This window comes from Mesocricetus auratus, unplaced genomic scaffold, assembly GCF_017639785.1.
Source record: "Mesocricetus auratus isolate SY011 unplaced genomic scaffold, BCM_Maur_2.0 Super-Scaffold_100037, whole genome shotgun sequence".
Taxonomy (NCBI): Eukaryota; Metazoa; Chordata; class Mammalia; order Rodentia; family Cricetidae; genus Mesocricetus; species Mesocricetus auratus.
In genome coordinates, this window is record NW_024429215.1 from 4,307,051 (window position 1) to 4,447,811 (window position 140,761).

General features: G+C 39.9%; 3 protein-coding genes and 2 pseudogenes across 3 annotated transcripts; 2 read left to right on the forward strand and 3 right to left on the reverse strand.

The window, feature by feature from the left end:
- Positions 1 to 20,258: 20,258 nt before the first annotated feature.
- Positions 20,259 to 38,497, forward strand: LOC101827211 (zinc finger protein 260-like). The gene is made up of 4 exons (XM_040734102.1): positions 20,259 to 20,508; positions 31,719 to 31,812; positions 33,557 to 33,683; positions 34,910 to 38,497. The coding sequence occupies exons 2-4, from the start codon at positions 31,783 to 31,785 to the stop codon at positions 36,598 to 36,600; spliced, it is 1,848 nt and encodes a 615-aa protein (XP_040590036.1). The 5' UTR covers positions 20,259 to 20,508; positions 31,719 to 31,782; the 3' UTR covers positions 36,601 to 38,497.
- Positions 38,498 to 54,857: 16,360 nt separating this feature from the next.
- On the reverse strand, positions 54,858 to 62,764 carry LOC101827469 (zinc finger protein 54-like). The gene is made up of 3 exons (XM_040734113.1): positions 62,571 to 62,764; positions 59,153 to 59,248; positions 54,858 to 55,705 (listed from the first exon to the last, which is right to left on the reverse strand). The coding sequence occupies exons 1-3, from the start codon at positions 62,707 to 62,709 to the stop codon at positions 55,701 to 55,703; spliced, it is 240 nt and encodes a 79-aa protein (XP_040590047.1). The 5' UTR covers positions 62,710 to 62,764; the 3' UTR covers positions 54,858 to 55,700.
- On the reverse strand, positions 55,833 to 57,531 carry LOC121135384 (annotated as a pseudogene).
- On the forward strand, positions 61,650 to 87,660 carry LOC110339478 (zinc finger protein 260-like). The gene is given in 5 exon segments (XM_040734097.1): positions 61,650 to 61,876; positions 81,140 to 81,233; positions 82,994 to 83,120; positions 84,305 to 86,370; positions 86,372 to 87,660. Coding segments are annotated over 4 exon segments (2,259 nt in total). The 5' UTR covers positions 61,650 to 61,876; positions 81,140 to 81,203; the 3' UTR covers positions 86,408 to 87,660.
- Positions 87,661 to 119,037: 31,377 nt separating this feature from the next.
- LOC101827989 lies at positions 119,038 to 136,296 on the reverse strand (annotated as a pseudogene).
- Positions 136,297 to 140,761: the final 4,465 nt, after the last annotated feature.

Here is a 140,761-nt window from a genome sequence, read left to right on the forward strand (position 1 = left end):
TTTTTTCCCCCCTTGGGGTCGAATAGTAGCAGCTAACACTTGGCCCTGGATGAAATTACCATTAATGTCTCTACAGATCCGGATGTAGTCATTTAGACTTTTGTTGCGGTGGGGGCGAAGAGCCTCCTCACAGTACTTATTTGCATTTTCAAAAGCCATCTGTTTGATAATTGGCATCGCAGGCCCAATGCCCCCAAATATTCTCTCTGTTACCTGACTGAGGCGGTCTACAAAGTCTTGGAAAGGTTCGGAGGGTCCTTAAAGGACTCTGCACAGGTGATCCCCTCCTTCCTTTGAAGGCAATGCTTTCCAAGCACCTTGGGCTGCTGCCGCCACTTGGGCATAGACAGCGATGTCATATTGCATTTGTCGTTGAGCGGTGGCATACTGACCACTCCCAGTAAGCATCTCCACATTTTTCTGGGGCTGTCCGGCCTGTGCATTCCTTTGGGCTGTCTGGCTACATCTTTCTTGAAACTCACCTCTCCAAATCAAATAATCTCCCCTGGACAAAGCTGCTCTGCAAAGCTGCTGCCAATCGCCAGGTGTCAAATTAAGAGGCACAAAAGATTCCATTAAGGAAAGTGTAAAGGGAGCCTGTGCTCCATAATTTAGAGTTGCCTCTTTCAGTTGTTTCATATCTTTGAAACTTAAAGGGTTGTGGCGCCTAATGACCCGCGCAGGGTTGTTTGGGTCTGGAACTTCCATTACTGGGGCCACCACCGGACAGCATTGGACCCCTCCTCTGGGTCTTCCCTCCAGGTCCGAGAAGGAGGAGTCCCTCATTTTAGAGTATGGAGGGTTTCTCTCCCTGTCCTGTCTTTTTTTAATTCGAGTCCTTTTTAGTGCCTTTTTAAGGGCCGAGACCTCAGCAAGTAACCTTTCCTTCTCAGACTCTGACGAGTCAGAGTCTGGGTCTGAGCTATTTTCATTTTCTAGGTCTGACAGAGTAGGATATACCCTATTCTGACTAAAGTCCCTCTTTTTGGGTCACGCCCCAAGATTTCTATTAACTCTTTTGTTGTTGCTAAGAGGCTCCTCCTCATCCTCACTAACAATGGAGCCTCTACTTTCAGTCAGGGTTTCTCCAGATGATTCACTGTCCCTCTCTGCCTCAGAACTCAGGGAGGCTTGAGTCTCAATCTCTTGTAACTCTGAAAAAGCCTCTTTTGTGGCCTGGACTACCTAGTGGTGGCTAGCCTTATCTGTCAAAAGTGCACCCTTCACTAATCTCCACAAGGAGAATGTGGATGGGGGCAAGGATTCAGGTCCCTCTTTTCGTAAAAGTTAATCAAGATCACAGCAAACCTCCTCCCAATCTGGGATATTTAAGTTCCCCCTGGTAATGAACCATGGACTGGCTCGTTCAATCGACTTTAGAAAGCCTTCTAAGGTTTTAGACTTTACTGTAGTCCCATGTCCTTCAAGTAACTTTTTAACTTGATACTGTAATTTAAGCTTCCCAGAACTATTCCCCATGGTTTCTTTTCTTTTTTCCCCAATCTGTCCCTGGCAAGAAAAAGAAACGAACCCGCTCACTTACCTCCCTTTCACAATCTCAGTGGGATCCTCCAATTGTCGCACCTGCTGTGCGGCCTGCATCTGAGAATGTAGCGAGGTGGTCGGGATAGATGACACAGAGACCGGTCGGTTGCTTTAAGAAAACTTTATGCTTCCCAAGTCAGCTTAGGAGGAGACCCCAGTCTGCTTAGGAGAGAGCTCTCAGGAGAAGTCTCTGTAAGAAAAAACGCTTCCCCCTTTTAAGGACTTCTGCCATCCATCTACATACAATTCTTTCCAGACTTCTCACCCTCCTGGCTGGTGATTTAATCTCCGGCCCCAGAATCGGGGAGAAACAGCAGGGAAACAGGAAGAGGCATCTAGCCGTAGGGGGTGTGAAAGGCATGGTATTTCAGTGAGCAAGCCCTTATCTGAGCCCTGTTAAGAGCTTTAGCACTGAATTGTTTTCAGTAAACATTACACAGCTGCCTGCTCCCAGGCCAAAGGGGAAGTGGGTTTCTGCTCAAGGTCTGGTGTCCCCACAGTGGAAAAATGGAAAGAGTCCAGACACCTCAAAAAAGAGTGGTAATCTACTCTTTGCAAATTAACTCAGTACATGGTGTCAATTGTTGCTCATACAAGAGAAAAATGTCCATTCTAGAGCATTAAATAACTTATCCCAAACTGTTAGTAACATAAAACTGAATATAAACAGTTACAAATATTCTATGGGAAAGTCCTGCTCTGTTAATCATTGAAATAAGCCACAAGACTCAAGTTCTAAATCAGTTTGTGATTTACATATCAACGAGTTAAGTATGAGAAAAGGGTAGAAGCCCTAGGACCAGCACAGTGTTTAAAAAATATCTTAGATCCCCTATTGGTAGCATTCAAAGTGCTCCAGGTCTTGTGTATATTTGTGGGGGAGTAGAGTTGTCAATGACCTTACTCAGATGTGGACACTCTATGACACAACACCAACATGCCAGGCACAGTATGTCTCTACCCTGATAGACACAGGACCATGAGAGCTACCAGAATCAATCAGCATTAGGCTGGTCAGCAAAGATGTGCTTTCCCTCTGTCTTTTTCATAAGCAACACCCTCTCCTTGCACCCAAGTAGTATAAATGATTCTAATGTAGTTTGTTGCTTACAGAAAAGATTCTGCATATGAAAACAATCACAAAATCTATTGAACAAACTTAAAAGAGGTGGTCATAATCTGTGTATTTCTGTGTTGTTGGGATGCTGAGGAGATTTAGAAGCTTACAAAGAAATGTATTAATATCAAACACTGTGTTTAACTGAACTCAATGCTGAGCATTTTGGCATGCAGCTGGCTTGCTGCTTCCCTTTGCTTCCCAAAGCAGTGTCCTGTTGGGAAGAGAGTTTTCTATGTAATGAAATGCAATACATTGTAAACCTGGCCAAGAGCCTATGACTGGAATGGTGACAGGTCGTAAGAGAGGATACACACATGATATTATGCTACACATGTAAGCGATCAGAGTGCTTTTACAAGACTATTTTCACACCATATATTCTAACAACAGGAATGTTGGCATTGTCTGGATCTAAAAACACAGCACATGAAGACATGTTTCTGAGTGATGTAGTTACATCTTAGACTGAGTCTGATGATGATGAAAAATTATTGGGATGTAAAATGTTTAATATTTAATGTTTATAACTATGTGGGCAACTGTGTGAAATATATTTAGTTTGATCATATCTGCATTTATTCCTCATGTCATTATTATCTACAAAGCTCTCTCAGGATGCCCAGTCTCAGGGACAAAGGACACTGTCTGGAAGAGGCAAGTGGTAAAACAGGGGTTTCAGAAAGCATGGATGAATTTAAATTACAGGAGCCCTGGAATTGCCACCATAACAAACCTATCCTGTTTGCAAACAACAGCCAATGCAAATGCTCTACTACATCATTTTAAGAATTATTTTATGACAGAATTGTCTGGGAGCCATAAGTGAGAACAAAAAAGTAACATACAGTAATGTCCACATCATGGTATCTCAAACCTACCATCCATGGTAAGATATCAACCACAGAATATCGAAAGCTGTGTCTGTAATAGTAAGCAAGAAGGTGGCCAGCCCTGGCAGCTAAGAGCTCACTCCATGACTTTCAGGTCTAGGTGAGTGCATCCCTAGGGAGGAGGATGAGCAGAAGAGAAGGCCGTCTGGAAGCTGGGACAGGAGAGCGGAGACCCCCAGACAGAGATCCGGTCAGACAGCAAACCAGTACAGAAAGAGAACAGTGGGCCCACCCACTACAACTCACTTCTGGTTGCCTTTCTGTAAACCAGCCCCCTGTTGGCTCATTTACACAATATCTTTCATCAAGCACACTTGCTGCACAGGCATGCAAGCTGCCCAAGCAACAAACACATCAAATCAAATCAAAACAAATGAAACCAAAACAAACTCCAGAACCTAATTCAGCATGGTCTGCTGGTGCCCCTTTAATCTCAATACTCAACCTGCAGAGAAATGTTTACCTTTTTTGCTTCTAACCATGCCTGCCTAGCTTGTTTCTGAGGACCAAAAAACAGCTCTATAATGAGCCCTCCACTTTAAAAAATGAAAAACAAACAGACAAAAAATCCAATACCAAAAAGAAATGGTTACAAATGCCTTTAAGAAAACGGTGTGGGCTAGGGACAGCAAGCAGGTCTATGCCCCATGCACCCCTCACCAAGCAACTGAGAATCAGCTGATGGCACTCTCCTAATCAGACTTTCCTGCACCCAAAGTGGGACCAATCAGAGTATTGGATATATTTGCATCCACCAGAAAAGAACCTTGGACCACTACCCACAAGGAGAGGAAGACACCCCAACTGAACCTACTGGAAAAAGGAATGGGAAGACAATATAAGAATGCATTCAACAACAGGGAAACTAATATGATGCCACCAGAGTCTATGGACTGTACACCAGTAAGACTCAACATCACAACACAGCTGAAACAGAAGAGAATGGTCTTACCAACAACTTCTTGAAGATTATGATAGAGACTCTAAAGAAGAAGTGAGAATATCCTTTAAAGAAATGCCAGAAAAGAAATCCAAAAATTGCAAAAGTAATTCAGTCAGTGCCAGGTTTGAAAGCTGAAATAGAAACAATAAAAAAAAGTCTCAAGGAAGGCTGGAATTGGAAATGGTGGGTAAACAATGCAAACTACAGACACAAGCATACCAACGGAATACAAGAGATGGAATAGATAATCTCAGGTGGTAAAGACACTCTAGGAGAAATAGATTCATCAACCAAAGAAAATCTTACGTCCAACAAATCTCAAACACAAAATATCCAGAAATATGAAACACAGTGAAAAGATCAAACCTAAGAATAATAGGGATAAAAGAAGGTGAAGAATCAGAGCTCAAAGTTAGAGAAAACATATTCAACAAAACCATAGAAGAAAACTTTCCAAACCCAAAGAAAGACATGCCAATGAAAGTACAAGAAGCCTACAGGCCAAGTGTTGGTGGCATACGCCTTTAATACCAGCACTAACGAAGCAGAGGTAGGTGGATCTCTGTGAGTTCGAGGCCAGCCTGGTCTACAGAGCAAGTTCCAGGATAGCCTCCAAAACAATACAGAGAAACCATGTCTCAAAATACCAAAAAAAAAAAACCAAAAAACAAAAGCTACAGATCACCAAATAGAGTTGACCACAAAAAGTCCCCTCAGCACACAATACTCAAAACACCAAACTTACAAAATAAAGAAACAGTATTAATCAAAACACCAAACTTACAGAATAAAGAAACAATATTAATATCAGGAAGGGAAAAAGACCAAGTAATATATAAACGCAAACTATCAGAATCACACCTGACTTGTCCATTGAAACTGTGAAAGCCAGAAGGTCCTGCATAGACATTCTCCCAACACTAAGAAACCATGGATGACAACCCAGACTAGTATTTGCAGCAAAGCTTTCAATCACTATACATCGAGAAAACAAGACATTCCTTGACAAAACCAAATTAAAGCAAAACATACCCATTAATACAGCACTACAGAAAGTACTGAAAGAAAAACTTCCGCACCTGCTGCACAGCCTGCATCCACGAATGTGCAGAGGGTGTCAGGAGTGATGACACAGAGACCAGTGACCATTCGGTGGCTTCCAGAAGGCTCCTCAAGAAGGCTCTACATTATTCCTACCCTGGCTCATTATATATACCCTGACACCAGAGTTGATGGGTGGGAGGGGGCTGTTGGTCAGAAAGAGGAGGTTGGTCAAGGTCAGTGCACTCCTGTGGGTGAGCTGTTATCTGGAACGTATTGCTCCGGGCACTGTATTGTTTTTGGTAAACATGTTTTTAGTAAACATTGTCTTATAGCTGCCTGATCCCAGGCTGATAGGAAAGTAGGCCTCCAGCCAAGGTCTGTTGTTCCCAAAATTCCCCCTTTTTCATTTAACAATGAGGCACTACTATCTTAAGTCAAGCAGGGTCACCCTCCCTTAGCCATCTTTGGGGACCTGTGGACCCATGTCTTAGTTGGGATGTCTCTTCCCCACAGGTTGTCCGTCATCAGAGAACCTCATCCTTGAATAATCTGTAACCAGAATTCATGACCGCCAAGATTGCCATGGGTTAAGCTGAGCAATACTTGGTGATGAATCTGTTGCCTATGGAACAAGGCACGTTTGAACACAGCATAAAGCCAGAATGCCTACCGCCACCACCATGATTCCCAAGATCCCCATTCACATAGCACCTCTCCACTGCCATGCACATCCCCCGATCTGGGCCAGAATGTGCTACCAGCCTTCCTCTATAACAAGGGTTACCCACATGTGATTTACAGTTACAATTTCATGGTCAAAACAGAGATAAAGTTTACAATTGTTACAAGATCCACTCAGGAAAGCATTTAGAAAGTTCACTTGCACAGATACATTAGGTACACTCATTGATGTTACACATGTAGCATAATAAAATATATGAACAAGAGGCTTGTTGCACTATCCAGAGAGCACCAATTCCTTCCTGTGGTGATGCAGTTTGCTGATTTAACGTCAGCAGCCTCAGGTGAATATGCGACTTGAACCAACGTCTCCTTATTGTCTCATAAGGACAAGTTGCCCGAAAAATACAATGGCATAGGCACCATTCCAGAAACAGGAAACTCCAAGGCTGATATTTTAAGTGGCCCAGTCCTGTTCAAATACTGAAAAGGTGCTTTTGCCACTCATCACGGTCCATCCCAGTGTCCAATTGGTTTACCGGGTCCTTTTTACCCCAAAGGGAAAAACTGGCAAAATGAATTCTGTCATTTCAAGGTGTGTCAAGGGCAGACTGTTAATCTTCCAGTTCTTTGTTGGCTTCAGGATGAAATCTCACAGGTGATTTGATGAGTCATGTGGGGACTGGTGACATTACTCCCCCTTTTATTTTCTTGTTTTGTTTAAATTGTTTGCCATAATCTGTTGGTGCTGGACTATTACCTAATCCATGTAATTCTGGAGATGAAAGGTGGAGAGGCCAGGCTTTTGGCCAAAAGTTTTTAGAGATGACTCACAAAATTGACCATAAATGCAAAGAAACTTTTTCCATTCCATATATCTTAGTCTTTTCCTTTTTCTTTACTTAATACCAGTACCTCATTTACGGTTACCAATTTTTTTGATTCAGCCATTTTCTTTTTTTTTCTTCCAGACAGTGTTTCTCTCTATTGTATTCCAGAGGCAGTCATGGTTGTAAGTCATGCTGGCAGCCACACTTGGTAATGTGTAAGATTCACCAAGTTAATGTTGATGATGAATGTGTGAAGAGGTCAGGGAAAACAGCAGACACTTGTCATTGTGAAAGGCCATGAAAGACCATTGGCAAAGGCCCATTGGCAATTAAAAGTCCAGACTGCAGGGGTCATGCAAAGATTATGAGCCTTAGCACCATGATGAGAGCCTATTAGACACTATTGTTGACAGCGTAGCCCAGTTACTGAGAGAAACACCAGCGTTTTTGAAATGCTAGTATGATTGATTGGATGACGAGCAGAGAAACAGCAGGAGCAGCAGAGTGGAGCCAGTTGGATCCTAAAGAACATGTATTGTGTGCTCCAAAGAGCAGGAGAAGAGACCAAGCTGTTTTCATGAGTCCAGAAGGTTGTGAGTAGATCCAAAATAGTTGGACCTTGAGTTACTTGTACAGTCATGTCTGATCTGGTCTACATACTTGGAACAATATCATAATGTACAATTTGTTTAGTCCAACTTCAAAAGTCCCCAGAGTCTTTCAAAATCTCAACACTGTTTTAAAATCCAAAGTTGAAAGACTCTTAACTGCAATTAATAAAATCAAAGAGTACATCACATACTTCCAGAATATAATGGCATGGGCTACGTGTTGCCATTTCAAAACACTTGGAAGAGAAAATAGTGAGGAAATGCTGCACAAATTGAAGACTAAACACCAGGTGGACAATCTCCCAATTTTGGATCTCCGAATCTGATGTCAAATCACTCCTCATCTCCAACTCCATTCAGCTTTGTTGACTGAACACACTTCTTTTTCTTGGGTTGGTAAGGGTAGTCTGGGCACTGCTGAAGACCCCACACATTTTGTTGCCAGTTAATCATTCCAGCTCCCAGTTTATCATTTTTTTAGCACCAATAATACATTGGTAGTGGCTGCTGCCAATGAGAGATTAAAAAGTTAGAAGCTAAACATTCTGAGTTTCCCCCTCATAAAGGGGAATCTTTGTTTTAATAAAAATATTTAATACCTCCTGGATTAAATCTTCAGGCCTAACTCTAAGGTCAGGAAAGAAAGGGGAACGTAAGAGGTTGCCGTCAGTTGGAGGATGGATAGTATTAAATATGCTGGCTACCGCCTGAATCCAAGGTCAGGTAAGAAAGGGAACCTTTAAGATCACACGCAGTTGGAGGGTGAATTGAGTAAATCTTAAGACCTTTGCGTGAGGCAACATTCAGAGTTGGAGGATGGATTGAAAATGGGTGAATCGCCAGGAGGAGGTGGTGCAGGTCTTTAAGTGATCACTCCTTTATTCTGAGTACTCCTTTAATCCCAGCACACCTTTCATCAAAGCACACCTTTAATCCCAGCACACCTTTATCCCAGCATTCTGGAGACAGAGGCAGGTGGATATCTTGAGTTCACGGCCAGTCTGGTCTACAGAGCAAGTTCCAGGGTAGCCTCTAAAACAATAGAGAGCTCTTGTCTCCTCCCACCTTATGTTCCTCTCTCATCGGCCATGCTTCATCCATCTCCACCTGCCTAGAGCTGGGTTTAAAGGAGTGTGACTCCCAACTTCTGGATTTATAGGTGTGAGCCACCAGTACCTGAATCTCATAGACAGAATCAATATCATGGAGCCCAGGATGGACTTGAACTCACAGTTATCTACCTGCCTCTGTCTCAGGAGGGCTGGGATTAAAGATGTCTGCCACCACTGGATGGCCTCAATGGCTATCTACTGGCTATGGCTGCACCCTGATCTCCAGGCAAACTTTATTTTGTAAACCACAAAAACTGTATCCCAACAGTGTGGAGTACTTTACCATTTAGACTATCACATTCTACACTGTGACCCACATGTATGCATAGCCATATGTAATGAAAAATTCATTCAATGGGACCACAAAATTCCCCACAATCTTTTATAGTCTTTTTTTTTTTTGGTTTTACGAGACATGGTTTCTCTGTATTGTTTTGGAGGCTGTCAGTCCAGCCTGGCCTCAAACTCATAGAGATCCACCTGCCTCTGCCTCCCGAGTGCTGCATGCGACACCAATGCCTGGCTCTTTTATACTCTTAACACAGTTTTACAGTGTGAAGTCTATCCTAGGCTCAAGGCAATCTCTTCAATGTAACATGCTCAAAAACAAAAATATTGTTTCAACCTGAAATGGAAAGGAATACACATTACCACTCCAAAATGGAGGTAAAGGTTCATAGTGAGAAAACAATTGTAAAGTAAGACCAAAGAAAAGGTGGGCAAGTCAAATCGTGTTACTCCGTGTTCAGTACAATAGACTTAGAAGTTCCTTCCATTCCTGCTCTGTTGCGCTAGCTTTATTGCCTTCCTACAGTACTTCTAGACAGTTACCTCAGAGACCTGGCATCTCCAACAAATTGTAGTCTCCAAGGCCTTCCAGTATTCACCATCACAATTCCAGACAATGGCTCTCTCTGGCCTCACAGGAACTCCTTTGCCACCTGCCTAACCTCAGTTGTTTTTCTTGACTGAAGTAGAAAATTTCCCCTACCTTGGCACTGTTTTTGATGATATCATCAGGCACAGAAATCAACACAGATCCTGTCTATAGTAGGGCTGTGGACACGGACATGGTCCTCAGCAGCATCTCAGGCCCAGATGACACCATGGCAAGGACCATGGAATCCAACATGGCCACAGCATGCCACATAGACCACGGACATCTATGTGGCCATTGTTGTTACCATGGGCCGCAGGCATTACTGGCCCTAATTGTGGAAGAAGATGTACAGAGACTTGGCCCCAGGCAGCAGCCCAGATTTGGGTGTGACCATGGTACCTGGCAGCATCTAAGGCCACTCTAATTGGTAAGGCTCCAGTGGCAGTGTGGCAAATAGACACCAATATGGCCCAAGGTCCCAGCCCATACCCCAGATATTGCATTGTATTTTGTGGTATTGGATGTCATGGATATCAAGCCAGATCCTGAGGACTGTAGGACCATGGAACCAGACATATCTCCTGGCTTCAGCCCAAGACCAGGTGTGTCCCAGTGGGAGAACTGGCCACCCTGATCAATATGGACCATCTGGTAGCATGGCCCTTGGACACTAAAATGTTCACAGGTGGTGACCCACATCTGGGCATCCCCATGGTCTTTATGGCTACAAGGGGCTTTGACATCAACAGAGTGACTTTTGTCCCTAGGGAATTGGCATTCGCAGTGAGCATTGAAGTTAGTAATCACAAGAGGAAATTATGCAGATTTTATTGTATCAGAAAATGAACTTTATTGAGTATTCCAATAAAGGGTGAAATGTTCACATTTACTAAGCTTACTTTTTACTGCCCATTAGTTTTCCATGAAGGCGTCAGCAATCAATTAAAAACCATCCTATTTTTCACACCTATCCCAGTTCCCTCTCTGTCCCTTCTTTCCATTCCCTCCACTTACACCCATTCCACACCCCATCCACTCTTCAGGGAGGGTGAGACCTCCCATGGGGGAATCTTCAAAGCGTTTGCCATCAATTGGGACATGACCTAGGTCCTTCCCCTTGTACCTAGGTATAGAGAGTATTGTTCCACAGGGAATGGGCTCCCAAAGCTGTTGATGTTCAAGGGTTAAAGGCTGCTTCCACTGCCAGCAGCCCTATGGACTGCCCACACACCCCGTTGTCATCAGGGGGCCTGGTTTGCTCCTATGATGGTTGTCCAGCTGTCAGTCTGGGGTGGTGCACTCTCACTTGGTAGGGTAAGCTGTTTGGGTGTTTTTCCCCAGCATGGCCTTGACCCCTTTGCTAATCATTCCTCCCTCTGTATAACTGGATTCCAGGATTCAGCTCAGTGCTTAGCTGCGAATCTCTCCTTCTGCTTCCATCAGCTATTGGATGAAGGCTCTAGGATAGCATGTAAGACTGTCATCAATCTCATTATAGGGAAAGGGCATTTAAGGCTGCCTCGCCACTATTACTTATGTTCCTGCTAAGATTTTTATTGCATGTAGTCTTACAAGTCCATCCCTCTTCTTTTGCCCAGTTCATTTATAGTCCTATTTAGAAACTAGGTTCATGTGTCTGTGTGTCTGTGTATTGTGCCTGATGTCACTCTTCAGATTTCACGCATCACTGAATTGGTCCAAGTTTCATTCTTTTATTTGAGTATAATTATTTTCCCATATGATTAATTGATGAGGCCTTCAGTTTTACCATATATTTTAAGAGTTTTGGTGAAGTTCAGATGCTCACAGCTCCTTTGGAAAGTTCTGTATCTGCTGGTTTTACAGCTTGGGTTTTCTTGTCTACTGTTCCTCCCATGGTGCTATTGTTTGTGTGGTGTTGGTGAAATCACAGGTGGGAAAAATCAGTGTCAAGACATCCCCTGACATTGTTCTGTACTCTCAGGTTTTTTTCGTTACTTAGCTGTCTCCTGATTATTTTTGTGAACAATATTTACTGTATTATTTTTCATAGTCATACTCCTTATTCTTTTGATTCCATGCTTTGTCACCCCTTCTGTTAGAATCATATGATTTGGTCCATATCTATGGATTATTTTTCTTTATGGCTGTTTAGGCAACTGTCACTCAGTCTCTGTGGATGCCAGTTATCAATCCATGAAATAATGTTTGCATATTTCATAAAAAGTATCTTGAACAGAGGCTGAAGCCAGCACCAGATTATGGTATGAAAATAGTCTTGTAAAAGCACTGTGAGCACTTACACATATAGTATAATATCATGTGTGTATCCTCTCTTATGGGCTGTCTCCATTCCAGTGATAGGATCTTGGCCAGGTTTCCAATGTTTGCAAATATTTTTTTCTGTGGATCAGGCCAAAAATGCAAAAAGAATTCATCTCATTACATATAAAACTCTTCCCAATAGCACACTGCTTTGGGAAGCAAAGGGAAGCAACAAGCCTTACAAATGTAGTGAATATGACAAATCCTTTTCCAAGAAATGCTGTCTTACAACTCATCGGAGAATCCACACAGGAGAGAAACCTTACAAATGTAGTGAATGTGACAAAACCTTTTTCAAGAAATACAATCTTTTTTTTTTTTTTTTGGTTTTACGAGACAGGGTTTCTCTGTTTTGGAGGCTGTCGGTCCAGCCTGGCCTCGAACTCACAGAGATCCGCCTGCCTCTGCCTCCCGAGTGCTGGGATTAAAGGCGTGCGCCACCAATGCCCGGCAAGAAATACAATCTTACAACTCATCAGAGAGTCCACACAGGAGAGAAACCTTACAAATGTAGTGAATGTGACAAATGCTTTCACTGAAAAGATTATCTTAGAACTCATTAGAGAATCCACACAGGAGAGAAACCTTACAAATGTAGTGAATGTGACAAATCCTTTAACACAAAAGACCATCTTAGAGCTCATCAGAGAATCCACACAGAAGATAAACCTTACAAATGTAGTGAATGTGACAATTCTTTTTCAATAAATACCTTCTTACCACTCACCAGAGATTCTACACTGGAAAGAAGCCTTACAAATGCCCTGAATGTGACAAATCATTTTCCAGGAAATTCTATCTTACAACTCATCTGAGAATGCACACAGGAGAGAATCCTTAACAATGTAGTGAATGCTATCAATCCTTTAACACAAAAGACTGTCTTCAAACTCACCAGAGAATCCACACAGGAGAGAAACCTTACAAATGTAGTGAAGGGGACAAATCCTTAACCAGAAAATGAAGTCTTATAACTCATCATAGAATTCTAATGGGAGAGAAACTTTACAATTGTAGTGAATGTGATAAATCCTTTACCAAAAGAGACTGTGTTAGAACTCATCACAGAATCCACACATTAGAGAAACCATACAAGTGTAGTGAATGTGACAAATCCTTTTCCAAGAAAGACCATCTTAGAGCTCATCAGAGAATCCACACAGAAGAGAAACCTTACAAATGTAGTGAATGTGACATCCTTAACCAGAAAAAGAAGTCGTATAACTCATCAGAGAATTCACACAGGAGAGAAACCTTACAATTGTAGTGAATGTGATAAATCCTTTACCAAAAGAGACTGTGTTAGAACTCATCAGAGAATCCACACATTAGAGAAACCATACAGATGTAGCGAATATGAAAAATCCTTTTCCAAGAAAGACAATCTTAGAACTCTTCAGAGAATCCACACAGGAGAGAAGCCTTACAAATGTAATGAATGTGACAAATCCTTAACCAGAAAACTGGACATATAACTCACCAAAGAATTAACACAGGAGGGAAAACTTAGAATTTTGTAAATGTGGCAAATCCTTTAACAGAAGACACCATATTAGAGCTTATCAGAGAATCCACAAAGGAGAGAAACCTTACAAATATGGTAAGGGGAACAAATAATTGAGCAGAAATGGCTGTCTTAGAACTCACCAGAGAAGCCAGGCGGGGGTGGCACATGCCTTTAATCCCAGCACTCGGGAGGCAGAGGCAGGCAGATCTCTGTGAGTTCAAGGCTGGGCTGGACTGATAGCCTCCAAAACAATACAAGGAAACCCTGTCTCATAAAAACCAAAAAAAAAAAAAAAACAACTCACCAGAGAATACATAGAAACAACTTACAAATGTAGCAAATTTGCAAAATCCTTTACTGTTGTTTCCAATACTTAGAATATGTTCTGGAATACTTCATCACCGTATGAAACTAAAGTTTTAAGTATATCATCCACCAGAAAACTCAACTTGAGTAATGTGTTGTCTAAACATAATGTTGATAAAACATACAAGCATTCACATGGGATTGAAAACTTACAAATATAATATACATGCAAAAGACTTTACCAGCACCCCCCGTCTAAGAACGTTTGTCAAAATTCATAATAGAGATAAAATTTCAATGGGGAAAAATTCACATGTGCTTCAATCAAACTGTATCCTTTGCTACACTTGAGACTCCACACTATGGAATCATGAACATGACAAATTTGTGAATGAATTTTAAGTTATTTTCAAATCTTAGAAAGCATGGATAGTTGTGAAAATTTTGATTAAAACTTTATTTGTTCAACCTCAAGTAGTTGTTAATGAAGATGAAACACAGAATCCTGAAGTATGCGCTGTTGTGTAAGTGTCCTGGAGACTAGAATGATCCATTCTTAAAGAAAGCTGATTAGGGCAGGACCGCAGCACTCAAAACAGCTTCAAGAACTCTCCAACACTGACAGGATTCAATGTGTTTAACACAAATGAAGAAGCTGAGAGAAGTTATAACTCTTATAAGAATAATATCAGCACTAAGACAGGATGCTCTTTAACTTGTACATATGCTTACAGGTATGCAGTGTGTTCCAGGTGTGCATTATTCATAAGCTGTTTCATAGCTGGTTTTGATTTCCATGACAGCAACTGTGTTTGAGTCCCTTATGCTCTGATAAGCAACTGCTTCCCCATATTGCAGTACTCAATTCTAATAAAGCATTTGGTTCAAAGAGCTGAGCTTAATTTTGTTTACATTTTCCAGATGGGGCAAGTAGATGAATGTGCATGTTGTACCTCCCCAGGAATTGTATTTCACAAACATGTGCCCAACTCAGCATTTGTTTCTCCAATTTTGTTGAAAACAAGAGCTTGATAATAGCATAGCATTTCTCAGCCTGTGGTCTGTGACTCCTTTGGGATTCAAAGACCCTTTCACAAGGGTTCCTGAGATACAGTACAACATATTTTAAATGATCTTAAAAACTGAGATATTATGCCTTTCTTGTCTCTGGGTGAAAATATGTCAGGTTAAGTCATCTGGAGCATCATGGTTGTGGCATTTGATTTAATTACAAAAAGTTTACCATTGTGATTTTAGCAATAACATGTTCTATTGCATGTAAATGTAAATTTGTCTGAATTGCTGCCCTCAATTCCTTCAATAAATGCAAGCTTCCATCATACTTGTGCATCTTGTACTTAGTTAGCTTTTTCCGTTTTGTTTATATATATAAATAATATATATGCATATATATTATTAGTAAATTTAAATTAGAAACAAGAATGTTTCACATGTCAATTCCAGGTCCCTCTCTGATTCCCTCTCCTCGTACCATGCCCTCCCACCTACCCCCCTCCAATATTTCCTCATTTCTGCAGGAAGGGTGAGAACATCCATGCAGGTGTCCAAAGTCTGTCATTTCATCCAGGGCAGTGCCTAGACCCTCCCGCAAGAGTTCAGGGTGAGAGCGCATCTCTCATTGTTGGATGGGAATCCAAAGTCCATTTGTATACCCGGGATAAATACTAATCTACTACTCAAGGCTCAATATATTTATGTAGGCCTCCGCACTGACACCCACAACCAGGGGGTCTTAATCAATCCCATGCTGGATTCCCAGCCATCAGTCTGGGATTCAAGGGCTAACCCTTCTCAGGGCAGCTGTTTTTGGGGGTTAAAACAGTCAAGTGTTTACCCCTTTGGTCATCAGTCCTCCCTCTCTGTCATTGTATTTCTTGAGTTCAGCTCAGTGCTTAGCTTGGGGAGTCTGCTCTGCTTCCATCAGCCACTGAATGAAGTTTCTATTTCCCAAACTCTATTCCCATTGGATTTTAGGCTGGCACTCCGCAGATCTATGTCTAAAATCCATATATGTGAGAGTACATGCCATGTTTCTCCTTTTGTGACTGGGTTACCTTGCTCAGGCTGGTTTCCTGTAGTGTCATCCATTTGCCTGTAAATTTCAGGATTCCATTTTTTTCTGCTGAATAGTACTCCATTGTGTAAATGTACCACATTTTCTGTATCCACTCTTCGGTTGAGGGAAATCTAGGTTGCCTCCAAGTTCTGGCTATGACAAATACTGCTGCTATGAACATAGTGGAACAGACATCCTTGTTGTATGAATGGGTATGTTTTGGATATGTGCCTAAGAGTGGAGTTGCTGGGTCTTGTGGCAGGTTTATTCACATTTTTATGAGGATTCTCCACACTGATTTCCAAAGTGGCTGTACAAGTGGAGGAGTGTTCCTCTTTCACCAAATCCTCTCGAGCATAAATTGTTGTTGGTGTTTTTGCTTTTAGCCATTCTAAAGGTTAAATTATCTATTGCCTATGTTTTTCTGGTTGTAGTTAACTCCCTTGGGTTGGGCTTTTCCTTCCAGAACTTTCTGTAGGCATGGGTTAGTGGATACATATTGTTTAAATCTGGTTTTGTTGTGGAATATCTTGTTTTCTCCATCTATGTTGATTGAAATCTTTGCTGGGTATAGCAGTCTGGGCTGGCATCATATGCTTTTTGTGTTGGTAGAATATCTATCCAGGACCTTCCGGCTTTCAGAGTTTCCATCGAGATGTCAGGGGTGATGCTGAAAGGTTTGCCTTTGTATGTTATTTAGTGCTTTTTCCTTTGCTGCCCTTAGTATTCTTTCTTTATTCTGTATGTTCGTGGGTTTTACTATTATGTCGTGAGGGGATTTCCTTTAGTTGTCTATTCTATTTGGTGTTCTGTAGGCTTCTTGTACCTTCATAGCATGTCTTCCTTTAAGTTGGGAAAGTTTTCTTCTATGAATTTGTTGAATATGTTTTCTCCCCCTTTAAGGTGGATTTTTTCACCTTCCTTTATACCTATTATTCTTAGGTTTGGTCTTTTCATGGTGTCCTATATTTCCTGGATATTTTGTGTTAGGGATTTGTTGTACTTTAGATTTTCTTTGGTGGATGAATATCTTTCCCCTAGTGTATCTTCAACACCTGAGATTCTGTCTTCCATGCCGCGTATTCTGTTGGCTATGCTTGTATCTGTTATGCCTGACCATTTGCCAAGTTTTTCTATTTCTAGCATTCCTTCAGGGTGTTTTTTTAATTGTTGTCTCTATTTCAGCTTTCATACCTTGTACTTTTTAAATTGTTTCTTGTAATTTTTGCTTTGTCTTTTCCTCTCTTTGTTGTATTTGTTAAAGTTTTTGGTTTGTCTTTTCTTCCATTTCTAGCATTTTTTGATTGCTTTTCCTCCATATCTTGCAGTTCTTGTATTCTTCGGCAATGGACTCTTCAGGTCTTGCGGGAGTAGACTCTCTAGTTTCTGGTGGTGTCATACTTGTTTTCTGTTGATGGGTTTGTTTTTGTATTGTCTTCTTCCCATTATATCTTCCTGTCTTTGCAAAAGGAGGCTCTTCCTCCACTTGTGGGTATGTGACCCCTTTCCAGTGGGTGGGAGCAGGTCCCATATGGTGGCTTTCCTCTTGTGTGGATAAAGGCCATCCTAGTATCGGGACCTTAGCAAACTCTGGGTAGTCTGGACCCTTGTTTATCCTATCCTATTGGAGGAGACTGGGACTTGGAAGCTGGCAGTCTCTGGGCAGGCTCAATCCCGCCAGTGTGGGATCTGGATCAGCTGTGTTCAGTTCTTAGGTCTCCATTTGTCTGCTCAGGCCATGGGAATTTAGGCTTGCCACACCTCCCCCTTCCCATGGGTGGAAACTGGGACTTGAAAGCTGTGAGTCTCTGTGCAGGCTGCATCCCTTCTGGCTGGGATCCAGCTCTGCTGTGTGCAGTCCTCAGGTCTCCAGTGTTTCTCCAATGTGATAAATCTTTTGCCCATTAATGTAATCTTCAATTCCATGAGACAATACATACAGGAGAGAAACCTTACAAGTGTACTGAATGTGACAAATCCTTTACCCAGAAAAGAAGTCTTAGACTTCATCATAGAATCCTTACAGGTGATAAACATTATAAACATGGTGAATGTGAAAAACACAGTCTTAGAACTTATCAGAGAATCCATACTGGAGAGAAAACTTACAAAGGCAGTGAATGTGCACATCCTTAACCACAACAAGCAGTCTAAGTACTCATCAGAGAATCTATATTGGAGAGAAACCGTAGAAATGTAGTGATTGTGATCAATCCTTTCCCAGGAAAGGCTGTCTTAGAGATCATCAAAGAATCCATACAGGAGAGAAGCCTTACAAATGTAGTGAATATAACAAGTAATTTTACCGTGAAAGGCAGGCTTAGAATCCATAATAGAATACATAGAGGTGAGAAACATTACAAATGTAGTGAATGTGACATCCTTTTCCAGGAAAGGGAATGTTAAAAATTATCAGATAATTCATACACGATGAAAGCCCTTTTAATATAGTGAATATGACATCCTTTTAGTTGTCTCACATCTTAGAAGACATCTGAAAACTCATACAGGTGAGAAACCTTACACATTGTGATGAATGCTTGAAATCCTTTACTCAAAAAATACAAACTTGGACCTCAAAAGAGAATGTAAACCTTTGATAAACATGATAATGCAGCAAATGTGAGAAAATCTTTCTCTCAGAATATGTTGTAGGAAATTGATCACCCTCTGACATCTGAGTGTTAATAATATCAAACGTGGATTAGGGGTGGAATTCAGAACTAGTTGACAGGAATTTGCCAGAGTACATGGAGGTGAATGGCAGACAGATAGGCACACAGGAAGGAGGAGGAATTAACTTGGGAGTTTTTCAGTCTTTTTGGTTTGAGGTGGTTGGAGGGACACTCTCTTGCTTGGTCTCTGTGCAAAGAGGAAGATGAGCAGGTTGCTTCATGCCCCCTGAAGTGGCAGATTTTCACCCCAACATCTAACTCAAGAGTCTGTATTGGTAAATAAAACAATAGAGACTTAGTTAAATACTACATATGATGGCTGTGATATCAAGACCAGAAATCGAACCAGGCCTGGTCCTGAGCAACAGGGTATTGAATGTATTGTGTCAGACCACAGTAAGGTGAAACCACTGCACACACAGAAAAACAACATGAACAAGTCAGACCATGCATACAAAAGAGAAATAACACAACTCTAGTAAACGCAAGAAATAATTTATTCTACACTGTGACCCACATGTATGCATAGCCATATTTAATGAAAAATTCATTCAGTGGGACCACAATATTCCCCACAAACTTTCATAGACTTAACAATGTTTTAGAGTGTGAAGTCTATCCAAGGCTCAAGGCAATCTCTTCAATGTAACGTGCTCTAAAACAAAAATATTGTTTCAACATGAAATGGAAAGGAATACACATTACCACTCGAAAATAGAAGTAAAGGTTCATAGTGAGAAAACAATTGTAAAGTAAGACAAAACAAAAGGTGGGCAAGTCAATATCTTGTTATTCCATGTTCAGTGCAATAGACTTAGAAGGTCCTTCCATTCCTGCTCTCTTGGGCTAGCTCCCAACAATATTTGTAACTGTTGATATTCAGTTTTATGTCACTAACTGTTTGGGAAAAGTTATTTAATGCTCTAGAATCACATTTTTTCTCTTGTTTGAGCAACAATTGACATCTTGTACTGAGGTAATTTGCAAAGAGAATATGAGGTGTCTGGACTCTTTCCATTTTTCCACATTGTGTTTAATGGTGTATATAGGATTGTGGCTTGTAATATACATTGTACTGAAGTATGTTCTTCCTATTGCATGAATCTTAAAATCCTTCATAATGACCAACGATGAAAATTTACCGTATGTCTGTTGTGACTATATTAAACTAATCATTTTCCTTCTTTCATAACCTGAAATTTGCTGACTTATATGGATAAATCTGTACATGTTAAAAAGTTTTTTTTAATGCTTCCTCTTTGGAGGGAAGTATAGGGGACCATTCACCTTGTGATTTCTGCAAACTCAGATTGTATTTCTCTATTTGTATGAGTTACATTACCTCCAGTCATTAGAATGGTCCTCCTTGTGCCATTTTCTTAATGTAATTTGTGACCATTATTCTTTTGGTTGATTGGATTTTTTTTCTTTATTTTTTTCTCATTTTTTGAAGTGGAGAGCTCATTAGACAGCTGTTTGCTCATCACATACTTTCTAGGCAGACACAGTTAGAAGCAAATAATTTAAACGTTCCTCTCTTTGTTGCCTGTTGAGATTTAAATGGTCCTAGCAGACCATGTTCCACTAGGTTTGGGGATTTGTTTTGGTTTGATTTGATTTGACGTGTTTGGGTGCTTGGGCAGCTTGTATGTGTGTGCAGTAAGCTTGCCTGATGAAAGCCGTTATGTAAATGATCCCGTGGTTGGCGGCTTTACAGGGCAGGAAACCAGAAGCCAAGAGTTGTGGGCGGAGCAAGGAGGAGCTTCTCTGGGGAACCAGGCTGAAGGAACCGGAAATTCCTCCATTCCCTGTTGTACTCGGGGATCCTCCTGGTCCAAACCTGATAAGAAATTCTTCCTGGGTCCGAGGGAAACTGAAAGTCCGGAGCCGCAGTGTCCGCGCGGGGCGGGCGGCCTGGGAAAGTCAGCGTCAGCAGCAGCGCAGTGGCGGGAACCGCAGCCCGGCGGCCCTGGAACCTCCCAGGTCAGAGGAGCCGCGGGCCTGGGACCCGGGAGGGAGGGGCGGGGCTGTGCCCGCTGAGCTGCTCACAAGGACACTGTCAGCTCTGCAGGCGCCCGGGGCGGGGAGGCTGCTGCTCAGGTCGTCACCAGTGGCCTGGTGTGGTCGTTTCTGTCCGAAAGAGCCAGGCTCCTCCCCGTACGCCACGCGCGCCCCTTAAAAGTGCCGCCTGTCCCGCTTCTGTCTCAATCCTGGTTTGCTCTCTGACCGCTTCTCTGTCTGGGGGTCTCGTCTCTCCTGGCCCTGCTCCTAGACGGCCTTCCCTTCTGCTCATCCTCCTCCCCAGGCACGCGCTCACCTAGACCTGTTGCTCATGGAGTGCGCTGTTAGGTACCCAGTGTCCGCCGCCTTATCCTTTCAGACACAGCTTTCGATATTCTGTCGTTCATATCTTTCCACGGACGGCAGGTTTAAGATACCATGAAGTGGCCATTACTCTGTGTTTCCTTTCCTTTTTCACACATATGCTTGTAAACGTTAATGTAACGTTTTACATCCCATTATTTTCCGTCATATCCATGTGCAATCTTAGATGTAAATACAGCATTCAGAAATGTGTCTTCATGTGCTGTGTTCTCATGATACATCATAGATCCAGGCAAGGTCAACATGCATGCTGTGATAATATATCATGTCACATAATTTTCAATTAGCAAACTCACTTTAAATGAAAATGAAATTATGAAGCATCTTTTGAATATTTATAGTCGCTCACCTGTATCTGAAAATGTCTCTTTTGTTGAAGAAAGGGTCTCTGCCCATGCACATTTGCCGGAGTGTGGTTTTTCTTTTCTTTCATGATCAATGCTGTGCCTGTTGGTCTGTTGTAGGAGGAGTGGGAATGTCTCAGCCATGCTCACAGTGCATTTACAGAGATCTCCTGCTAGAGAACTACAGCAGTGATTGTTCTGGTGTGAGAATAGTTTCTTGCAGTCTTCCTTTCTCCTCCTCAGGGTTCCTGGAAAACTACTCAGCATGTCTGTGAGCTGTGTTTGAAATAGTCTCACATCTCACCGTTAAAGTGAAATCCTCAGAGAAAGAGACATTTTTCTTGATATTTTCTCTCCGAGTTTATCCTATTGACAATTTGTAGCACATTTCATTTATGGTACATGGGAAATTCTTGGCGATATTTGGAAGAATCTCTTTCTCGACTGTTTGCTTCCAACAATTGTATTGTGGGTTGTTCCTTAAATTTGGAAAGTGTTTTCGAGAATGCTTTCTTGTGTGTCTCATAGCTTTTTGGAAATATACCATTTGGTCATTTGTTAATTCTCTTTGTTTTATATATGGATAAATAACTTTTTTAATAGCAACCATATCATGACCAACTCACCTGACAGGAAATGTTGTTTTAGAAATTCCTTCACCTTTAGCAGTTTGTATCCTTATATTTGAAGTAAATACTTTAATGGAAAGTATACATTTTGATTTTAGAGTGTTTTTTTCCTTTTTTAAGGAAAATGTGTATCCTTCTTTTGAAGATATACTCGATTACATGTTGGGTTTGGGGCATATTATACATGTACATTTGTAGATATGAATTAAAATATAAACACATAGTAGTTTGTTATTTTTTCTCTGTTGTGTTTCTTTTCCTCTTTCTGAGATTGTTTCTATTGAAAGATAGCATGCAGTGTCTTTCATTCCTTTGTAAACCTGACTACTAGTTTCTCTAGGTTTTCTGTTTGTTTGCTGTTCACAAAACTACACACTGACTTGCCTGGTGTCAGCAGATAGGTGCATTCCCGCTGACACTGTCTCTGTGCTTTCTTTCTCCTGCATTTTCTCCAGGGATTGTTTTTATTAAAGTCCTTGAGTGTGGATACTGACTGGGCACAGAGTTCTCAGTGCACATTAGATGAGCATTTTCTTCATTAGTAAAGGTCTGCAGCTGGTGTTGTTTACATTTTCACTATGTAAACTTTTCTGCATTGTCACTCTCTTTTGTTTATGTCTCTTTTTGGGGAGGGAGGGCAGGGTTTCTCATGGCAATAGCTCTGGTTGTCCTAGAAGTCACTCTGTAGACTAGGCTGACCTCATACAAAAAGAGAACCCTGCCTGCCTCTACCTCCCAAGTGCTGGGATGCAAGGCATGCACCACCAATGCCTGGCCTTATTTCTTCCTTATAGTATTTACTTGGTATATTTTAAGCTTCTTGGTAAACACGGGGTGTTTATGTATTGTATTATGAAGTGTTTGCTAATAAATGTCTGCATCCTGGAGGCTGTTTCTTCCTAGTTTCAGTTATTACAATTTCTTGCAGGTTTTTTCCAGTTGCACATAGTCAAATTTCATCAATTCATTGATTTAGACCTTGTTCCTTCTTTTTGTTTTTGTTTTTGTTTTTTGTTTTGTTTTGGTTTGGTTTTTTGAGACAGGGTTTCTCTGTGGCTTTCAAGGCTGTCCTGGAACTCACCTTGTAGACCAGGTTGGCCTCGAACTCACAGAGATCCGCCTGCCTCTGGCTCCCAAGTGCTGGGATTAAAGGCGTGTGCACCACCAACGCCCGGCTAGTTCCTTCTTTTATATGTGGATATTTATTTACTTTCCCTACAACACTGGTTTGATGAGTCTGCTTATTCTGTCAGGTAAGTAAGTTTTTGGCATTTGGGTGAAATTCTATTGGTTGCAGCAGATGAAATTGATTCTGAATCTGCTGCCCTCTAATAATTTGCGTGTCCACTCTTCTGCCACTGTCATGGAGCTGTTGTTCCTGTGGGTCTGCAGTGTCATGTGTAATCACAGCTGGGATCACTCAAGCTTTGCTCTCGTTTTCTGGCCTTTCTTTGCAGTTTTGTTATTTGTAAATAATATAAATTAGTAAGTTTCTCTTTACTGACTCTGAAGTAGTTCCTGTGTCCCTTGATTGTCACAAAAATAATAAGTCTTTTAACACTGTCATTTTCACAATAATTCATTCTGTTTCATGGGCAGACAAGTTTTTCTCATCTTCCAGTATCAACTTGTTTTCTTTGGGTGAATTGAAGTTTTTTTTTTTATTTGTCTCTTTTGTGCTTGGTTAATTTTTTTTCTTTTTTTCATCTATTTTTCTTTGTTTATTGTTTACTTTGAATAAATTAAATAGAAGCAAAAACAGATTAAAAATCTTCTCTAATTGGTTTGTTCTATATATGAAAAAAATAATCAGAAGTCCTGCCTCTATAAAGCCATTCACGTCTCAAGTTCTATTTGTATAGTTTGTTTTTAATTTTTACAATGAGGAAATATTGATATATAATGATTGTACAATGTTATTTGCTCTTTACCCTCTTTTACCCTCTGTTCTATACTGGTTAGACATGATTTCCTCCCAGTTGTCCCTTGCATATTTCATGTATGACTTTGTATGTGTTTGGGCCAGGTAGTAAGACTGTAATATATCAGTAATTCCAATTGCCATGTCATAAGTCAGGAGAATTTTTCATCAGTGCCCTCGTCATCCTCCAGCTCTTATCAACTTTTATCTCCTTTACTTTAATGTAGGCTGCAGTGTATATGTGGGAATATGGAATTCCCTTCAGAGCCTGTGCTATAAGTAGTCAGTTGTTCTCAATGTTTGATGAGTTACAAGTCTGTGAAATAACTATTGTCCATTTAGAACAGGGTTTCTTAGACCCCTGTCAAAAGCAGCCCCTGGCTTTGGTGGTATTCCAGTCAGTGAAAGGCAGTTTGAGTATGTGTACATGTAGCAGAATGTCAGTAGTGGATTCTGTCCTAGGGACTGCCACCTTCACCCTCACAGGTTTTTGGCCAGGTTGTCCATGCCATGCATATATTTCCATGTGTGGAGCGTGCTTCAGATCAAACCAGAAAGCCTTCTGCTACCCAGAAAATAGTCCTGCTCCAATGACAACAATGGGCATTTCTTGCCTGGCAGGATGGGATGATAGCACAAAGGATCCAAACCTGCCTATGGTAGTGTTCCATGCAGTTGTCTCTATGCTCTCCCTTTGCTGTCTGCCTCTCCTGTGCCCATCTCAGATGGTATTAGCCCTTCCTTGAATTTTTGGTAGAATTCTGCACTGACACCATCTGGTCCTTGACTTCTTTTGAGTGGAAGACATTTTGGCTGCTTCTATTTCTTTAGGGGATATAGATCTGTTCAAATTTTTAATCTGTCCTTGATTTAATTTTGGTAAGTGATATCTATCCAGAAAATCATCCATTTACTTTAAAATTTCCAATTTAGTGGAGTATAGGTTTTCAAAGTATGACCTGATGATTCTTTGGATCTCCCCAGTGTCTGTTGTTATGTTCCCTTATTCATTTCTGATTTTGTTAATTAGCAAGTTCTCTCGGTCTTTTGGTTAGGTTGGATAAAGTTTTTCTATTTTGTTGATTTTTCTCAAAAAATAACCCTTTTTTTCAATGATTCTTTGTTTAATTTTCTATGTTTCCACTTTATTGATTTCAGCTCTCAATTGGATTATTTCCTGGTGTTTACTCCTCTTGAATGAGTTTGCCTCTGTTTCTTCTAGAGATGTTAGGTGTTCTGTTAACTCTTTAGTATGGCAATTCTCCAGTTTCTTCATGTGGGCACTTAGTTCTATGTACTTTCCTCTTAGAACTGGTTTCAAAATATCCCAAAGGTTTGGGTATATGTTGTGCCTATGTTTTCACTGAATTCTAGGAAGTCTTTGATTTCTGTCTCTATTTCTTCCTTTACCCAGGGTTGATGAAATTAAGCACTGTTCAATTTCCATTAGGTTGTGAGGTTTTTGCAATTTGTGTTGTTGTTGAATTCTAATTTTAAAGCATGGTGGTCTGATAAGATTCATGGAGTTATTCCAATTTGTTTTTGAAACTGCTGAGGTTTGATATTTTGCCAAGTATGTGGTTGATTTTTGAGAAGGTTCCATGTGGTGCTGAGAAGGATATTCCTTTTTATTTGCATGGAATGGTCTATAGATGTCTGTCAATCCCAATTGGGTCATAACTTCTATTAGTTCCTTTGCTTCTTTGTTAAGTTTCTCTCTGGTAGTCCTGTCTACAAATGAGAGTAGGGTGTTGAAGTCACCCACTAAAAGTGTGTGGGGCTTTATATGTGCTTTGAGTTTTAGTAATGATTCTTTTATGAACGTGGGTGCCTTTGTATTTGGGGCATAGATGTTCAAAATTGAAAATTCATGTTAGTGGATTTCTCCTGTGTTGAGTATGAAGTGCCCTCCTTCATCCCTCTTTCTTGATTTTATTGTGAAATCTAAATTGTTAGATATTAGTATTCCTACCAGTACTTATTTCTTGGGTCCATTTGATTGGAAAATCTTTTCCCAACCCTTAACACTGAGGTAATGTGTGTCTTTTAGGCTGAGGTGTGTTTCTTGTATGCAGCAGAAGGCTGGGTCTTGTCTTCCAGTCCATTCTGTTAGCCTGGTGTCTTTATGAGTGAGTTAAGATCATTAATATTGAGGGATATTAATGAACATTGATTGCTCCTTCTTGTTTGTTTTGGAATAGAGACTTAGTTACATACTACATATGGTGGATGTGGCTGAGCCAGTGACATCAACACCAGAAATCCCACCAGGCCTGGTCCTGAGCATCAGGGTATTGAATGCAGGGCTGTGGGACCACAGTCAGGTGAAAACACTGAGCACACAGAAAAACAACATGAACATGTCAGACAATGCATACAAAAGAGAAATAGTACAAATCTAGTAAACGCAAGAAATTCTTTAGTCTTTTCTCATTTTTAAAAAATTTGTTTATTCTGTATACAGTGCAAGACAGGAGAGGGCACCAGATCTCATTTTATTGTGCACCATCTTGTGGTTGCTAGGACTTGAACTCAGGACCTCTGGAAGAACAGTCAGTGATCTTAACCTCTGAGCCATCTCTCCAGTCCTTTGCTTGTTTTTCTAAAGAATACATTACAGATCTCATTCCAGAGAGAACCCTGAGAGGGGTAGTTATCTTTGTTTGGGTTGTATTGCTCTGAAGATACACCATAACCATGGCAACTCTTCTCAAAGAAAACTTTCAATGATTGTTGGTTTGCAGTTTCAGAAATGTAGTCCACTGTCTTTCTTATGGGGAAGGTAGTGACATACAGACAGTCATGGTGCTTGAGAAGGAATGAGAGTACTGTGTATTGATCCTAAGGAAGCAGAAAGTGAGCTGTGTACTAGGTATGGTTGAGCATGTTTGAGACTTCAGGCCCTGCTTGCCCGGTGTCACACCGCCTCCTAGAGCTACACCCCTTGTGAGTGAAGGACTCAAACATGAGTTCATGTGGGCTATACCTATTCAAACCAGCAGAAGAGTCAGGATGAGAAACCTTTGTCTTCAGAATCACCCCAAGTGTCCATATGGAAGAGAAAACTTACAAATGTACAAGCAAACATCTTTACCTTTCTCTCAGATCTAAGAAAGCATCTGGAAATTCATACTGTGAGAAAAGTTTCCAAGGGAAAAATTTGCATGTATTTTAACCAAACTGTTTTTAGCTACTCTTGAGAGTCCACTATAGAGAATAATTGTAAATAGGCAGTGAGGTGTAGTGGGTGGGGCCAAGAGAAGCCTCTCCAAGAACTAAACTGAAGGGACCAGAAATTCCTCCATTCCCTATTTGTTTTCATGAGTCCAGAAGGTTGTGAGTGGAACCAAAATAGTTGGACCTTGAGTTACTTATACAGGCATGTCTAATCTGGTCTACATATCTGGAACCATATCATAATGTACAATTTATGTAGTCCAACTTCAAAAGTCCCCACAGTCTTTCACAGTCTCAACAATGTTTTAAAGTCCAAAGTTCAAAGACTCTTAATTGCAATTATCAAAATCAATTAGTACATCACATCCTTCCAGCATATAATGGCATGGGCTATGTGTTGCCATTTCAAAAGAAATGGAAGGGAACATTGTGAGGAAATGCTGCACAGATGGAAGACTTAATGCCAGGTGAACAATCTCCCAAATTTGGATCACCGAGTCTGATATCAAATCACTCCTCATCTCCAACTCCATTCAGCTTTGTTGACTGGAACACACATCTTTCTCTTGGTTGGTAAGGGAGTTGTTCTTTTACATAGGTTTCAATTAAGGAAGTTTCATTTCAACAGACTAATCATGACCTAGGGAAAAAGGATGACTGAAAGATGCATGTATGTTCTGAATGTATGGTGTGGCCACACTGGTATATATGAAATATGATTGTGAATGCATGAGTGTGAACTGCTTAAATGATTATAAGGATACTTAAACCCCTTCAAAAACAGTTGAAAGCTACCTAAATTGGTTTAGATATAGCCAAAAGGAACACCCAGCCAGTCGGGTAATGTCTTACCAGAAAGAAAGGTGAAAAGATTTTTTTTTTTTTTTTGGTTTTTATGAGACAGGGTTTCTCTGTATTGTTTTGGAGGCTATCGGTCCAGCCCGGCCTCAAACTCACAGAGATCTGCCTGCCTCTGCCTCCCGAGTGCTGGGATTAAAGGCGTGCGCCACCACCACCCGGCCCGGCCAAAAGTGAAAAGATTTAAGTCTTCAGAGCCAGTCGATTTTTTTCAGGCAACTGCCACTTGGTCAGGCCCCACCCCCAAAGTGTCTCTGTAGATGCAAATGAGGCCTTGTCAGCTAGTGAGAGCTCTACCAGTTAGATTGGGAAAGACTGCTCACAGAGATCCACCTTTCCTAATGTGTTTTTAACACCTGAGATTCTCTCTTCAATCTCTTGTATTCTGTTGGATATGCTTGAGTCTGTAGTTCCTGCTGTTTACCCATCTTTTCCAATTCCAGCATTCCTTCAGACATTTTTTTAAATTGATTCTATTTCAGCTTTCAAACCTGGCACTGATTGAATTACTTCTTGCAATTTGTGGTTTGTCTTTTCTGGCATTTCTTTCAAGGATTTTCTCACTTCATCTTTATGGTCTCTATCATAATCTTCAAGAAGTTGTTTGTAAGGTCATTCTCTTCTGTTTCATCTGTGTTGCGATGTTGAGGTCTTGATGGTATAGAGTCCCTGGATTCTGGTGGTATCATATTGGTTTCCCTGTTGTTGAATGCATTCTTTTTTTTTTTTCTGGTTTTACGAGAAAGGGTTTCTCTGTATTGTTTTGGAGGCTGTCTCACAGAGATCCGCCTGCCTCTGCCTCCCCAGTGCTGGGATTAAAGGAGTGTGCCACCACCACCCTGCTGTTGAATGCATTCTTATGTTGTCTTCCGGTCCCTTTTTCCAGTGGTTTAGGTGGGGTGTCTTCCTCTCCTGGTGGGTAGTGATCCAAGGTTCTTTTCTGGTGGGTGCAAGCATATCCATTACTCTGATTGGTCCCACTGTGGGTGCAGGAAGGTCTGATTAGGTGAATGCCAACAGTTGACTGCCAGTTGCTTGGTGAGTGGGGTGGGGAGCATAGACCTGCTTGCAATACCTTGGCCATGCCGTTTCCTCAAAGACATTTGTAGTAACATTTCTTTTTTGTGTTGTTTTTTTCTTTTCTGTTTGTTTCTCATTTTTTAAAGTGGAGGGCTCATTATAGAGTTGTTTTTTGCTCCTCACACTTGCTAGGCCGACATGGTTAGAAGCAAAAAAGGTAAACATTTCTCTGCATGTTGAGTGTTGAGATTAAAGTGACACCAGCAGTCCATGCTACATTAGGTTCTGGAGTTTTGTTCGGTTTCCTTTGTTTTGATTTGATTTGATGTGTTTGTTGCTTGGGCAGCTTGCATGCCTGTGCAGCAAGCGTGCCTGATGAAAGCTATTGTGTAAATGAGCCAGCAGAGGGCTGGTTTACAGTACTCAGAACCAGAAGCCAGTTTTAATGAGCGTGGCCACGAGGAGCCTCTCCAAGGAACTGCCCTGCCTTAGGGGGAAATTCTTCCATTTTTTAAGGTCTGTGGGATACAAGTGGAGGGAACCAGGTGAGGAAGAGCCTTCAGAGTGCCACAGGGATTCCTGAGCCTCAGTGTCCATGTGGGGCGGCCTAGGAAAGTCAGCATCAGGACCTCAGTGGTGGGTACTACAGCCTGGCACCCCTGGAACCTCCCAGATCAGAGGATCCCAGTGCTGGGACCACGGAAGGGGGGGGGACAGCACTGTGCCCTCTGAGCTGCTCACAAGGATACCATCAGTTTCGTTGGCGCCTGTGGCTGTGGAGGCGGTGGCTCAGGTCGTGGCCTATGGCCAGGTGCCATCGTTTCCATCCCCATGAGCCAGGCGCCTCCCCGTGCACCATTTGCCCCTTAAAAGTGTCCTTTGTCCCGGTTTTCTCTCTCTGTCCTGGTTTGCTGTCTGACCTGTTGTCTGTTTGGGGGTCTCCTCTCTCCTGTCCCTGCTTCCAGATGGCCTTCTCTTCTCATCCTCCTCCCCAGGGACGTGCTCACCCTAAACCCGTTGCTCTTGGAGTGTGGACTTAGCAGCCAGGGGCCGGCCACGTTCCTGCTTACCATTACAGACACAGCTTTTGATATTCTGTCGTTATCTTACCATGGATGGTAAGGTTGAGATACCATGAACTGGGCATTAGTGTGTGTTATTTTTTTCTTTCTCACTTATGGCGCCTAGACGATTCTGTCATGGAATACTTCTTAAAATGACCTCATAGAGCATTTGCATTGGCTGTTGTGTGCAAACAGGATATGTTTATTATGGTGGCAATTCCAGGGCTCCTGTAAATTAAATTCATCCATGCTTTCTGAAACCCCTGTTTTACCACTTGCCTCTTCTAGGGAGTGTCCTTTGTCCCTGACACTGGGCATCCTGAGAGAGCTTTGTAGATAATAATGACACAAGGAACCAATGCAGATATGATTAAACAAAATATATTTCATACAGTTGCACACATGGTTATAAACATTAAACATTTTACATCCCAATAATTTTCATCATCATCATCATACTCAGTCTTAGATGTAAATACAACATTCAGAAACATGTCTTCATGTACTGTGTTGTTAAGTAGAGACAATGCCAACTTACATGCTGTTAGAATATATCATGCCACACAATTTTAAAGTCACCATACTCTGTTTAAAAGAAAAGAAAATTATAAGGCTTGCATATATATAGTCACCTGTATCAGAAAATGTTCCTTTTTGTTGAAGAAAACATCCCTGTCCATTTACACATGGCCAGACCGGTTTTATGTCAGAGTTTGTTGTGTGTATATCAATGCTGTGACTGTGCATTTCTTGTAGGAGCCGTGGGAATGCCTCAGCCATGCTCACAGTTAATTTTGCAGAGATCTCCTTGCTTGGGAATTACAGCAGTGAGGGTTCTGGGGGTGAGAATAGTTTCTTGCAGTTTCCCTCGCTCCTCCTCAGGGCTCCTGGGAAAATGACTATTCATGTATTTGAACAGTATGTGAAATGGTCTCACGTCTCAATGAAATTCTCGGGCAAAGAGAATTTTCTCTTGATATTTTCTTTTCATGTTTATCCTATTGTCAAGAATTAAGTACATTTTATCTATGCTCCATGGGAAGTTCTAGATGATTTTCCCAGAATGTCTTTCTCTTGTGCAAAAACAAACAAACAAACAAAAAAGATCTTGGTACAAACTATTTAAAATCTTCAGAGAATATAAACGTCATTTCATGTATTCTCACATGTTTGAATGAAAACATGGTATCATGATTTGAGTTAGGTAGTATTCCTATGTCTTTTTTTTTCTCTTTTCTGTCTACTGATACTGTTAGCATTCTGAGGTTCTAGTAGAAGATACTTTTAAACATTGATCTTTAGTAGGTTTGAAGACTTGTATTCCTAAGAAAGTGCCACGGTATAGCATGCTGATTGAAGTTTGAGAAGACTGGGCATAGTCTGTTATATGAATGATTCTCTGCAAGCCTGCTAGTCATTATTGGTTTTCTGTGCTAGTCTTCGTTCTTAATGGGGTCGTTGAATCTTCTCTGCATCATTGTCTGTTTGCTTCCAACAATTCTGTCATGGAATGTTTCATAGATTTGGAAACTATTTTCAGGAAATGCATTCATCTTGATCACATAGCTTTCTGGAAATGTACCATTTGCTCATCTGTTAATACTCTTGGTTTTGGATGTTTATAGAATCAACTTTTCTATTAGCTAACGTCATCATGTCCATCTTTCTTCACAGGAAATCTTTTTGAAAAATTCCTTCACCTTTAGCACTTTGCATCCTTATATTTGAAGTAAATACTTTAAAGGAAATTATATATTTTGATTTTATAGTGTTTCCTACTATTTTTGACATCTAGATGTGAAATTTCAACAAGAGCTCAAGTTTTCTCCTAAGACACTCAGAGAAGAGCCAGAAGAACAATGGATGCTTCTGTGGGAAGTGCTCCCCAGGTCAGTGTCATGTTCATATTTGTATGTAAACTTCATGATGCATTATGCCCCTGTTTCTCTGAGGTCAGCACCATACCATTGGCACTGAAGTCATACATTGTAGTTATTGTCATGTGTTTAGACAGAAGTAAATTAGGTTTTTCTGTAGGAACAGCAAGGTTCTCTTACCTCTGAGCCATGTCTTCATGCTGGTGGAGCCTTGTGACATTATATCACACTGTATATTCTAGTTTTTCAAAAATAAAGGAGTAATCGTAATGATACCTGTCTATGCCAAATTCTTGCTAGATGGATTAGCTCAAATACTGAAAAGAAAAATAGAGTTGAAAAGAAGAGGTTTAAATTTTCATTTCTGTTAATTGCATAAACAATAACATGTTCAAAATTCCTCAAGAGTTATATTATTTCTCATTTCTATTGCATACTTTTGTTTTGGTAACTGAAAACATTTCTAGTTCATCGGATTGATTGGTTACATATGTCTTCTCTTTGCATATATATTTCTAAGTATTCTGAAGTGTTATTCATGAAATTGTTATTTTCAAAATTGTTTGTGTCAACTTTTAAAAAAAATTCAAATAACACTAATGTTGTCTAATTCTGCTTTAATGTTTAGTTCATGTTTGTAATTATTCCTCATGAAATAGCTTCACAAAGTACTTGATTCTATATGTTGTTTAGAGCACTGATTTTACACTCCTTACACTCAAGAGAAAACTGACTTTATTTTATCCATGGATTCTGCATTCTGAATCCAACCTCTTTGTTCTAGAGAGTGTGCAGCAGTATAACTGGGCCTCAGGGTCTGAACTGAGCATTTTGGAATAGAGTCATGTGAGCACAGCTTCAGGCAGCATCCGTGTAGTATTCATATTTAAGCGAAGTTGACTGGCATACAAATTCAAAGCACACTTTTGTTCATTATACCCTTAGCATCTGAGACATGACAATGAGATTCTGTTTGCTATCAGCACTTATTTCATAAAGGTACATTCCTGCTTCTAGAGCTCAAATGTGCGTGTTGTATCCCCTAAAAGTTTGCTGATTGCAAGAATATTATGCCTTCCTGTTTTTACAGGGAAAAAAGTACAATAGTCCCTGAATGGTATAGAAAGTGTCTTTATTAAAATTAAATTGTAACATTATTTTATGTGTTTCCATATGTTTCCCAAAAAGTATGTGTAGTGTGTATGACTCCTGCTTATAAGGTGCAGCAAAGGATCTCAAGGATCTGAGGTGACATCTCGTTTTGTAGTGCCATGTGTGTGCTGGCAATCTTAAAAGGACTTTAAGATATTGCAGACTGTAAACAGGAGACAAAAGTTTTCAAATTTACTCATTTGGCAATATTTTATGGTACTCAAGTCTTAGAAAACATCAGAATATTCATGGAGGAGAGACACGAAATTAATGTAAACAACGTACTGTGTCTACCTATACATTGTCTTTGAAAGGGTAGACATGGGGAACTTTTAGAAAAGTCATGTCCTTTAAAAATTGACATGCCTCATCTATATCACAAACATCTCTCTAATTCATTAGGTCTCTTTGATATGGGGGAGGTTTCTAGACAAGGTTTCTCTGTGGCTTTGGAGGGTATCCTGCAACCAGGCTAGCCTGACTCTGCTTCCTGAATGCTGGGATTAAAGGTGTGTGCCATCACTTCATGGGTCATTAGGTTTCTTTTACACAAGAAATCATTTTGTAGAGCAGTGCATGGTAAATAGATAATTTTGCATTGCAGGGTCTGTTATCACTCAGGGATGTGTCTGTAGACTTCTCACAGGAAGAATGGGAATGTCTAGACTGTGAACAGAGGGCTTTGTACATGGATGTGATGTTGGAGAATTACAACAATCTGCTTTTTGTGGGTAAGTGTTCTCTTCTAATAGATCTCCTGATTCATCCTTTTAATTTCCCTACTTTGTGTATCTGTAAACTCTCTGAAACTAGAAAATTCCAGAAATGAAGAAAATTTGGTTACCAAGAGAACTGGTGTTTCATTTACATTTTCTTTGTTCTCTAGAAGAGTAAAGAATGCTTTCTTCTCTGTGATCTCTTTCTACCTCCTATCTAGTATACAAAGAACATTTCAAAGTTCAAACAATATTGACTAGTCAGGGCATAGAAATATATTGTTGTACTTGTCATAATTAGAATATTTTAATTTTATTACTGGATTTAACTCTTCACCTATTTCTTATCATAAACAATGCAAAAGGTTTTAGAGAAAGGGCTATTGGTTATAAGAAGTTGTGGTTAACTAATTTATTTTATGATTATCATGTTTAGTACTGGCATAGCATGATATTAATATTTCTGCTTTGGAGCCTGAAGTGAGAGAACAATTTACTTCTCTGCAAATGTGGTTTATGAATCCCAAGTTATGTTGCTCTGTCTTAAGTCTTAAGATGTAGGTATTCATTCTTCATATGATCCTTCACAGAGCTTCTTTCTCAAGTTCTTTCCTTCCCAATCTGACCAGCTGCAATGGACAATATTTATATAGAACTAGATGTCTCTTCACTGGAATGACTTAGGTCATCTAAATTTGTATGACAGTTGGTTATTTTGGACTATTTGTTAGACTCTTGGCAGTGGGATTAAAACCTTTCCCTAATGCTTTGACTTGGTATCCAGGAAACTATTCCTCCTAGTTGGTTGCTTCAAACAGCCTTAATGCGAGAAAGGAGCTTAGATATACCTCAACTTAATATGCCATGCTTTGTTGACTTCCAAGTTAGAACTGCCTCTTTTAGAACACAAACAGAGGAGGACTTATTGGTGATCCAGGGAGCTGGAACACAAAGAGAGTGAGGAAGGGAAACTGTAGAAGGATATCAAATAAGTGAAATAACCAAAATAAAAAAAAAAAAACAATGAGTAGGCCATTATTGGTTACTGTGATTTGCTGTAGATCAAATTGGAGATTCTGAACATCCATTTATTGATTGTTAAACAGAGAAGTCCTCTATTAAGAGTGCTGTCCCTGAAAGTTACTAGTTTATATGTCATAGAAAACCTAAGATAACATCAGAAATTGAATCAGTTACTCATGCATTAAGTACTATTATTCACAATTGTACTAATTTTTCAGAGTTCCATCGCTTAGGTTGCAAATGGGAGACAGTCTTGCACCAAGGCACAAAGCATTTTGTCCATGACCGTGAAAATATTCAAGAGAAGTCTCATACATGTAATGAGTCTGGCATAGTGATTCCTGAATCCTGCCAATGTACACCTTTTGACACAATGGATACTGCCAAAAATGTCAACAAGTCCAGATTTGGTAACCAAAGAGATGCCTGCAATGAAACCTTAAACCTCAACAGACACAACATTGGAAATGCTGGGGAAGAATATTGTAAATATGAAGATTGTGTAAAGTTTTTGTATTTGTGTTCCATCTTTAGCCAAAATCAAAGAACTCACATAGGAAAGGAAGACTACAAAAATGCAGAATATGATGCATCTTTTGAGTACAATACAGAAACCAAATTTAAAGAAACTGATTGGGGAGAGCATCCACATCAGTGCATGCAATGTGAATTCTTCAAGACTCACTCAAACCTTATTAGGCATCAGAGATCTCATACTAGAGAGAAACCCTATACATGTAGAAAATGTAGTAAATTATTTCTACATTTTTCACAACTCACTACATATTATAAAATCCATTGTAGAGAAAATCCCGACAAATGTACACAGTATGGTAAGTGTTTTAATTATTTATCAAAGTTTGAAAGAAATTTCAACATCCACATCCGAGAGAAATCTTACAAATATAGTGAATGTGACAAATCTTTCACTGAGAAATGTAATCTTACAACTCATCAGAGAATCCACACAGGAGAGAAACCTTACAAATGTAGTGAATGTGATAAATCCTTTTTCATGAAATACCATCTTACAACTCATCAGAGATTCCACACAGGAGAGGAACCTTACAAATGTAGTGAATGTGAGAAATCCTTTTCCAAGAAATGGTATCTTACAACTCATCAGAGAGTCCACACAGGAGAGAAGCCTTACAAATGTAGTGAATGTGAAAAATATTTCACTCAGAAATATAATCTCATAACTCATCAGAGAATCCACACAGGAGAGAAACCTTACAAATGTAGTGAATGTGGGAAATCCTTTATCAGGAAAGACTATCTTGAAGCTCATCACAGAATGCACAAAGGAGAGAAACCTTACAAATGTAGTGAATGTGACAAATCCTTTTCAATGAGATGCTATCTTACAACTCATCTGAGAATCCATACAGGAGAGAAACCTTACAAATGTAGTGAATGTGACAAATCCTTTAACAGAAAAGATTATCTTAGAACTCATAAGAGAATCCACACAGGAGAGAAACCTTACAAATGTAGTGAATGTGGCAAATCCTTTAACACAAAAGACTATCTTCGAGCTCATCGGAGAATTCACACAGGAGAGAAACCTTACAAATGTAGTGAATGTGGCAAATCCTTTAACACAAAAGACTATCTTAGAGCTCATCAGAGAATCCACACAGGAGAGAAACCTTACGAATGTAGTGTATGTGGCAAATCCTTTAACACAAAAGACAATCTTAGAGCTCATCAGAAAATCCACACAGGTGATAAACCTTACAAATGTAGTGAATGTGAAAAATCCTTTTTCAAGAAATGCCATCTTACAACTCATCAGAGATTACACACTGGAGAGAAGCCTTACAAATGCCCTGAATGTGACAAATCCTTTTCCAGGAAATTCTATCTTACACCTCATTTGAGAATTCACACAGGAGAGAATACTTAACAATGTAATGAATGTGATCAGTCATTAACACAAAAGACTGTCTTAAAAGTCACCAGGGAAACCACACAGGAGAGAAACCTTACAAATGTAGTGAATGTGACAAATCCTTAACCAGAAACGAAGTCTTATAACTCATCATAGAATTCACACAGGAGAGAAACCCTACAAATGTAGTGAATGTGACAAATCCTTTACCAAAATAGTCCATGGTAGAACTCATCAGAGAATCCACACATTAGTGAAACCATACAAATATAGTGAATGTGAAAAACCCTTTCTGAGAAAGACAATCTTAGAATTCATCAGAGAATCCTCACAGGAGAGAAGCCTTACAAATATAGTGAATGTGACAAATCCTTAACCAGAAAACAAATTCTTATAACTCATCAGAGAATTCACACAGGAGAGAAAACTTACAATTTTAGTGAATGTGTCAAATTCTTTAACAGAAGAGACCATCTTATAGCTCATCAGAGAATCCACACAGGAGAGAAACATTACAAATATAGTGAGTGTACAAATCATTTAGCAGAAAAGGCTATCTAAGAAATCACCAGATAATATATAGAAACAACTTACAAATGTAACAAATTTGAGAAATCCTTTAGTGTTGTTTCCAGTTCTTAGAATATGTTCTGGAATATTTCATCACAGCATGAAACTCAAGTTTTAAGTATATCATCCACCAGAAAACTCAACCTGAGAAATGTTTGTCTAAAAATAATGTTTGTAATACATCCAAGTATTCACACAGGAGTGAAAAATATAAGATGTAATATACATGCAAAAGACGTTACTAGCCTCTCAGGTCTAAGAACGTTTGTCAAAATTCATAACAGAGATAAAAGTTTCAGTGGGGAAAAATTGGCATGTGCTTCAATCAAACTGTGTCCTTTGCTACACTTGAGACTCCACACTACGGAATCATGAACATGACAACTTTGGGAAAGAATTTTAAGTTATTTTCAAATCTTAGAAAGCATTGATACTTTGACAATTTTGATTGAAACTTTATTTGTTCAATCTCAAATAGTTCTTAATGAAGATGAAACGCAGAATTCTGACGTACGCGTTGTTGTGTAAATGTGCTGAAGACTATAATGATCCATTCAGAAGGAAAGCTGATTAGGGCAGGACCCACAACACACAAAACAGCCTCAATAACTCTCCAGCACTGACAGGATTCAATGTATCTAACTCAAATGAAGAAGCTGAGAGATGTCATAACCCTTAAAAGAATAACCTAAGCCCTAAGAAAGTATTATCTTTATCTTGTTCATATGCTTACAGGTATGCAGTGTGTTTCAGCTGTGCATTATTCATAAGCTGTTCCATAGCTGGTTTTGACTTCCATGATAGCAACTGTGTTTAAGTCCCTTATACTCTGGTAAGCAACTGCTTCCCCATATTCGTGTACTCAATTCTAATAAAGCATTTAGTTCAACGAGTTGAACTTCACTTTGTTTACATTTTCAGATGGGGCAATTAGATGAACGTGCATGTTGTACCTCCCCAGGAGTTGTATTTCACAAACATGTGCCCAACTCAGTATTTGTTTCTCCAAATTTGTTGAAAACAAGAGCTTGATAATAGCATAGCAGTTCTGAGCCTGTCGTCTGTGACTCCTTTAGGATTCAAAGACCCTTTCACAAGGGTTCCTAAGATACAGTGCAACATATTTTAAATGATTTTAATAACTGAGATATTATGCCTTTCTTGTTTCTGGATGGAAATATGTCACCTTATGTCATCTGGAACATCAAGGTTGTGGCATTTGTGTTAATTACCTAAAGTTTACCATTGTGATTTTAGCAATAACATGTTCTAGTGCATGTAAATGAAAATTTGTCTGATTTGCTGCCCTCAGTTCGTTCAATAAATCCAGGCTTCCATCTTACATGTGCATCTTGTACTTGGTTAGATTTTTCCTTTTTGTTTCTTTATATGTGTGTGTGTGTGTGTGTGTGTGTGTGTTTGTGTGTGTGTATATAATTTAAATTAGAAACAAGAATGCTTCACATGTCAATTCCAGGTCTCTCTGTTTCCCTCCCCTTGTCCTGTGAGCTCCCACCAACTCCCCATCCCCCAATATACCCTTATTCCCGCACGGAGGGTGAGAACCTCCATGCAGGTGTCCATAGTCTGTCAGTTCATCAAGAGCAGGGCCTACCTTCCCCCAAGAGTTCAGAGTGACAGTGCATCTCTCATTGTTGGATGGGAATCCAAAGTCCATTGGTGTACCCGGGATAAATACTGATCTACTACCCAAGGCTCAATAGATTATCTAGGCTTCTTCACTGACACCCCATTCAGGGGGTCTTGATCAGTCCCTTGTTGGGTTCCTAGGCATCAGTCTCGGATTCCATAGCTAACCCTTTTCAGGTCAGCTGTTTCTGGGGCTTAAACCATTCGAGTCTTTACCCATTTGGTCATCAGTCCTCCCTCTCTGTCACTGTATTTCTTGAGTTCAGCTCATTGCTTACCTGTGGGAGTCTGCCTCTTGTTCCATCAGCCATTGAATGAAGGTTCTGTTCCCCAGACTCTCTGGCCATGGGATTGTAGGCTGGCACTCCCCAGGTCTATGTCTAAAATCCATATATGAGAGAGTACATGCCATGTTTCTCTTTTTGTGACTGGGTTACCTCGCTCAGGATGGTTTCTTCTAGTGCCATCCATTTGCCTGTAAATTTCAGGATTCCATTTTTTTCTGCTGAATAGTCCTCCACTGTGTAAATGTACCACATTTTCTGTAACCACTCTTCACTTGAGGGGCATCTAGGTTGCCTCTAAATTCTGGCTCTTACAAATAATGCTGCTATAAACATAGTGGAACAGATGTCCTGGTTGTATGAATGTGCATCTTTTGGATATATGCCTAAGAGTGGAGTTGCTGGGTCTTGTGGCTGGTTTATTACCATTTATCTGAGGAATCTCCATACTGATTTCCAAAGTGGCTGTACAAGTTGGCACTCCCACAAGCAGTGAAGGAGTGTTCCCCTTTCACCACAACCTCTCCAGCATAAAGTGTTGTTGATGTTTTTGGTTTTAGCCATTCTGACAGGAGTGAGATGGTATCTCAGTTGTTTTGATTTGTATTTCCGGATGGCTAAGGATGTTGAGTACTTTCTCAAGTGCCTCTCAGCAATTTTAGACTCTTCTATCAAAAATTCTCTATTTAGTTCTGTAGCCCACCTTTTAATTGGATCCTTTGGTGTTTTGGAGACTTGCTTCTTGAGTTGTTTGTAAATTTTGGAGATCAGCCAGCCCTCTTTCTGATGTCGGGATAGTGAATATTTTTTTTCATTCTGTGGGCTGCCTTTTTGTCTTGATGACTCTGTGCTTTGCCTTATAGAAGCTTCTAAGTTTCAGGAGGTCCCATTGATTAATTGTTGATCTCACTATCTGTGCTACTAGTGGTATGTTTAGGAAGTTGTCTCAGGGTTTTCAGTTTGATTCAATTGGTCTACCTGTCTATTTTTGTGCTGTATATAAGCTGTTTTCAGGACTATAGCTCTATAATTGAGCTTGTAGTCAGGGATGGTGGTGCCTCCGGATGTTGCCTTGTTGAACAGAGTTGTTTTGGCTATCCTGGGTCTTTTGTTTTTCCATACAACATTGATTATTGTTCTTTCAAGGTCTATGAAGAATTGTGCTGGGATTTGAATGGGGATTGCATTAAATCTGTAGATTGCTTTTGGCAGGATTGCCATTTTTACTACATCGATCCTACCTATTCAAGAGCATGGGATATCTTTCCATTTTCTGAGGGCTTCTTTAATATCTTACTTATAGCCTCAAAGTTCTTACAATACAGGTCTTTCACTTGTTTGGTTAGCATTACCTCAAGGTGTTTTATGTTGTTTGTGGCAATTGTAAAGGGTGATGTTTCTCTGATTTCTTTCTCAGCCCTTTTATTATCTGTATATAGTAGGGCTACTGATTTTCTTGAGTTGATCTTGTAGCCTGCCACTTTTCTGAAGGTGTTAATCAGCAGTAAGAGTTCCCCGGTAGAGTTCTTTGGGTCATTTATCTAAACTATCATATCATCTGCAAATAGTGAAAGTTTGACTTATTCCTTTCCAATTTGTATCCCCCTGATCTCCTTTTGTATGGCTCTGGCTAGAACTTCAAGTACAATATTGAAATGGTATGGAGAGAGTGGGCAGATTGTCTTGTTTCTGATTTGAGCAGAATTGCATTGATTTTTTTGTCCATTTAGTTTGATGTTGGCTGGTGGTTTGATGTATATAGCTTTTATTATGTTTACATATGCTCCTGTTATCCCAGATCTCTCCAAGACCTTTATCATGAAGGGGTGTTGGATTTTGTCAAAGGCGTTTTCAGCATGTAGTGAGATGATTATGTGATGTTTCTTTTTCAGTTTGTTTACATGGTGGATTACATTGATGGATTTTCATATGTTGTACCATCCATGCATCCCTGGGATGAAACCTACTTGATCGTGGTGAATGTTTGTTTTGATGTGTTGTTGGAATCGATTTGTCAGTATTTGATTATTTTTGCATCAATGTTTATAAGGGATATTGGTCTGAAGTTCTCTTTCTTACTTGTGTCTATGTGTGGCTTGGGGATCAAGGTTATTGAAGACTCGTAGAAAGAATTGGGCAAAGACTCTTCTGCTTCTATTGCATTGAATATTTTGAGAAGAATTGGTATAAGCTGCTCTTTAAATTTCTGGTCGAATTCTGCACTGAGCCCATCTGTACCTGTGCCTTTGTCTTTTTTGGTTTGTTTGTTTGTTTGTAGTCTTTTGATGACTGCTTCTATATCCATAGGGGTTATAGGTCTATTTTGTAAAGAGAAGCTTTTTTCTTGAGAGAAGCCTTCCCGCCAGCCTGGTTCTAGAGCCGTATCAGTCCCAAATAAACACACAGGAGGCTATATTAATTATGAAGCTATTGGCCTTGCTTGTTTCTTACTGGCTAGCTCTGATTTAAGTAATTACCCCATAATTGTTAATCTAAGTATGTCTCTTACCGGAGAAGTTTCCGGGCTTCCTACCCGATGGTGTTACATCTCGACTCCTTGTGTTTCTCCTACCTAGAGTCCTCCTGGACTCCTAGTCCCACCTATCTAGATTCCCTATTGGCCAGGCAGTGCTTTATTGACAAATGCACAGGACTTGGTTTAATTTTGGCAAGTGATCCAGAAAATTGTCCATTTCTTTATATTTTCAAATTTTTGTGAAGTACAGGTTTTCAAAGTATGCCCTAATGATTCTCTGAATTTCCTTAGAGTCCATTGTTATGACCCCCTTTTCAATTCTGATTTTGTTAATTTGCATGTTTACACTCTGCTGTTTGGTAGTTTTGGACAAAGGTTTGTCTATCTTGTTGATTTTCTCAAAGAACCAACTCTTCATTGCATTGATTCTTTGTATTGTTTTCCTAGTTTCTACTTTATTGATTTCAGCCCTCAATTTGATTATTTCCTGTCATCTACTCCTCCTGGGGAGTTTGCTTCTTTGTGTTCTAGAGCATTCGGCTGTGCTGTTAATTCTGTAATATAACTATTCTCCAGTTTCTTCATGTCATCACTTAGTGCTATGAACTTCCCCCCATAGCACTGCTTTCAAAATATCCCATAGGTTTAGGTATGTTGTGTCTTCATTCTCATTGAATTCTAGGAATCCTTTAATTTCTTTTTTTTTTCTTCTTTGACCTAGGAATGGTGCCATGGTGCATTATTCAATTTCCATGAGTTTGTAGGGTTTCTGCAATTTGTGTTGTTGAATTGTAATTTTAAAGCATGGTGGTCTGATAAGATGCATGGATTTATTCCAATTTTTTGTAGCTGCTGAAGTTTGATATGTTGACAAGTATGTGGACAATTTTTGAGAAGGTTCCATATGGTGGTGAAGAGAGGAGACAGTAGCAGTGGTTCCAAGTCTGTTAGCAGGACTGAGGCAGGGGTGGGGAGGGGATCAAGTGATGGTAGAAACAGGACATGAAACTGGATTTGCCAGATTCTATTTCAGTCAAAATATTTCTAGAGAATTCCACTGAAGATACTATCAGAATGTTCCTATTGTGGGTATTTGAAGATGCTATTTGAAAATTAATAGACAGAGATAATAGAATTTTATCCATGTCCCATCACTGATTTTTCTCTTCACACAATATTAAGATGTTTTCATCTGCTGGAAGGTGGTATTGCATGCCTTTAATCCCAGCACTCAGGAGACATAGTCTGGCAGGTTTCTTTCAGTTCAGAACTGCCTGATCTACAAGATATAGTTCTAGGACAAACTCCAAAGCTCCACAAGAAACCCTCTTTCAAAAAATTTTTCATTGTTATACTTTCAATATATGCTTTTTGTTTTGTTTTGTTTGTTTGTTTTTTGTTTGTGAAAATTCACAAGGAAGATTAAAGTCTCTACCCTGGCTTGTTAAAGCTTAGATGCAAGATGAAATTATGTACCAGTGGTATTTGTCAATTTTCATTAAAGTTCTATGATTATGGATAGGTGGGAGTGAGGAATTGACTGTGATTACCAGGATACTTGACTACTAAATACAAATTTTCCTTTTCATGGGACAATTGATGTTAGTTTACTGGAGCTAAATAATTAGCGGTGATTAAGTTGAGACCATAATGATTGAGCTGAAATCATCTTGGAAGTGTTTCCTGAGAGCACAGTGAAACTGTATTCCAGAGGCAGTCATGGTTGTAACTCATGCTGGCAGCCAGACTTGGTAATGTGTAAGATTCACCCAGGTAATATTGATGGTGAAAATGTGAAGAGGTCATGGAAAACAGCAGACACTTGTCACTGTGAGAGGCCATGAAAGACCATTGGTTAATGCCCAGTGCCAGTTAAAAGTCCCAGACTGCAGGGTTCATGCAAAGATTTTGAGGCTTAGCACCATGATGAGAGCCTATGAGAGACTATTGTTGACAGAATAGCCCAGTTAATGAGAGAAACACCAGTGTTTTGGGAATTCTAGTATGATTGATTGGATGATCAGCAGAGAAACAGCAGGAGCAGCAGAGTGGAGCCAGTTGGATCCTAAAGAACATGTATTGTGTGCTCCAAAGTGCAGAGGAGAAGAGACCAAGTTGTTTTCATGAGTCCAGAAGGTTGTGAGTGGACGCAAAATAGGTGGACCTTGAGTTACTTATACAGGCATGACTGATCTGTTCTATATATCTGGAACAATATCAATATGTACAGTTTATTTAGTCCAACATCAAAAGTCCCCACAGTCTTCCACAGTCTCAACAATGTTTTAAAATCCAAAGTTCAAAGACTCTTAACTGTAATTATCAAAATCAAAGAGTACAACGCATACTTCCAGCATATAATGGCATGGGCTATGTGTTGCCATTTCAAAACACATGTAAGGGAACATAGTGAGAAAATGATGCAAAACTTGGTGACTTAATACCAACTGGACAATCTCCAAATTTGTATCTCTGAGTCTGATGTCAAATCACTCCTCAACTCCAACTCCATTCAGCTTTGTTGACTGGAACACACTTCTTTCTCTTGGGTTGGTAAGGGTAGTATGGGCGCTGCTGAGGAACCCCCTCCCCATTTGATGCCAGTTAATCATTCCAGTTCCCTGCTCATTGCTTTTTATAGCACCAAAAATCATTGGGAGTGGCTGCTGCCAATGAGAGATTAAAAAGTCAGAAACTAAACATTCTGAGTTTCCCCCTCCTAAAAGGGAATCTCTGCTTTATTAAATATATTTAATATCTCCTGGATCAAATCTCCAGGCCTGACACTAAGGTCACCAACGAAAGGGGAACCTAAGAGTTTGCTCTCAGTTGGAGGATGGATTGGATTAAATCTCCAGTGCTCTGCCTGACACAAAGGTTGGGATAGATTGGGGAAACTAAGAGGTAGCCCACAGTTGTAGGATGGATTAGATTAAATCTGCAGGCCTCCGACTGATACCAATGTTGGGTAAGAAAGGGGAACCTGAGAGATCGCCCTCAGTTGGAGTGTCAATTGAGTAAATCTTAAGGCTTTTGCATAAGGGAACATCCTGAGTTGGAGGGTGGATTGAAAATGGGTGAATCGCAGGGCAGTGGTGGCCCAGGTCTTTAATTCCAGCACACCTTTAATCCCAGGACTCTGGAGGGAGAGGCAGATGGATCTCTTGAGTTCAAGGCCAGCATGGTCAACAGCACGAGTTCCAGGACAGCCTACAACACAATACAGAGAATCCTGTCTGGAAAAAAAAATGTGTGAATCAAAAAAATTGGTAACCCTAAACGAGGTACTGGTATTAAGTAAAGAAAAAGGAAAAGAAAATATATATGGAATGGAAAAAGTTTGTTTGCATTTAAGGTCAATTTTGTGAGTCATCTCTAAAAACTTTTGGCGAAAGCCTGACCTCTCCACCTTGCATCTACAGAATTACAAGGATTAGGTATGGCTGTAGCTCAAATGGAGGAATGACAAGGTTGCATATAGGACTTTTTTAACCTTTTTAGCTCAGGAATTGGCTGGAGTTGTTCTTTTACATAGTTTTCAATTAAGGAAGTTTTATTTCAACAGACTAGTCATGACCTAGGTAAAAAGGATGACTGAAAGATGTATGTATGTTCTGAATGTATGGTGTGGCCACGCTGGTATATATGAAATGTGATTGTGAATGCATGAGTGTGAACTGCTTATATCATTAAAAGAATACTTAAATCCCTTCAAAAATAGTTAAAAGCTACCTAAATTGCTTTAGATATAGCCAAAAGGAACATCCAGCCAGTTGGGTAATATCTTACCAGAAAAGTAAAAGGATTTAAGTCTTCAGAGCCAGTCGATTTTTTTTCAGGCAACTGCCACTTGGTCAGGCCCCTCCCCCAAAGTGTCAGTGTAGATGAAAATGAGGCCTTGTCAGCTAGTGAGAGCTCTAGAGGTTAGATTGGGAAAGACTGCTCACAGACTTCAAATAATTTTCAAAAGTTATTTGGGACAAAGTATAGTTTATAATCTTTGATTTTCAGAATTTTTTTGGGAAAGACTTAATGGATATGTCCTTTTTAAAGGGCATCTACTAATAATCTAGATAGTGATCCCAATTCACTTAGATAGTTAACTAAGGAGGGTAGACAGATCCTTCTACTTTTAAGGTCCAGCTTCAACAGATGTTTGCAAACAGTTTAAACAAAAAAAGGGAGGGGAGGAATGTCTCCAGTCCCCACATGCTTCATCAAATCATTCCTCACAAATTTTTTTACAATGTCGTTGCCAGTGGTCAATCTGCTTCAGACAGATTCTGACATGATGGAACTTGAGCCACTTTTGCTCCGGTAAAATGGGACATCCATAAACTAGACAGTTGAGAAGACCGTAATTTGGGGTCAAGGGCATGTTTGTGTTTTGTTACAGGAAAAGAACAAAGTTTGGCAGTTGTCAGAATATATGGTGAGATGCAAGGAGCAGAGAAAAACTGGACCTGAGACCTTGGGATCCTACCTAAGCCAGTTTGAGTGAGATATCCTAAAGCAGTGTTCCTGACCCTTGATGTCATCGAAGAAAGAAAGAATACAGTTGGTTCGAGATTTCCAGTTTCTCAACAGGCCTGCTTCCAGACCCATGAGTTTTCATCCCGAAGCCATCAAAGAACTGGAAGATTAACAGTCTGCCCTTTTCCACCTTGAAACAACAGAATTCATTTTGCCAGTTTTTCCCTTTGGGGAAAAAGGACCCATTTTAAACAATTGGACACTGGTATGGACAGTGATGAGTGGCAAAAGCTCCTTTTCAGTGTTTGAACAGGTCTCGGCCACTTAAAATATGAGCCTTGGAGTTTCCTGTTTTCGGAATTGTGCCTATGCCGGTGTATTTTTCTGGAGAAATGCAACTTGTCCTAATTCGACAAAAAGGAGACTTTGGCTCAAGTCGAATAATCAGCTGAGGCTGCTGATGTTAAATTAACAAGCTGCATCACCACAGGAACAAATTGGTGCTCTGTAGATACTGCAACAAGCCTCTTGTTCATATATTTTATTATGCTACTTGTGTAACATCAATGAGTGTACCTAATGTATCTGTACAAGTGCACTTTCTAAATGCTTTCCTGAGTGGATCTTGGAACGATTGTAAATTTTACCACTGTTTTGACCATCAAATTCTAACTGTAAATCATATTCGGGTTCCCCTTGTAACAGAGGAAGGATGGTAGAATGTTCCGGCCCAGATCAGGGGATGGGTACAGAGATGGAGAGTTGCTACATCAATGGGGTCCTGGGAATGGTGGCAGTGGGGGTAGGCATTCTGGCTTTATGCCGAGTACAAATGTGCCTTGTTCCAAAGGCAACAGATTCATCACCAAGTATTGCTCAGCTTAGCCCATGGCAATCCTGGTAGTCATGAAGTCTGGTTACAGATGATTCAAGGACAAGGTTCTCTGATGATGGGCAACCTGTGGCGAAGAGACCTCCCACCTAAGACAGGGTTGGCCAGGTCCACCAAAGATGTTTAAGAGAGGGTGGCCCTACTTGACCTAAGACAGGAGTGCCTCATTAGAAAATAAAACGGGGAATTCTGGGAACAACAGACCTTGGCTGGTGGCCCACTTTCCCATCAGCCTGGTAGCAGGCAGCTGTAAGACAAGGTCTGTAAAAACATGCTTACTAAAAAACAATATGGTGCCTGAAGCAATAAGTTCCTGATAAGGGCTCACCCACCGGAATGCCCTGACCTGCACCAACCGTCTCTTTCTGACCCACCCACCACTGTCTCTGGTGTCAGGGTATATATATAACCAGCCAGGGTAGGTATAAAATGGAGCCTTCTTGAGGAGCCTTCTGGAAGCCACCGACTGGTCTCTGTGTCATCAATCCCGACACCCTCTGCACATTCTCGTATACAGGCTGTGCAGCAGTCACGACAGTTTTCCTTCCAGTATTTTGTGTAGTGTTGTATTAGTGGGTATGTATTTTTTAAATCCAGTTTTGTCATGGAATATACTGTTTTCTCCATCTAAAGTGATTGAAAGCTTTGCTGCATGTACTAGTCTGGGCTGGCATTCGTGCTCTCTTAGTGTTGGAAGAATATCTATCCTGGACCTTGTGGCTTTCAGAGTTTCCATGAAGAAATTAGGGATGATTCTGATAGGTATGCTTTCATATATTACTTGGCATTTTTCCCTTCCTGATATTAATATTGTTTCTTTATTCTGAAACGTGGTGTTTTGATTATTGTATGCTGAGGTGACTTTTTGTGGTCAAGTCTATTTGGTGATCTCTAGGTTTTTTTTTTTTTTTTTTTGGTTTTTCCAGTCAGGGTTTCTCTTATTGTTTTGTAGGCTGTTCTGTAACCCACGCTGTAGACCAAGCTGGCCTGGAACTCACAGAGATCCACCTGCCTCTGCCTCACAAGTTCTGGTATTAAAGGTATATGCCACCAACACCCGGTGTATACACTTCTTGTACTTTCATTGTCATGTCTTTCTTTAGGTTGGGAAAGTTGCCTTCTATGATTTTTTAATATATTTTCTGCACCTCTGAGCTCTGGTTGTTCACCTTCTTCTAATCCTATTATTCTTAGGTTTGGCCTTTCACTGTGTCTCATATTTCCTGGATATTTTGTGTTAGGGATTTGTTGGATCTAAGATTTTCTTTGCTTGATGAATCTGTTTTTCCTAGTGTGTTTTTAACACCTGAGATTCTCTCTTCCCTCTCTTGTATTCTGTTGGTTATGCTTGAGTCTGTAGTTCCTGCTGGTTACCCATCTTTTCCAATTCCAGCATTCCTTCAGACATTTTTTTAATTGTTTCTATTTCAGCTCTCAAATGTGCACTGATTGAATTACTTCTTGCAATTTTTGGTTTGTCTTTTCTGGCATTTCTTTGAATCATTTTCTCACTTCTTCTTTAGGGACTCCATCATAATCTTCAAGAAGTTGTTTGTAAGGTCATTCTCTTCTGATTCATCTATGTTGCAATGTTGAGGTCTTGCAGGTATAGAGTCCCTAGACACTGGTGGCCTTGTATTGGTTTCTCTGTTGTTGAATGCATTCTTTTTTGTTGTTGTTGGTTTTACAAGACAGGGTTTCTCTGTATTTCTTTGGAGGCTGTCTGTCCAGTCTGGCCTTGAATGTACAGAGATCTGCCTTCCTCTGCCTCCCGAGTGCTGGGATTATAGGTGTATGCCTCCACTGCCCTACTGTTGAATGCATTCTTATATTGTCTTCTCATCCCTTTTTCCAGTGGGTTGAGGTGAGGTTTCTTCCTCTCCTGGTGGGTAGAGGTCCAAGGTTCTTTTCTGGTGGATGCAAGCATATCCACTACTCTGATTGTTCCCACTGTGGGTGCAGGAAGCTCTGATTAGGAGAGTGTCATCAGTTGACTCTCAGTTGCTTGGTAAGTGGGGCGGGGGTCGTAGACCTGGTTGCAGTCCCTAGGCCATACAGTTTTCTTAAAGGCATTTGTAACCCTTTATTTTTGCTGTTGTTTTTCCTTTGCTGTTTGTTTCTCATTTTTTAAAGTGGAGGGCTCATTATAGAGTTGTGTTTTGCTCCTCAGAAACTCGGTAGGCAGACATGGTTAGAAACAAAAAAGGTAAATATTTCTCTGCATGTTGAATGTTGAGATTAAAGTGGCACGAGCAGACCATGCTAAATTACATTCTGGAGTTTGGTTTGGTTTCATTTGTTTTGATTTTATTTGATGTGATTGTTGCTTGGGCAGCTTGTTTGCCTGTGCAGCAAGTTTGCCTGATGAAGGCTATTATGTAAATGAGCCAGCAGAGTACTGGTTTACAGTACTCAGAACCAGAAGCCAGTTTTAGTAGGCATGGCCCCGAGGTGCTTCTCCAAGGAACTGCCCTGCCTTTAAAGGAAATTCTTCCATTTTCTGTTGGTCTGTGGGATACACGTGGAGGGAACCAGGTGAGGAAGAGCCTGCAGGGTGCCACGGGGACTCCTGAGCCTCAGTGTCCATGTGGGGCAGCCTAGGAAAGTCAGCTTCCGGAGCTCAGTGGTGGGAACTACAGACTGGCCTCCCTGCAAACTCCCAGGTCAGAGGAGCCCAGTGCTGAGACTCTGGAGGGAGGGGACAGGTCTGTGCCCGCTGAGCTGCTCACAAGGACACCATCAGTAACGCTGGTGCCCGTGACTGTGGAGGCAGTGGCTCAGGTCATCACCTATATCCAGGTGTCATCGTTTCCTGGTGCGCCACAGGTGCCCCTTGAAAGTGTTGTCTGTCCCGGTTCTGAGTTTCGTTTCCTTTTTGAACATACCGTTGCCAGACTGTTCTATCGTAAAATAACTCTTAATATCATCTGGTAGAGCATTTGCATTTTATTTGTTTGCACCCAGTGTATCTTTAATATGATGGCAATTCCACAGCTACTGCAATTTAAATTCATCCATGTTTTCTGAAACCCCTATTTTAATATTTGCTTCTACATCAAGAGAGTGTCCTTTGACCCTGACACTAGGCATCCTGAGAGAGCTTTGTAGATAACAATCACATGAGTAAGCAGTGCAGATATGATTAAACCGAATATTTTTATGGAGTGCCACACATATGCTTGTAAACATTAATAAAACGTTATACATACCATTATTTTCCATCAGATCCTTATGCAATCTTAGATGTAAATACAGCATTCAGAAATGTTTCTTTATGTCCTGTGTTCTTATGTTACATCATAGATCCAGGTAAGGTCCACATACATGCTGTGAGAATATATCATGTCACAGAATTTTAAAATTTGCAAACTCACTTTAGATGAAAATAAAAGTATGAAGCATCTTTAGAATATTTATAGTCACTCACCTGTATCTGAAAATGTCTCTTTTGTTGAACAAATGTTTCTGCCCATGCACATTTGCTCAGAGTCTTTGTTTTTTTTTTCTTTCTTTCACAATCAGTGCTGTGATGGTTGGTTTCTTGTAGGTAGAGTGGGAATGTCTCAAACTTGATCATGGGGCTTTTTCAGAGATCTCCTGTTGGAGAACTCAGCAGTGTGGATTCTGGGGGTGATAATAGTTTTCTTGCAGTCTCCATTTCTCCTCAGGTTTCCTGGAAAACTACTCAGTATGTCTGTGAGCTGTGTTTGAATTAGTCTCACATCTCACAGCTAAAGTGAAATCCTCAGAGAAAGAGACATTTTTCTTGATAGTTTCTCTCTGGGTTTATCCTATTGACAATTTACAGAACGTTTCATTTATGTTCCATGGGAAATTATAGGCGATTTTTTGAAGAATCTCTCACCTTTTTGCTTCCCACAATTGTATCGTGGATTGTTTCTTAGATTTGGAAACTGTTTTCAAGAATGCTTTCATGCGTGTCACGTAGCTTTTTGGAAATATACCATTTGGTCATTTGTTAATTTTCTTTGTTGTATATATGGATAAATTCAACTTCTCTAATAACAACCATATCATGATAACCTCTCCTCACAGGAAATCATTGTTTAGAAATTCCTTCACCTTTAGCACATTGCATCCTTATATTTGAAGTAAATACTTTAATAGAAAGTATTGTAAAGAAAATTTGTATCCTTATTTGGAAGACGTACTCGATTTCATGTTTGGTTTGGGGCATATTATATATATGAATTTGAAGACATCATGAATTAAAATATAAACACATAGTATTTTATTATTTTTCTCTATTGTGTTTCTTTTCCTCTTTCTGAGATTGATTCTATTTAAAGATAGCATGCAGTGTCTTTCATTCCTTTGTAAACCTGACTACTAGTTTCTCTAGGTTTTCTCTTTGTTTGCTGTTCACAAAACTACACACTGACTTGCCTGGTGTCAGCAGTTAGTTCCATTCCCGCTGACACTGTCTCTGTGCTTTCTTTCTCCTACATTTTCTCCAGGGATTGTTTTTATTAAAGTCCTTGAGTGTGGATACTGACTGGGGACAGAGTTCACAGTGCACATTAGATGAGCATATTCTTCATTAGTAAAGGTCTGGAGCTGGTCTTGTTTATATTTTCAATATGAGAACTTTTGTGCATTGTCACTTTCTTTTGTTTATGTCTCTTTTTGGGGAGGGGGGGCAGGGTTTCTCTGGGACACAGCACTGGTTGTCTTATAAGTCACTAGGCTGACCTCATACAAAAAGAGAACCCTGCATGCCTCTGCATCCCAAAGGCTGAAATCAATAAAGTAGAAACTAGGAAAACAATACAAAGAATCAATGCAATGAAGAGTTGGTTCTTTGAGAAAATCAACAAGATAGACAAACCTTTGTGAAAACTTACCAAACAGCTGAGTGTGAACATGAAAATTCACAAATTCAGAAATGAAAAGGGGGACATAACAACGGACTCTGAGAAAATTCAGAGAATCATCATGTCATAATTTGAAAATCTGTACTCCACAAAATTCGAAAATTTAAAAGAAATGGTCGACTTCCTGGGTAGCTATCACTTGCCAAAATTAAATCAAGAACTGATAAGCAATTTAAATAGACCTATATCCACTATGGAAATAGAAGCAGTCATCTAAAGTCTCCCATCAAAAAAAGCCCAGGTCCAGATGGCCTCAGTACAGAATTCTACCAGAAATTCAAAGAACAGCATATACCATTTCTTCTCAAAATATTCCACACAATAGAAGCAGAAGGGTCTTTGCCAAACTCTTTCTACAAGGCTTCAATAACCTTGATTCCCCAAGCCACACAAAGACACAACTAAGAAAGAGAACTTCAGACCAATATCCCTCATGAACATTGATGCAAAAATACTCAACAAAATACTGGCAAATTGAATCCAAGAACACATCAAAACAATGATTCACCACAATCAAGTAGGTTTCAACCCAGGGATGCAGAGATGTTTCAACATATGAAAATCCATCAATGTAATCACCATATAAACAAGCTTTAAAAACAAAATTCACATGAATATCTCACTAGATGCTGAAAAAGCCTTTGACAAAATACAACAACCCTTCATGATAAAGGTCTTGGAGAGATCTGGGAAAACAGGAACATACCTACACATAATAAAAGCTATATACAGTAACCCAACAGCCAACATCAAACTAAATGGACAAAAAATCAATGCAATTCCTCTAAAATCAGGAACAAGACAAGGCTGTCCACTCTCTCCATACCTTTTCAAGATTTTCCTTGAAGTTCTAGCCAGAGCCATACGACAAAACGGGATTTAGGGGATACAAATTGGGAAGGAAAAGGTCAAACGTTCACTACTTGCACATGATATGATAGTTTAGATAAATGACCCAAAGAACTCTACCGGGGAACTCTTACTGCTGATTAACACCTTCAGAAAAGTGGCAGGCTACAAGATCAACTCAAGAAAATCAGTAGCCCTACAATATGCAGATGATAAAAGGGCTGAGAAAGAAATCAGCGAAATTTCCACAAACAACATAAAATACCTTGAGGTAATGCTAACCAAACAAGGGAAAGTATGACATCACAAGACCTTTAGTCTTTAAAGAAAGAAATTAAAGAAGCCCCCAGAAAATGGAAAGATATCCCATGCTCTTGGAGAGGTAGGATCAATGCAGTAAAAATGGTAATCCTGCCAAAAGCAATCTACAGATTCAATGCAATACCCATTAGAATACCAGCACAATTCTTCACAGACCTTGAAAGAATAATAATCAATTTTGTATGGAAAAACAAAAGACCCAGTATAGCCAAAAGAACCCTGATTAACAAGGCAACGTCCAGAGGCATCACCATCCCTGACTTCAAGCTGTATTATAGAGCTATAGTCCTGAAAACAGCTTATATACAGCACTAAAATAGACAGGTAGACCAGTATATTCGAACTGAAAATCCTGAGACACCTTCCTGAACATATCACAAGTAGCACAGACAGTGAGATCAACAATTAATAAATGGGACCTCCTGAAACTTAGAAGCTTCTATAACGCAAAGCACAGAGTCATCAAGACAAAAAGGCAGCCCACAGAATGGGAAAAATATTAACTGTCCCGACATCTGAAAGAGGGCTGGCTGATCTCCAAAATTTACAAAGAACTCAAGAAGCAAGTCTCCAAAACAACAAAGGATCCAATTAAAAAGTGGGCTACAGAACTAAATACAGAATTTTCAATAGAGGAGTCTAAAATGGCTGAGAGACTCTTGAGAAAGTGCTCAACATCCTTAGCCATCTGGAAAATGCAAATCAAAACAACTGAGATACCATCTCACTCCTGTCAGAATGGCTAAAAGCAAAAACACCAACGACAATTTATGCTGGAGAGGATGTGATGAAAGGGGGATACTCCTCCACTGCTGGTGGGAGTGTCATCTTGTACAGCCACTTTGGAAATCAGTGTGGAGATTTCTCAGATAAATGGGAATAAACCTACCACAAGACCCAGCAACTCCACTCTTAGGCATATATCCAAAAGATGCACATTCATACAACCAGGACATCTGTTCCACTATGTTTATAGCAGCATTATTTGTAAGAGCCAGAATTTAGAGGCAACCTAGATGCCCCTCAAGTGAAGAGTGGTTACAGAAAATGTGGTACATTTACACAGTGGAGGACTATTCAGCAGAAAAAAATGGAATCCTGAAATTTACAGGCAAATGGATGGCACTAGAAGAAACCATCCTGAGCGAGGTAACCCAGTCACAAAAAGAGAAACATGGCATGTACTCTCTCATATATGGATTTTAGACATAGACCTGGGGAGTGCCAGCCTACAATCCCATGGCCAGAGAATCTGGGAAACAGAACCTTCATTCAATGGCTGATGGAAGCAGAGGCAGACTCCCACGGCTAAGCACTGAGTTGAACTCAAGAAAGACAGTGACAGAGAGGGAGGACTGATGACCAAAGGGTAAAGACTTTATTGTCTTAACCCCCAGGAATAGCTGACCTGACAAGGGTTTGCTCTTGAATCCCAGACTGATACCTACTAATGCAGCATGGGACTGATCAAGACCCCCCTAAATCTGGGTGTCAGTGAGGAGGCCAAGATAATATATTGACCATTGGGTATTCATCACGGGTATACCAATGGACTTTGGATTCCCATCCAACAATGAGAGATGCACTCTCACCCTGAACACTTGGGGGAGGGTCTAGGCCCTGCCCTGGATAAAATTACAGACTATTGACAACTGCATGGAAGTTCTCAACCTCCCTGCGGTGAGGGAATATTGGAGGGGGGTTGGTGGGAGGGCATTGGACGAAGGGAGGGAAACATAGAGGAAGGTGGAATTGACATATGAAGCATTCTTTCTAATTTAGATTAAATAACTATATATATATATATATACATATATATATATAAAGAAACAAAAAGGAAAAATATAACCAAGTACAAGAAGTACATGTAAGATGGAAGCTTGGTTTTATTGAAGGAATTGAGGGCAGCAAATCAGAAAAATTTACATTTACATGCAACAGAACATGTTATTGCTAAAATCACAGTGGTAAACTTTATGTAATTTACCAAAGGCCACAACCATGATGCTCCAGATGACTTAACCTGACACATTTACACACAGAGATGAGAAGGCACAATATCTCAGTTATTAAGATGATTTAAAATATGTTGTACTGTATCTTAGGAACCCATGTGAAAGGGTCTTTGAATCCCAAAGGAGTCACAGACAACAGGCTGATAACTGCTATGCTATTATCAAGCTCTTGTTTTCAACAAATTTGGAGAAACAAATACTGAGTTGGGCACATATTTGTGAAATACAATTCTTGGGGAGGTACAACATGCACGTTTATCTACTTGCCCCATCGGGAAAGTGTAAACAAAATGAAGTTCAACTCGTTGAACTAAATGCTTTATTAGAATTGTCTACAGGAATATGGGGAAGCAGTTGCTTATCAGAGCATAAAGGTCTCAAACACAGTTGCTATCATGGAAATCAAAACCAGCTATAAAACAGCTTATGAAAAATGCACACCTGGAACACATTGCATACCTGTAAGCATATGTACAAGTGAAGAGCATCCTTTCTTAGTGGTTAAATTATTCTTCTAAGGGTTATGACTTCTCTCAGCTTCTTCATTTGAGTTAAACACATTGAATCCTGTCAGTGCTGGAGAGTTCTTGAAGCTGTTTTGAGTGCTGTGGTCCTGCCCTAATCAGCTTTCTTTAAGAATGGATCATTCTAGTCTCCAGGACACTTACACAACAGCGCATACTTCAGGATTCAACCTATTTGAGGTTGAACAAATAAAGTTTTAATCAAAAATTTCACAACTATCCATGCTTTCTAAGATTTGAAAATAACTTAAAATTCTTTCACAAATTTGTCATGTTCATGATTCCATAGTGTGGAGTCTCAAGTGTAGCAAAGGTTACAGTTTGATTGAAGCACATGCCAATTTTTCCCCATTGAAATTTTATCTCTGTTATGAATTTTGACAAACGTTCTTAGATGGGAGGGGCTGGTAAAGTCTTTTGAATGTATATTATATTTGTAAGTTTTCACTCCCATGTGAATATTTGTATGTATTATCAACATTATTTTTAGACAACACATTACTCAGGTTGAGTTTTCTGGTGGATGATATACTTAAAACTTTAGTTTCACACCATGATGAAATATTCCAGAACATATTCTAAGTATTGAAAACAACAGTAAAGGATTTCTCAAATTTGCTATATTTGTAAGGTGTTTCTATGTATTCTCTGGTGAGTTCTAAGACTGCCATTTCTGCTAAATGATTTGATACACTCACTATATTTGTAAGATTTTTCTCCTGTGTGGATTCTCTGATAAGCTCTAATATGGTGTCTTCTGTTAAAGTATTTGCCACATTCACTAAAATTGTAAGTTTTCTCTCCTATGTGAATTCTCTGATGCGTTATAAGACCAGTTTTCTCGTTAAGGATATGTCACATTCACTACATTTGTAAGGCTTCTCTCCTGTGTGGATTCTCTGATGAGATCAAAGATTATCTTACTCGGAAAAGGATTTGTCACATTCACTACAAATGTAAGGTTTCTCTCCTGTGTGAATTCTCTGATGAGTTATAAGACTTTGTTTTCTCGTTAAGGACTTGTCACATTCACTGTATTTGTAAGGCTTCTCTTCTGTGTGGATTCCCTGATGAGCTCTAAGATGGTCTTTCTTGGGAAAGGATTTGTCCCATTCACTACATTTGTATGGTTTCTCTAATGTGTGGATTCTATGATGAGTTCTAACACAGTCTCTTTTGGTAAAGTATTTGTCACATTTACTACAATTGTAAAGTTTCTCTCCCGTGTGAATTTTATGATGAGCTATAAGACTTCGTTTTCTGGTTAAGGATTTGTTCCATTCACTACATTTGTAAGGTTTCTCTCCTATGTGGATTCTCTGGTGAGTTTGAAGACAGTCTTTTGTGTTAAAGGATTGATAACATTCATTACATTGTTAAGGATTCTCTCCTATGTGCAATCTCAGATGAGTTGTCAGATAGAATTTCCTGGAAAAGGATTTGTCACATTCAGGGCATTTGTAAGGCTTCTCTCCAGTGTGGAATCTCTGATGAGTGGTAAGATGTTACTTCTTGAAAAAGAATTGTCACCTTCACTACATTTGTAACGTTTATCTCCTGTGTGGATTCTCTGATGAGTTCTAAGATTGTCTTTTGTGTTAACGGATTTATCACATTCACTACATTTGTAAGGTTTCTCTCCTGTGTGGATTCTCTGATGAGTTGTAAGATTACATTTATCTGTGAAACATTTGTCACATTCACTACATTTGTAAGGTTTCTCTCGGGCCTGGATGTTGAAATTTCTATTAAACTTTGATAAATAATTAAAGCACTTACCATACTCTGTACATTTGTCGGGATTTTCTCTACAATGGATTTTGTAATTTGTAGTGAGTTGTGAAATATGCAGAAATAATTTACTACATTTTGTACATGTATAGGGTTTCTCTCTAGTATGAGATCTCTGATGCCTAATAAGGTTTGAGTGAGTCTTGAAGAATTCACATTGCATGCATTGATGTGGATGCTCTCCTCAATCAGTTTCTTTAAATTTGGTTTTTGTATTAGACTCAAAAGATGCATCATACTCTGCATTTTTGTAGTCTTCCTTTCCTATGTGAGTTCTTTGATTTTGGCTAAAGATGCAACACAAATACAAAAACTTTACACAATATTGATATTTGCAAGTTTCTTCCCAAGAATTCCCAATGTTGTGTCTGTTTAGGTTTAAGGTTTCATTAGAGGTATCTCTGTGGTTTCAAATCTCTACTTGTTGACAGTTTTGGCAGTATCCCTTGTGTCATAACATGTATATTGCCAGGATTCAGGAACCACTTTGCCAGACTCACTACATATATAAGACTTCTTTTGAATACTTTCATGGTCATGGATAAAATGCTTTGTGCCTTGGTGCAAGACTGCCACCCATTTGCCACATACGTGATGGAACTCTGAAAAATTAGTACAATTGTGAATAATAGTAATTAATGCATGAGTAACAGATTTAATACCTGTTATCTTAGGGTTTCTATGACATATAAACTAGTACCTTTCTGGGACATAGGCCTTTTCTATTAAACAATCAATAAACGGATGTTCAGAATCTCCAATTTGATCTACAGCAAATCACAGTAACCTATAATGGCCTACTCATTGTTTTTTTTTTAATTTTGCTTTTTTCATTTATTTGACATCCTTCCACAGTTTCCCTTACCCACTTTCTTTGTGATCCCTCTCCCTGGCTCGGCATCATGACCCCACGAAGTCCTCCTCTGTTTTTGTTCTCAAAGAGGCAGTTCTCACATGGATGTCCACAAAGCATGGCATACTACGTTGAGGTATATCTAAGCTCCTCCCTTTGTATTAAGGCTGTTTGAAGCCACCAACTCTGAGGAATATTTTCCTGGATACCAAGTCATAGTATTAGGGAAACGTTTTGATCCCATTGCCAGGAGTTCCACAAATAGACCAAACTAAACAACTGTCATTCAAATTTAGATGCCCTAAGTCATTCCAGTGAAGAGGCTTCAGGTTCTATATAAATATTGTCCATTGCAGCTGGTCAGACTGAGAAGGAAAGAACTTGAGAAAGAAGCTCTGTGAAGGATCATATGAAGAATGATTCCCTACATCTTCAGATTTGAGACAGAGCAACATAACTTGGGATTCATAAACCACATTTGCAGAGAACTAAACGTGTCCTCTGGCTTCAGGGTCTAAAGTAGAAATATTAATATCATGCTGTGCCAGTACTATACATGGCAATCATAAAATAAATTGATGAACCACACAAACTTCTTATACCAACAGCCCATTCTCTAAAACATTTTGCATTTTTTAAAATGAGAAATATGTGAAGAGTTAAATCCAGTAATAAAATTAAAATATTCTAATTGTGATAATTAAAACAATATATTTCCATGCCCTGACAAGTCAATATTCCTTGAACTTTGAAATGTTGTTTGTATACGAGATAGGAGGTAGAAAGAGATCACAGAGAAGAAAGCATTCTTTACTCTTCTAGAGAACACAGAAAATGTAAATGAAACACCAGTTCTCTTGGTAACCAAAATTATCTTCATTTCTGGGATTTTCTAGTTCCCAAGAATTTACAGATACACAAAGTAGGGAAATGAAAAGGATGAATCAGGAAATCTATTAGAAGAGAACTCTTACCCACAAAAAGCAGATTGTTGTAATTCTCCAACATCACATCCATGTACAAAGCCCTCTGTTCACAGTCTGGACATTCCCATTCTTCCGGTGAGAAGTCTACAAAGACAATATATAGGTAGACATAGTACATTGCTTACATTAATTTGGTGTCTCTCCTCCATGAATATTCTGATGTTTTCTAAGACTTGAGTACCATAAAATATTGCCAAATGTCTAAATTTGAAAAATTTTGTCTCCTGTTTACAGTCTGCAATATCTTAAAGTCCTTTTAAAGGTACATTGATTGCTAGCACACACATGGCACTACAAAAGAAGATGTACTCTCTGATCCGTGAGGTCCTTTGCTGCACCTTATAGGCAGGAGTCATACACACTACATATACTTTCTGGCAAACATATGGAAACACATAAAATAATATTACCATTTAATATTATTAAAAGATACTTTCTATAACATTCAGGGACTATTGTACTTTTTTTCTTTGTAAAAGCAGGATGACATAATAGGCTTGCAATTGGCAAACTTTTAGGGAATACAACATACACACTTGAGTCCTAGATGTAGGAATGTACCTTTACGACATATGTGCTGATATCAAACAGAATCTCATTGTCATGTCTCTGATGCTAAGATTATAATGAGCAAAAGTATGCTTTGAATCTGTACACCAGTCAACCTCACTTAAATATGGACACTACATGGATGCTGTCTGAAGCTGTGTTCACATGACTATTCCAAAATGCTCAGTTCAGGTCCTGAGGCCCGCTTATACTGCTGCACACTCTCTAGGACAAAGAGGTTGGATTCAGAATGCAGAATCCATGGATAAAATAAACTCACTTTTTTATTGAGTGTAAGGAGTGTAAAATCATTGCATATATCCAATGCTGTATACAACACACAGAATCAAGTACTTTGTGAAGCTATTTCATGAGGATTAATTACAGCCATGAAATAAACAGAAAAGCTGAATTACACATTAGTGTTATTTGAATTTTTCTAAAAGTTGACACAAACAATATTGAAAATAACAATTTAATGAATAACACTTCAGAATACTTAGAAATATATATGGAAAGAGAGGGATATGTGACCAAGCAATCAGATGAACTAGAATTGTTTTCAGTTACCAAAACAAATGTATGCAAAGAAATGAGAAATAATCTAACTCTTTAGGAATTTTGAATACATTAGTGTCTATGCAATTGACAGAAATGAAAACTTAAAACTCTTCTTTTCAACTCTATTACCGTATGTGTGTTGTGACTATATTAAAGTAATCATTTTCCTTCTTTCATAACCTGGAATTTGCTGACTTATATGGATAAATCTGTACATGTTAAAAAGTTTTTTTAATGCTTCCTCTTTTGAGGGAATTATAGATGGCCATTCACCTTGTGATTTCTGCAAACTCAGATTGTATTTCTCTATTTGCATGAGTTACATTACCTCCAGTCATTAGAATGGTCCTCCTTGTGTCATTTTCTTTTTTTGGGGGGGGGTAGGAAAGGGTTTATTTGGCTTATACTTCCTCAGTACTGTTCATCATTGGAGGAAGTCAGGACAGGAACTCAAACAATGAAGGGACCTGGAGGCAGAGGCCATGGAGGAACGCTGTTTACTGGCTTGTGCCTCATGGCTTGCTCAGCCTGCTTTCTTAGAGCACCCAGGACCACCAGCCCAGGAGTGGCACCACCCACAATGAGTTGGGCCCTCCCACATCAACCACTAATTAAGAAAATGTGCTACAGGCTTGGCTACAGCCCAGTCGTATGGGGAATCATTTTTTTTAAAATTGAGGTTCCATTCTTTCTAATAACTTTAGCTTGTGTCAAGTTCTAGGAACTCTAAATATCATAGTGTATTTACTCTGACTTCATTTTCTTTCTTTTTTTTTTAAGCATTTTTCTTCCAAATTTTATTCTTTTTTTTTTCCAGTTTAAATTTAGATAAGAAACAAGGTTGCTTCACAAGTCAATTCCCGGTCCCTCTCCCTTTCCCTCCTTCCTCCCATGCCCTTCCCCCCCCCTTATCCCCTCATTCCCCCAGGGAGGGTGAGGCCCTCCATGGGGGTGTCCATAGTCTGTCATTTTCTTAATGTAATTTGTGACCATTATTCTTTTGTTTGATTGGATTTTTTTTTCTTAATTTCTTCTCGTTTCTTGAAGTGGAGAAAGTGGAGAGCTCATTAGACAGCTGTTTGCTCATCACACACTCTCTAGGCAGACAAAGTTAGAAGCAAATAATTTAAACGTTTCTCTCTTTGTTGAGATTTAAGTGGCCCAAGCAGATCATGCTCCACTAGGTGTGGGGATTTGTTTTGGTTTGATTTGATTTGACGTATTTAGGTGCTTGGGCAGCTTGTATGTGTGTGCAGTAAGCTTGCCTGATGAAAGCCATTATGTAAATGATCCCGTGGTTGGCAGCTTTACAGGGCAGGAAACCAGAAGCCAAGAGTTGTGGGCGGAGCAAGGAGGAGCCTCTTTGGGGAACCAGGCTGAAGGAACCGGAAATTCCTCCATTCCCTGTTGTACTCGGGGATCCTCCTGGTCCAAACCTGGGGATCCTCCTGGTCCAAACCTGATAAGAAATTGAGGCAGGGTCCGAGGGAAACAGAAAATCCGGAGCCGCAGTGTCCGCGCGGGGCGGGCGGCCTGGGAAAGTCAGCATCAGCAGCAGCGCAGTGGCGGGAACCGCAGCCCGGCGGCCCTGGAACCTCCCAGGTCAGAGGAGCCGCGGGCCTGGGACCCGGGAGGGAGGGGCGGGGCTGTGCCCGCTGAGCTGCTCACAAGGACACTGTCAGCTCTGCAGGCGCCCGGGGCGGGGAGGCTGCTGCTCAGGTCGTCACCCGAGGCCGGGTGTGGTCGTTTCCGTCCGAAAGAGCCAGTCCTGGTTTGCTCTCTGACCGCTTCTCTCTCTGTCTGGGGTCTCCTCTCTCCTGGCCCCGCACCCAGACGGCCTTCCCTTCTGCTCATCCTCCTCCCCAGGCATGAGCTCACCTAGACCTGTTGCTCATGGAGTGCGCTGTTAGGTACCCAGTGTCCACCGCCTTATCCTTACAGACACAGCTTTCGATATTCTGTCGTTGATATCTTTCCATGGACGGCAGGTTTGAGATACCATGAAGTGGCCATTATTCTGTGTTTCCTTTCCTTTTTCACACATATGCTTGTAAACGTTAATGTAACGTTTTACATCCCATTATTTTCCATCAGATCCACGTGCAATCTTAGATGTAAATACAGCATTCAGAAATGTGTCTTCATGTGCTGTGTTCTCATGTTACATCATAGATCCAGGCAAGGTCAACATGCATGCTGTGAGAATATATCATGTCACATAATTTTACAATTAGCAAACTCACTTTAAATGAAAATGAAATTGTGAAGCATCTTTTGAATATTTATAGTCGCTCACCTGTATCTGAAAATGTCTCTTTTGTTGAAGAAAGGGTCTCTGCCCATGCACATTTGCCGGAGTGTGGTTTTTCTTTTCTTCCATGATCAATGCTGTGACTGTTGGTCTGTTGTAGGAGAAGTGGGAATGTCTCAGCCATGCTCACAGTGCATTTACAGAGATCTCCTGCTGGAGAACTGCAGCAATGATCTGGTGTGAGAATAGTTTCTTGCAGTCTCCCTTGCTCCTCCTCAGGGTTCCTGGAAAACTGCTCAGCATGTCTGTGAGCTGTGTTGGAAATACTCTCACATCTCACAGTTAAAGGGAAATCCTCAGAGTAAGAGACATTTTTCTTGATATTTTCTCTCCGTGTTTATCCTATTGACAATTTGTAGCACATTTCATTTATGTTACATGGGAAATTCTGGGCGATATTTGGAAGAATCTCTTTCTCGACTGCCTCCAACAAATGTATCCTGGGTTGTTTCTTAAATTTGGAAAGTGTTTTCCAGAATGCTTTCTTGTGTGTCACATAGCTTTTTGGAAATATACCAGTTGGTCATTTGGTAATTCTCTTTGTTTTATATATGGATAAATTCAACTTTTTAAATGGCAACCATATCATGACCAACTCACCTGACAGGAAATGTTGTTTTAGAAATTCCTTCACCTTTAGCAGTTTGCATCCTTATATTTGAAGTAAATACATTAATAGAAAGTATACATTTTGATTTTAGAGTGTTTTTTCCTTTTTTAAGGAAAATCTGTATCCTTCTTTTGAAGATATACTCGATTACATGTTGGGTTTGAGGCATCATATACATATACATTTGAAGACATCATGAAGTAAAATATAAACACATAGTATTTTGTTATTTTTCTCTGTTGTGTTTCTTTTCCTCTTTCTGAGATTGTTTCTATTTAAAGATAGCATGCAGTGTCTTTCATTCCTTTGTAAACCTGACTACTAGTTTCTCTAGGTTTTCTCTTTTTCTTGTTTGCTGTTCACAAAACTACACACTGACTTGCCTGGTGTCAGCAGATAGGTGCATTCCCGCTGACACTGTCTCTGTGCTTTCTTTCTCCTGCATTTTCTCCAGGGATTGTTTTTATTAAAGTCCTTGAGCGTGGATACTGACTGGGCACAGAGTTCTCAGTGTACTTTAGATGAGCATTTTCTTCATTAGTAAAGGTCTGCAGCTGGTGTTGTTTACATTTTCACTATGTAAACTTTTGTGCATTGTCACTCTCTTTTGTTTATGTCTGTTTTTGGCGAGGGAGGGCAGAGTTTCTCAGGGCAACAGCACTGGTTGTCCTAGAAGTCACTCTGTACACTAGGCTGACCTCACACAAAAAGAGAACCCTGGCCTTTCTTTGCAGGTTTGTAATATGTAAATAATATAAATGATTAAGTTTCTCTTTACTGACTCTGAAGTAATTCCTGTGTCCTTTGATTGTCACAAATTTTTAGGTAAAAATAGTCTTTTAACACTGTCATTTTCACAATAATTCATTCTGTTTCATGGGCAGACAAGTTTTTCTCATCTTCCAGTATCAACTTGTTTTCTTTGGGTGAATTGAAGTTTTTTTTTTATTTGTCTCTTTTGTGCTTGGTTAATTGTTTTTCTTTTTTTCATCTCTTTGTTTACTGTTTACTTTGAATGAATTAAATAGAAGCAAAAACAGATTAAAAATCTTCTCTAATTGGTTTGTTTTATATATGAAAAAAACAAACAAAAGTTCTGCCTCTATAAAGCCATTGATGCCTCAAGTTCTGTTTGTATACTTTGTTTACAATTTTTAAAATGAGGCAATATTGATATATAATGATTATGCAATGTTATATGATGATTACCCTCTTTTCACCCTCTATCCTAGACTGGTTAGACATGATTTCCTCCCAGTTGTCCCTTGCATATTTCATGTATGATTTTGTGTGTGTTTGGGCCAGGTAATAAGGCTGTAATATGTCAGTAATTCCTATTGCCATGTCATAAGTCAGGAGAATTTTTCATCAGTGGCCTCCTCATCCTCCAGCTCTTATCAACTTTTATCTCCTTTGCTTTAATGTACCTGCAGTGTAGATGTGGGAACATGGAATTCCTTTCAGAGCCTGTGCTGTAAGGAGTCAGTTGTTCTCAATATTTGATGAGTTATAAGTCTGTGAAATAACTATTGTCCATTTAGAACAGGATTTCTTAGACCCCTGTCAAAAGCAGCCCCTGGCTTTGGTGGAATTGCAGTCAGTGAAAGGCAGTTTGAATATGTGTACATGTAGCAGAATGTCAGTAGTGAATTCTCTCCTAGGGCCTGCCACCTTCACCCTCACAGGTTTTTGGCCAGGTTGTCCATGTCATGCATATATTTCCATGTGTGGAGCGTGCTTCAGATCAAACCAGCAAGCCTTCTGCTACTCAGAAAATAGTCCCGCTCCAATGACAACAATGGGCATTTCTTGACTGGCAGGATGGAATTATACCACAAAGGATCCAAATCTGCCTATGGTAGTGTTCCATGCAGTTGTCTCTATGGTCTTCATTTGCTGTCTGCCTCTCTCCTGTGCCCATCCCAGATGGCCGTTACCTCTTTTACTCATCATCTGCCCACTGTAAATTTCTCCCTGTAGACCTGTTGGATGTCAGTTGCCCATCTGGTCGGGGGCCAGAGGTACGATGGTTTCCACCTCTTCATCCTTAAAGACACACACACAAATACAAATACACACACATACACACACTTTTTTTCTGTGTCACTTTGTAGTCTGTCCTGGAATTCTCTCTGTAGACCAGCATGGCCTTGAAATTACAGAGATCTCCCTGCCCTTATATCCCTTTGATATGCTTTTATTGTCTCATTGCTCTAGCAGGAGTATCAAATACACTATTGAAGAGATATGGAGAGAGAGGACATCCTTGTCTTGTTCATGATTTTGGAGGAATCGCCTTTAGTTTCTCTCCAATTAGTTTGATGCTGGCTGTTGTTTTCCTGTATATAGCTTTTATTATGTTTATGTATGTTCCTGTTATCCTTGATCTCTCCCAAGACCTTTATCATGAAGGGGTGTTGGATTTTGTCCAAGACTTTTTTAGCATCTAGTGGGATCGTGTAGTTTTTCTTTTTCAGATTATTTATATGGTGGAATACATTGATGGATTTTCATATGTTGAACCATCCCTGCATCCCTGGGATGAAGCCTACTTGATCATGGTGGATGATTTTTCTTATGTGTTCTTGGATACGATTTGCCAGTATTTTATTGAGTATTTTTGCATCAATGTTCATGAGAGAGTTTGGTCTGTAATTCCCTATCTTGGATGTGACTTTGTGTGGTTTGGGTACTATGGTAATAGTAGACTGGTAAAAAGAATTTGGCAGTGATCCCTCTGATTCTATTGTGTAAAAACAATTTGAAGAATATTGGTATTAGCTCTTCCTTGAATTTTTGGTAGAATTCTGCACCGACACCAACTGGCCCTTGAGTTTTTTTGGGTGGAAGACTTTTTGGCTGCTTCTATTTCCTTAGGGGATATATATCTGTTCAAATTTTTAACCTGTCCTTGATTTAATTTTGGTAAGTGATATCTATCTAAAAAATCATCCATTTCCTTTAAATTTTCCAATTTAGTGGAGTATATGTTTTCAAAGTATGACCTGATGATTCTTTGGATCTCCCAAGTGTCTTTTGTTATGTTCCCTTATTCATTTCTGATTTTGTTAATTAGCATGTTCTCTCTGTCTTTTGGTTAGGTTGGATAAAGTTTTTTCTATTTTGTTGATTTTTCTCAAAAATAACCTTTTTTATTGATTCTTTGTATTATTTTCTATGTTACCACTTTATTGATTTCAGCTCTCAATTTGATTATTTCCTGGTGTCTACACCTCCTGGATGAGTTTGCCTCTGTTTGTTCTAGAGATGTTAGGTGTTCTGTTAATTCTTCAGTATGGCAATTCTCCAGTTTCTTCATGTGGGCACTCAGTTCTATGTATTTTCCTCTTAGAACTGGTTTCAAAGTATCACAAAGGTTTGGGTATGTTGTGCCTATGTTTTCACTGAATTCTGGGAAGTCTTTGATTTCTATCTTTATTTCTTCCTTTACCCAGGGTTGATGAAATTAAGCACTGTTCATTTTCCATGAGGTTGTGAGGTTTTTGCAATTTGTGTTGACATTGAATTCTAATTTTAAAGCATGGTGGTCTGATAAGATTCATGGAGTTATTCAAATTTTTTAAATTTATTCTTCAGTTTAAATTTAGGTTAGAAACAAGGTTGCTTCACAAGTCAGTTCCAGATCCCTCTCCCTTTCCCTCCCCTCCTCGCCTGCCCTCCCCCCACCCCCCATTATCCCCTCATTTCCCCAGGTAGGATGAAGCCCTCCATGGGGGTGTCCATAGTATGTCATTTCATACAGGGCAGGGCCTAGACCCTCCCCCAAGAGTTCAGGGTGAGAGTGCATATCACATTGTTGGATGGGAGTCCAAAGTCCGTGTGTATACTCAGGATGAGTACTGATCTACTGCCCAAGGCTCAATAGATTACCTAGGCCTCCTCACTGACACCCACATTCAGGGAGTCTTGATCAGTCCCATGCTGGATTCCCAGGCTGATGCCTGGGATTCAAGAGTTAACCTTTGTCAGGTCAGCTGTTTCTGGGGGTTAAACCAGCCCAATCTTAATCCCTTTGGTCATCAGACCTCCCTCTCTGTTACTGGCTTTCTTGAGTTCAGCTCAGTACTTAACCATGGGAGTCTGCCTATTCTTCGATCAGCCACTAAATGAAGTTTCTGTTTCCCAGACTCTCTGGCCATGGGATTGTAGGCTGGCACTCCCCAGATCTATGTCTAAAATCCATATATGAGAGAGTACATGTCATGTTTCTCTTGTTGTGACTGGGTTACCTCACTCAGGACGGTTTCTTCTAGTGTCATCCATTTGCCTGCGAATCTCATGATTCCATTATTTTTTTTCTGCTGGATAGTTCTCCAAAATGTACCACATTTTCTCTATCCACTCTTCGGTTGAGGGACATCTAGGTTGCTTCCAAGTTCTGGCTATTACAAATAATGCTCCTATGAACATAGTGGAACAGACTTCCTTGTTGTATGAATGGGCATCTTTTGGATATATGCCTAAGAGTGGAGTTGCTGGGTCTTGTGGTAAGTTTATTCCAATTTTTCTGAGGAATCTCCATACTGATTTCCAAAGTGGCTGAACCAGTTGGCACTCCCACCAGCAATGGAGGAGTGTTCCCCTTTCACCACATCCTCTCCAGCATAAATTGTCATTGGTGTTTTTGATTTTAGCCATTCTGACAGGAGTGAGATGGTATCTCAGAGTTGTTTTGATTTGCATTTCCCGGATGGCTAAGGACGTTGAACACTTTCTCAAGTGCCTCTCAGACATTTTAGACTCCTCTATTGAAAATTCTCTATTTAGTTCTGCAACACACTTTTTAATTGGATCCTTTGGTGTTTTGGAGACTTGCTTTTTGAGTTCTTTGTAAATTTTGGAGATCAGCCCTCTGTCAGATGTGGGATTAGTGAATATTTTTTCCCAATCTGTGGGCTGCCTTTTTGTCTTGCTGACTGTGTCCTTGGCCTTACATAAGCTTCTCAGTTTCAGGAGGTCCCATTTGTTAATTGTTAATCTCACTGTCTGTGCTAGTGGTGTTATGTTCTGGATGCTGTCTCCTGTACCAATTTGTTCAAGGGTACCACCCACTTTCTCTTCTAAGAGGTTCAGTGTGGCTGGATTTATATTGAGGTCTTTGATCCATTTGGACTTAAGTGTTGTGCATAGCGATAAACATGCATCGATCCACATTCTTCTACATGCCAGCCTCCAGTTATGCCAGCACCATTTGTTGAAGATGCTTTCTTTATTCCATTGTATATTTTTAGCTTCTTTGTCAAAGATCAGATGTTCATACGTGTGTGGTGAATGATTGTTTTGTTGTGTTCTTGGACCTGATTTGCCAGTATTTTATTGAGTATTTTTGCATCAATATTCATGAGGGATATTGGTCTGAAGTTCTCTTTCTTAGTTGCGTCTTTGTGTGGTTTGGGGAACAAGGTTATTGAAGCCTCATAGAAAGAGTTTGGCAAAGACCCTTCTGCATCTATTGTGTGGAATACTTTGAGAAGAATTGCTATAAGTTGTTCTTTGAATTTCTGGTAGAATTCTGCACTGAGGCCATCTGGACGTGGCCTTTTTTGGTTGGGAGACTTTTGATGACTGCTTTTATTTCAATAGGGTTTATAGGTCTATTTAATTTGGTTATCTGTTCTTGATTTAATTTTGGCAAGTGATAGCTATCCAGGAAGTCGACCATTTCCTTTAAATTTTCGAATTTTGTGGAGTACAGATTTTCAAAGTATGACCTGATGTTTCTCTGGATTTCCTCAGAGTCTGTTGTTATGTCCCCCTTTTCATTTCTGATTTTGTTAATTTGCATGTTCACTCTCTGTTGTTTGGTAAGTTTGGACAAAGGTTTGTCTAACTTATTGATTTTCTCAAAGAACCAACTCTTCGTTGCATTGATTCTTTGTGTTGTTTTCCTAGTTTCTACTTTGTTGATTTCAGCCCTCAATTTGATTGTTTCCTGGCGTCTACTCCTCCTGGGGGAGTTTGCTTCTTTGTGTTCTAGAGCGTTCACCTGTGCTGTTAATTCTCTAGTATAACTATTCTCCAGTTTCTTCATGTGGGCACTTAGTGCTATGAACTTTCCCCGTAGCACTGCTTTCAAAGTGTCCCATAGGTTTGGGCATGTTGTGTCTTCATTCTCATTGAATTCGAGGAAGTCTTTAATTTCTTTTTTTGTTTCTTCTTTGACCCAGTAGTGGTGCAGTTGAGCATTGTTCAATTTCCAGGAGTTTGTAGGTTCTGCAATTTGTGTTGTTGTTGAATTCTAATTTTAAAGCATGGTGGTCTGATAAGATGCATGGAGTTATTCCAAATTTTTTGTAGCTGCTGTGCTTTGATATGTTGCCAAGTATGTGGTTGATTTTTGAGAATGTTCCATGTGGTGGTGAGAAGAAGGTACATTCCTTTTTATGTGGATGAAATGTACTATAGATGTCTGTTAATCCCAATTGGGTCATAACTTCTATTAGTTCCTTTGCTTCTTTGTTAAGTTTCTGTCTGGTAGTCCTGTCTACAAGTGATAATGGGGTGTTGAAGTCACCCACTATAAGTGTGTGGGGCTTTATATGTGATTTGAGTTTTGATAATGATTCCTTTATGAACGTGTGTGCCATTTTATTTGGGTCATAGATGTTCAAAATTGAAAATTCATCTTAGTAGATTTCTCCTGTGATGAATATGAAGTGTCCTCCTTCACCCCTTTCAATTGATTTTATTTTGAAATCTAAATTGGTAGATATTAGGATTCCTACCCCTGCTTGTTTCTTGGGTTCATTTGATTTTAAAATCTTTTCCCAACCCTTAACACTGAGATAATGTCTGTCTTTTAGGCTGAGGTGTGTTTCTTGTATGCAGCAGAAGGGTGGGTCCTGTCTTCCAGTTCATTCTGTTAGCCTGGGTCTCATTATGAGCGAGTTAAAATCATTAATATTGAGGGATATGAATCAACATTGATTGCTCATTCCTGTTTGTTTTGGAATAGTTGATGGTGTTGGAAATATATGTGGATATCCACCTGTTTTCTTTTGGCTGTTGGTATGGTGAGAGTATCTGTTGCCTATGTTTTTCTGATTGTAGTTAACTCCCTTGAGTTTGGTTCTTCCTTCCAGAACTTTCTGTAGGCCTGCGTTACTGGATATGTATTGTTTAAATCTGGTTTTGTTGTGGAATATCTTGTTTTTTCCATCTATAGTTATTGAAATGTTTGCTGGGTATAGATAGCAGTCTGGGCTGGCATCATATTCTTTTAGTGTTGTAGAATATCTATCCAGGAACTTCTGGCTTTCAGAGTTTCCATGGAGATGTCAGGTGTGATTCTGATAGGTTTTCCTTTGTATGTTATTTGGCGTTTTTCTTTTGCTACTCTTACTATTCATTCCTTATTCTGTATGTTCGGGGGTTTTAGTATTACGTGGTGAGGGGATTTCCTTTTGTGATCTATTCTATTTGTTGTTCTGTGGGCTTCTTGTACTTTCATTGGCATGTCTTTCTTTAAGTTAGGAAAGTTGTCTTCTATGAATTTGTTGAATATGTTTTCTTCCCCTTTGAGGTGGATTTCTTCACCTTCCTCTATACTTATTATTCTTAGGTTTGGTCATTTCACGGTTTCCTATATTTCCTGGATATTTTGTGTTATGGATTTGTTGTACTTTAGATCGTCTTGGTCAATGAATATATTTCCCCTAGTGTATCTTCAACACCTGAGGTTCTGTCTTCCATCTCTTGTTTTCTCTTGGTTATGCTTGTATCTGTAATACCTGATCGTTTGCCAAGTTTTTCTATTTCTAGCATCCCTTCAGAAAGTGTTTTTTTGTTACTGTCTCTATTTCAGCTTTCAAGACTTGTACTTTTTGAATTGTTTCTTGTAATTTTTATTTTGTCTTTTCCTCTCTTTCTTGCATTTGTTGAAGTTTTTGATGTGTCTTTTCTTCCATTTCTTGCATTTTATAGATTGCTTTTCCTCCATTTCTTGCAGTTCTTGTATTTTTTTGATTTGTTATTTCTTCCATTTCTTTAAGGGATTTTCTCATATCTTCTTTGAGGGCCTCTATCATTTTCATGAAGTTGCTTTTAAGGTCTTTCTCACCTGCTTCTTCAGCAATGGACTGTTCAGTTCTTGCGGGTGTAGATTCTCTAGTTTCTGGTGGTGTCATGTTGGTTTTTCTTTTGGTGGGCGTGTTTTTGTATTGTCTCCCTCCCATTATTTCTTCCTGTCATTGCAGAATGAGGCTTTTCCTCCACTGGTGGGTATGTGACCCTTTCCAATGGGTGAGAGCAGGTACTTTATGGTGGCTTTCCTCTTTTGTGAATAAAGGCCATCCTAGTATCGGGACCTTAGCAAACTCTGGGTAGTCTGGACCCTTGCTTATCCTATCCTATTGGAGGAGACTGGGACTTGGAAGCTGCCAGTCTCTGGGCAGGCTCAATCCCGCCAGTGTGGGATCTGGATCAGCTGTGAGCAGTCCTTAGGTCTCCATTTGTCTGCTCAGGCCATGGGAATTTAGGCTTGCCACACCTCCCCTGTCCCATGGGTGGAAACTGGGACTTGAAAGCTGTGAGTCTCTGTGTGGGCTGCATCCCTTCTGGCTGGGATCCAGCTCTGCTGTGTGCAGTCCTCAGGTCTCCAGTGTTTCTCTAATGTGATAAATCTTTTGCCCATTAATGTAATCTTCAATTCAATGAGACAATACATACAGGAGAGAAACCTTATAAGTGTATTGAATGTGAGAAATCCTTTTCAATGAAAGACTTACATAGAGATCCTCAGAGAATTCATACAGGAGAGAACCCATATAAATGAAATGAGTGTGACAAATCCTTTACCCAGAAAAGCAGCCTTAGACTTCATCATAGAATCCTTACAGGTGACAAACATAAATGTGGTGAATGTGAAAAACACAGTCTTAGAACTCATCAGAAAATCAATACTGGTGAGAAAACTTACAAAGGCAGTGAATGTGACAAATCCTTAACCACAACAATCAGTCTAAGAACTCATCAGAGAATCTATATTCGAGAGAAACCTTAGAAATGTAGTGATTGTGATCAATCCTTTTCCAGGAAAGACTGTCTTAGTATCATCAAAGAATCCATACAGGAGAGAAGCTTTACAAATGTAGTGAATGTGACAAGTCATTTTACCGTGAAAGGCAGGCTTAGAATTCATTATAGAATACATACAGGTGAGAAACATTACAAATGTAGTGAATGTGACATCCTTTTCCAGGAAAGGGTATCTTATAAATCATCAGATAATTCATACAGGATGAAAGCCTTATTAATATAGTGAATGTGACATCCTTTTTACTTGTCTCACGTCTTTTGGAAGTCATCTGAAAACTCATACAGGTGAGAAACCTTACACAATGTTTTGAATGCTTGAAATCCTTTACTCAAAAAATACAAGCTTGGAACTCAAAAGAGAATGTAAACCTTTGAGAAACATGAGAATGCAGCAAATGTGAGAAAATATTTCTCTCAGAATATGTTGCAGGAAATTGATCACCCTCTGACACCTGAGTGATAATAATATCAAACGTGGATTAGTGGTGAAGTTCAGAACGAGTTGACAGGAAATTGCCAGAGTACATGGAGGTGAATGGGAGACAGATAGACACACAGGAAGGAGAAGGAAGTGACTTGGGAGTTTTTCAGTCTTTTTGGTTTGAGGTGATTGGAGGGACACTCTTTTGCTTGGTCTCTGTGCAAAGAGGAAGATGAGCAGGTTGCTTCTTGCCCTCTGAACTGGCAGGTTTTCAATCCAACATCTAATTCCAGAGTCTGTATTGGTAAATAAAACAATAGAGATTTAGTTAAATATTACATATGGTGGCTGTGGCCAAGCCAGTGACATCAAGAACAGAAATCGCACCAGGCCTAGTCCTGAGCAACAGGATATTGAATGCAGTGCTGTGGGACCACAGTCAGGTGAAACCACTGAGCACACAGAGAAAAACAACATGAACACATCAGACAATGCGTACAAAAGAGAAATACTATAAATCTAGTAAATGCGAGATATTCTTTAGTCTTTTCACGTTTTTAAAAAATTCATCCAATGACTGATGGAAGCAGAGGCAAACACCCACAGTTAAAAACTGAACAGAACCCAGGGAACCCAGTGACAGAGAGAGAGGAGCGATGAGCAAATTGGCAAAGAATGGGTTGGCAAAACCAGCAGAGACAGCTGATCCAAACAGGGGAGAGCTCTTGGATCCCAGACCAACAGCTGGGAGGCCAACATGGGACCGATTCAGACCCCCTGAATGTGAGAGTCAATGAGGAGGCCTGGGCTACCTATGGGGTCCTGAGCAGTGGATCAGTGTTTATCCCTGGAATACTAACAGACATTGTGTGTCCATAACACAGAGAGGGATGCTCTCTCTGCCTGGACTCTTAGGGAAGTGCCTGGACCCTACCCTGAATTAAATGATAGACTCCAGATATCCCCTATTCGGAAGGAATTGCCAATAGGGTGGGAGGATGGGGGGGATGATGGGGGGGTGCGGGAGGAGGGGAAGGAGAGGGAACTGGGATTGACATGTAAAACAAGCTATTTAAAATTAAAATAAAAAAGATAAATGACCCTTATTAGTAGAAAAAAAATGTTTATTCTGTATACTGTGTTCTGCCTGCATGTATCCCTGCAAGACAGAAGAGGGCACCAGATCTCATTTCATTGTGAGCCATCCTGTGGTTGCTGGGAATTGAACTCAGGACCTCTGCAAGAACAGTCAGTGATCTTAACCTCTGAGCCATCTCTCCAGTCCTCTGCTCATTTTTTTAAAGAATACATTACAGAACTCATTCTAGAGAGAATCCTGAGAGTGGTAGTTATCTTTGTTTGGGTTGTATTGCTCTGAAGATACACCATGACCATGGCAACTCTTTTCAAAGAAAACATTCAATGATTGTTTGCAGTTTCAGAAATGTAGTCCACTGTCTTTGTTATGGGGAATGTAGTGGCATGCAGACAGTCATGGTGCTTGAGAAGGAGCTGAGAGAACTATGTATTGATCCTAAGGAAGCAGAAAGTGAGCTGTGTACTAGGTATGGCTTGAGCATGTATGAGACGTCAGTCCCTGCTTGCCTGGGGTCACAGCTCCTCCTAGAGCTACACTACCTGTGGGCGAAGGATTCAAACATGAGTCCATGTGGGCTACACCTGTTCAAACCAGCATCATAATATGAAAAACCTTTTGTCTTCAGAATCACCCCGAGTGTCCATATGGAAGAGAAAACTTACTAATGTACAAGCAAACGTCTTTACCTGTCTCTCAGATCTAAGAAAACATCTGGGAATTCATACTGGGAGAAACGTTTTTAAGGGAAAAATTTGGCATGTGTTTTAACCAAACTCTGTTCTTAGCTACACTTGAGAGTCCACTCTAGAGGATAATTGAGCTGTACTTGGTGGAGACAGGAGAAGCCTCTCCAAGAACTAAATTGAAGGGACTGGAAATTTCTCCATTCCCTGTTGGACCCAGGGGACATGAGGTTATATATTAGGCAAGGAAGATGTGGCTGGGCATGCGGGGTGGGCGGCCTGCAAAAGTCAGCATCAGCAGCGCAGTGGCGGGAACCGCAGCCCAAAGGCCCTGGACCCTCCCAGGTCAGAGGAGCTGCGGGGCTAGGACCCGGGAGGGAGGGGCGGGGCTGTGTCCACTGAGACTGCTCAGAAGGAGAGGGCTTTCAAATTTCTGTTGTGCATACCTGATGCTCCAAATGACGCTGTAACGATAAATGGCACACTTACTGAAAGTAAAACTAAGTATTTATTGTAGAAATTACTCAGAAGATACCAAACAAGTAACGCAGATGAGCCCAGTAGTTTTACGCTGCCCAACTGGAAGCCGAAATCTGGAAAAAGAGACCAAGACTTCCTTTCATCAGTCTTTTATGCCTCCCTCCCCCCCCGTAACGCCCCTAGCCACGCCCAAAAGTGGTCCTGGCTAGTGACGTAGTTCACCGCCTATGTACATATACGTCTTTAGTTATGCCTAAAGTGGGTGTGGTTATCGGTGTGGTAAACTGCTCTTTTATTCCCTCATCTGTATGCGCCTCTAGTAAGTCACATGGCTAATGGCGGCATACAGGCTTCCTCCTACATATACCTTTGCGTTTTCGGTATGACTGCGATCCCATTAAGTGGGTATCATTTGTTGGTTTGTTTTCTCACTTACCTTTCTGGGATGGCGGAGACTGCAGTGGCTCAGTTCATCCCCTGTAGCCAGGTGAGGCCCATTTTCACTCACTGCAAGCTGGGCGCCTCCCTTAGTCCCGCACTGGCACCCCTTGAAAGTGTTGGTCCATCACAATTGTCTCTCATGCTCCTCCATTGCTGTCTGCCTCTCTCCTGTTCCCATTCCCAGATGACCTTTCCCTATTTTACTCATCCTCCTCCCACTAAAAATCTCTCCTCCTAGAACCTGTTGGAACTTACCTGTTCTTTTATTTGCCCACCCTCTCTGGACTTCAGAGGTCCCCCGGTTTCAACGACTGTATCCTGAAACACACACATATATATTTCTACAGGGTTTCCCTCTGTACCTTTGGAGGCTGTTGTGGAACTTGCTCTCAGACCAGCATGGTGTCATACTCACAGAGATCTGCCAGCCTAAGTGCTGGGATTATAGGTGTGTGCCACCACTAACTGTTTGTCGTTTTACTGGTTTTTTGAGCTGTCCATTGTTGGTTAGTTTGAGATTCCAAGATGTGGGTCTTGCCACGTTTTTAATTGTATTTTACATTTAGCAGGCTTTTCTGCCATAAAATAATTCATAAAGCAGTCTCATAGATCATCTGTATTCCATGCGGTTTAGAAACAGTGTTCTCTTTGTCTTTGTTGGAAGTCTAAAGGTCCTGTAATTTTAATTCCTCCATCTTTGAAACTCCCCTGTTTAACTATTTACTTACTAAGGACAGGGCCTTTGGGCCTGTACATACAACTTCCCAAAATGAGTCTTCAGCGGAAGGTCGTGGTGGAACTCGTCTTTAATCGCAGCACTTTTGAAGCAGAGATAGGCAGATCTCTCTGAGTTTGAGACCATCTTTGTGCAAAACAGCTAGTTCCACCATAGGCTCCAGAGCTACCCAGATAAACAGTGCCTGGAAAAAGAAATCAAAAACTATAGATGTGTCTTCATAGGCTGAGTTCTTATGTTACAGCTTAGTTCCAGCAAGTGCAGTGAGCACTCTATGAGAGGATAATAGGCCACATTACTTTATAAGTAGAAAACGCAATAGACAAAACCAAGATTAGACAGCATCTTTTGTGTAATTATGACCACTCGTGTACATCAGTATAAGGTCACCTTGGTTAAAGAAAAGCATTTTATCCATTCACACATGGGCAATCTGTTGATTTTATCCCAAGGATTGTTGACTTCGGTGCTGGGAATGTGCTTCTTGCAGGCGTGGGAATGCCATTTTCTGGGTTTCAGTCCTTTTTACAGCTCTGCTGATGCAGATTTACAGCAGTCTCGTTTCTGTGAGTAAGGAAAGCTCTCCTTTTGTGCTCCTTAGGTTCATGAGTAAACGTCTCTTCATGTGTGTGAGCTGTGTGAATGGGAGTCTCACATATCACAGAGGAAATTGAAATCCTCAAAGAGAGATGTTTCTCATACCTTTTCTCTCTCCTTCAAGTGTATCCTTGTGGAAGCTATTAGCATCTTATTTTTGGGGGGGGGGAGGAAAAGTTCCTGGCATTTTATTTTGAATCACTTTTTTCTGTGCAGTCAATCTCACATTGCTCAGTCAATCCTGCTCACCTGTGATGCAGAACAAAGAATCCTGGATGGTGAAGAGAGGAGACAGTAGCAGAGGATCCAAGTCTGTTAGCAGGAGTGAGGCAGGGGTGGGGAGGGACGGAAGTGCTGGTAGAAACAGGACATGAAATTGTTTTTGCCAGATTCTATTTCAGTCAAAATGTTTCCAGAGACTTCCACTGAGGATAATATCAGAATGTTGTATTGTGGGTGTTAGAAGACGCTATGTCAAAATTAATACAAAGAGATAATAGAATTTTATCCATTTCCCATCTCTATTTTCTCTTCACACAATATTAAGATGTTTTCATCGGCTGGAAGGTTGTGCTGCACGCCTTTAATCCCACCACTCAGGAGACATAGTCTGGCGAGTTTCCTTGAGTTCAAACCTGCCTGATCTATAAGAGAGAGTTCTGCGACAGACTCCAAAGCTCCACAAGAAACCCTTTTTCAAAAACAACAACAACTTTTCATTCTTATACTTTCAATATATTGTTTTTTTTTGTTTGTGTGTTTGTTTGTCTTTTGTTTGTGAAAATTCACAAGGATGATTAAAGGATCTACCCTAGCTTGTTAATGCTTAGATGGAAGATGAAATTATGTACGAGGGCTATTTGTCAATTTTCATTAATGTTCTACAATCATGGATAGGTGGGACTCAGCAATTGACTGTTATTACCAGGATACTTGACTACTAAATAAAAATTTTTCTTTTCATGGGATAATTGATGTTGGTGTACTTGAGCTACATAATTAGTGGTGATTAAGTTGCAACCTTAATCGTTGAGCTGAAATCTTCTGGGAAGTGTTTCCTGAGAGCACAGTGAAATTGTATTCCAGAGGCAGTCATGCGTGTAACTCATGCTGGCAGCCAGACTTGGTAATGTGTAAGATTCACCCAGGTAATATTGTTGGTGAAGGTGTGAAGAGGTCATGGAAGACAGTAGTCATTTGTCACTGTAAGAGGCCATGAAAGACCATTGGTAAAGGCCCAGTGGCAGTTAAAAGTCCCAGACGGCAGGGGTCTTGCAAAGATTTTGAGGCTTACCACCATGATGAGAGCCTATGGGAGACTATTGTTGACAGCATAGCCCAGTTAATGAGAGAAACACCAGCGTTTTGGAAATGCTAGTATGACTGATTGGATGACCAGCAGAGAAACAGCAGGAGCACCAGAATGGAGCCAATTGGATCCTAAAGAGCATGTATTGTGAGCTCCAAAGAGCAGAGGAGAAGAGACCAAGTTGTTTTCATGAGTCCAGAAGGTTGCGAATGGATCCAAAATACTTCGACCTTGAGTTACTTATACAGGCATGTCTGATCTGGTCTACATATCTGGAACAATATCATAATGTACAATTTATCTAGTCCTACTTCAAAAGTCCCCACAGTCTTTCACAGTTTCAACAATGTTTTAAAATCCAAAGTTCAAAAATCCTTAACTGCAATTATCAAAATCAAAGAGTACATCACATACTTCTAGAATATAATGGCATGGGCTATGTGTTGCCATTTGAAAACACATGGAAGGGTAGGCATTCTGGCTTTATGCCAATTTCAAATGTGCCCTGTTCCATAGGCAACATATTCATCATCATGTATTGATCAGTTCAGCCCTTGGCAATCCTGGTAGTCATGAAGTCTAGTTACAGATGATTTAAGAATGAGGTTCTCTGATGATGGACAACCTGTGGGGAAGAGACCTCCCGCCTAAGACAGGGTTGGCCAGGTCTGCTAATGACAGATAAGACAGGGTGACCCTACTTGACCTAAAACAGGAGTGCGTATTAGTAAATAAAAAAGGGGGAAATTCTGGGCACAACAGACCTTGGCCGGAGGCACACATTCCCATCAGCCTGGAAGCAGGCAGTTGTAAGACAATGTTTACTAAAAACATGTTTACTAAACAATAAGGTGCCTGGATCAATAAGTTCCTGATAAGGGCTCGCCCTCAGGAAAGCCCTGACCTCGTCCTTTTCCAAAGTGTAACCGCCTCTTTCTGACCCACCCACCGCTGCCTCTGGTGTCAGGGTATTTATAACCATCCAGTGTAAGAATAAAGTAGAGACTTCTTGAGGAGCCTTCTGGAAGCCACCCACTGGCCTCTGTGTCATCAATCCCAACACCCTCCGCACATTCTCGCACACAGGCTATGCAGCAGGCGTGACAGTTTTCCTTCCTGTATTTTCTGTAGTGCTGTATTAGTGGGTATGTATTGTTTAAATCCGGTTTTGTCATGAAATATCTTGTTTTCTCCATCTATAGTGAATGAAAGCTTTGCTGGTATAATATTCCGGGCTGGCATTCGTGCTCTCTTAGTATTGGACCTTGTGGCTCTCCGAGTTTCCATTGAGAAAACAGGTGTGATTCTGATAGGTTTGCTTTCATATATTACTTAAGTTTGGGGTTTTGATTATTTTGTGCTGAGGTGGCTTTTTGTGGTCAACTCTATTTGGTCATCTCTGGGCTTTTTTTTTTTTTTTCCTTTCAGGGTTTCTCTCATTGTTTTGTAGGCTGTCCTGTAACTCTCTCTGTATACCAGGCTGGCCTGGAACTCACAGAGATCCACCTGCCTCTGCCTTGCGAGTGCTGGTATTAAAGGTGAACACCACCAACGATCGGCCTATAGGCTTCTTGGCCTTTCATTGGCATGTCTTTCTTTAGGTTGGGAAAGTTTTCTGGTATGATTTTTTTATATATATTTTCTGCACCTCTGAGCTCTGGTTCGTCACCTTCTTCTATCCCTATTTTTCTTAGGTTTGGCCTTTCGCTGTGTATCATTTTTCCTGGATATTTTGTATTAGGGATTTGTTGGACTTAAGATTTTCTTTGGTTGATGAATCTCTTTTTCCTAGTGTGTTTTTAACACCTGAGATTCTCTCTTCCATCTCTTGTGTTCTGTTGGTTATGCTTGAGTCTGTAGTTACTGTTGTTTACCCATCTTTTCCAATTCCAGCATTACTTTAGACTTTTTTTTATAAATGCTTCTATTTCAGCTTTCAAACCTGGCACTGATTGAATTACTTCTTGCAATTTTTGGTTTGTCTTTTCGGGCATTTCATTCGATGATTTTCTCATTTCTTCTTTTGGTTCTCTATCATAATCTTCAAGAAGTTATTTGTAAGGTCATTCTCTTATGGTTCATCTGTATTGCGATGTTGAGGTCTTGCTGGTATAGAATCACTAGACTCTGGTGTCATAGAGTCCCTAGACTGGTGGCCTCATATTGATTTACCTGTTGTTGAATGCATTCTTTATTTATTTATTTATTTTTGGTTTTAGCAGACAGGGGTTCTCTGTATTTTTTAGAGGCTGTCTCTCCTGCTTCACCTCGAACTCACATAGATCCGCCTGCCTCCGCCTCCCGAGTGCTGGGATTAAAGGCATGTGCCACCACCGCCCTGCTGTTGAATGCATTCTTATATTGTCTTCCCGTCCCTTTTTCCAGTATGTTCAGGTGGGGTGTCTTCCACTCCTGGTGGATAGTCATGCAAGGTTCTTTTCTGGTGGGTGCAAGCATATCCACTACTCTGATTGGTCCCACTGTGGGTGCAGGAAATTCTGTTTAGGTGAATGCCAACAGCTGTCTCCTGGTTGCTATTCATGTATTTGAACTGTATGTGAAATGGTCTCACATCTCACGGTTAAAGTGAAATCCTCTGTCAAAGAGACATTTCTCTTGATATTTTCTCTCCATGTTTATCCTATTAAACCTACTACTGTTTGGAGGCTATCGGTCCAGCCCGGCCTCGAACTCACAGAGATCCGCCTGTCTCTGCCTCCCTAGTGCTGGGATTAAAGGCGTGTGCCACCAATGCCCGGCAGTCTTCATTCTTAATGGGGACGTTGAATCCTCTCTGCATCATTGTCTGTTTGCTTCCAACAATTCTCTCATGGAGGGTTCCGTAGATTTGGAAAGTATTTTCAGGAAATGCACTCATCCTAATCACATAGCTTTCTGGAAATGTACCATATGGTCATCTGGTAATACTCTTTGTTTTGCAATTTTATAGAATCAACTTTTCTATTAGCTACCGTCATCATGTCCAACTCTCTTCACAAGAAATCTTTTTTGAAACATTCCTTCACCTTTAGCACTTTGCATCCTTATATTTGAAGGAAATACTTTTTTGGAAAGTATATATTTTGATTTTATAGTGTTTCCTCCTATTTTTGACATCTAGATGTAAAATTTCAACAAGAGCTCAAGTTTTCTCCTAAGCCACTCAGAGAAGAGCCAGAAGAACAATGGATGCTTCTGTGGTAAATGCTCCCCAGGTCAGTGTCATGTTCACATTTTTATGTAAACTTCATGATGCATTATGCCCCTGTTTCTCTGAGATCAGCTCAAAACCATGGGCACTGAAGTCATACATTGTAGTTATTGTCATGTGTTTAGAGAGAAATAAATTTAGTTTCTCTGTAGGAACAGCAAGTGGCTCTTACCTCTGAGCCATGTCTTCATGGTGGTGGACGCTTGTAACATTATATAACACTGTATATTCTAATTTTTCAAAAAGAAAGGAGTAATCATCAATGATACATGTCTATGCTACATTCTTGCTAGATGGATTAGCTCAAATACTGAAAATAAAAATAGAGTTGAAATGAAGAGGTTTAAATTTTCATTTCTGTTAATTGCGTAAACTATAATGTATTCAAAATTCCTCAAGAGTTAGATTATTTCTAATTTCTATTGTTTACATTTGTTTTGGTAACTGAAAACATTTCTAGTTCATCTGATTGCTTGGTCACATATCCCTCTCTTTTCATATATATTTCTAAGTATTCTAAAGTATTATTCAGGAAATTGTTACTTTCAATATTGTTTGTGTCAACTTTTAGAAAAATTCAAATAACATTAATGTTATCTAATTCTGCTTTTCTGGTTTATTTCATGTTTGTAATTATTCCTCATTAAATAGTTTCACGAAGTACTTGATTCTATGTGTTGTTTAGAGCATTGGATATATGCAATGATTTTATGCTCCTTACACTCAAGAAAAAACTGAGTTTATTTTATCCATGGATTCTGCATCCTGAATCCAACCTCTTTGTTCTAGAGAGTGTGCAGCAGTATAACTGGGCCTCACTATCTGAACTGAGCATTTTGGAATAGTCATGTGAACACAGCTTCAGACAGCATCCATGTAGTGTCCATATTAAGCGAGGTTGACTGGTGTATAAATTCAAAGCATAGTTTTGCTCATTATAACCTTACCCTCTGAAACATGACAATGAGATTCTGTTTGATATCAACTCATATTTCATAAAGGTACATTCCTGCATCTAGAGCTCAAATGTGTGTGTTGTATTCCCTAAAAGGTTGCTGATTGCCAGACTATTATGTCATCCTGTTTTGACAGAGAAAAAAAGTACAATACTCCCTAAATGGTATAGAAAGTGTCTTTTAGTAAAATTAAATTGTATCATTATTTTATGTGTTTCCATGTTTCCTAAAAATTATGTGTAGTGTGTAACACTCCTGCCTATAAGGTGCTGCGTAGTATCTCAAGGATCTGAGGTGACATCTTGTTTTGTAGTGCCATGTGTGTGCTTGCAATCAAGCTACATTTAAAGGACGTTAAGATATTGCAGACTGTAAACAGGAGACAAAATTTTTCAAACTTAGTCATTTTGCAAAATTTTTGGTACCCACATCTTAGAAAATATCAGAATATTCATGGAGGAGAGACACCAAATTAATGTAAGCAATGTACTATGTCTACCTATACATTGTCTTTGAAAGAGTAGGCATCAGGACTTATAGAAAAGTCATGTCCTTTAAAAATTGACATGCCTCATCTATATCTCAAACATCTCTCTAATTCATTAGGTCTCTTTGATATGGGGGAGGTTTCCAGACAAGGTTTCTCTGTGGCTTTGGAGGCTGTCCTGCAACCAGGCTGGCCTGCCTCTGCTTCCTGAATGCTGGGAATAAAGGTGTGTGTCATCACTTCTTTGGTCATATGGTTTCTTTTATAGAAGAAATCATTTTGTGAATCAGTGCATGGTAAATAGCTAATTTTGCATTGCAGGGTCTGTTATCACTCAGGGATGTGTCTGTAGACTTCTCACAGGAAGAATGGGAATGTCTAGACTTTGAACAGAGGGCTTTGTACATGGATGTGATGTTGGAGAATTACAACAATCTGCTTTTTGTGGGTAAGTGTTCTCTTCTCATAGAATTCCTGATTCATCCTTTGCATTTCCTTACTTCGTGTATCTGTAAACTCTCTGAAACTAGAAAATCCCAGAAATGAAGAAAATTTGGTTACCAAGGAAACTGGTGTTTCATTTATATTTTCTGTGTTCTCAAGATGAGTAAAGACATCTTGCCTATGATCTCTTTCTACCTACTATCTAATATACAAAGAACATTTCATAGTCAGAGAATATTGACTTGTCAGAGCATGGAAATATATTGTCGTACTTATCATAATTAGAATATTTTAATTTTATTACTGGATTTAACACTTCACCTATTATTATAAACAGTGCAAAAGTTTTTGGAGAAAGGGCTGTTGTTTATAAGAAGGTTGTGTGGCTAACTAATTTATTTTATGATTGCCATGTTTAGTACTGGCACAGCATGATATTAGTATTTCTAATTTAGAGCCAGAAGGGAGAGGACAAGTTAGGTTCCCTGCAAATGTGGTTTATGAATTCCAAGTTATGTTACTCTATCTCAAATCTTAAGATGTAGGGAATCATTCTTCATATCATCCTTCACAGAGCACCTGGAAGGGACAGTGTTTATGTAGAACTAGAAGCCTCTTCACTTGAATGAGTTAGGTCATCTAAATTTGTAAGACAGTTGTTTAGTTTGGTCTATTTGTGGAACTCCTGGCAGTGGGATCAAAACCTCTTCCTAATTCTTTGAATTGGTATCCAGAAAATATTCCTCAGAGTTGGTTGCTTCAAACAGCAAAGGGAGGAGCTTAGATACACCTCAACTTAGTATGTCATGCTTTGTTGACATCCATGTGAGAACTGCCTCTTTTTGAACACAAACAGAGGAGTACTTATTGGGGTCATGATGGCGAGCCAAGGAGAGGGAACACAAAGATTGTGAGGAAGGGAAACTGTAGAAAGATGTCAAATAAGTGAAAAAAACACAATAAAAAAAACAATGAGTAGGCATTATTGGTTACTGTGATTTACTGTAGATCAAATTGGAGATTCTCAGCATCCATTTTTTGATTATTAAACAGAATACTCCTCTGTTAAGAGTGCTGTCCCTGAAAGGTACTAGTGTATATGTCATAGAAAACCTAAGATAACATCAGGTATTGAATCAGTTACTCATGCATTAATTACTATTTTTCAAAATTATACTAATTTTTCAGAGTTCCATCACCTATGTGGCAAATGGGAGACAGTCTTGCACCAAGGCACAAAACATTTTATCCATGACCATGAAAATATTCAAGAGAAGTCTTATACGTGTAATGAGTCTGGCAAAATGATTCCTGATTCCTACCAATGTACACCTTGTGACACAATGGATAATGCCAAAAAAGTCAACAACTACAGATTTGATAACCACAGAGATGCCTCTAATGAATCCTTAAACCTCAACAGACACAACATTGGGAATGCTAGGGATGAAACTTGCACATATCAAGATTGTGTAAAGTTTTTGTATTTGTGTTCCATCTTTAGCCAAAATCAAAGAACTCACATAGGAAAGGATGACTACAAAAATGCAGAGTATGATGCATCTTTTGAGTCCAATACAGAAATCAAGCTTAAAGAAACTGATTGCGGAGAGCATCCACAGCAATGTATGCAATGTGAATTCTTCAAGACTCACTCAAACCTTATTAGGCATCATGGTTGTAGTAAATCATTTCTGAATTTTTCACAACTCAGTACATATTATAAAATCCATTGTAGAGAAACTCCTGACAAATGTACAGAGTGTGTCCAGTTCTTTAATTATTTATCAAAGTTCGAAAGAAATTTCAACATCCACACTGGAGAGAAACCTTACAAATGTAGTGAATGTGACCAGTCTTTCACTGAGAAATGTAATCTTACAACTCATCAGAGAATCCACAAAAGAGAGAAATCTTACAAATGTAGTGAATGTGACAAATCATTTTCCATGAAATGCCATCTTACAAATCATCAGAGGTTCCACACTAGAGAGAAGTCTTACAAATGTAGTGAATGTGGCAAATCCTTTTCCAATAAATGGAGTCTTACAACTCATCTGAGAATCCACACAGGAGAGAAACCTTACAAATGTAGTATATGTGATAAATCCTTTTTGAAGAAATACTATCTTACAACTCATCAGAGATTCCATGCAGGATATAAACCTCACAAATGTAGTGAATGTGACAAATCCTTTTCCAAAAAATGGTATCTTACAACTCATCTGAGAATCCACACGGGAGAGAAACCTTACAAATGTAGTGAATGTGACAAATCCTTTAACACAAAATACTATCTTAGAACTCATCAGAGAATCCACACAGGAGATAATCCTTACAAATGTACTGAATGTGACAAATGCTTTAACACAAAAGAACGTCTTCAAATTCATCAGAGAATTCACACAGGAGAGCAACCTTACAAATGCAGTGAATGCGACAAATCCTTAACCACAAAACGAAGTCTTATACTTCATCAGAGAATTCACACAGGAGAGAAACCTTACAATTGTAGTGAATGTGGCAAATCCTTTTACAGAAGAGACCAACTTAGATATCATCACAGAATCCACACAGGAGAGAGACCTTACAAATGTAGTGAATGTGACAAATCCTTTATCACAAACTACCATCTTATAAATCATCAAAGATTCCACACTGGAGAGAAGCCATACAAATGCCCTGAATGTGACAAATCTTTCACTGAGAAATATAATCTTACAATTCATCAGAGAGTCCACACAGGAGAGAATCCCTACAAATGTTGTGAATGTGGGAAATCCTTTTCCAATAAATGGTATCTTACAAGTCATCTGAGAATCCACACGGGAGAGAAACCTTACAAATGTACTAAATGTGACAAATCCTTTTTTAAGAAATACGATCTTACAGCTCATCTGAGAATCCACACAGGAGAGAAACCTTACAAATGTAGTGAATGTGACAAATCCTTTTTCAGGAAACACAATCTTACAGCTCATCAGAGAATCCACACAGGAGATAATCCTTACAAATGTAGTGAATGTGACAAATCCTTTTCCAAGAAATGCTATCTTACAAGTCATCTGAGAATCCACACAGGAGAGAAACCTTACAAATGTAGTGAATGTGACAAATCATTTATCACAAAAGATTATCTTAAAGCTCATCAGAGAATCCACACAGGAGATAAACGTTACAAATGTAGTGAATGTGACAAATCCTTTTCCAAGAAATGTTACCTTACAACTCATCTGAGAATCCACACCGGAGAGAAACCTTACAAATATAGTGAATGCGACAAATCCTTAACCACAAAACAAAGTCTTGTAACTAATCAGTGAATTCATACAGGAGAGAAACCTTACAATTGAAGTAAATGTGCCAAATCCTTTACCAAAAGAGACCGTGTTAGAACTCATCAGAGAATCCACACATTAGAGAAACCATACAAATGTAGTGTATGTGACAAATCCTTTTCCAAGAAAGAGAAACTAAAATGTCATCTGAGAATCCACACAGGAGAGAAACCTTACAATTGAAGTGAATGTGCCAAATCCTTTAACAGAAGAGAACAACTTAGAACTCATCACAGAATCCACACAGGAGAGAAACCTTACAAATGTAGTGAGTGTAACAAATCATTTTGCAGAAAAGGCTGTCTTAGACTCACCGCAGAATACATAGAAACACCTTAGAAATGTAGCAAATTTGAGAAATCCTTTAATGTTGTTTCCAATTCTTATTATATGTTCTGGAATGTTTCAACACCGTGGGAAACCCAAGTTTTAAGAATATCAACCACCAGAAAAGTCAATCTGAGAAACATTTTGTGTAAAAATAATCTTGATTACACATCCAAGTATTCACACAGGAGTGAAAACTTAAAAATGCAATATACATGCAAAAGACTTTACCAGCCTCTCAGGTCTAAGAAAGTTTGTGAAAATTCATAAAGGAGATAAAAGTTTTAACGGGGAAAAAATTTGCATGTGCTTCATTTAAACTCTGTCCTTTGCTACACCTGAGACTCCACACTACGGAATCATGAACATGACAAATTTGTGAAAGAATTTTAAGTTATTTTCAAATCTTAGAAATCATCGATAGTTTTGCCAATTTTGATTAAAACTTTATTTGTTCAACCTCAAGTAGTTGTTAATGAAGATGAAACACAGAATCCTGAAGTATGAGCTGTTGTGTAAGTGTCCTGGAGACTAGAATGATCCATTCTTAAAGAAAGCTGATTAGGGCAGGACCCACAGCACTCAAAACTGCTTCACGAAATCTCCAGCACTGACAGGATTCAATGTGTTTAACTCAAATGAAGAAGCTGAGAGAAGTCATAACACTTAGAAGAATAATTTAAGCATTAAGAAAGTATATTTTTAGCTTGTACATATGCAGGTATGCAGTGTGTTCCAGGTGTTCATTTTTCATAAGCTGTTTCATAGCTGGTTTTGATTTCCATGACAGCAACTGTGTCTGAGTCCCTTATGCTCTGATAAGCATCTGCTTCCCCATACTGCAGTACTCAATTCTAATAAAACTCTTTAGTTCAACGAGTTGAGCTTCATTTTGTTTATATTTTCCAGATGGGGCAAGTAGATGAATGTGCATGTTGTACCTCCCTAGGAATTGTATTTCACAAACATGTGCCCAACTCACTAATTGTTTCTCCAAATTTGTTGAAAACAAGAGCTTGATAATAGCATAGCATTTCTCAGCCTATGGTCAGTGTCTCCTTTGGGATTCTAAGATCCTTTCACAAGGGTTCTTAAGATACAGTACAACATATTTTAAATGATCTTAATAACTGAGATATTATACCTTTCTTGTCTCTGGGTGTAAATGTGTCAGGTTCACTTTTCTTTTGTGTGGGAAATAAGTCATCTGGAGCATCATGATTGTGGTATTTGAGTTAATTATATAAAGTTTACTGTAGGGAGAAGACATTTCCTTGCAAGCTCCTTTAGTTTTTCTCCGCCTGTCGTCTGGGCTGTGCCGCGTTGTTGTCCCCAAATAATACACAAGATACTGTGTTAATTATGAAGCTGATGGCCTTGCTTGTTTCATACTGGCTAGCTCTGACTTAAGTATTTATCCCATACTTGTTAATTACTTGAGAAAAGTTTCCGGGCGTCTTTCCACTATGGGGCTTACATCTTGACTCCTTGTGTTTCTCCTACCCAGAATCCTACTGGACTTCTAGTCCCACCTATCTTGCTTCCCTATTTTCCAACAGTGCTCTCTTGACATATAAACAGAACATCTGCATCATCTCTTTTCTGTCTAAACAAAAAGAAAGGTCTTAACTTTAACATAGTCAAATTATATATAACAGAACAGTTATCAAGTAAGAACACAGTTACATTATTTTAGGAGATTTAAAGAAAATATCATCCATCTCATCCCTGTGAATTCAAACTTCTATAGGTAGCTCATCCGTTATCATAACTAAGGAAAACTACAATCATAACTATCTGTCTTCAACTCCATCAAAGACCACAGAAGGATAATATATAAACACTAGAATTGACAGAGTCATCTCATTTCCTGGACACTCACCCAAAGTTCCTCTGTAACGTTGGGGTATCCATCTTCAGCCCATAGGCTACAGTGTGTCTGGAACACTTCTCACCAAAGCAGGGAATTTCAAACTGTCCATCTGCATCGGCAGTCTGCAGTCATTTTTCTGTCCTGCAGAAAGTCTCATAGACTCTTCCATGAAACAGGAACCCTGAAGGACTATTTGAGTTCAACAGTCACTTTCCTGTGAGTCTTGCATATCTGGTTTATACAGCAACAGGCCAGCAGTTTAGGCAAGAGCAGTTTCTTGCCCAAATGGTTAATCTTGCCATGGTGAAAGCAAACTCCATAATGAGTTTCTTTGATACCCATCTTCCTCTCAGACGTAATTGGTGATACCAGGAAGAGGCATTTTTCATTGTCAAGAAAAACCCTGAACCATTTTAAATAACATTTTCTGAAAGTCTTTGAAAGGTTTGAAGACTATCTATCTCAAATATATCTCTGTATATCTAGAAAACCAAACTTACCTAACTATAGTCTGTAGTTAATTATGCATTACATGTTAAAAGACCAGTATAAGCACAATACTTAATAAAGAGGAGAAATACACATATCACAAAATTGACCTTGAATTTGTATCAATAAATGAAAAACCATACCAATACAAAATACTCATTTCCATACCATAATCCCTTTTTTCCTTTAAAATAGATAGGTTGTGATCATTAACCATTCATAAGCAACTCCATTCAAATGAAAACAAAGATTTATAAACAATATGGGGATTTGGACATTGCTCATTTCAAACTGCTTTGTGCTGGAAGGGGGCCCAGTTCACAACATGGGGATCATGACAAAACTCAGAAACCTGTATAAGTCCTTATTTTAGGGATCTATATCATCTTATCTGTTTTAGATGTTGAATCACTTGGTCCACTGCTTCTGGGGGTCTTGGTTCATCATACCACAGAAGCTTTGAAGGAATCCTCAGCTATTAATTTTCTGTAGAAACATAAACAAAAACTTTTCCAAAGTAACATATCGTTAGACTTAAATTTTGAGTCAAGGCATTTTTAAGAGGTATAAGTTGAATTAGCATAGCAGCATTTTTACTCAAGTGTATTTTAGTAGTTGCTCCTTTCTAAGCAATCAAAAACTGAAAACCACAGTAGCATACATTATCCAGACTATCTGTGTATTTTCCATCTTTATGTGGCTTATTTATTCATCTATTATTACTTTATTTATTTTACTTTTATTTTTCTCTGAGACAGGGTTTCCCTTTGAAATCTGCCTGCCTCTGCCTCTGGAGCAAAGGCTATCGGCATGGGCCACCACAGCCAGCTTCTCTATGTATTTGTCACTATGCCATTTCTTTTTCCCTCTCAATCGTATGTATATTTTTAAATACACTGTAAATTTTTAGAGGTTTTTCTGCATCCAAGTCTGACTTTACTGTAAATCTTTATGTTTTTCTCACCACGTGTCTTATCTATTAAAACCATGGCTGTTTAAACTGTAGTTTTTCCAAATGGCAGGCGCAAGCGTGATTTCAGCTCATTGTCTCAGTCTATGCTGTCATCCAGCAAAAGCTGCTGGCTTGGAGATGTGGTCACTTCCACTTCCAGCTGTATGTACAACTTTTCAATTGTTAGCAGAGCCTCTTAAAAGAATCTTGCAGGTTTTTGTTTTTGTTTAAGTGAGCCCCGTGAGTCTCAGCTTGTTGCTTGCAAAACAGAGCCCACCTGAGAAAAATGCTGCTACCAAGAACCCATGCTTTTCTCCGTTCTTTAGTTTCTAAAATTCCTTTAATGCTTTTGTCGTTCTATGTGGAAATTGAATCCCACACGGTGACACCATTTGTAGAGAGGAGCTTTTTCCTTGCCAGCTTCTTTGGATTTTCCCCTGCCAGTCACCTGGGCTCTGCCACGTTGTAGAACCCAAATAATACACAAGATGCTTTGTTAATTATGAAGCTGTTGGCCTTGCTTGTTTCTCACTGGCTAGCTCTGACTTAAGTATTTATCCCATACTTGTTAATCTAAGTGTTTCTCATATTGGAGAAGAGTTTCCGGGCTTCTTACCCCTATGGCAGTCCCACCTATCTTACTTCCCTATTGGCCAACAGTGGTTTATTGACATATACACAGGACTTCTGCATCAATTTAACAGTGTGATTTTAGCAATAACACATTCTATTCCATGTAAATGCAAATTTGTATGACTTGCTGCCTCAATTCCTTCAGTAAATCCAAGCTTCCATCTTACATGTGTATCTTGTACTTAATTAGCTTTTTTCCTTTTCTTTCTTTTAGCTATGTTTCACTTACTGTTCAGATTTGGTTAAATAACAGAAGCAAGAACAGATATTGTAAAAATTTTCCTTCTGCTTGGTTATATAGATGATGAAGTGTTCTGTCTCCAAACAGACATTGATATGTCCTCTTATAGTTTGTAGTATTAATTTTGTTCAAATGTTCTCAGTAACAAATAGTGATATTTAATTATGTCATAGGTGGATTCATTCACCATTACCCCTTTGTCATCCTCTGTCTTCCCTTCCTAGTTAGACATGTCTTCTTCCCAGCTTTCCTCCAATTTCATTTATGGTTTTGGACCAGGTAGCCAGGCATCCAGGGCTTAATATACCCATAATTCCTACTGCCATGTCATATGGCGAGAGAGTTTTTCATATATCACTTCCCAATCCTCTAGGTCTTAAAATTGTTTTCCTCCTCTTCTCTAATGTTCTCTGTAATTTAGAAGGGGAATATGGAATTCTCCTTGTAGCCTCCCCTGTAAACTGTGGATTGCTCTCAGTATTTCAAAAGTTATGATTCACTGTAATAACTTTTGCCCAGTGAAAACAATGTTTCTGAGACCTAGACTGAAAGCAGGACCAGGACATGAGTGTCAAAGGCAGTTTGAACATTTGTACGTGCAAGAAAATACGAGCAGCAGATTCCCTCATAGGGCCTATGGCCTTCACCATCACTGGCTATTGGCCCATTTGTCTGTGCCATGTGTATATTTCCTTGTAACACTTAAGTGTGTTGTCCATAACCCTTTCACCCATAGTGTTACTTGAGCTTGGTTAATCTTTTTTACAGGGATTTGGTGTGCATGCCATGACATTCGTGTGACAGATATTTCAATCAGATCAACTATGCCTGCATTCTTAATGTTTTCACAACCCTGACATGACATTGTGTTATGAACAAAGAGATTGTATCAGAGCTGCATGCATGTGTGAGTCACTGAGAAATGTTATTCAATGAGGCAGTAATGATTCTCTCTGATTGGCAGACCAGAGTATGTCGTCTTGGCGGTGAAAAGTCAGCTTTTCCCTTCTCAGTACAAAAAAAAAATAAGATGGAGGAGGAAGAGGAGAATAAATGCGTTTGAATGTGTCTTTTTATGTGAGCAGTGGGCTGAAATCTACATGTCCTAAGGCTTAGAAAATACTTCCACTAACTGGGTGCAAGCATTCAAGTATATGATCATTAGGGGTAGTGTAGCACAATTTCTAAGTGGTCCTAATAATAATTATCCCAAGTTAGATATAGGAGTAAAGGCTGAAAGATCAGAGTAGCAGAGCAACCAGGCTCTACTTGTTCTCTATACCAAATCCTCAGACCAAATGGGTAATCCTGTCTCTAGAAATCCTCAGACTGGATGCTGTCTCTAACCTCAGACAGAATGAGTGAGCTCCTGTCTCCTCCTACTTTATATTCCTCTCAGCAGCCATGCCACACCCATCTCCACCTCCCTAGATTTGGGTTTAAAGGAGTGTGACTCCCAGCTTCTGGAATTAAAGGTGTGAGCCACCAGTACCTGACTCTTATAGACAGAATCATTATCATGTAGCCCAGGATGGACTTGAACTCATACTTATCTTCCTGCCTCTGTCTCAGGAGGGCTGGGATTAAAGGTGTCTGTCAACACTGCATGGCCTCAGTGGCTTCCTAGTGGCTATCCCTTCACCCTGATCTCCAGGGAAACTTTATTTTGTAAACCACAAACAATATATGCCAACAGCATGGAGTACTTTACCATTTAGACTATCACATTCTACACTGTGACCCACATGTATGCATAGCCATATGTAATGAAAAATTCATTCAGTGGGAAAACAATTCCCCACATTCTTTCATAGTCTTAACACAGTTTTATAGTGTGAAATCTATCCAAGGCTCAAGGCAATCTCTTCAATATAACATGCTCTAAAACAAAAATATTGTTTCAACATGAAATGGAAAGGAATACATATTACTACTGCAAAATGGAGGTAAAGATTCATAGTGAGAAAAAATTTTAAAGTAAGACCAAAGAAAAGGTGGGGAAGTCAATATCTTGTTAGTCCATGTTCAGTGCAATAGACTTAGAAGGTCCTTCCATTCCTGCTGTGTTGGGCTAGCTTTATTGCCTTTCTGCAGTACTTCTAGACAGTTACCTCAGAGACCTGGCATCTCCAACAAATTGCAGTCTCCAAGGCGGTCCAGTATTCACCATCACAATTCCAGACAATGGCTCGCTCTGGCCTCACAGGAACTCCTTTGCCACATGCCTAACCTCAGTTGTTTTTCTTGACTGAAGTAGAAAATTTCCCTGTCCTTGGCATTGTTTTTGATGATATCATCAGCCACAGAAATCAACACAGATACTGACTATGGTAGGGCTATGGACACGGACATGGTCCTCAGCAGCATCCCAGGCACAGATGACACCATGGCATGGCCCATGGAAACCAACATGGCCACAGCATGCCAAGTAGACCACGGACTTCTATGTGGCCATTATTGGTACCATGGGCCACAGGCATTACTGGCCCTAATTGTGGAGGAAGATGTACAGAGACTTGGCCCCAGGCAGCAGCCCAGATTTGGGTGTGACCATGGTACCTGGTAGCATCTAAGGCCACTCTAATTGGTAAGGCTCCAGTGGTAGTATTGCAAATAGACACCAACATGGCCCAAGGTACTAGCCCATGCCCCAGATATTGAGTTGTATTTTCTGGTATTGGATGTCATGGATATCAAGCCAGATCCTAAGGACTGTAAGGCCATGGAACCAGACACATCTCCTGGCTTCAGCCCAAGACAGATGTCTCCCAGTGGGAGGACTGGCCACCCTGATCAATATGGCCCATCTGGTAGCATGGCCCTTGGACACTAAAATGGTCACAGGTGGTGACCCACACCTGGGAATACCCATGGACTTTGTGGCAACAAGGGGCTTTGACATCAACAGAGTGCCTTTTGGCTCTAGAGGAATTGGCATTCACAGTGAGCTTTGAAGTTAGTAATCACATGAGAAATCTATGCAGGTTTTATTGCATCAGAAATTATATTTTGTTGAGTGTTCCAATCATGGGTGAAATATTAACATTTACAAAGGTTACATTTTACTGCCTATAGCGATAATCGAGGCTATATAGGGAAAAACAATATATTTATTTATCAGGGAGAGAGAGAGTCGCACATACCAGGAGTTAGAAGCGTGGCTGGCTTCCAGGAGAAAAAGAGAGAGGCCCCTTTTCCTTTCACTACCTTGACCTTATCTCTACCTTGACCCCGCCCTGTTGGGCGGGTAGCTTTGTGGGGTTCACTCCTACAACTGCCCAGTAATTTTCCATCTATGATTTCTGCAATCAAGAATTTCAACACAATAGTGAGAAATGTGTCTTCATAGGCTGTGTTATTTTGTTACAGTTTATGTCAAGGCAATCTCAGTAAGCTTGCTGTGGGAGGATATCAGGCCACATTGTTTTTATAATAAGAAAACTCACTATAGACTGAAACATATTTATAAAGCATCATTTGAAAAATTAGGATCACTCCCCTGTATCAGAAAAATCTCCCTTTGGTTCAAGCGAAGTATTTTGCTGATGCACATATAGACAAAGCGGTTTTGTTGTTGTTGTTTTGTTGTTGTTGTTGTTGCCTAAAGAGTTGTGACTCTACTTCTTTGAAGAGTTGTTGGCATGCCATGATCCTGCATTCAGGTCTTTGTACTTAAATTTCCAGCCTTGGAACTGAAGCACTCTGGTGCCTGTGAGTGATCAGAAATCTCTCTTATTGCTCCTTATTGTTCCATGGAGAACATCTCTTCATGATTCCTCGCTCTGTGTGAATGAGTCTCACATCTCACAATGTGAAGTGTAATTCCTAGCAGAAAAGGGGTATTTTCAGTTATTACCATTTCCAGGCAAGAGTTTTTATTTAGTTTTTACTTAAATTAAAAACCATCCTATTTTTCATACCTATCCCAGTTCCCTTTCCATCCCTTCCTTCCGTTCCCTCCACTTATACCCTTTCCACACCCCATCCACTCTTCAGGGAGGGTGAGACCTCCCATGGGTGAATCTTCAAAGTGTTTCCCATCAACTGGGCAGGACCTAGGTCCTTCTCCTTGTCTAGGCTTAGAAAGTGTTGTTCCATAGGGAATGGGCTCCCAAAGCATGTTGGTGTACTAGGGTTACTGTTGCTTCCACTGCCAGCAGCCCCATGGACTGCCCACACACCCAGCTGACCTCAGGGGGTTTAGTTTGCTCCTATGATGGTTCTCCAGCTGTCAGGCTGGGGTCCGTGGACGCTCACTTGGTTAGGTAAGCTGTTTGGGTGCTTTTCTCCAGCATGGCTTTGACCTCTTTGCTAACCATTCCTCCATCTCTATAAATGGATTCCAGGATTCAGCTCAGTGCTTAGCTGCGAATCTCTGCTTCTGTTTCCTTCAGTTACTGGATGAAGGCTCTAGGATGGCATATAAGGCAGTCATCAATCTCATTATAGGGGAAAGCCATTGAAGGCTGCCTCTCCACTATTGCTTATGTTCCTGGCAAGATCTTTATTGCATGCAGTCTTACTGGTCCATCCTTCTTCTTTTACCCTGTTCATTTATAGTCCTATTTAGAAGCTAGGTTCCTGTGTATATATGTCTTTGTATTGCTCCTCCTATCACTCTTTAGGTTTCACGAATCATTGTATTGGTCCAAGTTTCATTCTTTTATTTGAGTATAATTATTTTCCCATATGATTAATTGATAAGGCCTTCTGTTTTAACATACATTTTATGTGTTTTGGTAAAATTCAGATGCTCACAGCTCCTTGGGAAGGTTCTGTATCTGCTGATTTTAAAGCTTGGGTTTTCAACTCTCCTCTTCCTCTCATGGTGCTATTTTTTGTGTGGCGTTCCCTGACATTGTTCTGTACTCTCAGGTTTTTTTGTGCTTCCTTAGCTGTCTCCTGATCATTATTGTGAGCAATATTTACTATATTATTTTTCATAGTCAGGCTCCTTATTCTTCTGACTCCATGCTTTGTCACCTCTTCTGTTAGATTCATTGGATTTGATCCATATTTATGGATTTTTTTTCTCTATGGCTGTGTAGGCAACTGTCACTCAATCTCTGTGGGTGCTAGTTATCAATCCCTGAAATAATGATTGCATATTTCATAAAAAGTTGCTTGATGAGATGCTGAGGTCAGCACCAGGTTATGGTGTGAAAATAGTCTTGTAAAAGCACTGTGAGCACTTGCCCATGTACCATAATATCATGTGTGTATCCTTACGGGCTGTCACCATTCTAGTCATAGTCTCTTGGCCAGGTTTCCTATGTTTTGCAAATATTTCTTCCTGTGGATCAGTTCTAAAATAGAAATAGAATACATTTCATTACATAGAAAACTCTCTTCCCAATAGGACACTGCTTTGGGAAGCAAAAGTAAGCAACAAGCCAGCTGCATGCCAAAATTCTCAGCCTTGAGTTCAGTTAAACAGAGTGTTTGATATTCATATATTTCCCTGTAAGCCTCTCAATCTCCTTGCATCCCAGCAACACAGAAAGACACAGATTATGACCAGCTCCTTTAAGTTTGTTCAATAGATTGTGTGATTGTTTTCATATGCAGAAACTTTTCTGTAAGTAACAAACTACATAGAATCATTTATACTACTTGGGTTCAAGGAGAGGATATTGCTTTGGGGAAAAAGACAGAGGGAAAGCTCATGTTTGCTCACCAGCTTACTGCTGATCGATTCTGGTAGCTCTCAGGTCTGCTGTCTGTTAGTGTAGGGACATACTGTGCCTGGCAGGTTGGTGTTGTGTCATAGAGTGTCCACATCTGAGTAAGGTCATTGACAACTCTTCTCCCCCACAAATGCACACAACACCTGGAGCACTTTGAATGCTAGCAATAGGGATCTAACATATTTTTTAAACACTGTTGTCCTAGGGTGTCTACCCTTTTCTCATTCTTGTTGATATGTGTATCACAAACTCATTTAGAACTTGAGTTTTGTGGCTTATTTCAAAGATTATGAGAACAGGACCTTCCCATAGAATATTTGTAACAGTTGATATTCAGTTTTCTGTTACTAACAGTTTGGGATACGTTATTTAATGCTCTAAAATGGACATTTTTCTGTTGTCTGAGCAGCATGTGCTGAGTTAATTTGCAAAGAGTAGATTACCACTCTGTTTTGAGGTGTCTCAAAATCTTTCCATTTTTCCACATTGGGTTTAATGGTGTATATAGGATTGTGGCTTCTAATATACCTTGTACTAAAGTATGTTCTTCCTATTTCATGAGTCTTAAAATCCTTCACAATGACCAAAGATGAAAATTTACCCTATGTCTGTTGTGACTATATTAAATCAGTTTTCCTTCTTTCAAAACCTAAAATTTGCTGACTTACATGGATAACTCTGTACATGTTACACAGTTTTTTTTTAATACTTCATCTTTGGATGGAAGTATAGATGGTCATTCACCTTGTGATTTCTGCAAACTCAGATTTCATTTCTCTATTTGCATGAGTTACATTAATTCTAGGAGTTAGAATAAGCCTCCTTGTGCCATTTTCTTAATGTCATTTGTGAGCATTACTTTTTTGTTTGATTGGGGTTTTTTTTCTTTATTTTTTCTCGTTCTTTGAAGTGTTGACTTATTAGACAGCTGTTTGCTCATCAGACAATCTCTAGGCATAGTTAGAAGCAAATAATTTAAACGTTTCTCTCTTTGTTGGGTGTTGAGATTTAACTGGCCCTAGCCTACCATGCTCCACTAGGTTTGGGGATTTGTTTTGGTTTGATTTGATTTGACGTGTTTGGGTGCTTGGGCAGCTTGTATGTGTGTGCTGTAAGCTTGCCTGATGAAAGCTATTATGTAAATGATCCCGTGGTTGGAGGCTTTACAGGACGGGAAACCAGAAGCCAGGAGTTTTGGGCAGAGCCAAGAGGAGCCTCTAGGGCGAACCAGGCTGAAGGAACCAGAAATTCCTCCATTCCCTGTTGTACTCGGAGATCATCATGGTCCAGAACCGGTTAAGAATTTCTGGCCGGGTCCAAGGGAAACTGAAAGTCCGGAACCGCAGTGTCCGCGCGGGGCGGGCGGCCTGGGAAAGTCAGCTTCAGCAGCGCACAGTGGCTGGAACCGCACCCTGGAGGCCCTGGAACCACCCAGGTCAGAGGAGTCCGGGGGCTCGACCCGGGAGGGAGGGGACGGGGATGTGCCTGCTGGGGATGCTCTGAAGGACATGGCTTTCAAAATTCAGTTGTATTACATATCGTTTGCAAGCATTTATTGCTAGTCTAAAGGTCTTGGTATTTTAATTCCTCCATCTTTCAAACTCCCCTGATTTACAGTTTGCTTATTAAGAAGAGTCTCTTTGGCCCTGTACAACATCCCTAAATGAGTCTTCACATGGTGGTGGTGGTGCTTACCACCACCACCTTAATCCCAGCACTTAGGAAGCAGAGGCAGGCTGATGTCTGAGTTCCAGGCCAACTTTGTCTACAAGAGCTCGTTCCAGACAGGCTCCAAAGCTACCCAGAGAAACTCTGACTTGAAAAAACAAAAAAGAAACAAACTAGAGATGTGTCTTCATAGGCTGAGTTCTACTGTTACAGCTTAGGTCCAGCAAGTGCAGTGAGCACTGTATGAGAGGATAATAGGCCACACTACTTTATAAGTAGAAAACACAATAGACAGAAACAAGAATAGACAGCATCTTTTGTGTAATTATAATCAATCTCCCACATCAGTAAATGGTCACCTTGGTTAAAGAAAAGCATTTTGTGCATGCACACATGGGCAAACTGTTGATTTTATCCCAAGGATTGTTGGCTTCTGTGCTGGAAATGTGCTTCTTTCATGAGTGTGAATGCAATTTTCTGGCTTTCAGTCCTTTTTCAGATCTCCTGATGCAGAATTGCAGCTGTCTCATTTCTGTGAGTAAGGAGAGCTCTCCCTTTGTGCTCCTTAGGATCCTGGGTAAGCATCTCTGCATGTGTGTGAGCTGTGTGAATGGGAGTCTCACATATCTCAGAGTAAAGTGAAATCCTCAGAGAAAGTGACATTTGCCCATACCTTTTCCCTCTCCTTCAAGTTTATCTGTCTGGCAGCTATTAGCATCTTTTATTTTTTGGTGCATGAAAAGTTCCTGGCGTTTTATTTCTAATCTTTTTCGATGCGGTCAGTCTCACATTGCTCAGTCAGTCCTGCTCACCTGTGATGCAGAACAAAGAATCCTGGATGGTGAAGAGAGGAGACAGTAGCAGAGGATCCAAGTCTGTTAGCAGGACTGAGGCAGGGGTGGGGAGGAACGGAAGTGCTGGTAGAAACATGACATGAAATTGGTTTTGCCAGATTCTATTTCAGTCAAAACGTTTCTAGAGACTTCCACTGAGGATAATATCTGAATGTTCCTATTGTGGGTGTTTAAAGACTCTACGTGAAAATTAAGACACAGAGAAAATAAGAATTTTATTTGAGTTTGCGAGTGAGTGATGCTGTCCCACTCCTACTTCCCATCTCTGACTGTCTCTTCACACAATATTAAATGTTTTCATCAGGTGGATGGTGGTGGGGCACTCTTTTAATCCAAGCACTAAGGGGGAATAGATAGGCCAATTTCTCTGAGTTCAGACCAACCTGGTCTACAAGAGTTAGTTCCAGGACAAGCTCCAATGCTACACAGATAAACCCTGTCTCAAAGAACCAAAAAAAATCTCTTCATTGGTATAATTTTAACACATTGTTTATATCAAGCACTTAACATCTTTTGGTTTTTCCTGCTCCTATAATTTTTGTTTCATACTATGCAGAGTATTAAACAACATCTACATTGTCTTCCCATTGATATCTCATGTCTTCAGTCTTCATGACAACTGTCATTGTTAATATTAATAGATTTTAAATCATCTCTGTGTTTGATTCTTCTCATCATTTTTGATCTTGTGATTTTGCACAATTTTATAAATTTTAAGATTTTTGTAATTATATACTAAATACAAGTAGCCTTTGTTATTTAGAATCTTACAATCATCCTTTAACATTTCTTCACATGTTTGAGTGAGAGCATGCCAACTATGAATCAGTGTTTACATGTCTTTCATGTATTCTGTTTTCTTCCTGCTATTGCTGTCAGCATTCCAGGTTCTTGTAGAAGATACTTGGTATTTTTGCTTCTTCTTTTGGTTTTTCACGACAGGGTTTTTCTGTGTTGCCTTCGAGCACCAAATTCCTAGTTTCTTGTGTGGTTTCAGCTGTACTTGACAATGAATTCACATATGCCCTTGGGGATTTCACTTTTTTGTTGTTTTTGTTTTCTCATGCTTGGTGTTTTTGTTTATTTGTTTTTTATTTGTTTCTATGTTTATTGAGATGGCATTTCTCTATATACCAGGCTAGTCTTTAACTCACACTAATCTATTTCTACCTCCTCCATACTGGGATTAAAGGTACCCCTGCCTGGCAAAAAGACACTTTCAAACATTGATATTTACTAGGTTTGAAGACGTTTGTTTGGTTTCTTGGTTTTTATTCTTTGTTCTTTGAAAGTCTTTGTCTAGGCAGTCCTGGCTTTTCTGAACTGTCTTTGTACACCAAGCCTACTTTGCACTCAGGGATCCATCCGCCCCAGCCTCTGATTTGTGCAGATATGGCCACACTGGTTAATGCTGCTTGAATTTTGGGAAGACTAGGTATCTTCAGCTTTTGTGTGGATGAGTCTCTGGAAGCCTGCTTGGAGTGATTGGTTTTCTGTGTTGTTTATGGTCATCTTTCTCACTAATGTACTGTCTGATTTCCAATATTACTTATTAAGGATGCTGAAACTTCCCTGCATCACTGTCTATTTGCTTCCTAAGGGTCTGTTATTTATGGCTTCATGTATTTGGAAACTCTTCTGTGAAAGGCATGTATATTGAACACATAGCTTTCTGGAAGGTTGACCATTTGATCATTTTAATAAGCTTTGTTTTGAATGTTGACAAATGTGTCATTTTCTCTTAACTACCATAATTATGTTGAACCCTCTTCACAGCAGACCTTTAAAAAATAGATTTCTTCCCTTTTCTTTTTTTCTTTTTTTTTTTTTACAGAGATCCGCCTGCCTCTGCCTCCCGAGTGCTGGGATTAAAGGCATGCGCCACCACCGCCCTGCGATTTCTTCCCTTTTCACATTTTGTATCCTTAAAATTGAAGTGAATTTTTCATATAAAAATATACTTTTAGATTTTGATAGTAGATATACATGTATATTTGTGTATATAGTAGATTTGAAAACATTTCATCTTCTAAAAGTTTTTTACGTTGATTTTTGTTCAAGATTTCACATCAACTCAGAATAGAATTTTGCAGGTTTCTATTTTGCAGAAATGCCCCATTCCTATTGAAATAAATTGCTCCGCATCTTTATATCAGAGAAAGCTCCTATCAGTTATGTTCTCAGGTTTGAAGGAGAACATGAAATGTGTGTCAGTGCTGACATGCTATATTCTGTTCTCTATCTGCTGTTGCTGTCTGCACACACATTGCTCACTGAGTAATTCACCTTTGCAAGACTGCAAAACTGCATGTGAAATGGAATGGATTCTTACATGAATTTTTTGCTTACTTGGTTATTGAAGAAACTTCACACTGCCCTGCAGGGCAGCTGCAGTAGGTTGGATTCTCACTGCCATTGTTTCTCTGAGTTCTTTCTCGTATTTTCTGCAGGTTATGTTTTGTTGAAATACTGAGTGTGGAGAGTGACTAAGCAGAGAGGGGATCTCAGTGTATATTTGGTGAGCAATTTTTCGGGATGAATGTGTACAGCATTGTTAATGGGTACTTATTGGCCATTGTAGCTGCTTCTTAGCATAATCTATTCAAATTATTCGCTTATTAATACTAATTAATTTCACTTATTTCCTTTGATTCTTTTTATTTTATGACATATTCTGGAACTGTCGTTCCACCACATGAAAAACTTACTAATAAATTTATCTGTGCCCTAGGCTTTGTCTTCTAACTTTTGACTTGTATATTTTCCATGAATGTACTTTATTAAATGCATCTGTTCCCCTAACCACCTGGCCAGGAAGAGGCTCTTTCTGCACCCACCTGAAGAAAGGAGGGGAAGGAGACAATACAGAAACAAACTAAGCAACAGAAAAACAAATATGACAGCGCCAGGTTCTACAGACGCCACAACAGCAAGATTCCAACATTCCAATGCAAAGGAAGCAAAAGAGAATGACCTTAAAAACAACTTCATGAAAATGATAGAGGCCCTCAAAGAGTATATAGGAAAATCCCTCAAAGAAATGGAAGAAAAAACAAACCAAAAAAGTCAAGAATTGCAACAAATGGATGAAAAGACAAATCAAATATTGCAAGAAACACTTCTAACAGTGCAAGGGTTGAAAACTGAAATAGAGACAATAAAAAAACACAGTCTGAAGGAAGGCTTGAAATAGAAAAGCTGGGCAAATGGTAAGGAACTACAGATGCAAGCACAACCAACAAAATACAAGAGATGGAAGAGAGAATTTCAGGTGTTGAAGATGCACTAGGAGAAAGAGATTCATTGACCAAAGAAAATCTTAAGTACAATAAGTTCCTAACATAAAATATCCAGGAAATATGGGACACCATGAAAAGACCAAACCTAAGAATAATAGGGATAGCTGGGCATTGGTGGCGCACGCCTTTAATACCAGCACTTGGCAGGCAGAGGCAGGTGGATCTCTGTGAGTTCGAGGCCAGCCTGGTCTACAGACCCAATTCCAGGACAGCCTCCAAAACAATACAGAGAAACCCTGTCTCAAAAAAGCAAAAAAAAAGTATAATAGGGATAGAAGAAAGTGAAGAAAACCACCTCAAAGGCACAGAAAACATATTCAATAAAATCATAGGACAAAACTTTCCCAACCTAAAGAAAGACATGACAATGAAGGTACAAGAAGCTTACAGAACACCAAATAGAGTGGATCAAAAAAAGTCCCCTTGTCACATAATAAAGAACATAAGCATACAGAATAAATAAAGAATATTAAGAGCAGCTTAGGAAAAATGTAAAGTAATATATAAAGGCAAACCTGATCAACAAAGCAACGTCTAGAGGCATCACCATTCATGACTTCAAGCTCTAATATAGAGATATAGTCCTGAGAACAGCTTGGTATTGGTACAAAAATAGACAGATAGAGCAATGGAATCAAATTGAACACCCTGAGATTAATCCACAAACCAATGAACAGCAGATTTTCCACAAAGAAGCTAAAATTATACAATTTTAAAAAAGATAGCATTATCAACAAATGATGCTGGCATAACTGGATATTGGTATGTAGAAGACTGCAAATATATCCATGTCTATCCCTGTGCACCAAACTTAAGTCCAAATGGATCAAATACTTCAACATAAACCCTGCCACACTGAACATGTTAGAAGAGAAAGTGGGAGGTACCCTTGAACAAACTAGTACAGGAGAATGCTTCCTCAACATAACACCAGTAGCACAAATGCTGAGATTGACAATTAATAAATGGGACCTCCTGAAACTGAGTAGCTCTGTAAGGTAAAGGTCACAGTCAGCAAGACAAAAAGGCAACCCACAGATTGGGAAAAGAAATTCACTAACCCCACATTTGACATAGGGTTGATCTCCAAAATATACAAAGAACTTAAGAAGCAAGTCTCCAAAACACCAAAGGATCTAATTAAAAAGTGGGGGGGAAAGGACTCCGCCATTAGCATGTGGCACTCTAAAGACGCATATGGATGTGGTAATGAAAGGGCAGAACTGCGTCTCTAACCACACACACTTTTGGGCACAGCTAGGAGCATGTATGGAGGAAGGAATAAAAGAAGGAACAGCAGTGTGCTTGCCCCTTTTTCAGCTTCCATTTCGGTGGCGGGAAACTGCTCAACTCAACAGGTTGCTCGTTTCTCTCTTGTAATTTCTACAATAAACAGTTACCTATACCCTCAAGTATGCCATTTATCATTGCAGCATCAGGGGGCTAAACTAAATACAGAATTCTCAATAGAGGAGTCTAAAATGGCTGAGAGACACTTCAGAAATCCTTAGCCATTAGGGAAATGCAAATCAAAACAACCCTGAGATATCAATTTACTCCTGTCAGAATGGCTAAAATCAAAAATTCCAATGACGGTTTATGCTGGGTAGGTTGTGGAGAAAGGGGAACACCCCTTCACTGCTTGTGGCAGTGCTGACTCATACAGCCACTTTGGAAATGAGTATGAAGACTCCTCATGAAAATGGGACTCAGTCAACCACAAGACCCAGCAATTCCACTCTTAGGCATATACGCAAAAGATGCACATTCATATAACAAGTACGTCTATTCCACTATGTTCATAGCAGCATTATATGTAATAGATAGATCCTGGAATCAAGCTAGATGCCCCTCAACTGAAGAGTGGATAGAGAAAATGGTACATTTACACAATGGAGTACTATTCAGCAAAAAAAAAAAAAAAAAAACAATGGAATCTTGGTTTTCAAGCAAATGGATGGCACTAGAAGAAATCATTCTGAGTGAAGTAACCCAGTCATAAAAAGACAAACATGGTATGTACTCATCATATATGGATTTTAAACATGGATCAGGGGAGTGTCAGCCTACAATCCCAGTGCCAGTAAGACTGGGAAACAGGGAGGTTCCCAAGAGATATGCATGATATCCCAGAGAAATAGAATGAGGCTAGCTCCTGAGCAGATGGGGAATATGCGGGGAGGGGAGAGAAACCAGGAAAAAGAGAGAGGGATAAGAGCGGAAAAGAACACATGGGGGAGCAGGAAGGTTTAGTTGGGGTAAGAATAGAGGAGAGCAGGATGAGAGATACATAATAGATGGAGTCATTATAGGTTTGAGGACAGAGCTGGCACTGGTGAGATTTCCAGACATCTACAAGGATAACAACAACTGGCAAACTAAGCATTAGTGCAGAGACTACTAATGTCTATTAATATAGCCGCTCCCTGATGATAAGGTTGATGACTACCTCATATGCTATCCTAGAATGGAAGCAGAGACAGATACCCATGGCTAAACAATGAACTGAATCCCTGGAACCCAGTCACAGAGATGGAGGAGTTATGAGCATAGGAGTTAAGATTGTGCTGGTAAAACCCATAAAGACAGCTGAACAGACAAGGGGGGGTGCTTGAGCCCCAGACTGGTGGCTGAGAGGCCAACAGGGTACTAGGATCCAGCCTCCACCAATGTAGTGTCATTGAGGAGGCCTCAGAAGTCTCTGTGGCCTTGGGTTGTAGAGTGTAGTTTTCCCCTGCCATGCTGTCTGAACCCCCAAATAGCACACAGGACACTATTAATTATGAAGCTGTTGGCCATTTGCTTGGTTTCTTACTGACTGGCTCTGAAGTATTTAACACATAATTGTTAATCTAAGTATTTCTCTTACCAGAGAAAAGGGTCTGGACCTCCTATTCCTCTGGTGGATTACATCGTGTCTGACTGCCACTCTTACCCAGAATTCTCCTTGAATCCTACTCCCACCTGTCTTGCTTCCCTTTTAGCCAACAGTGCTTTATTCAACAACCAATAAGAGGGACTGATTTACAGAATGACATCTCCCATCATTGGATAGTAGTAGATCAGTGTTCACCATGGCATACAAATGAACTTTGGGAGTCCATTCCACATAGAGGGATGCTGTCTCAGCCTGGACACATTGCGAAGGGCCTAGGTCCTGCCCTGAATGAAATGACAGATTCTGGAGATCCCCCTAAGGAGGGGCTCACCCTCCCTTGGGAATGATGTGGGGATTGGGCCAGGGGTTGGGGGGCTGTTGGAGGGACAAGGGAGGAGGAGTGGGAGAGGGAGCTGGGATTGACAGGCAAAGCATGCGTATTTCTAACTTAAATAAAAACATATATTGAAAGGAAAAAATAAACACACCTCCACCTCAAAGACAGACATTACCTCAGAATTATGGTTTGGGAACATTTTCCAATTAAATGGACCCAGGAAACAAGTGGGGGTGGCAATCCTAATATCTAACAAATTAGACTTTAAAATAAAAGAGATGAAGGAGGTCATTTCATACTCATCATAGGAGAAATCCTCCAAAATGAAGTTTCAGTTCTTAACAGCTATGCCCCAAATACAAAGGCATCCACGTTCACAAAAGAAATGTTGCACCTGCTGAGCAGCCTGTATCCGAGTATGTAGTGAGGTGGTTGGGATAGATGACACAGAGACCGGTCAGTTGCTTTAAGAAAACTTTATGCTCTCCAAGTCGGATTAGGAGAACCTCCCAAGAAAAAATGCTTCCCTTTTTAAAGACTTCTGCCATCCATCTACATACAATTCTCCAACTGAGCTCTCACACACCTCTTACAGCTCTCCCAGACTTCTCACCCTCCTGGCTGGTGGTTTAATCTCTGGCCCCAGAATCGGGGAGAAACAGCAGGGAGCAGGAAGAAGCATCTAGCCGTAGGGGGGATCAAAGTCATGGTGTTTCAGTGAGCCAGCCCTTATCAGAGCCCTAACAAGAGCTTTATGGCACTGAATTGTTTTCAGTAAACATTATCTCACAGCTGCTGCTCCCAAGCTGACTGAGGGGTGGGTTTCCTGCCAGGGTCTGTGATCCCCACAATTCCTCCTTTTTTTTTTCTATGAGGCACTCTTGTCTTAGGTTAAATGGGGTGGCCCCCCTATCTCATGTTTGGGGTACCCTGCTACCCCTGTTTTAGGTAGGGGGGACTCTACCCCATAAGTTGCCCGTCATTGAGAAACCTCATCTTAGAATCATCTGTAATAAGGCTTTATGGCTATCGGGATTGTCATGGGCTAAGGCACTTTGAACTCAGCATGAAGCCAGAATGCCTACTGCTACTGTTACCATTCCTAGGACCCCCACTGACATAGCGCCTCTCTGTCATCTGCCCTTCCCCCATTCTGGGCCGTAGCATTCTACCACCAGCCTTTCTTTGCTACAAGGGTGATTTATAGTTACAATTTGATGGTCAAAACAGTGATAAAGTTTACAATCATTTCAAGATCTATTTAGGAAAGCATTTAGAGAGTGCACTTGCACAGATACATTAGGTACAATCATTGATGTTACACATGTAGCATTATAAAAAATATAAACAAGAGGCTTGTTGCACTATTTACAGAGTACCAATTTGTTCCTGTGGTGATGTAGTTTGTTGATTTAATGTCAGTAGTATCAGCTGAATATGTAACTTGAGTCAAAGTCTTTTTGTCGCATTAGGACAAATTACATTTCTCCAGAAAAATACACTGGCATAGGTGCGATTCCAGAAACAGGAACCACCAAGTCTGATATTTCAAGTGACCATGTCCTGTTCAAATACTGAAAAGAGGCTTTTGCCACTCATCACAGTCACTACCAATGTCTAAATGTTTTAAATGGGTCCTTTTTTTTTTTTGACTGGGTTTCTCTCTATCCTTTTGGAGGCTGTCCTGGAACTCACTCTATAGACAAGGATGGCCTCCATCCTACCTATCTCTGTCTCTCGAGTGTTGGGATTAAAGGCATATGCCACCAACACCCGACTCTAAAGATCATAGTGAACATCCTTCCAATCTGGGACATTTAAGCCTCCCCCAGTAATGAATCATAGACTCGCACGTTCAATCCATTTTAAAAAGCCTTCCATGGTTGTAGTCCCCTGTTCTTTGAGTAACTTTTATACGTGATACTGTAATTTGAACTTCCCGGAATTATTCCCCATGGTTTTTTTTTTCTTTTTTTTTCCCCCCAATCTGTCCCTGGCCAGAAAAAGAGATGAACTCGCTCACTTACCTCACTTTCACGATCTCGGTGGGACCTCCAATTATTGCACCTGCTGAGCAGCCTGTATCTGAGAATGTAGCGAGGTGGTTGGGATAGATGACACAGAGACCGGTCAGTTGCTTTAAGAAAACTTTATGCTCTCCAAGTCGGCTTAGGAGAACCCCCCAAGAAAACACGCTTCCCTTTTTAAAGACTTCTGCCAGCCATCTACATACAGTTCTCCAACCGAGCTCTCACACACCTCTCACAGCTCTCCCAGACTTCTCACCCTCCTGGCTGGTGGTTTAATCTCCGGCCCCAGAATCGGGGAGAAACAGCAGGGAGCAGGAAGAACCATCTAGCCGTAGGGGGGATCAAAGTCATGGTGTTTCAGTGAACCAGCCCTTATCAGAGCCCTAACAAGAGCTTTATGGCACTGAATTGTTTTCAGTAAACATTATCTCGCAGCTGCCTGCTCCCAGGCTGATGGAGGGGTGGGTTTCTGGCCAGGGTCTGTGATCCCCACAAGTAACATTACTAAAACTCAAATCACATATAAAACTGCACACACTTACAGTGGGAGACTTCAACACCCCATTCTCACCACTAGAGAGGTATACCAGACAGAAACTTAACAAAAAAACAAAGAAACTAATAGAAGTTATGATGGTGATTAACTGTGCCTCTCTTTCCCAGAATCCTCGTTTCCTAGTCCCACCTATTTTGCTTCCCTATTAGCCAACAGTGTTTTATTCAACAACCAATAAGATAAACACATACACAGAAGGACTTCCCCCATCAGCAGACTGCTTTCTCTCTTCCCTGAATGTAGCTATAAAGCACCTACTTTTCAGAGGCTCCCTAAGCCTATACAATCTTCCTGTGTTGAGTCCCTTTAACAGCACCTGGTATTGCTATTGCAGTAATCCTAGAAGAGTCAGCAAATACAAATCTTCCTTACTGTAGTTGACTCCAACTGTTTCTTTAAAGTCTTTGGACAAGAAATCTTAAGGATAAACAAATGGTGTCAGCACATGTTGCATGAGAATCGTTTCCTGGGATAATGCAAATTCATCTACTCACTAAACTAAAAACGCACAACAGAAACTAATGTGGATGACAGTAATGTTCACCTTGTTGACCCAATGAGCTTTACTGGGATTACATACAATAATATGAGGAAGGAAACATTTACAGGGACAAAAGGGACTCAAAGATAATTGACATCATGAAACTCTAAATTACCATGGGATGTAGCCCACAGATACTACGCAACAGGAACACAATCTGCACTTGCATGTACAACCACAGGTTAAAGGATGTCCTATCCTGTTGAATCAAATTGCATCAACCCAAAACATTTATGGAAATTGAATAATGAATAAATAGCACCACTCTTGGGGCAAATAAGAAATTAGAAGAAATTTAAGACTTCCTAGAATTCAGTGAAATTGAAGATACAATATACCCAAACTTATGGGACACGTTGAAAGTGTACTAAGGAAATTCATAGCACTAAGTGCTAATATGAAAAAACTGGAGAATAGTCACACTAGAGAATTAACAACACAACTGAAAGCTCTAGAACAAAAAGAAGCACAAGCACCTAGGAGGAGAAGATGCCAGGAAATAATCAAATTGAGGGCTGAAATCAATAAAGTTGAAACAAAGAAAACAATACAAAGAATCAATGTAACAAAGAATTGGTTCTTTGAGAAATCAACAAGATAGGCAAACCTCCATCCAAACAAACCAAAAGGCAGAGAGAGAATATGCAAATTAACAAAATCAGAAATGAATAGGGGGACATAACAATGGGCACTGAGAAAATCCAGAGAATCTTCAGGTCATATTTTGAAAACCTGTACACCACAAAATTTGAAATTTTAAAGGAAATGGACAATTTTCTGGATAGATATCACATACCAAAATTAGATCAAGAGCAGGTAAGCAATCTAAACCAACCTATAACCCCTAATGAAATAGAAGCACTCATCAAAAGGCTCCCAACCAAAAAAGTCCAGGCCCAGATAGCTTCAGTACAGAAATTCAAAGAAGAATTTATTCCAATGTGCCTCAAAGTGTTTCATACAATAGTAGTAGGACCTTCATTGCCAAACTCTTTTTATGAGGGTACAATTACCTTGTTAGCCAAGCCACAGAAAGACACAACTAAGAAAGAGAACTACAGACCAATTTCCCTTATGAACATTTATACAATAATACTCAATAATATCACATGGAATCCAAGAACATATCAGAAAATTCATCCACCCTGATCAAGTAGGCTTCATCCCAGGGATGCAGGGATGGTTCACCATATGAAAATGTATCAATGTAATTCACTACATAAACAGACTGTAAAGGAAAAACCACATGATCATCTCACTAGATGCTGAAGAAGCCTTTAAAACAATCCAACACCCCTTCATGATAATGGTACTAGAGAGACGAGGTATAACAGGAACATACCTGAACATAATAAAAGCAATATATAGTAAACCAACAGCTAACTTCAAACTAAATGGAGAGAAACTCAATTCAATTCTTCTAAAATCAGGAATAAGACAAGGCTCTCCGGTCTCTCCACATCTCTTCAATATTGTACCTGAAGTTCTAGCTAGAGGAATAAGACAAGAAACGGAGATCAAGGGGATACAAACTGGAAAGGAAGAAGTCAAACTTTCACTATTTGCAGATGACATGATAGTTTACATAAGTTGAAAGACCCCTACCCAGGACCCCCTACAAAAAGAAAAACAAAGCCAGGCCATTGCCTAATGAAAAAACCCAGACCAGGTGCCTCGCCCAGCTGGCAGGATGTCAAACAGGATCTGTGGTCACCAGAGCAGTCATGGGACCCAGATAATGATTGCTGAAGCATGCCAGAGTCTTTTATGTGGCAATACCAGGACACCTAGTCCTTGGCAACTACCCCTGCTCCAGGTTGTGTCTATGATCACCATAGTAGTCATGCGACCCGGATAATAATTGCTGAAGCATGCTGTGGTCTTTCATGAGGTAATACCAGGAAACTTAGTCCATGGGAACTACCCCTGCCCCCAAGATGAGCCAATGAATTGCCTGTTGCTATGCTGATACTTATGTAACCATTAAAACTCTATAAATATTGTGCTTCCTGCAAGCCCGGTATGCTCTGCTCCCGAGTTGCAGTAGCATCCTTGGGCGCCTGTGTACTCAACACATCACCTCTTGCATTTGCAACCCGTGGTCTATCCCCAGTTCTTGGGCAGAGGGTTCAGTTCAGTGCCCAGCGCTTTGATGCTGAGGTCTTTCAAAGTGATCTGAAAAACTCTACACAGAAACTCCTACATCATGTGAACACCTTCAGCAAAGTGCCAGGATACAAGATTAACTTAAAATAAATCAGTAGTCCTATTATCTACAGATGATAAATAGGCTGAGAAAGAAATCAGAGAAACATCACCCTTTACAATAGCCCCAAACAAAATAAAATATCTGGGGATATTGCTAACAAAAAAGTGAAAGACCTTTATGACAAGAACTTTGAGTCTTTAAAAGAAACAAAGGAGAGCCGGGCATTGGTAGCGCATGCCTTTAATCCCAGCACTCGGGAGGCAGAGGCAGGCAGATCTCTGAGACCAGCCTGGACTACCAAGTGAGTTCCAGGACAGCCTCCAAAGCCACAGAAAAACTCTGCCTTGAAAAACCAAAAAACAAAAAAAAAACAAAAACAAAAACAAAAAAAAACCAAAGGAGATAGGAGAAAATTGAAAGATCTCCCATGCTTTTGGAAAGGTAGGATCAACATAGTAAAAATGGCAATCTTGCCAAAAGCAATCTACAGATTCAACACAACCCCCAAAAAGATACTGGCACAATTCTTCACAGACCTTGAGAGAACAATAATCAAGTTTATATGGAAACACAAACGACCCAGGATAGGCAAAACACCCATGTACAATAAAGAAACATCCAGGGACATCACCCTCCCTGACATCAAGATCTATTACAGAGGTATAGTCCTGAAAACAGCTTGGTATTGGGAGGGATGGAGAGGGACTGAAGTAATGGTAGAAACAGGACATGAAATTGGTTTTGCCAGATTCCATTTCAGTCAAAACGTTTCTAGAGAATTCCACTGAGGATAATATCAGAATGTTCCTATTGTGGGTGTTTGAAGATGCTATGTGAATATAAATACACAGAGATAATAGAATTTTATTCATTTCCCATCACTGATTTTCTCTTCACACACTAATAGATTTTTTCATCGGCTAGAAGGTGGTACTGCACGCCTTTAATCCCAGCACTCAGGAGACATAGTCTGGCTGGTTTCTTTGAGTTCAGACCTGCCTGATCTACAAGAGATAGTTCTAGGATAGACTCCAAAGCGCCACAAGAAATCCTTTTTTTTTAAAAAAAGCAACTTTTCATTGTTACACTTCCAATATATTGTTTTTTGTTTGTTTTGTTTGGTTGTTTGTTTGTTGTTTGTGAAAATTCATAAGGAAGATTAAAGACTCTACCCTGGCTTGTTTAAGCTTAGATGGAAGATGAAATTATGTACCTGGGATATTTGTTAATTTTCATTAAGGTTCTATAATTATGGATAGGTGGAACTGTGGAATTGACTGTGATTACCAGGATACTTGACTACTAAATACAAATTTTTCTTTTCATGGGATAATTGATATTGGTTTACTGGAGCTACATAATTAGTGGTGATTAAGTGGAGCCCATAATTATTGAGCTGAAATCTTCTGGAAAGTGTTTCCTGAGAGCACAGTGAAACTGTATTCCAGAGGCAGTCATGGTTGTAACTCATGCTGGCAGCCAGACTTGGTAATGTGAAAGATTCATCCAGGTAATATTGTTGGTGAAGGTGTGAAGAGGTCATGGAAGACAGCAGTCACTTGTCACTGTGAGAGGCCGTGAAAGACCATTGGTTAAAGGCACAGTGGCAGTTAAAAGTCCCAGACTGCAGGGGTCATGCAAAGATTTTGAGGCTTAGCACCATGATGAGAGCCTATGAGAGACTATTGTTGACAGCATAGCCAAGTTAATGAGAGAATCACCAGCGTTTTGGGAATTCTAGTATGATTGATTGGATGACCAGCAGAGAAACAGCAGGAGCAGCAGAGTGGAGCCAGTTGGATCCTAAAGAACATGTATTGTTAGCTCCAAAGAGCAGAGGAGAAGAGACCAAGTTGTTTTCATGAGTCCAGAGGGTTGTGAGTGGATCCAAAATAGTTGGGCCTTGAGTTACTTATACAGGCATGTCTGATCTGGTCTACATATCTGGAACAATATCATAATGTAAAATTTGTTTAGTCCAACTTCAAAAGTCCCCACAGTCTTTCACAGTCTCAACAATGTTTTAAAATCCAAAGTTCAAAGACTCTTAACTGCAATTATCAAAATCAAAGAGTACATCACATACTTCCAGCATATAATGGCATGCGCTATGTGTTGCCATTTCAAAACACATGGAAGGGAACATTGTGAGGAAATGCTGCTCAAATGGAAGACTGAACACCAGCTGAACAATCTCACAGTTTTGAATCTCCAAGTCTGATGTCAAATTACTCCTCATCTCCAAATCCATTCATCTTTGTTGACTGGAACACACTTCTTTCTCTTGGATTGGTAAGGGTAGTTTGGGTGCTGGTGAGGAACCCCCCCCATTTGATGCCAGTTAATCATTCTAGTTCCCTGTTCATGGCTTTTTATAACACCAATAATATATTGGGAGTGGCTGCTGCCAATGAGAGATTACAAAGTCAGAAAATAAACATTCTGAGTTTCACCCTCGTAAAGGGGAATCTCTGTTTTATTAAAAATATTTAATATCTCCTGGATCAAATCTCCAGGCCTGACACTAAGGTCAGGAAAGAAAGGGGAGCCTAAGAGGTTGCCCTCAGTTGGAGGATGGATTGGATTAAATCTCCAGTCCTCTGCCTGACACAAAGGTCGGGAAAGCTCGGGGAACCTGAGGTTGCCCTCAGTTGTAAAATGGATTGGATTAAATCTGCAGGCCACCACCTGATACCAAGGTTGGGTAAGAAAGGGGAACCTGAGAGATCGCCATCAGTTGGAGGGTGGATTGAGTAAATCTTAAGGATTTTGCATGCATGAACATCCTGAGTTGGAGGATGTATTGAAAATGGGTGAATCACCCAGAGGTGATGGGTTTGGCGATGGAGAGGTGCTACATCAATGGGGGTCCTGGGAATGGTGGCAGTGGTGGTTGGCAGTCTGGCTTTTTGTGGAGTTCAAATGTCCCTTGTTCCATAGACAACAGATTCATCACCAAGTATTGCCCAGCTTAGCCCAGGCAATCTTGGTAGTCATGAAGTCAGCAAGCGCCGCAGTTTTCCTTCCAGTACTTTCTGTAGTGCTGTATTAGTGTGTATGTATTGTTTAAATCTGGCTTTGTCATGGAATATCTTGTTTTCTCCATCTATAGTGATTGAAAGCTTTGCTGCATGTAGTAGTCTGGGCTGGCATCCGTGGTCTCTTAGTGTTGGAAGAATATCTCTCCTGGACCTTGTGGTTTTAAGAGTTTCCATGTAGAAATTAGGTGTGATTCTGATAGGTTGCTTTTCTATATTACTTGGCCTTTTTCTCTTCCTGATATTAATATTGTTTCTTTATTCCGTAAGTTTGGTGTTTTAATTATTGTGTGCTGAGGGGACTTTTTGTGGTCAACTCTATTTGGTGATAACTAGGGTTGTTTTTTTTTTTTTTTTTTTTTTGGTTTTTCCAGTCAGGGTTTCTCTTATTGTTTTGTAGGCTGTCCTATTACTCGGTGTGTAGACCATGCTGGCCTGGAACTCACAGAGATCCACCTGCCTTTGCCTCGACAGTGCTGGTATTAAAAGCACCACCAACACCCAGCCTATATGCTTCATGTCCTTTCATTATCATGTGTTTGTTTAGGTTGGGAAAGTTTTCTTCTATGATTTTGTTTTATGTGTTTTCTGAACCTCTGAGCTCTAGTTCTTCACTTTCTTCTATCCCTACTATGCTTAGATTTGGCCTTTCGCTGTGTCTCATATTTCCTGGATATTTTGTGTTAGGGATTTGTTGGACTTAAGATTTTCTTTGGTTGATGAATCTCTTTTTCCTAGTGTGTTTTTAACACCTGAGATTCTCTCTTCCATCTCTTGTGTTCTGTTGGTTATGCTTGAGTCTGTAGTTCCTGTTGTTTACCCATCTTTTCCATTTTCCACTTCCAGCATTCCTTCAGACTTTTTTTTAATTGATTCTATTTCAGCTTTCAAACCTGGCACTGATTGAATTACTGCTTGCACTTTTTGGTTTGTCTTTTCTGGCATGTCTTTCAAGGATTTTCTCTTCTTTAGGGTCTCTATCATAATCTTCAAGAAGTTGTTTGTAAGCTCATTCTCTTCCATTTCATCTGCGTTGCTATGTTGAGGTCTTGCTGGTATAGAGTCCCTAGACTCTGGTGGCATCATATTGGTTTCCCTATTGTTGAATGCATTCTTTTTTTGTTGTTGTTGGTTTTACAAGACAGGGTTTTTCTGTGTTGTTTTGGAGGCGGTATGTCCAGTCTGGTCTCGAACATAGAGGGATCTGCCTGCCTCTGCCTCCCTAGTGCTGGTATTAAAGGCATATGCCACCACCGCCCTGCTATTGAATACATTCTTATATTGTCTTCCCATCCCTTTTTCCAGTGGGTTCAGGTGGGGTGTCTTCCTCTCCTGGTGGGTAGCAGTCCAAGGTTCTTTTCTGGTGGATGCAAGCATATCCACTACTCTGATTGGTCCCACTGTGGATGCAGGAAGGTTGTTTAGGAGAGTGTTATCAGCTGAATCTCAGTTGCTTGGTGAGTGGGGTGGGGAGCATAGACCTGCTTGCTGTCCCTAGGCCTTGCTGTTTTCTGAACGGCATTTGTAACCATTTCTTTTTGGTGTTGTTTTTTTAAAGTGGAGGGCTCATTATAGATTTGGTCTTTTTGCTCCTCAGAAACTCTCTATGTAGACCTGGTTAGAAGGAAAAAAGGTAAACATTTCTCTGCATGTTGAGTGTTGAGATTAAAGTGACACCAGCAGTCCATGCTACATTAGGTTCTGGAGTTTTGTTCGGTTTCCTTTGTTTTGATTTGATTTGATGTGTTTGTTGCTTGGGCAGCTTGTATGCCTGTGCAGCAAGCGTGCCTGATGAAAGCTATTGTGTAAATGAGCCAGCAGAGGGCTGGTTTACAGTACTCAGAACCAGAAGCCAGTTTTAGTGAGCGTGGCCATGAGGAGCCTCTCCAAGGAACTGCCCTGCCTTCAGGGGAAATTCTTCCATTTTCTGTAGGTCTGTGGTTTACACGTGGAAGGAACCAGGTGAGGAAGAGCCTGCAGTGTGCGTGTGGGGCGGCCTAGGAAAGTCAGTGGTGGGAACCATAGACTGGCCCCCCTGGAACCTACCAGGTCAGAGGAGACCAGTGCTGGGACCCTGGAGGGAGGGGAGAGGGCTGTGCCCGCTAAGCTGCTCACAAGGACACCATCAGTTCACTGGCGCCTCTGGCTTTGGAGGCAGTGGCTCAGGTCGTCGCCTGTGGGCAGGTGCCATTCTTTCCATCCCCATGAGCCAGGCGCCTCCCCGTGCACCAAGCGTGCCCCTGAAAAGTGTCCTTTGTCTCGGTTCTCTCTCTAGATCCTCGTTTGCTCTCTGGCCGCTTCTCTGTCTGGGGATCTCCTCTCTCCTCTCTCCTGGCCCTGCTCCCAGACGGCCTTCCCTTCTGCTCATCCTCCTCCCCAGGCACGTGCTCACCTAGACCTGTTGCTCATGGAGTGAGCTCTTAGGGGCCAAGGGCCGGCCACCTTCCTGCTTACCATTACAGACACAGCTTTCGATATTCTGTCGATGATATCTTACCATGGATGGTAAGGTTGAGATACCATGAATTGAGCATTACTGTGTGTGTGTGTGTTTTTTTTTTTTTCTTTCCCACTTATGTCACAGAGACGATTCTGTCATGGAATACTTCTTAAAATGAACCTCATAGAGCATTTTCATTGGCTGTTGTTTGCAAACAGGATATGTTTGTTATGGTGGCAATTCCAGGGCTCCTGTAATTTAAATTCACCCATGCTTTCTGAAACCCCTGTTTTACCACTTGCCTCTTCCAGACAGTGTCCTTTGTCCCTGAGACTGGTCATCCTGAGAGAGCTTTGTAGATAATAATGACATGAGGAACCAATGCAGATATGATTAAACAAAATATATTTCATACAGTTGCACACATGGTTATAAACATCAAAATTTTACATTCCAATAATTTTCCATCATCATCATACTCAGTCTAAGATGTAAATACAGCATTCAGAAACATGTCTTCATTTACTGTATCTAACAACAGAGGAACAGAGGAAATGGTATGGAATACACAGGGATGACCCCAACTACGAATCTAGGCATTGTTGGAGAGGCTGCCTTTGATGCCCTCCCCTTGTGAGATTGATGACTACCTTGGTTACCATTCCTAGAGCCTTGACCCAGTAGCTGATGGAAGCAAAAACAGGCACCCACAGCTGAGTACTGTGCCATACTTCTGGAATCCCGCTATGGAGAGGGAGACGACCAAATGAACCAAGAGAGAACTGGAGATACTCGCAAAAACAACTGACCCAACCTAATGAAAGAACGCAGACCCTAATCATAAAGCGGGGGAACCAGCATTGGAACGAACCAAGCCCTCAGAATGTGGGTATCAGCTAAGAGGCCAAGGTAGTCTATGGACCCAGGATTTATTCCTAGGTCACAAATGGACTTTGGGAGCCCATTTCCTGTGGATACTATGGCAACCAAGATACAGAAAGGAGGTTTCAGTGATGTGATGGACTTTGATGATTCCCGGTGGAGGATCTCACTATCCCTGGGGAGTGGGTGGTGAATGGGTTGGGGGTGTCAGTGGGAAGCATGTGAGGATAGGAGGGCGAAGGAATGGGGGATAGATACGTAAACAATAGTGTTTCTAAAAATAAAAGAGAAAAAACCCAAAATTCATATATATGTATATTTTTATATTATAAATACTAATATAAATTCATTGACATGTACAATAGAATATTGCGGTTATTTACAGTAACATATACCATATCTACTTCCAAAGAAACAGAATGGGCAAAACCAATTTCATTTCTCTATTTACTGCTTCATCTTAGGCTACCTTGGACCCGGTGTATACAGATTTGCCACATGCTTTCTGCCACAACTAAGAACAGTATATATAAATGGTCACCAAATGAAAAAATGTTTTTATGAGTAAAAGGTGAGATGTCTTTTAATGGCACACCATTTTACAAATTTGGCACAACACAGGATAATCTCAAGGTCTTCAATTGGAGGGGCTTCATCATTGAACATCTTAATTGGAATCTTCAAAGTCCATACATCTGATTGCAATCTCCATATTCTTAGGGGCCAGTCCTGAAATCTAACTTTCCACTGTCTCCTGTCTTAGGTTCAATGCACCAGCAACTGATACAAAATATGACCATTTGAAACTAACAGCCAGAATTTACCCAAGATTGTACTAACCAAGTGCCTATGTGTCAACAAACTCCAATACTGAGAACACCAAAATGTTCCCAAATCATACTTTCTCATGAGTTGAATATAACTTTCTTCTTGTATTAAAATCTCTGAAAAATTATGTATTGGCATGGTTTGTTCATAGTTATCAATATAATGAGTTGGAATTGAACTAAGTATTTTTCAGCATTTTTCAGTACTTCAAAAGAATATTTCAGCATATTTTCAGGGATTTCTAAGCTAACATGAGCATGGGCATTGTGTCTAGTTCATAGATTTTCTTTATCATTTCGTATTTTCATGATTTGTACAAATGGACTGATCCATGACATTAAGCTGAAAGTGAGTCCTTTGTAATGCCTTATTATGTTTCGTGATAAATGTTCATGGAAATCTACAATATTAGGATTGTTTAACTGATTTAACAAAAAGAACTGAAATTCAATGTATTAATGTATTCCTTTGGGTTGTATAGAATGGAATTTTAAGGTACGGCAGGACCGAAGATCACCAAAGTGGTATTATGAGGCCATGGGTACCCTTGAACTGAGGGTCATTGGAGCTTGGTTGAATTATGTGGAATTCAGAGCCACGTAGGGACACAGCCCAATTTGGATGATGTCTCTCACTGTCCCAGGCTTAACTACTTTAGCAACTGAAATATTTTCCCTCTGTTATTTATTCCCTGTTATACAGCAAGTTTTGAGAACAAGTACTTCAGCATATACTTAATAGGACACTTGTCCTGAGGAGATGCAACATAGATGTGCATCTACCCACCTCAACAAGGAAGTGAAAAGACAAACAAGTCAAACTTGTAGAACCAATGATCTTTATTTTGGGGTTACACAGAGGAATGTGGTGAAGTAGTTGCCTCCTGGAGCCCAGCGGACTCAAGGACAGTTGTAACCATGAAGCTCCAATCAACAAGTGGGGTAGAGTATATGAATACAGGCAACCTGGGGCACACTGCACACCTGCAGGCACATCTACAAGCTAAAGACCATCCTATTTTGGTAAATCATTTTGTCAGATCCTCTTCAGGCAGTATGACCTATCTGAGTTTCTTCATTTGACTTACGCATACTGAATCCTGTTAGTTTCAGGGATTTCCTGAAGTTATTTTGAGCCTTAGTCAGCTCTCATCCAAGACAGATCAATTCAGTCCCAGGAAAACAGCACATCCTTCAGGTTTCTGCATTTTGTCTTCACTGTGAAGTATTTAAGATTGCACAAGTTTTAATGAAAATTTTCTTACATTGTCATATTTTTAGAATTTCCTTCAGTATAAACTCTTGATGTATTCTAAGATTCGACCATTACTTCAAAACTTTCACAACTTTCTCATGTTCACAATTTTTCTGTAGCATGAAATCTAAAGTATTGCTAAGGCAAAGTATGAATGAGGCATATGCCACAATATTTCTTTTGGAAACTCTTCTTCCCTGTATGAATTTTCAGAGGTTTTTGTAGACCTGTGAGACAGAAGAGACTTTTCCTCATATATTACATTGTAAAGTTTCTCTCCTGCATAGATTCTTTGAGGTGTTCTCAGGGTGACTTTGTGGGCAAAGGTTTCTTGCACTTACTATTTTCGTGAGGTTTCTCTTCTGTATGAAAACTCTAATGTCCTCTAAGAGATGAGGAGCTGGTAAAGGATTTTTCACTTTCAGTACATTTATAGAGTTTCTGTCCTGATGAATTTTCTGATGTTTTCGAAGATTTGAGCAACTGATAAAGGATTTACAACATTCACTACATATATAAGGTTTTTCTCCTGTATGAAGTCTCTGATGAGTTCTAAGATGGTCCTTTGTGGTAAAGGATCTGTCACACTCACTACACTTGTAAGGTTTTATTCCGGTATGAATTCTCTGATGAATTTTAAGATGGCCTGTCTGGGTAAAGCATGTGTTACATTCACTACATTTATAAGGTCTCTCTCCTATATGAAGTCTCTGATGAGTTATAAGACTGCTTTTCTGGGTAAAGGATTTCTCACATCCATTACATTTATATGGTTTCTCTCCTGTGTGAATTCTGTAGTGAATTCTAAGATGGTCTTTCTTGGTAAAGGACTTGTCACATTCACTACATTTGTAAGGTTTCTCTCCTGTGTGAACTCTCTGATGATTTGTAAGATGGCCTCTCTGGGTAAAGCATTTCTCACAGTCACTACATTTGTAAGGTTTCTCTCCCATATGAATTCTCTGATGAGTTCTAAGACTACTTCTCTGAGTAAAAGATTTGCCACATTCATTACATTTATAAGATTTCTCTCCTGTATGAAGTCTCTGATGAGTTCTAAGATGGTCCTTTGTGATAAGAGATTTGTCACTTTCATTATATTTGTAAATATTCTCTCCAGAATGCACTCTGCAATGTCTTTTAAATTCTGATGTATGATAAAACCACTTACTACACTCTGTACATTTGTAGGGTTTTTCTCCACAGTGGAACTTGCAATGTACTTTAACTTGTGACAAACGTAGAAAAGATTTACTACATTTTGTACATTTATAGTGTTTCTGTATGGTATGAGCTCTCTGATGTCTACTAAGACTTGAATCTGCCTTGAAGCTTTTCCCATATTTCCAGCTTTGGTGAAGTTTCTTCCCAGTATTGGTTCTTTTCAGCATGAGATCATATTTAGAGTCAAAAGATTTATCATGTTTTGTATTTTCAGATTTTTTCCTTACTGTGTAGACTCTTTCATTCTGACTAATGATGGAGCACAAATTTAAACAGTTTACGCAGCCCTTACCTTTGCAAGGTTCTTCTACAGAGTTTCCACTTTTATGTCTGTTTAATGATTCAACAGAACCATCACTGTGGTTACCAAATACGTACTTGTTGCAGATTTCTGCACTATCCCTAGTATTATCTTTATATTGGGAGAATTCATGAATTACTTTGCAAGGCTCAGTACATTCATAAGGCTTCTCTTGGGTACATGTATGCTGATGGACAATGTGCATGGAGCTTTGATCCAAGACTTTCTCATAATTATAACATATGCAACGGTTCCCTGGAAAATTAGCACAATGAGGGAAAACAGGGATTAGTGCATGAGTATAAGATTTAATAACTGATTTGCCTGTTTTCTAAGAAATATAAACTACTAATTCTTGGGGTTAGGGCTCTCACCCCAGGTCTTTTCTGCCTCACATCACTAAAGGATGCTCAGAAGAACCTCAACTCTTATCTATATCAAACCACAAGGACAGACAGTAGCCTTCTCATTTTTAGCTATACTGTCTATCTTGCAGAAGACAGGACAAATAGATGATCAAGCAATAATTAGAGGAGCTACCTGGAGGATCATAGGAACAATGTTCAGCTATTTTCTTGAAAATGTTTTTGAGACACAGGCACACTGGGTAGGTTTGGTCAGCTAAGAACTCATTATGTAACCCAACTTGTAATGGAACTTAACACATACCCTCTTGCTTGAGCATCTCTACTGCTAGGGTTAAAATCGTGTATTCTCAGGCTTAAACATAAGGAATACATCTCAAAATCTAAATAAATAAACCAAGCAAAAACCCACACTCTCTACCAACAGCTCTTTTTTATTTAAAACCTCCTGAATTCGAAAAATCAGAAACAGATGAATAGTTTAATCCAGTAGTAAAATAAAAATATTCCAATTATTATGTGTAATGCAATACATTTCCATGTTCTGAATATTTAGCTTTCTTTAAAAACAAGATAGGAGCACTGGGGTGATAACGGAATATAGCATTCTTCACGCTTCTAGGGAACACAGGATGATGTAAAGTAGGCACCATGAAAGAGTTATGTTGATAACCAGAATCTCTGTTATTTCTGGGATTGTCCAGACAGTTCAGATAGACTACATATAAACAAAAGAGGCAAATAAAGAGGATGAATCAAGAATTCTAGAGAAGGGCATTCTTACCTACAAAGACTACATTGTTGTAATTCTCCAACATCACATCCATGTACAATGCCCTCTGAGCATAGTCTAGACATTCCCATTCCTCCTGCGAGAGGTCCACAGCCACATCCCTGAATGTTACCAGATGCTGCAATGGAAAATTATATATGATGTGCTATTGGACAAAATGTATTTCTAGGTAAAAGACATTAAAGAACTAGAGACACTTCTGTGACATTGATGAAGCATGGCATTTGTTCAAAGACAAGGTTTTCTAAAAAGGCTTCAGAACTGTGTTAGATGTTATTCACTGCTGTTCGTTCTTTCATAGACAATGTATAGACTGACAATGCTTACATCCTTTTTGTTTTTTGAGACTGTGTTTCCCTGTGTAGTTTTGGCTGTCCTGGATCTCACTCTGTAGACCAGGCTGGGCTTGAACTCACAGAGATCCACCTGCATCTGCCTCCCGAGTGTTTGTATTAAAGGCATAGGTCACCACTGCCTGGCTTCCATGCTTACAATATTAAGGTTTCTTGTCTTCATGAGTTTTTGACGTTTTCTAAGACCTGAGCAATGGACAAAGGGTTTGCCACAATTGCTGCATTTGCAAATGGGCTCCACTGTGTGGATTCTGTAAGGACTCTTGCAGTCTTTTAAAATAGAATTTGCTCCCAGCACACTTGCGGCAATACACAACAGAATCTAACCTTAACTCCATGGGATCCCATGTTCACTTCTGAACTTGACAAGAGAGGAGGCATACACTGCACATATTCACATGTGCAGGCAAAAAATAGCCACATACATAAAGTAAAACTGATATTTAATTGTAGTGATAGATGGTTCTCAAAATAGTCATTGTCTGTATAGTGTTTTCTACCTCAATGAAAAAAAGATTACAACAGTCTCACAATGAGCAAACTTTTAGGGAATATAACACAATTGTGAGGTCTACTTGCAGGAACCTACCTTTATGAAGTATGTGTTAATATCAAGTAGGATCCCCAGGTCAATATAAGATGTTCAGGTTATGATAAGCAAAACTGAACTGTACTTCCAAATTCTACAACTGTCGACATTATTCAACTACGGATACTGCATTGATCTCATCTGCACCCAGGCACACCATACTGTATTCTAACATGTTTAGTTGAGATCCTGAGTCCTAGATGCAATGCTGCACCCTTTCTAAAACAAAGGTATAGAATACAGAATGTAGAATTCATGGAGAAATTTAAACCAGAGTGTTTTCTTTAAACAGTAAGGAGTGTAACGTCAGCATGTACAACCAACATTCTGAACAACACATACACTCACATACTTTTTTGGGGGGGGGCGGTGGAGACAGGGTTTCTCTGTGCAGCTTTGGAGTTTGTCCTGGAACTCACTTTGTACCTGGTTGGCTGCAAAACCCACAGAAATCTACCTGCCTCTGCCTGCCGAGTGCTAGGATTAAAGGTGTATGCCACCACCACCTGGTTAGACTCAAATACTTTGTGCAGTTATTTTATGAGAATATTTTCACAATCACTAAGCAAATAGAAAAATCAGAAACAGAGAATTAACATTACGTAAATTTTTCTAAAATTTGACACAACAGTACAGATAATAATAATTTCTTGAATTCTATATGGTATTTCACTAGAGATTTGTTAGAAATATGTGGAAAATGGCATTTGGCACAATGCATTCAGATGCAGTAGAAACATTTTCTCTGACTGAAACAATAAGTTTTGTGAGAATCACAGTAGTTCTTCATTAATTTTGAACACGTTACTACTCATGAGATTGGCTCAATTGAAAACTCTAATCTTTTGGTTTCAACTCCATTCTTCGGTATTTAAGGTCAGCCATCTAACAGGATTTCAGGTCACACAGTTAAGTGTTATTTATAATTCTTCCTTCGTTTCTGAGAAAGTAGAAGATGCCAGGTTCTATACTATCTGTCTCTCAAATATACAACAGGATGTAAACCTTGGGTTTAGATAAATGGCTCAGAGGTATGTTTCTACATACAGGGCAGCTCATTTTTTCTACACTTCGCTGCCAAGGCTTTGGTGCTGAGCTCAGGGATGCAGGTGCATAATGCATCGTGCAGCGTGCATACAATCATGCAGAAGAACACTCACAGCCCTAAATAAAATGTTACTGTAAAAAGAGAAAAACAGACGACAACACAACACTCACAGCCCTAAGTAAAATGTTACTGTAAAAAGAGAAAAACAGACGACAACACAACACTCACAGCCCTAAATAAAATGTTATTGTAAAAAGAGAAAAATAGACAACACAGAAGCATTGACAGAAGAGAAAAACAGTAGATTTTTCACACCAGCCACGCTTTTTCATTCTTTTTCTATATTTGCCTATAATTTTTCCTAATTGTGATTATATGATACATGTAAAATTACATGGGCTGATTTTTAAAATTGCATGGGCTGCATCTATTTTGGGAATAAATGTAATACATTCTGATTAGAAAAAAAATAGAGAAACAGAAATGTGTTCATCTCCACAACTCTCCAGAAGATCTCCCTAAGTAATTCATAGCCTCAGAGAGAAGAAAAACAGGGTGGAGAGAGCCTTATACCTCCAAAAGAAAAGAAGAGTAAAGTGACTAAGTGGGCATTTGTTTATGCTTCAAAATTGATGCTTATGCACAGCACCAATTCAGTTCTTTCCAGAAAATTACTGCCAGTATATTCCACACGATACAATACAAAAGTGGAGACATTGGTGCTTATGCCCTTCTGAAAAATAAAACATAAGAAAAACAGAAAATAATTATCAGTCTATTGACAACTTACAACTGAGCATGAAGAATGATATGATCAGAACTTCTCTAATGAAAAGATTTGATGTGGCAAAACACCCAAAATCACTGTGTAATATTAAATGTCAAAGGGAGAAACGAGTATTCTACAATCTGCAAGTGCTCACAGACAAACCAATTTTATGGAAAAAGCAAGTCAATTATTCCTTCTATCATCCGTACTCTCTAGGATGCTGTATTTTTATTATTGGGATTCAAGACAGTGAATCTCTTCTGTTTTTCCACACATTTCTCAGTGATATCATTGAAAAAGTCCATGTATTTTCATGTCCACATTCATAGGCCTGCTTCTGGAAACCAGACCATCCCAGGAATGCAATCTACATCATAGGTGAGGACTTCCTTCTGCACTATTATAAAAGGACACACGTTCATCTTATGTAGATACTGGCCTTCAATGTATTTCTTTGAGTACCACTTGCCATAGAGTCTCTTAAAGAACAGCAGGTCTTAATCTATGAAAATTTATGTCCTCGAAGTAAACAATGGAATGAAAATACAATGGGAAAGGTAGTGCTATGTATATGAAAGATGTATACTTCCTCTTGATTATTGGAGAGGAAAAAGAAGAAAAATCAAAGAAAAACACTTTAGATAACATTACCAGAGGTAGAGAATTAGTCTTGAATGGTTTCAATAATAAAAACAAATTTCAAAGAAATAATGAACATGACACGGACCTGGGAAGCATCTACCAGAGGAGCATTCATTCTTCTTCTTGTTGTTCTCTGAGTTTCCGGGTCTGGAAGAAAAACTGGAATGCTTGTTGAAATTTTACATTAAGGTGTCAAAAAACACAAAGCTAGAAGTAATACAATTCTTCTATGTATTACAATGCCAAGCCACATAAAAAGACCCCAAAACCAATATGATACCAGAAATTTTGTCAACATTCCTACAAACAGGACAGCACGGAAGGATACATTTGGAGTGGAGAAAGAAACCTAATCTTTATACCCAGAAACATTGCCTCCTAAAATTCATGGAGAAGGAAGGGCATATGAAGTTTATGAAAAAACAAAGGTCATTCCCTCAAGCAGCACCGCAGATAATAATCAGAGGAAAAGTATACACAGAAAAAAAGTGAAATTTGCCATGATGACACAGCAAATAAAGCACTTCACACTAAAAAGAAAAAAAAAGGATGAATAGCAAAGAACTGGAGAATATTAGACTAATAGTAATTTTACCAACAAGAATACTAAAAACAGAAACTCACACAATAATAAAGGTGTTTGATATGAAAATATCAGTAAAAATTGAAGTGTCATAAGACAAACCTCAGCAGATTTTGTGATTAACTCCTAACAGAAACAGGAAGACATGGAACACAGCTGAACACAGTAAAACGCAGAGACCAAGAGTGAAGTACAGAGAAAAGATAAACAGCATTAGCAGGAAAACTATAAAGAGAGGAGGATACATATACTCTCCAGTCCTACTGAATCAAAAATCATTAAGAGTGAGCTAGATCAATTTTAATAATAAAAACAAATTAAGGATATATATGGAAGAAAGAAGGGTACCAAACTCCTTTTTAATGATATGATCATACACCAAACTCCCTACAGGCACCATGGGAAAATCTTAGAATTTACAAGTCCTTCATGTCTTATTGAAAGTACAAAGCATGCACGCGCGCGCGCGCGCGCACACACACACACACACAAACCACTACTTTTTCTATATAATAATGACAAATTGAAAAGAAATTTAGAATTTTAAGACATTCAAGTTGTTTTCAAAACATCTAGGAATAGCCGGGCGTTGGTGGCGCACGCCTTTAATCCCAGCACTCGGGAGGCAGAGGCAGGCGGATCTATGTGAGTTCGAGGCCAGCCTGGTCTACCGAGCTAGTTCCAGGACAGCCTCCAAAACAATAAATACAGAGAAACCCTGTCTCGAAAAACCAAAAAAAAAAAAAAATCTAGGAATAATAAGTAATGAAGAATTCACTTATGTAAAGAAAATTTTAAGGAATTCTGGACAAAACAAAAACAAAAAATAATAGTTTGCAAAGATACGAGACCTCCATGCACACTGACCGATGAACAAAACAGTGCATGTGGTTATATTACTAACTGATGCAATTCCGTAAGGCAAATACTCAGAAGAAGATATGGAAATGGTCACATGGATACAGGAAAGTCATAAATATAAAAATTAACCTCAAAAAAAGAGTACTCTTGGTGACATCACAGGACCTGACTCCATATCATGATACTGAAGCCCAAGAACAAAGACAGTATGGTCCTACAAGTGATGAAACATACAGAAAACTGAAGAACAGAGATCCCACAAAGAAACAATGCAGAAATGTAATGGAAACCAAATACATCAAAGCAAAACCAGGAAACGAGAGAGTCCTTTCAATAGTCTGTGCTGGGAAAATGATTATCCATGTGTCGACAACTCATATTAGAACCATATCTTTCATGCTACATAAAAATCAACACAAACTATATCAAGGACATTCCTGGATAACTTTAAATGCTAAAAGACATAGGCTTCATTAAATATGTAATAATTCAGAAATAAGCAAAAACAATGAAAAAATTAGACAGGAAAATGACAATGATATCATGGAGTACAAAGCTCCCAGGTCTGAAAAGTATATGAAGAATGAATGGTGGCTACGAACGTTAAAACAAATATTTAGGTTTTCCTCACACAGGGGTTGACATATACTGCCTAGGTTAAATATATAAAATCCAAACTGTCTACACAGAGAACCTTGGGATGGGAACAAGAGCTCAAACTAAAGAAAATAATGGGTATTGGAGAACTGACAGTGCTTGTGTCTCAAAAGGCAAGTAACAATAATTGCTTCAATAGTGCTATGAAGGAAGTTAATAGCAGTAAGTGCCCACATAAATTGGAGAGATCACATACTAGCAAGTAAGCAGCACACCTGAAAGCTCTAGAACAAAAAGAAGTTAAATTCACTCAAAAGAAGTAGAATACAGAAAACAATTAAACTTAAGACTGAGATGAATAAGGTAAAACAAACAGAACATTACAATCAAGCAATGAAACGAAGAGTTAGTTCTTTAGGAAAATCAAGATAGACGAACCCCTAAACACACTAACAGATCAAGAACTATTGTCCAAATTTACAAAATCAGAAATGAAAAGGGGCACACAACAACAGACAACATGGAAATCATACGGATCATTATGTCATACTTTAAAAAAACCTGTGGTCCACAAAATCAAAAACTAAAAAAAAAATGGGTGATTTTTCCAATAGGTAACACTTATTAAAGTTAAATCAGGACTTATAAACCTATAACCCCTAAGTAAACAAAAGCAGTCATTAAAAGGCTCCAAACAAAAAAAGCCCAGGGCCAGATGGTTTTAGCACAGAATTCTCCCACACTTTCAAAGAAGTGCAAAAACAAATATTTCTTAAATTACTCCTTCCCCTCAGAACTTCCACTGGGCAAACCTTTTCCCTCAGAGCTCTAACACTTACACTTATCTCCTGTAAGGATTTTACTTTCCACTATGAGATGTGAGACTCATTCACACATAGCTCACACACATGCAGAATAGTTTGCCCTGGAATCCTGAGGAGGAGCCAAGGAGACTGCAAGAAAACTAGTCTCACACACAAACACCAGAAAGCTTCACTTCCGGAACATCTGATCTCTGTACAAAGTCAGCTGAGTGGGCCCAAGCATTGCCCTCCTCCTGAGAGCAGTTCACAGTCAAAGCACTGACTGTCACACATCCTGAAATTAAAAACGAAAGAAGTGAATGTCTGAGACATCTGTATTCCTAAACTCTTTAACCCCAGCACTCTGAAGGCAGAGGTAGGCAGGTCCCTTGTAAGACCAGGATGGTGTACATGATGAGATCTGAGCCAGACACAGCCACACAGTGATACAGTTACTCAATAAAGCAAAGCCAAGACCAAACAACAGCAGGCCTAGCCTGCATAAATCCCAGATGGAAAATTAACTGGAGAAAATAGTTTACTTAATAAATCTTAATGTTTATAACCATAGCTGCAAAGCTTGCTAAAATATACTTCTGGATTCAATGAAATCTGAAGAGGCTCCTTATGTGACTAACATCTAAAAGATGCCATAGGGAAAGGCCACTCTCTTGAATAGACAAATGGGAAAACAGGAAGTCAGAAAGCATGGTTGAATTTAAATTCCAGGAGCTCGGTATCTGCCAAAAATAGCAAAGAGAACCATGTTTGCAGACAACATATGATACAAATTCTCTACCAAATCATGCCTCTGTAAATATCAATCTTAAAATGACTGAAAACATGAGGACACGTTCATGTAATCTAAAATTTACCTACAGGATTAAAACATCTGTAGCAGACAGATGTTCTGGTGAGCAGGAGTAGGGAACTGATCACACCTTTGCTTCTGTCCCAGCTCGCTTCACACCACTGCAGCTCCTCTGACCTGGGAAGTTCCAGGGTTGCCTGGATGCCTACTGGTTCCCACAACTGCCCAACTGATTGGTGACTTTCCCCCAGGCTGCCAATGGATCCCAGTTGCTCTGATATAAAATGTTTGCTCATGTCCCCATGACACTCAGCATTTGTGATGACTGGTTTGCATATTTGTCACATGAATGTCATTGCACAACTAGTTCCTTGGAAGCTGTGCGTATATACAATAAACCTTCACAAGAATAACCCAGCTCAAGTTTGGAGGAGTGAAAGGGATCATCACACGACTGCCTGAGATACGATAGGCAACTACTGGCCTTGGAAGAGGCAGAGTCGCGTTTCCTCAGAGATGGGCCTTGTGTGCATAGAGCTAAGCTGCCATGGACTCAGTACATTCCACAGAACATGAAAATGGAGATGACTAATATTATGTGAGTGAGTATAAGACCTGAGGCACTGGGGGTGATTATGATCTACCACATGACATATGCATGACTGAAATTCCCAAAACAATAAAAACTAATATGTACGTATCGCTTTCTTCAGTTTGGCCATTTGAAATCACACATCCAGGCTCCACACATACTCCCACAATAGCAGCGACACCTCCATGTTCTTTCCTGACTTGTCATTTTCATTCCTTATGTAACACACCTCTACATCATTTATTGTTTCTCTTTCTTAAGACTTCAGGATTTTCATTTTGTGTGCATAGGTTTTTTTTCCTGAGGGTAGGTCTGTACACTTCATGTATGAAGTGCCTGCAGTGGTCATAAGAGGGCAATAGAGCCACTGGACCCTGAGGTAAGTCACCACGCAGGGATAGGGAACTAAACCTGGAAACTGCAAGAGCATCAAGTGCTCGTAAGTGCTGAGCCACCTCACCAGCACTTGGTTTATTGTTCCTTAATTAGCTATTGTGGAGACTCAAATCAATGAACAGTGAGACAGAATCCATGGAGTACTAAGACACTTCCTTAGAGTGTCAGGGTGATCGTCAGCTCATGAAAAACCGGAACAGAGAAGTGGGGAGACACAGGTACACTGAGGAGTTTTGGCAGCAATAGGCGCTGATTATGAAACATATTTGTCCATAGCAATGTGGCTGAGGGCTTCCAAGCATAAAAATAGGTCATTCTGAAATAGTATATGGAAAGATACTTAAAAAGGTTTGTTGAAATTACTAAAATAGAAACAACAATACAATGAATCCAGGAAACAGACTTCTTTCTGCAAATTGACAAGTACAGATGAAGCATTTATCACCTAATCCAAACTGAAAAGAATCAGTCCCCAAGTAATAGAACTAGAGTTGAAAAATGACATTTTAGTAAATCCCAATGACATTAGAGTCATCTTATGGAGTATTGTGGAAAGACACACACACACACACACACACACACACACACACAAGCTCCTAGAAACAAGTGAAAACCTCAACCCGCTAAGATATAAAACTAGAAAAGCCATTAAGCAGGGCTTAGACTGAAGCAAAACGTTTCCTCAAACAGTGTCTGAGGACAGGACAGATTCAGAACAGAATTCTTTCCTTTAGACAAACCATATAATCATACCACAAGGAGAATAGTAACACACAAAAAAGAAATGGTACAAGTCACTATACACAGCTAGCTTTACCTTGACACCCAAAGCAAATGAGCCCATACAAATACATTCAAAGAAAAACCACAGACAAGATTCCAAGATCAAGACTATTTTGTGGGTCTAACACAAGGCTTTCTGGTTTCATCTGAAGCAAGCTCCACAGAACAAAATATGTGGATGGTACTAGGAACCTGGCCAAAAGCCAGTAATGGTGACAGTCACAGACTCTGGAAGGGAATCATTTCTGCTACATGTACAAATATTCCAATTTCCTTTCACTGATTCTGGTCACACCACTGGCTGGTGTCATTTCAGCCTGGGTCTAAGAAACTTTGTTTTCAATGGAGAACAGTTATTTCAGAGACTCATAACTCATCAAATACTAAGAATAACTGACTGCTTACTAAACAGGCTATGACGGGAATTCCATCTTCTCACATCTAAATTGCAGAGGACATCACAGAAGAAGAGTTAAAGGATTTTAAGAACTGGAAGATGGGGAAGTGAAATATGAAATGTGAAAAACACTGTAGCCATATGACATGCCTGGCTACCTGGACTAAACATGCCCAAATCATATGTGAAATATGAGGAGGACAACTTGGAAGAAAAATATGTCTACCCAGAGATGAGACACAGGGTAACATGGGGGTAATTGTGAGTTTATAAACCTATGAAACTATCAATACTTATGAACTACAAAATTTATACAAATAGAACTTAAGAAGAGATATCAATGTCTACACAGAGGTAGAACATTTGTTTGATACTATTTGCTTGCTTTTGCTTCTATTTATTTAAAACTGAATGGTAACAATAAAAAAAAGTTTAAAAAAAAAAACCTGGATGGATGGTAGTGGCACACACCTTTAATCCCAGCATTTGGGAGGCAGAGACCTGTGGATCTCTGTCAGTTCAAGGACAGCCTGATTTACAGAGTGCATTCCAAGACAGGTTTCAAAGCTAAAGAAAAATCTTGTCTTAAAAATAATAATAATAAAATAAAAAACTAGCCAAGCCCAGTACTGGTGACTCACACCTTTAATCCCAGCACTTGGGAGGCAGAGACAGGCGTATTTTTGTGAGTTCGAGGCTAGCCTGGTATACAGAGCTTGTTCCAGGACAGCCAGGGCTACACATAGAAACCCTGTCTCGAAAAGAACAAAAAAAAGAAAAAAACAAAACACAAAAAAGACGTATAAAATAGAAACATAAATTCACTAAAGGAATGGAGCATGACACTGGGAGATGAGGAAAACAGACTTCCAAGTGGAATGGAATGTATTATTGTGAAAATGACAATGTTAAAAGATTTATAAAGTTCATGACAATCAAGCTACCCATGATTATCTTCCCAGGCACAGTAAAGACTCTCCTACAAGTTTATATGCTTTACAAATTATGAAATTACAAAGCCCTCACAGTACAGAGAAAGCCCAGACAAATAGAGCAAAGCTTGAGTCATCCCAGCTGTGATTTCAGGAGACACTGCAGACCCACAGGAACAACAACGTCATGGCAGTGGCAGAAAATCAACACCTGAAGTAATAAGAGCAGCAGATCCAGAGCAATCCAACCTGCTGTGACCAACTGAATTTCACCAAAACTTCAAGTTACACAATAGAAAGAATCATGAACCTGTGTTGTAGAGAAAGGTAAATAACGACAAATGAAAATAGGTGAAAAGCAATGAATTAGTGAAATCTGACTGTGTGCAACTGAAAAATTTGCATAGAAATGGTAATACCCTGAAAGTATGAAAAAATAGCCTACAGAATGGAGAAATTTATTAGCTGATGTTTCAAAGTACAATACACAAATAACCAGATTTTAACAAGCCCCAAAATGCAAAGCAAATATTAAAATCAAGAAATAAACACCCCCAAAATGACAATGCACAAAATCTTTAACACAGCCTAAATATAAACAGCACTAGTCATGAAGAGGATGTTTATCTAATGTAGACTGAGATCTCTCTGCCGAATCAGTATACACGCAGGGTCCTAAATGAAACCAATCAGGGCAGATATTGCAGGAGGAAAAACACAGAGACGGTGTCAGTGTGAATCCACATCACTGCAGCCACCAGGTAAGACGGTGTGCAGTTTAGTGAAGAACCAAACAAACAAACAAAAGAAAACCTAGAGAAGATACTACTAAAACATATAAAGAAAGGAAATATACTGCAAGCTATCGATGAATTAGAATGAGACACACAAAAAGGAAAAGAAATATAAAAGAAAAATTAAATAGTATGAGGAACTTTTTAAAAGGCTTTTTGTGAATAGGATTGGCCATAATTATAGTAGGTAACAGGAAAAGAAAGCCTAATCTATAAGTAAAAAAATAAAGAATATCAATAACAAATGACCAAATGGCATATTTTCAGAAAGCTATGTGATCAACATGAATGCAGATTATAAAAGTTTTCAAATACATGAATCACACAATGGCAAAATTGTAGGAAGCAAATAGATAGTGATACAGGGAAGTTTCAGTGTCCACCATTAAAAAGATAACCATGACCAGCAAGCACAAAAAAAAAACCCAATAATGACTAGGGAGCCTCCAGGGAATCACACACACAACTGCAGAACACACCCAGTCTTCTCAAACTTCAATCAGCATGCTACACTGTGGTCCTGTGTTAAAAATAGAACAAGAATTCAAACCTAGTAAAGATCATTGTTTAAGTGTCTTCTTCAAGAACCTTGAATGCTGACATCATCAGTAGATAGAAAACAGAATCCCAAAGAGAAATGTACATACTGACTCATGCAGCATGTTCTCATTCAAACACATGAAGAAATATAACAGGATGTTTATGTTCTAGAAAGACTCTAAGTAATTTGTACCAAGATCTTACAGGCATTCTTTTATATAGAGAAAAATCTTCCTAAAATTTATAAAATTGTGAGAAACCACGATAGACTTCAAAAAATTATGAGAGACAGGGTTTCTCTATGTTGTTTTGGAGCCTGTCCTGGAACTCTCTCTGTAGACCAGGCTGGCCTCGAACTCACAGAGATCTGCCTGCTTCTGCCTCCTGAGTACTGAGATTAAAGATGTGTGCCACCAACATCCAGCCTCCTAGAGGCAATTTCAAAACATACGAAACTTGTAGTGACATAGCTGTGGAGTATTGAAAACAGACCACAGGATACCAAAGAGAAGACAATGTAGATGGAGTTCAATACTTCCAAACCTATTAAGCACATCTTATCAAAATCCTGTTGGCATTAGTTTAGGAAATAGAGACAGTGATCCTAAAAGACACCTGAAGGAACTAAAAAATGCCCCAAAAACTCTACATGCAGGACAGACAAACCAAAGAGACTTAAATGGCTCTAAGTACCATATTAAAATTTTAGTAATTTAACACTTAATATTGGTGTAAAACTACAACCATTGATGTGAATGAGGGACGGACAGCATCACTCCCATGCAAAGCCAAAAAAAGTATATTTGCCTCTGAATATTAATAATTATATACACAGTCATCAATCACCTACAAAAGGATAATGAAGAGATTATTCTCGGTGGAATTCTCTGCAATTATTCCTAATGAAATAGAAGACAGCAAAACCAATTTCAGGTCCTGTTTCCACTGTCGCTTGAGCCCTTCTGCATCCCTTCATCCCTTCCTCAGATCCTCTAGCGACCTGGATCCTTTGCTCCTGTCTCCTCTCCACCATCCAGGGCTCTTGGTTCTGCTTCACAGGTGAGCAGGACTGCCTGAGCACTGTGAGACCTGAACAGAATCTTCAGAAAGCACCTAGACCTTTTCATGGAACAAAAATGAAAGATGCTAACACCTGCTCAAAGGATAAACATGAAAGAAAGAGGAAATGTCAAAAAAAAAAAAAAAGGTCTCTCTTCTCTGTGACATGTGAGACTCATTCACACACATGTAGAGCAGGTTTCTTAGGAACCCTGAGCAGGGGCAAGGGAAGACGGAGAGAAAACTATTCGCACCCTCAGAATTCACACTGCTGCATTTCAACAGGAGATCTCTGTAAATTGTCCTGTGAGCAACATCAAGGCATTCCCACTCCTCCTACAAGCAGGCCACAGCCCTGAATGGCAACAAATCCTGAAATCAAAAAAAAAAAAAAAAAAAAAAAAAAGACAGTTTGGCCTTGTGTACAATGGTAGAGACCTTTTCTTCAACCAAAAAGGCATTTCCCTGATACAGGTCAGTGCTCCTAACTATTCAAATGATGCTTTCTAAAAGTCTAATCCAATCTATGACTGTGCTAACTATAAAATCCCATACCTCGGCCTGATGAACTCTTACGTCACTCAAGCTGGCCTTGCCTTGACAGAGATGTAACTTAAGAATACAGCATATGAAGACACATTTCTGAACGCAGCATTCACATCCTACACTGCACATATTTCAGATGAAAAATTAATGGGATGTAAAACATTTCATTAATGTTTACAAGCGTATGTGTGGGACTCCAGAAAATATGCACTGGTTCCTATTACTGTTTGTGATTACTATCTACAAAGCTCTCTGGGATGTCTAGTCTCAGGAACAAGAGATTAGGCTTGTGGTAAAGCGGGGGAGTCAGAAAGCATGGATGAATTTGAATTCCAGCAGCTTTGGAACTGCCACAATAACAAAGATTCCCTGTTTGCAAACAACAGACAATGCAATTGCTCTACCAGATGATATTAAGAGTTATTTTATGACAGAACAGTCTGGCAACGGTATGTGCAAAAAGGAAAGGAAACACAGAGTAATGACCACTTCATGGTATCTCAAACCTGCCGTCCATGGAAAGATATCAACGACAGAATATCGAAAGCTGTGTCTGTAAGGATAAGGCGGTGGACACTGGGTACCTAACAGCGCACTCCATGAGCAACAGGTCTAGGTGAGCGCGTGCCTGGGGAAGAGGATGAGCAGAAGAGAAGGCCGTCTGGGAGCGGGGCCAGGAGAGAGGAGACCCCCAGACAGAGAAGCGGTCAGAGAGCAAACCAGGACCGAGAGACAGAACCGGGACAGACGGCGTCCTTGTGAGCATCCTCAGCGGGCACAGCCCCGCCCCTCCCTCCCGGGTCCCAGCCCCGCGGCTCCTCTGACCTGGGAGGTTCCAGGGCCGCCGGGCTGCGGTTCCCGCCACTGCGCTGCTGCTGACGCTGACTTTCCCAGGCCGCCCGCCCCGCGCGGACACTGCGGCTCCGGAGTCTCCAGGTCCCCGCGGCGCCCGCCGTGTCCCCCGCACCCGGGTCTGCAGCGCGCGGGGCTCCCGAGGGGTCCGACAGTGAATGGTGGAACTTCCGGTCACTTCAGCCTGGTTCCTGGAGCCGCGCCTCCTGGCCCCGCCCAGTACACGCAGCTTCCGGTTGCGCGTGACCCCGTTCCCCCCACCCCCCCCCCACCCCGCCAACCGCGTCCTCTTTCTTTCTCGGTTTCCCGAGTCGCGAGAGGGAGACACTGCGCGACAGGGTTCAAGCGGAGGGACATTTTATTTAATTAGGGAAAGGGATCGTAAAAGGAGGAAAGGAAAAGGGGGGGAACCGGCCCCGGAGACAGGAGCAGCAGGGGAGAGGAAAATGGGGGGGAGGGAGAGAAAAAGAAAGAGAGAGAAGAGAGAGGAGAGAGAGGGGGAAAGAAAGAGGATGGGAGGTGGGCACGGCCCTTTCAAAAGGGAACACAAAGATTATGCACGGGTGATGCTCTTAATAGCTGTCCCTGAGGGCATACCCTACCAGGACCCCAAGGACAGCAGGCCAGTATGGATGCTTGAATAACACTCCCCACTGTTTTTTTGTTTTGTTTTGTTTTGTCTCCTAAACTCCAATAATCTGGCAGGTGTCTCCTCCCTGTAGGAGACCCCTCCCTCCCACCGATTCTCAGGCCACCTTCCCCAGGGCTCCAGCTGTCAGGCTGCCCTGGACCTGCTCTGCACAGACTCCACACACGCTTGCTGCAGCCTAGACCAGAGCTGCATCCCTGCATCCGGGAGGACGCTGCACCCCGGGGTCTGACCTTCACAATGAGTTCTGACCCCATCAGAGACAAGTTCTCCTGCTTAACTTCTCATCTTGGGATACCAGCCTCCCGGGTTAAAATATAACACAGCAAAAGACAAGAAACACTCAAAATTTGGATGCTCAAGTCCAATTCCCAACCGAAATTAAAACTAAGATTAAAAGGCAGGTGACTCATCTCACGAACCATATCTGTAACCCCTAGGGGAGAGAAAGTTAAATGATAGCCAGTACACAGAACTGAACCAGAGTCATGGTCAAGATGGTCAAGCATGTAAAAGCATGGGAATCAACTCAAACAAGAAAGGAACAAAGTGTTCCGAGGGCAAGAAAACACTAGCAAATGCCAGAAGCATGCGAGAGTAGCGTAGGATATGAAAATTAAATTCAATGAACAGTTAGGATGAAGTGACATTAAAAGCCATTTTTATTCTTCCCTCACAGACCTCCACTATTGCAAATCAAATACCCACATTTCCACGATTAGCAATGTTGACGTGAGCGGAGACATTTCAGGAACTCAGGGTTTAGAACAGAAGTTGGTGGTCAGTTCATTGACAGTCCAGTGCTGAAGTCGCCCTGGGCTGGGAGATGGTCATGTTGTGGCTGTGCTAACTCAGAAACGAGTTTGTTTTCTGGATAGCATACTGTAGGGGCTTTTATGAAAAACACAGAAAATTGCTTTTGAAAACTCTGTGGTGTGCTGGGCATTGGTGACGCACGCCTTTAATCCCAGGTGGATCTCTATGAGCTTGAGGCCAGCCTGGCCAACAGAGTGAGTTCCTGGACAGCCTCCAAAGCTACAGAGAAACCCTGTGTCGAAAAACAAAGCAAACAAATCAACAAAAAAGAAAAAAAGACAACTCTGTGGTGAATGTAGACTCTTATGGCTGTCCAAGATTTGTAAAATAAACTATGTAAATGGCCACAGCATTAAACAACTGAGTTACACTCTCCCTTCTATGGCCTGTGTGAATACTAAAGAAGAAAGAGTGAGAAGGAAATAAGGATGGGGAACGGGCATGACATGCCAGTCTCTAGACTCCACACAGCTGTTGTTATAAGAGCAACTGTACTGACCTACGCTGGGCTCACTCAGGACCATCCCTGGATACAAACAATCTAGGAAGGGGAGGGCCTCACAGCGCCCCACCCTTTATGAAAATGCATAGACTTTAGGAAAAGCAGAATCACTGTATTTAGTTGTGTCTTCTGTTTTGTACAACAGGCTCCAAAGCATAGCTCCAAACACAGATGGTCAATAGCTAATCTTGGTGTGCTACAAAACAAAACGAATAGGAATGGAGATGAGAAAGGAGTAGGTAATGGGGGTGGGGGAGACACTGAAGGATGTATATGAGCCAAGACTGTAGGGAGTAAGGTATCAAAGTGCACTAAGTCAGGTCTAGCATGTGAAATGGCAAAATTTAACAATAAACGTTAAAGCAGTCATTTTTCCTCTTTATCTCACTTGATACCAGATAATTTAAGCTGTTCTGTGATGATCATGACAGATAATATGCATCCCATCTCTGCAGGGAGGTGAGCACATAGAAATACAAATGCAGAGCTAGGGGTCTGTCCCTAAAGCACAGGCTTCTGATCCTATTGCACCTTTCAGATTACAAGACTGTTTATTCCACATTGTGGTGACTTCTATTGTTTCTCTCTATATGCAACAACAATGGTGTCACTAACTAATAGATTCTGCATATGTGCCTGAATTTAACATGTTAGTGATTAACTCCATGTCACAAAAAAATTAATCTAGCTGAGTCAAGGAAAGAAATGAAAGTATTTTTCCCTTGAGGTCATTTAACTAAGACCAAGTGTCCAGATTTGAATTCTAAACTTGAAGTTCCCTGTCCTTTCCATCCTCTAATTGTCTGTTCCATGACATTGAATCTGTCTGTGTGTGTGTGTGTGTGTGTGTGTGTCTGTGATTCTGTGTGTGTGTCTGTCTGCTCATAACAAATTATTTTTGCTATGTCTTTGTTCAATTCATGGAAGCCACCATGAGGGATAGGAAAGAGAAATCCTAAGCATACATTAACACCTCTGGAACTGGAATTATGGATGTTATGAACCACCACTTGGAAGCTATGAACTGCAAGAGCATAAAGTATTCCTAGTTGCTGACTCATCTCTCTAGACCCCAGCTAACATTTCAAAACCAGAGTTTTAAAAGTTTGCATGGTCTTAATATATGACATTCCCAGAAAAAAATGAAATTAAACTGATCTTGATTGTATTTACCGGAGAAGCAACAATTTCAAGTCTTATGCACAACACTAAAGTGAATAGATTTAAATGACAAAAAGATATGCCTTGGAAAAATATTGGGGGGCTACATAGAGGAACATCATATTTAATAGTAACATTTTGCACACTTCAGCACGGGATGTCACTTAGTCAAAACACCAGGAATAGCTGCATGACCAAACAGAGCCTCAGTGAAGAACGTAATGACAGTGGTGACCATCAAACAGAGGACATCCCTGGCCTCAGCCAGGGAAAACCCCAGGACATAACAGGAAAAGTACTGATACTTGGGAGATGCTGTCCTGGCATAGCAAATGACCAAGCTGCCATACCCCAAATCACTGCCAGTCCCTGATCCAGCCATAACAATTGTGGTAGCTGAAGGCCTAATACACTGACCTTCTGGAAAAGGGGACCACTGCAGGGGGGACATTTAGCTGAGGACTCTGGTTAGCCAAAAAGCCAGGCAGACAGGAGTCTGACTAGACGCTGGCTAAAGGAGAGGATCAAAACTAGAGAAATAAGCATGACTTTGGTGGTCTGCATTACTTCAGTCTCGAAGATTTAGCCCTTGTCACTTCAGATTTTTAGGACACCAAATACTGAACGAGAGGAAAGTTGTTTAAAGATACACCATGAATATGGACAGCAATAAAGACCATGGGTAGCCACAGTTATGGAAGACAACAGACAATCCAACACAAACCTCTCAAAACACAAATGAAGAATAATGACCAATGATAAAATGTACCATTTACTAGAAGACTATATTATCATCATGGGTTCATTTTCCTCACCAGTGTCCAAGAAACTGACACAATCACTCATAGAATGGTAGGGAGAAAATAGAAATTCTGGGATACTTCAACATTCAACATTTTGTGACAGATATCGAAATCAAACAAAATATTAGTGAAAAAGATGAAAGTCAACAGCACAGAAAATCAATTATGCCTAGCAGCCCAATATAGACTAATCCACACAAGAGCAGAGAATGCCCAGTCTTCTCAAACTAGGAGTGTTCTCAAGTGTGGAAAGGACTTTGAAAGAGAACAAGTTTTTAAACTTAGCAAACATAAATGCTTGAAATTTTCATTTTCTTACAATAGGAATGCAAATAACAAAAGAAAGAAAATAAAATACAGCCAGGCAGTGGTGGTGCACACTTTTCTTTAATCCTAGCACTTGGGAGTCAGAGGCAGGCGGATCTCTGTGAGTTCGAGACCACCTGGTCTACAAGAGCTAGTTCCAGGACAGGGTCCAAAGCCACACAGGGAAACAGAACTAGAAAATTGAGGCTTTTTTATGTCAGAAATGAGTCTGAGTCTCTCAAAAAAATGAGAAGTAAAAATTTTTATTTATTCTGGAAGCAACATAGTTGACAACCCAAGAACAATTTTGAGCACCACAGGAAACCATTATTGAATATTTTGACCTCAAAAGTGATATTGACCCTGGAGAAATTTGAAATTCTCCCAAGTAGCTTCTTTACATTTTTAAAAAGTGGAATTGTGT

Bases quoted from the DNA above. Each gene is read 5' to 3' on its own strand.
- LOC101827211 (XM_040734102.1), top strand. From the start codon at position 31,783: ATGGATGCTTCTGTGGGAAGTGCTCCCCAG. The intron at 31,813-33,556 runs GTCAGTGTCATG...TTTGCATTGCAG, and splicing joins CTGTGGGAAGTGCTCCCCAG to GGTCTGTTATCACTCAGGGA. The intron at 33,684-34,909 runs GTAAGTGTTCTC...CTAATTTTTCAG, and splicing joins CAACAATCTGCTTTTTGTGG to AGTTCCATCGCTTAGGTTGC.
- LOC101827469 (XM_040734113.1), bottom strand. From the start codon at position 62,709: ATGGCTGAGACATTCCCACTTCTCCTACAACAGACCAACAGTCACAGC. The intron at 59,249-62,570 runs GTGAGCGACTAT...TTGTCTTTGTAG, and splicing joins AGAGACATTTTCAGATACAG to ACTTCTCACCGGAAGAATGG.